The sequence below is a fragment of the Globicephala melas genome, chromosome 5 (assembly GCF_963455315.2).
Source record: "Globicephala melas chromosome 5, mGloMel1.2, whole genome shotgun sequence".
Taxonomy (NCBI): domain Eukaryota; kingdom Metazoa; phylum Chordata; class Mammalia; order Artiodactyla; family Delphinidae; genus Globicephala; species Globicephala melas.
Window position 1 is genome coordinate 67,448,460 of NC_083318.1, and position 144,179 is coordinate 67,592,638.

General features: G+C 36.2%; 1 protein-coding gene across 2 annotated transcripts in view; it reads right to left on the reverse strand.

Moving 5' to 3' along the window:
• Positions 1–138,009: 138,009 nt before the first annotated feature.
• KCTD8 (potassium channel tetramerization domain containing 8) overlaps positions 138,010–144,179 on the reverse strand; it is a 253,800-nt gene continuing 247,630 nt past the window's right edge. Inside the window, exon 2 of one of the 2 annotated variants that reach the window (XM_030881157.2) lies at positions 138,010–139,376. In XM_030881157.2, coding sequence (XP_030737017.1) covers positions 138,916–139,376 — 461 coding nt within the window. In that variant the 3' untranslated portion in view covers positions 138,010–138,915. The remainder of the gene's footprint in view (positions 139,377–144,179) is intronic. The other variant, XR_009563998.1, reaches the window with a different exon arrangement.

Consider the following 144,179-nt stretch of genomic DNA (forward strand, 5'->3'; position numbering starts at 1 on the left):
GAAGGCCACTGTACAAATAGGCTTCAACATAGAAAGGCAGTTACTATGGTAGAAAATATAAAAATCTGAAATAAAATAATCAGGTTTAGTGTTGTGGATAGGATCAGCTTCAAGTACATGTGACCTTCCCAGGAACACATGCTCAGAAACCTGGGAGTTGATGCTCTGCAGTAGCTGTCTTGAAATTCTTAATAATTTTATCTTTGAATCTGTGTTTTGCAAGTGAAGTCTGATGAGACAATGGAGCATGTATGCCTTGGTGCCCACGTCCTACCTCCATGGCCACCCCACCCCCTTGCTTCTCCTGAGTAGGTTTTCTGCCACCTGCTACCACCACCCAGCAACTGCTGACACCCGCCACCCATGGAGTCGGGGAGGAGTGAGCGTGTCTAGACGTGTGACCTCCACACACTGTTACAGGGCGGGTGGCACTTTAAAGGTCTCCTGAACTTGCCTCATGAATATCCCCATGCCCTAAGGAGCTTGATATCAAATAGCAAATAAAAACCATCATGACAGCTGGAGAGACAAACTGGAAGAAAGGAAAAATCTTTTCTTTCTGATTTTTGAATAAGGGGCCTCACATTTTTATTTTCCACTGGGCCCCTCAAATTATTTCACAGCTGGCCCAGACCCCGGATCTACCGTTTTACTAGCTCTATGATCCTTGGCAAATCACTTCATCACTCTGTGTTTATTTCTTCATCTGTAAACTGTGGGTTATGTTTTCTGTTAAACAATGGTGCCAACAGAAAGTACCATCATCTTGAGGAACACACGGTAGCAGGAGGAAACAATGACTTGCCTTTGAGTTGATTCATTCATGGTTACTTTCGGTTCTAAATCACTTTAAACACAAATCTATAGATCATACAAATCTGTAGATCACCCACTGGAACTACCAATTCTAGATGTCTCACTGCCAAGTCAGGAGAAAAGATATGTTTTTCAAAGATCAGGTTAGAAATTGAGAATACATTTCATGGAATTAATTTTATAAATCTTAGGTTCTATAGTACTCTTTAGCCCCACTATTAAACTATATAGCAGATAAATTAGATTACGCTGCCTGGCTTAGAAAATTAATTGTCATTTTAACATTATAATGTTATTATATTTTCATAGGAAAATATATTTTGCATTTCAAAACACCCAGACAAACCAAAATGCACTTTGATAATCTAGCCTGTTTGTAGGCTGGAGGTGGACTGACAGTAATACATTTTGAAGAGATTTCAGTAGTGGCTGTTAGGGATGGACAAATTAAATAGTACTTACTCTACCCCTCTAGCTCTTCTCTGACCCATATTATTAATTAAAAACTCACAACCTAGAAGGAGAGTTAGAGCTAAGTTACCTTGAAGTCATGTACTGTATCTTCTCTCGTTCCCTTTCGGCCATTTGTCTCTGTATGTTTTTCTTCACCAGTTCCATATCTTCACCTGTTGAAATTTAAATGCACCAATGCCGATGTCAATTTTCAAGTTAATAATGAAAAGGGGACTAAAGATTCATACGAAAATATTCTAGGACTGTTGGCAGTTTCCTATCTGGCTGTGTTACTGAGAAATACAGTACTTTAAATACTTAATACTCAGGAAATATTTAGCCCAGGATACAGAAAGATTATCTTCTTATGTAGAGTCAAAATAAGTACATATTGGAATCATGTTTCGAAAGCCTGATTTCACCGTGAAGTCAGAGTTATTAGAAGCACATCTTCCCTGCAAGGAGAATTTAAAATTTATAAACATACCAGATAACAGACTTGGTGGCACAGCAGCAACAAATACATAATTTAGTATTTGGGCTTATTCTGATTGCCCTACACACATCAATTATCTTTACTCCCAGACTGTGTATTAGGTTGACAGGCAGTATTTAAATTTAGGTCTGTAGTCACTGTTCCACTTTCTCATCACATGGGCTATTACAGATATGTCAAGTATATTGGGAAAATAAGGCACACATCTGACTGGGTAAGAATATTCTAAATTAAGTGTTTAAAAATTTACTGAAGATGATATAATTTTAACAGCAAAAGGGAAATTTTGCAGTTTTTCTCTCATGTATGAATATCATTTCAAGCTAAAATAATCAGATTATATATAGCAAAAATTGTTTTTAAATATTGAAGAAAACTAACAGGGAGTATATGGTTGAAAGGAGGAGACTTGAACACTATTTACATATAAATGGAGGCTCTAAAGGTCTTTGAGGCTTTCACTTTGAGAATATGAAGTAAGAAGATGTGTATATTTCACTGGGCTAAAAATAGACACCATTTCTTAACTAGGGCTCTGTAGTTAAATCTATGAGGCACTGATTTGATCTGCTCAGTCCTTTTATGAAATTTTCTCATCATATATTTACATATTCAAAATTCACTGTAAATCTTACATTGAGAATGACATAAATCACATCACTCAGTCTCCTAATCACTAAAGCTCTAATTGTTTTTTACTCCATAAACCCCTTCTCCAAACGTTGTAACATTAATCATAACACAATTTTGGCATAGATTTGTTGCATTTTCCCTGATTCTACTTCCCTTTTCTTTCCCCAGATGTTCTTAAGCTTTTTTACTTAGATTTTTCTCTATTTTTAAATTTTCTCCCACTTAAAAAAATCATTTAATTCTTTCTTTAATTTAGTCACATTTATGTTAAATGTCTTAAAATTAGTCCATAGAAATACATGTCCTTAATAAATATATGTGCATTTGGAATGACATAAAATCATATTGTAGATATGTGAAGTCATATGCACACAACAGACAAACACTCATATTCTATTTCAACTCTTGTAAAGTTAACGAAATTCCATATGGTGATAATGCTTCAATCTTTTCCTACTGCTACATTTTGACTAGATAGAAAGTAATACATAATGATTTATATAATACAAAATTAATGTCCTGAGACAAAGATGACCTTCTAAAATTTTGTTATAAACTTATTTATTCTTAAAGTATTCAAAATATATTATACACCTTAAATAACATATATTAAGTGAATTGGCAGGTCTGTTTACTCTCAATTTGGTTTAAGAAATGTAATCACTAGCACTAGCCTGTTTTCACTGTTAAGTACAGCCTATTAAATATCCATCAATTCTGTTCACAGTGGACATCATACACTGAAAGCTAAACATGTGGATTCTTTCTGCAATTTTACAAAACAAATATATATGTATAGCTTGTCATTAATGTGTTTTAGAAGGATAAATCATGCAAGTCACAGCATGCAGATACAAGATAATGTCATGATAAAATCCCAAGTTAAAAATGAAGTTAATAAATACCCTCTAGCAACTGTCACAAGAAAGCAATTTCGGTGATTATTGCCAATGTTATTTTTCTGTTTTGTCATTTTATGAGTTTCACCTCAGGTAATGGTGATAGGGTACAGCTTGGGAAAGAATTGTTGATAGGAATTCTAAGTGTGCTTTTGGAAAAAAGAATGGGAATTATTCGATACTCGTATAGCTTCTGTCATAGGAGGAAAATACAGAGGCTAGCACTTAGCAGTCACTGACAATAATAAATGATATTGTACAGCACTTTCTCTTCCAAGACATTTCTCTAATTGATATATATCTATATCCATACCCACATCTCTATCTATGTGTATCCCTATCTATGTGTATCCTCATTTAAACCTCACAACTATTCTAAAAGGTACTCAAATTGTTGTCATTTAATAGTTGATGATAACAAGACCCAGAAAGGGTAAGTAACATGCCTAATTTTCTCTCCGGTAAATGGAAAAGATAGGATTTTATTCATGATTCTATGAATAGAATTCATGAATAGAATTCATGATTCTATTTATTCATGATTCTATTAATCCAGAATCTGGATTAATAACAATTGTTATTTAGATGGTCATTAAGCTTCTCAAACACATTATACACACACACACACACAAGCACAGTTTATTTGTATGCATGTGTATTTACTTGAAAGTGTACGTGTTTGTGTATGATTTCCTACCTTCCTTGTGGGATTTCTTTTGGACCTGTAGATTGATGATCACTTATATGAAACAGAGGACCACTTAGTTGGGCTATCACTCAACTTAGTTAACCAGAAAGTCTCTACTTGTTTCTCCTTAGTTATGACCATTTGTTAGCTTTATGAAATATCACCTAATAAGATGTTTGAAATTTCTGCTGCATAAAGATTAAGCAGATTAGTCAGGAGAATGTTGATTGTTGACTGCAAGTAACAGAAACTGAACTCAACCTAGCATAGGGAATAAAGAGAAGCTATTGCATTACAGAGATCATGGAAGGGAAGGACAAACAAACTGTAAGGGTGGCAGAGAAGCAGTTGGGCTGTGGGAATAACTAGAGACAGGGACCAGAACCTTGACAGGACAACCTCTCTCTCCCAAGCACTCTCTCTCTCCATCTTTCTCTCTCTTTCTTTCTCCCTCCTTCCCTTTCTCTCTCTCTAAAGGATGTCAGTTTTGTTTCTCCACATAGTGGGAAACACAGGTCCAAACAGTTTGAGAACCTCACATCCCATGGTTTCTGCCATCAGAAGGCTGACTCCTTTTTCTAGCTCCCAGCTTCACAGCCCCAGAGAGCAGCCATAATTGGTTTTTGGTAACTATACACCTCAGTCCCAGTCAAATGTGGCCAGAAAGTGGGTTGTGTGCATATTTGACCGTTTCCACTGGAGCAGCTGGGGAAAAAAAAGGAACAGCCCCTAAATGAAGAGGAAGGAGGGAAGACAAGAGAAAGAAAGTAACGCTGATCAGACAGAAACTGCATAAATATTTAAATGCCATAAAAATAATTCAAGGGCTACACAACAATAAATGGAAGGAAGCTGAACTTTTTTTTTTGCTTGTTTGCTTTAAAAGAAGAGGACAGTGGATTTTATGTTAATCAGAATAATAAATTACTATTATTATGAACCATTAACAATTTAGAGATACCCTTTGTTAATTCTAGTCCACAGATTGGGTGGTCTAATTGTTAATAACTTTATTCTACATTTATATTCTATACTAGCATTATGTAAGTGGTTCTAATACTTACAAAGATTCACGTTGCATGAAAAAAATCAATGTTGGATACAAGAGTGATAGGATTATAATTTCACTACTTGCCACAGAAATTTCCTCTCCCAGTGAACAGTAGATAAAGCCTGGCTTCCTGTGCACCCTCCTCTACCCATACATATATTCATATGTGTATTATATATATGTGACAAGTAGCTGATGGGTTTCCTAGGAAAGACCCTGTCATATTCTGTCCAAATTTTTATTTTCTTTCCATTTTATTCATTAAGGGTACCATAATATGTTTAAACTGAAATTTTAATTAAAATACATTTGTAAATGAAAGTTCTAAGCACCTACCCTCATTCCACTAATAGCACATGTCATCTTACATGCATATTCTGGAATATGTTCCTGTATTTCTTGCTTAAATCCAAAGTATACTTCTAATTAAGAAATTTAGGATGTGAGAGATATTATTTTATTTATTTACTGGTTTGTTCATTTATATGCTAGTTTAAAGTCTTCGAATACCTCTCAAATACCTTTTTTTAGAGCGACCTCATAGATTGCCAGCGTTGGGAGGATGGTAAATTAGCACAAGATACAAGTTCTATTATTTAGGCTGATCCTTGAGATACAACAGAAGAAAACATGCCCAGGGTAAGGGACCAAAATAAAGTAAAGTGTTCTAAAACATCTATCTGTTTTTGTCTAAAGATCAAGATGTTGATAATTTTAAGAAACAAACAAGATAACGTGAACATGACTATGTGTCTTAGTAAGTGATAGATAATCTCACACACACACACACAATTTAATTTGACGGTATTATCTTTAAAACAGAAGAGAAAATTTTAGTCTAGCCAATGGGAGGAAAGATAGGACTAAAAACGATTTTTTAGTATAGTAAATAGAAATGAAATAAGACAGATGAAATATCCCAATATAATGTATTTGCAATATATATAAGTGGATTAAATACACTTACCAAACAGAGATGCTCAGGTTAATAGAAAACTTTTAAAACAGATCCTGCAATGTGTGCTATAGAAAGCATATAAAATGGTGAAGAAAGGATGAAAATAATGAGCAGAAAAAGATAACCAGGCAATTGTGAATCACAAGAAAGATAAAACTTTCACATCACATCAAATAAAATTTCAGGTAAAAGTATTATAAAGTATAAAAAATATTATATACTAGTAAAAGAACATAAAGCTTCATAGAATGTAGTGATCATACTATATGCACGTAACTACAGAACTTCAAAGTTAACAAATCAGCAACATACAGAACCTTTGGGAGAAATAGACAAATTAACATTTGTATTTAGATTTTTTAATGCATTCCTCTTAGAAGCTGAAAGATCATGCAGAAAAAATACTAAACAAAATTATACCAGACTTAGACATCACAATTAATAAACTCACTGTATACATGCATCTACTTTATGTGTGTGAATATATGTATATAAGCTTTACATACAGTTGATTAGGAAAGAACTCCAGATACATGTGTAACATAAGCAAAAATCATTGATGATCTAGTCCAAAAAGAAACTTTCATAAATGCTGAAATTTTAACAGAACACAGACATTGTATTCCAACCCTGTGTAATAAAACTTAAAATCAAAAATATTAACTAAAGAAATAAGTACACACTTTGCAAACTAATCAATAAACTTTTTATTGAATAGGAAATCAAAAGAAAATTACAAAACGCTCAGAAATGTATTAAAGCAAAAATACTCAAATTAAATGTATGGGATACATCTGAAGTAATCCTTACAGGTGTATTTACAGCTTTAAATTCATTTACCAGAAGACAAAGAAATAACAGAAAAGAAATGAATATTCAAGATGACAGTGAGAGAGCAACAAAGAAAAGCAGAAGAGTAGAGAAGAAAGGAAATATTAGATGAGAGCAGAAATTAATTACATATATATTATATATTTTTATTTTGTTTATTGTTTTTTTGTCCACACCACACAGCTTGCGGGATCTTAGTTCCCTGACCGAGGATTGAACCCGCGCCCTTGGCAGTGAAAGCACGGAGTCCTAACCACTGGACCGCCAGGGAATTCCCAATTACGTATATTTTTAAACGAGGATGAAAAGGAAGATCTTTGGAAAAATCAATAACATAGAAAATCTTCTGGGAAAGAATAAAAATAAGAAGATGGAAGAAGAAAAAACAAATGAAAACCAGAAATAATACAGACTTTTAAGATGAAAAAATTATGAATTGACATATTAATATTATACATCAGTGAGTTTATTAACATAGACCAGAGGAATGACTACTGGAGTCACTGTAAAATGCCAAACTTGAAAAAGTGGGAATCTTGAACAGACCAGCGTTCTTAGTAAATTCAAATGATAGAAAACAGCATGAAGAAAACCACATACTCTATAAGGTTGGATACATATTTCAGAAAATACACTTTATAATACATTTATATATAATATGCATATTAAATAGAGTGTTATTGCACAGAGAAAATTAAAGGAGACCAGGGAAAAAGGAAAAATAACGCAATACAATAATAAAATACAGTATATACAAAGAGAAATAGAATAAAGATTCTTTAGATAGATGATAACACTGTCCTAATTACTGGGGAGAAAAATAAATTGAGAAAGAAATGTCGTATTCTGGAGAGAATATTTTTAAATAGCTTTATGTAACCAGGGGAGGAAGTAAACATGCACAACTGTTTACCAACCCTATGAAAAATGTTTCAGGGATGACAAATATAGATTCATCAATGCCGTACACTGACAGCAATTCTGTACACAGTATCAAGTGTCATATCTGAATACCCAAGTAAATGCCAAAGGTAAATGTACCATTGGTTAGTGTAGCATGGTGAATTTTACCTCTGCCTCACCCTAAAATGTTTTAGTTTGATCAGCGCTGTTCTGCAAAGCGCTGTTCTGCTTGCAGTATGAACAGTGACTGCTGCTGACCAAGAAGGCTGAGATGCCCCAACTTTTCTGAACGTAGATTTTCAAGGTTAGCTCAAATGTGGTTTCTTACTTCTCCTCCACTCTTGTTATATAAGCACACATGGCTAGGAATCTGGCCCTATGACGAACGTCTATATTTATGCGTGTTTATCTATAAACATGAGGGAAATATTCCTAGTAAAACTACTTACTATTGTAAACTAGGAAATGTAAACATTCTTCTATTATTTTCTACTTCTTTATAAGTATTTGACAAAGCTCTTAGAGTCATTTTAATAGTTGACTTTTCATTAGACTTAATTAAAGATGTCCTATATTTATTTTGAAAGCAAGACACTAGATCAGTGAAAACCACCTGTGAATGTTGTTTTCATCTTAGCAAACTGTCCACACTCACATACTTGCCAAATCACAGCAATTACCCATTTTAAATGATGCAATATAAGCAATTACCCATCCTAAATGAGGAGGTGTTGTAATGACTTTGTAAATGAAGGCACTTTAGTTCACTAGTACCTTCAAACTGATTGTTATAAGATTAATTATTATTTCTAAATCATTTATACTTAGTTCCAAGCCTCTCATACATCAAGTTAAAACATATAAAAAATTACAACTTCTACTGTATCAGATTGAATCAATACATTCTATTCAAGTTTCCTCAGTAATGCCTGTTTTAATGTTTTTGCTAAGAGTTATTTTGGAAACTTACTCATTTATTTGTTTATAATTCACACTCAGAAGAGGGCAATTGCTTGAAATATTTGTAATATTTGTATAACTTGTACATAAATCAAAAATAATACTAAGAATAATCCTGCTCTACAATTGGCAGAATTTTCTTTCTATAAAGCCAGATATAGTCAGAAGGCTATATTCCTAGATCATAACCCTCTGTAAGTCTCTAACACCATTTCTAAGACACAACACACACACACAACACACACAAACACAACCCACCCAACCATAATCCACCCATTTCTGCCACCCTTTCACCTTTTTCTCAGGCCTTTTCCTGGTGTATTTTCTCCCTTCTTTGCTTGCTATGATTTAACAATTTTACTAGTGAGCAAAGAAATGAACAGATGGCTGCAAGTGTGAAATGGAATATTATATCCTGAGTTTTTTACCTGGACTCATACAAAATATACCCTTATACTCTCTAGGCTAAATTATTTTTTCACCGTTTATGTATCTATGATGTGTAGAGTAATGTCTCCTTGCTCTACCAAACATGCCTTAAGACCCCAAATCTTTAAATACTTTAAATATACCTTATATGGCAAAAGGAACTTTGCAAGTATGATTAAGTTCGAAAACTTCAGCTATGGAGATTATCCTGGATTGTTGAGTGGATCCAATATAATCACAAGGGTCCTTCTAAGTGGAAGAAGAAGGTCAGAGTCAGAGAGACAAATTGAAGATACTACTTTGCAGCTTTGAAGATGATGAAGCCACAATCTAAGGAATGTAGGTGGCCTCTGGAACCTGAAAAGCACAAGGAAACAGATTCTTTCCTGAAGCTTCCAGAAGAAATGCAGCTTAATTTTAGGACCTCTGACCTCTAGAACATTGAGATAACGAATTTGTGTTAAGCCCCTACACTTGCAGTAATTTGTTACGGCATCAATAGAAAACTAATATGTCTATGAGCTCTTTTTATATCCTTCAAAATCATTTGCTTCTCCTTCTTCCCCATAAGATTTTCGTGAGTATCATGCTTCCTTGACAGGGAAATGAGAGCTTGCTATATTAGTTTTCCTCAAAAAGAGGTATTATGATGTCAGTCAGATGTTTTTTCCCACCTATTTATTATCTGTTTTGAATTTTACCCTATATGTGTAGATAGAGTAAATAAATATATCTGCATTTTTTAATATGTTATCTAGAACTATTTTGGAGGAAGCAAGTGTATTATAATTGAAATATATGCATTACTTGACTAGAAAGTAGGACAACATTAGTTCAATCTCAGCAAAGTCACATAAAAAGAAATGTAAATATTACTCTAAGTATCTTGAAGAACACTGAAAATCACTCCTGTTGGTTAATTAAAAAGGCAATCCTGGGACACATCTAAAACATCACAGAAATTATCTGTAAACACTGACCTGCACCCTCGCTCAAATGTCCCCACTCATGACAACTGTTAAAATTTCACTCAACTTTTTCTGATCTCTCAAGTTGCTTCACTCTCTGTTCTCTCTTGTCCTGCTGCTCACCCTTCTCATCCAAGTTCTGGTGTATTCCCCGCCCCAAGAGACTTCATTGCCCCCTTTTTTTTTTTTTTTTTTGACAAGAATGAGACTTTAATCAGTTTTAAGTGGAGATTATAACACTAAGAGATAAAGGGTTGTAACAAATGGACATCTGATTGGTATGAGGCATTACCTCTTACATATATAATTTTTTGTGTATCCTCAGTGCATAGCGTTTGCACACAGAGCCACTGCCACACAGCACAAGATTATATGAAGAGGCTGAATCAGAGTAAGGCTGTTTAACAGACCGAAATTTTTTAGTATATATATTCTATATGAAACCCAATTGAACTTTTGAACTGGCAGGGTAGAAGGCAACTCTGCCAAACACTGCAGTTAAAGCCCCCAATTTAGTGCACAGTTCCACCCCTCCCATCTGCATGCGTGACACATTAACAGTATTGAAAGGTAAACTAGCCACTTTGTGGCAACCACAGCCATTGTTATGAACATATTGCACAAATTTTCTAGAACTAAACAGTAAGTTGTACCCTACTTTTATTTTTTAAAGCTGAAACATTTGATGCTGCTGGTAAACTCCACTTAAGTCTATAACCTGTGCCACAGCAAAGAATGGTGATGCTATTTATTCAACTACCCTTTAATAATAATGGCAAAAAATGTTCAAGAGGAGCTACAATGTAGCTTCCAATGATTGGCAGCACAATCTCACTCCGGGATAGCTGCAGGACCAGACATCTCCATGCTCTCTCTCCTCCCTTTTACTGATGGCATTTTAAAAACTTATTATAAACCATAAATGGAGAATAGTATTTTCAAGCCCATTATATCAATATGAAGATAAAACCTAGCTAACTAAAGATAGGAGATTTTACACATGCATTTACCTTCACCTGTTCCAAAAGCTCCACTAAAGTAACAATAAATGGATTTTTAAAGTCATATACCCCCTAAGATCAAGAACATATAGCAACAATATTTTAGAATCTAGAAACAAAGGAAGCTGGTTGATATAACTAAGAAAAAGTTGAATTCTAAGCCAGTTTGGGAGAAATGAAAGAAAAAAGAAAAGTAACTTGATTCACAACTCAAAACCAGCAAGAGGCTCAGAATTCCAGAAGCCAGTTGTCCTTGAAAGCAGGGATGAAGGTAGATCTAACAATAGGTCTGATTGATATTTGCTTAATAGTTAAATTCACAGGCATCTGAGTTCTAAATAAGAGATGGGGAAAGGCCGGGGGGGAGAAGCAGCTGGACCCCCAGATCTCATTCGCTTCCTGCAAAGCAGGGGAAAAACTCTCTATACTAGAGACAGCGCAGCTGAAGCCTGAGGATTGGAGTCTCATAGGCTTTAATGAAAACCTGGCAGTAGACCAAAGGCTGAGTCATCCCCACCCCCAGCTACTTCCATCCTCAACCTCCTCAATACTCAGTTCAGAAACTCACTAAACTGGTAGCTAAAATTTACTTACACCCTCTAAGGAGGAGATTGTATTTTTGACTACGAAAGCAGACCATCCCAAAGTGTTAACATTTAAACAAACAAGAAGAACTAATGATACTGATATACCTACTCAGGTAACCCGTAACAGTGAAGCCCATAATCAATAAACCTCAACCCCACACACAAAGCTTATAACTTTTAGTTTTTCTCCCCAACTCTTACTTATTAGAAAACAGCCAAGGATCACCATATTTAAAGGAAAGCCTCAATGTTTAAAAATAGAGAACTAAAAGAAAAAAGCAGATAAGACAAAGATTATGCAGGAGGATAAAAGCATCATGAAAAGTCTCCCATACAAAAGTCATCCTCATAATTTTTGTAAATACACACCCATAAGGGCGTAGTGTTATGAAATGAATGTTTGTGTCACCCCACCCCCCAAATTCATATGTTGACATCCTAATCCCAATGTGATGAAATATGGAGGTGGGGTTTTAGGGAGGTGATAAGATCATGAGGGTGAATCTTTCATGAATGGGATTAGTGCCCTTATGAGAAGAAGCCAGAGAGCTAGTTAGTTCTTTTTCTGCCACAAGAGAATACAATGAGAAGTTGGCAGTCTGCAACCTGAAAGAGGGCTCTCACCAGAACCTGATCATCTTAATACACTGATCTCTGACGTCCAGCCTCCAGAATCATGAGAAGTATGTTTCTGTTGTTGCTTAAGTCACGTAGGCTATGGTAATTTAGCAGCATTAAGTGACTAAAACAGGTGGAGTAACTCCTTACTCCGTAAGTGTGAACTGTGCATAGTGACATCCTTCAATGAGTACAGTATGGAAAAAGGAGAAAAGAGTAACTTTACAATGGCAAAACCTCAGACTCAATCTCAGCACCTGACCAATACATAAATAAAAGATAAGGTGTCAGTGTTCCTATCTTAAAAACCTGTGAAAATCCTTTCAATCTTTTTTCTATGCTGCATTTTTTCCCAGAAAGTGTATTGACATAATTTTGGATAATATTTTAATTAAGAAGGCTTTTCTTTAAGCTGAAAAGAAAGGGCGATAATTAGTGACAAGAATACATAGAAAAGAACAAATGCCACTGGAAAGGTAAATGTATAGCAAAGGTAGTGGATTAATCACTTATAAAGCTAATATGAGGTTAAAAGACAAAAGTAGTAAAAGTAACTATGATTACAATAACTATTGTTAAGGAATACACAGGATAAAAAGATGTAAGATGTGGCATCAAAAACATAAAACATTGGGTGGGGGGAGTAATAATATTGAACTTTACAGTGGAATCAAATTTAAGATGTTATCAACTTAAAATGACTGTTATAATTCATTATGGGTAACCCGCATGGTAACCCAAATCAAAAACCTATGGGAAGTACACAAAAGTTAAAGAGAAAGAACATATAAGCATTCCACTAAAGGGTCATCAAACCACAAAGGAAGAGAGCAAGGGAAGAAGAAAGGAACAGAAAGAAACTACAAAAACATTCAGAAAACAATTAACAAAATGACAATAAGTACCTACTTATCAATAATCACTTTAAGTGTAAAGAAATAAGTTCTCCAATTAAAAGACATAGATTGAGAACAGACTGATGGTTGCCAGAGGCAGAAGGTGGTAGGTGGGAGAATGGGTGAACTGTGGGTTTTATTGAGTTTAAGTAAATTAAATTTTTAAAAAATATAGCAAATATTTTATAATAACTATAAATGGAGTATAACCTTTAAAAATTGTGAATCACTATACTGTACATGTGTAACATATAATATTGTATATCAACTATGCCTCAATAAAAAATATAAAAGCAAATAAAAAAATTTTGTAAGTAGTTGACAAAGTCAGAAATGCACATTAATCACAATATGTAAAATTTATATTCATAACACTACCTTGAATTTTAAATACCTTTCAATGAAAGCATGCCAAACTTAGGACATCTTAGAAAATTTACATATTCATCCAGTCTTCATCCAACATATATCCCAATGGCGACGGAATATAATTTGTAAACCTAATCATAAAAATATATGGATTCAACTGATACCTGACCTTCAGTAAATATTGATTGAGCACTGAGTCACTACTCTAGATGTCAGAAATACAGCAGGGAACAAATCTTACCAAATGCCAGGCCTCAGACTGTTTACATTCCATTGGCATCATTTAATATTTTAGGCCAATAGATTTCTTGATGAAATATAAAAATAGTGAAAGAAAGAATAAAAAGAGAAAAAGGTAGGTAAAGAAAGGAAAGCACACCAAAGCATAGAATATCTGTCCATGTCAACACAATGATTCACTTTACATTGTTTTGACATCTGAGTAGTAGGGGAACTCACAACAGGCATCCTTCACTGGGGAGAAAATACCCAGAGTTTAGTTTTGGACTGTTAAGTATGAGATGCCAGTGAGACATGCCAGAGGAGATGTAGAGTATCTCCTATATATGGGTATATGAGTCTAGAATTCATGAGAAACATTCCAGTTGGAGATAAATGTGGACGTCAACAGCATATAGATGATACCACATATAGCAAGTCTGATATGTAGCACAATGAGATTTAAAAGTTTAAGCACCACTAATTTTTCAATCCTTCCTTCCTCCCCTTTTCCTCCTACCCCCTACTTCTTCCTCTTTCTTCTTCTTAATCTTTATAACTTTTTTGTATGTGTCTATCAGATGGGCCAGAGTTAAAGTGTAAATATATTCTTCTTTCTTTCCCTGTAGCTTCCTTTATAGCTGTTTAGCAAATAAGGCGAAGGCTAAGGAAGCTTAGTTCTTCCCACAGTTCAGCTGTATCCTCTGTTTTCACCCACCTACTACAACTGAAGCAGAATACATGTTTATATTTCTCCAGAGAATGTCCGGTTTAAGGGTAAAGTAGGCCAGGTCACAAAGGCAGGTTCAGATTTGATGATCTTGGAGAGAGATGACTTAGATTTGACTCATTACTTTCACTTTGTCAAAAGCAATTCAAAATGTCTACAGTTAAGAATAAAAAGAGTACACAGAGCCCCTTAATGCCTCTTAATGTTTGTTAGGGAGGCACGCCAATAATTGGACAGGCTTAGTATGGGCATAGAAGGGGGAATTGGCCCCATCACAGAAAAACAGGAATTTTATGCCACTTAACTAGAGTGCTGGCGCACATCAGCATTTAAAGACTCATGCTGTTTCCACAGAAGAAAATTCTTATCTGATCACAGTTACACATTTCTTTAATTCTATTTGTAATTTGTCTATTTGTAATTTCAATGCAACAGCCCTGGCCATGGCCTACCTGTGTGACAGAAAACAATTTATGTTTTACTATAGGTTTTCTAGAGGAAACCATGGAGGAGTATTACCATATGCACATATAATCTCATTTGATGTCCCTTTTCTCAAGCCCCTGCTGTCATTTATTTCATAACTTCCCCTCCCAAACCACTGGTAATTTTTCTCATTTGTTGTACAGAGTTGTTTCAGCTGTGCCCTGCACACATCATACCATTCAGCAGAGTCCTTTGGAGTACACTATGATGAGAAAGGTTTCTGGGATTATAAATAACAGTATTTCCTAGCATTTAGTTGTTCAGGCAAAACACTGAGAACCGATCGTGTGGTTCAATGGAGAAGTCTCCTCTGGCCTTTAAGATTATACCTGTAATGCTGTAAGAACCTTGTGTCTTAAAAACCTTCAAACAATCCAATTAGTAGTATTGAAGCATTTACTGGAAAACAATTTAAAGATTGTGGATATGCAGCATCTACATCGTGTGCAAGAGTTAAGGCATAATTAGAATTTTGCTTTTACATCTGTACTTAAAATAATCATTGCTCCTTTACTAATATTATGAACATTTTATGAACATAATTTATCTCTATTGCCCTTCACTTAGTCTGTTTCTGTTGATGTATGACACACTTCAAATTGCTAGAAGTAAGTTATTACAGTGAGAAATTCCTAATTATTTCCTCTGATTAAAGTTCAGATATGCCAAGGAACCTGATCCCACATGTTGCTGTTTGATGGAAGAAACTGCTTTATAATTTATCTGAGCCATTTAAAAAATATATGAATAGGAGCTTACATTAATGCTTGTGAAATGCTTTAATATTTTTTATTTCTCATTTTCTTCTGATTTATTGGAGGATAAGTTACCAAAGCCATCATATCTTAGGAAAAATAAAGTATTAGTATGATGAATATGAGTATCATATGCTCTATTTAGTATAAGGGTGAACACAGTTAAGCATCTGTCAGAAAAGTTTATAATCAGATGCAAACCTACATATTGGGCTTTCACTCATCCTTCCAGTTAGGCTTTTCTGCAGAAAAAAATTATTATTTCTCTGAGGCACTTATTTTTCCAACTATATTCTCCTATGAGCAAGGGTTTGATAGAGAGCTTTTTTTTTTTTTTTGCGGTATGCAGGCCTCTCACTGTTGTGGCCCCCGAGAGCTTAATTTTAACCACACTGAGAATTTTTAAAATTAATTTAAAAGATTGATAACTCATTAAAGTCTGACCAGAGCAGAAAGACAACCAGGAAGGGAAAATAATGGTTAATAATGTCTCCTAAAATATTACCAAAAGACAGTTTGGGATTTGAAATTAGTTGAACTGAACTTAAACTTTTTATTCTTCCTCTCTTTAGTAGTATAACCTTGGGGAAGTGGTTTAATTCATCAGAGACTGTTCATTTAGAGACAGTTTGGAGAGAACATCACTGATTACCAAGTGGTAGTGTCAAGAACAAGTTCAATAATGTTTGTGACTATTCTTTGTAAACTTAAAAACATTATAGGACTGATAGAATTTATTTTTCAACTATAATAAAAGGACACTAATTTTCCATGTATTTAACAGCTCATTGTCAAGAAGATACTTGATAGATTTATAAACTGTCAAGGAGAAACCAAATGTCCAGAGCCCTTGGGGAACAAATCTGTATCACTATAAAAATGATTTATTCAATAGGAAGAAAATATTAAGAAGTAAACCTCAGGGCTTCCCTGATGGCGCAGTGGTTGAGAGTCCACCTGCTGATGCAGGGGACACAGGTTCGTGCCCCAGTCTGGGAAGATCCCACATGCCGCGGAGCGGCTGGGCCCGTGAGCCATGGCCGCTGGGCCTGCGCGTCCGGAGCCTGTGCTCCACAACGGGAGAGGCCACAACAGTGAGAGGCCCGCGTATCGCCAAAAAAAAAAAAAAAAAAGTAAACCTCAAATAAATGGCTGTGTCATAAACATAACAGAATTGTAATAAATATTTAGTGATGCTAAACATTCCATCAATTAATGAGCATGTCAAATTAACTTAATTTAAAATAGTATTAGATGCAAAAATATTGCAATAAATATATAAAGCAAATATCACCAGACATAAAGGAAGAAACTGACAGTAACACAATAGTAGTAGGGCACTATATCACCCCATTTACACCAATGGACAGATCATTCAGACAGAAAGTCATTAAGAAAACACTGGCCTTAAATAACACATTAAACCAAATGGACTTTATATAGACTGATAAATAGATACATAGGGAGATAGAAGATAGATAGATAGCTATAGATATAGATTTTATAGATAGATATTGTATATATAAAATCCATCCAAAAGCAGCAAAACACACATTCTTTTCAAGTCACATGGAACATTCTCCAGGATAGGTCACATGCTAGGTTACAAAACAAGTCTCAGTAAGTTTAAGAAGAATGAAACTGTATCTAGCATATTTTGCAACCACAACACTATGAGACTAGAAATCAACTAACGAAAAAAACTTCAAAAAATCACAAACACTTGAAGGCTAAGAAATATGCTACTAAACAACGGATGGATCACTGAAAAAGTCAAAGAAGAAATCAAAAAATACCTGGAGATAAAAGAAAACAAATACACAATGATCAAAAATCTTTGAGATACAGCAAAAGCGGTTCGAAGAGGAAAGCTTAAACTGATACAGACTTACCTGGAGAAATAAGAAAAATGTCAAATAAACAAATTAACTTTACACTAAAAGGAACTAGAAAAAAGAAGAAACATAACCCAAAGTTAGTAGCTGGAAAGAAATCATAAAGCTCACAGGATAAATAAATAAAATAGAGACTAAAAAAAATAGAAAAGATAATGAAACTAAGAGCAAATTCTTTGAAAAGATATAAAATTGATAAAGCTTTAGCCAAACTCATCAAGAAAAAAAGGGAGAGAGGCCAAATCCATAAAATCAGAAATGAAAAAGAAGTTACAACCCACACCACAGAAATACAAAGAATCGTAACTATGAATAGTTATAAGCCAATAAACTGGACAACCTAGAAGAAATGGACAAATTCCTAGAAATGTACAACACCCCAAGACTGAAACAGGAAGAAAATTTGAACAGACCAATTACCAGTAATGAAATTCAATCAATAATATTAAAAAAACTCCCAACAAACAAAAGTCCAGGGCCAGATGGCTTCACAGGTGAATTCTACCAAACATTTAAAGAAGAGTTAACACCTATTCTTCTCAAACTATTCCAAAATATTGCAGAGAAAGAAATGCTTCACAAAAAAAGAATATTATAGGCCAATTTCAGTTATGAACATAGATACAAAATCCTCAACAAAATATTAGCAAACCAAGTTCAACATTACATCAAAATGATCTTACACCATGAACAAGTGGGATTTATCCCAGAGATGCAAGGATGGTTCAAAATCCACAACTCAATCAATGTGATAAACCATATTAACAAATTGAAGAATAAAAATTATATGATAATCTCAATAGATGCAGAGAAAGCTTTTAACAAAATTCAACATCCATTTATGATAAAAAACTCTCAACAAATTTGGTATAGAAGAAACATACCTCAACATAATAAAGGTCATATATAATAAACCCATAGCTAACATTATACTCAACAGTGAAAAGAAGAAAACTTTTCCTCTAAGATCACTAAAAGGACAAGGGTGCCCACCCTGACCACTTTTATTCAACATAATATTGGAAGTCTTAACCACAACAATAAGACAAGAACAATAAATTTAAAAGATCCAAATTGGAAAGGAAGAAGTAAAACTGTTTGCAGATGACATAATACATAAAAATACATACATACGTAAAAAATCCTAAAGACACCACCAAAAAACTATCAGAGTTCATCAATGAATTCAGTAAGATTGCAGGATACAATATTAATAAGTATAAATCTGTTACATTTCTATACATTAATAATGAACTATCAGAAAGAAAGGCAACCCTTGTGCACTGTTGATAGGAATGTAATTTCATACAGCCACTATGGAAAACAGTATGGAAATTACTCAAAAAATTAAAAATAGAGCTACCATATGGTATAGCAATTCTACTTCCGGGTATTTATTCAAAGAAAACAAAAATACTAATTAGAAAGGAAATATGCACCCCTATGTTCATTGCAGCATTATTTACACTAGCTAAGGTTTGGAGGCAACTTAAGTGCCCATCAAGAAATAGACGAATGGAGAAGATGTGGCACATATATACAATGGAATATTACTCAGACTTGAAAAAGAATGAAATCTTTTGTGACAACATGGAATGGACCTAGAGTGTATAATGCTAAGTGAAGTAAGTCAGGCAGAGAAAGACAAATACTGCATGATTCCACTTATATGTGGCATCTTAATAAACAAAACAAACATAACAAAACGGAAAGAGAGTTATAGATACAGAGAACAAACGGCTTGTTGCCAAAGTTGTGAGGCATGGTGGAGAGTAAAGGAATAGGTGATGATATTTAGAGGAACAAACTTCCAGTTGCAAAATAAATGAGTCATAGGTATGAAATGAACAGTGTGGAGAATACATAGTCATTAAGTAATATCTTTGTATGGTGACATATCATAACTAGACTTAACGTGGTGATCAGTTTGAAATGTACAAAAATATTGAATCACTATGTTGTGTACCTGGAACTAATACAATGTTATAGATCCTTTATACTTCCAAAACAAACTCATAGGAAAGAGATCAGATTCATCACTACCAGAGGGAGGGCAGAGGGATTGGATGAAGGCAGTCAAAAGGTACAAATTTCCAGTTATAAGTACTAGGGACATAATGTACAACATTAATATAATGAGCACTGCTGTATGTTATATATGAAAGTTGGTAAGATAGTAAATCCTAAGAGTTCTCATCACAAGGAAAAAGGTTTGCTTCTATGTCTTTAATTTTATATCTATATGAAATGATGAATGTTCACCACACTTATTGTGATAATCACTTCATGATATATTTAAATTAAATCATGCTGTACACCTTAAACTTATACAGTGCTGTATGTCAATTATATTTCAATAAAACTGGAAGAAGAAAAATTTATTGAGCACAGTCAAATGTACCTCGGTCAGGGCTTCCCTGGTGGCTCAGTGATTGAGAGTCCACCTGCCGATGCAGAGGACACGGGTTCGTGCCCCGGTCCGGGAAGATCCCACATGCCGTGGAGCGGCTGGGCCCGTGAGCCATGGCCGCTGAGCCTGCGCGTCCAGAGCCTGTGCTCCGCAATGGGAGAGGCCACAACAGTGAGAGGCCCGCGTACCGCAAAAAAAAAAAAAAAAGTACCTCGGTCAGCTCTGAGGACTACGAATTTGAACAAAACACATCATCTTCATTTTGGTATTTGTGCAGGTACCAAGTTCTAAACTTTAAAAGACAATGTACAGGGCTTCCCTGGTGGCACAGAGGTTGAGAGTCCGCCTGCCGATGCAGGGGACACGGCTTAGTGCCCCGGTCCGGGAAGATCCCACGTGCTGCGGAGCAGCTGGGCCCGTGAGCCATGGCCACTGAGCCTGCGCGTCCAGAGCCTGTGCTCCACAACGGGAGAGGCCACAGCAGTGAGGGGCTCGCGTACCACAAAAGAAAAAAAAAAAAAAGACAATGGACACGGAGAGAGTAAAAACAAAGTATCAGTCTTAAAACACTGATAATAACAATAGATTCCTCCTTTGTTTACTTCACTCTATAACTGCGATGAAGACATAGACTTATGTTCAGCATAAGTGGAAAGGGAAAATAAAATAATAAAGGACAACCATTTGGAAACAAAATTATTATAACTAAAGCTATGTTTTTGTTTAGGAAACTGTTATCCTTATTTAAATTATTCTGTTTTTCACTTCCTGGCATCAATATATTATTCAACCAGAAACTATAGTTTCAGACTAAAAATAATTTCTTCCTTGGAGTTATAATCATTCTTTAATGTTAAATATTTGACAACCAAAAGGAGAGCAAAGTTCAGGTGATAAGTCTGTGGGAATTTAGGAGTGACAGTGACTCAGAGTAAGCAAGTAAAAATTAATGGTCCTTTTTTAAAGAAGGGATTAAATTGTGTGCTAAGGTCTGTATACTCAGGAGGAGGCTGGCTTAGAGAAAAGAGTTAAAGGAGAGGAGGAGCTTCAAGATGGCAGAAGAGTAAGATGCGGAGATCACCTTCCTCCCCACAAATACATCAGAAATACATCTACATGTGGAACAGCTCCTACAGAACACCTACTGAACGTTGGCAGAAGACCTCAGACCTCCCAAAAGGCAAGAAACTCCCCACGTACCTGGGTAGGGCAAAAGAAAAAAGAAAAAAACAGAGACAAAGAATAGGGACGGTACCTGCACCAGTGGGAGGGAGCTGTGAAGGAGGAAAGGTTTCCACACATTAGGAAGCCCCTTTGTGGGCGGAGACTGTGGGTGGCGGAGAGGGGAAGCTTCGGAGCCACGGAGGAGAGAGCAGCAACAGGGGTGCGGAGGGCAAAGCGGGGAGAGATTCCCACACAGAGGATCCGTGCCGACCAGCACTCATTAGCCCGAGAAGCTTGTCTGCTCACCTGCCGGGACGGGCGGGGGCTGGGAGCTGAGGCTCGGGCTTTGGTCGGATCCCAGGGAGCGGACTGGGGTTAGCAGTGTGAACACAGCCTGAAGGGGGCTAGTGCACCACGGCTAGCCGGGAGGGAGTCCAGGGAAAAGTCTGGAACTGCCGAATAGGCAACAGACATTTTCTTGCCTCTTTGTTTCCTCATGCACGAGGAGAGGGGATTAAGAGCACTGCTTAAAGGAGCTCCAGAGACGGGCGTGAGCTTGCGGCTAACAGTGCGGACCGCAGAGACGGGCATGAGACACTAAGGCTGCTGCTGTCACCACCAAGAAGCCTTTGTGCAAGCACAGGTCACTCTCCACACCTCCACTCCCGGGAGCCTGTGCAGCCCGCCACTGCCAGGGTCCCGGGATCCAGGGACAACTTCCCCGTGAGAATGCATGGCGCGCCTCAGGCTGGTGCAATGTCACACTGGCCTCTGCCGCTGCAGGCGTGCCCGGCATCCGTACCCCTCCCTCCCCCTGGCCTGAGTGAGCCAGAGCCCCCGAAGCAGCTGCTCCTTTAACCCCGTTCTGTCTGGGCGGGGAACAGACGCCCTCAGGTGACCTACACGCAGAGGAGGGGACAAATCCAAAGCTGAGCCCCTGGGAGCTGTGAGAACAAAGAAGAGAAAGGGAAATTTCTCCCAGCAGCCTCAGGGGCAGCATATTAAATTTCCACAGTCAACTTGATGTACGCTGCATGGGTGGAATACCTGAATGGACAACGAATCATCCCAAATTGAGGAGGTGGACATTGGGAGCAATGATATATATATATTTTTTCCCTTTTTCTCTTTTTGTGAGTGTGTATGTATATGCTTCTGTGTTTGATTTTGTCTGTATAGCTTTGCTTTTACCATTTGTCCTAGGGTTCTGTCTGTCCGTTTGTTTTTTTATTACATAAAAAAAAATTTTTTCTTAATAATTTTTTATTTTAATAACTTTATTTTATTTTATTTTATCTCCTTCTTTCTTTCTTGCTTTGCTCCCTTTTATTCTGAGCCATGTGGAGGACAGGTTATTGATGCTCAAGCAAGGCATCAGGGATGTGCCACTGAGGTGGGAGAGCCAAGTTCAGGACACTGGTACACAAGAGACCTCCCAGCTCCACGTAATATCAAATCGCGAAAATCTCCCAGAGATCTCCATCTCAATGCCAAGACCCAGCTCCACTCAACGACCAGCAAGCTACAGTGCAGGACACCCTATGCCAAACAACTAGCAAGACAGGAACACAACCCCATCCATTAGCACAGAGGCTGCCTAAAATTATAATACGGCCACAAACACCCAAAAACACACCACCAAACGTGGACCTGCCCACCAGAAAGACAATATCCAGCCTCATCCACCAGAACACAGGCACTAGTCCCCTCCACAAGGAGGCCTACACAACTGACTGAACCAACTTTAGTCATTGAGGACAGACACCAAAAACAACGGAAACTACGAACCTGCAGCCTGTGAAAAGGAGATCCCAAACACAGTAAGTTAAGCAAAATGAGAAGGCAGAGAAACACACAGCAGATGAAGGAGCAAGGCAAAAACACACCAGACCTAACAAATGAAGAGGAAATAGGCCATCTACCTGCAAAAGAATTCAGAATAAGGATAGTAAAGATATCCAAAATCTTGGAAATAGAATGGAGAAAATACAAGAAACGTTTAACAGGAACCTAGAAGAACTAAAGAGCAAACAAACAGTGCTGAACAACACAATAAATGAAATTAAAAATTCTCTAGAAGGGAATAGCAGAATAACTGAGGCAGAAGAACGGATAAGTGACCTGGAAGATAAAATAGTAGAAATAAAAACTGCAGAGCAGAATAAAGAAAAAAGAATGAAAAGAATGCAGGACAGTCTCAGAGACCTCTGGGACAACATTAAACCTAACAACATTCGAATTATAGGGGTTCCAGAAGAAGAGGAGAAAAAGAAAGGGACTGAGAAAATATTTGAAGAGATTATAGATGAAAACTTCCCTAATATGGGAAAGGAAATAGTTAGTCAAGTCCAGGAAGCACAGAGAGTCTCATACAGGATAAATCCAAGGAGAAACATGCCAAGACACATATTAATCAAACTATCAAAAATTAAATACAAAGAACAAATATTAAAAGCAGCAAGGGAAAAACAGCAAATAACACATAAGGGAATCCCCATAAGGTGAACAGCTGATCTTTCAGCAGAAACTCTGCAAGCCAGAAGGGAGTGGCAGGACATATTTAAAGTGAAGAAGGAGAAAAACCTACAACCAAGATTACTCTACCCAGCAAGGATCTCATTCAGATTTGATGGAGAAATTAAAAGCTTTACGGACAAGCAAAAACTAAGAGAATTCAGCACTACCAAACCAGCTTTACAACGAATGGTAAAGAAACTTCTCTAGGCAGGAAACACAAGAGAAGGAAAAGACCTAAATAATAAGCCCAAAACAATTAAGAAAATGGTAATAGGAACATACATATTGATAATTACCATAAATGTAAATGGATTAAATGCTCCAACCAAAAGACATAGACTGGCTGAATGGGTCCAAAAACAAGACCCGTATATATGCTGTCTACAAGAGACCCACTTCAGACCTAGGGACACATACAGACTGAAAGTGAGGAAATGGAAAAAGATATTCCATGCAAGTGGAAATCAAAAGAAAGCTGGAGAAGCAATTCTCATATCAGACAAAATAGACTTTAAAACAAAGACTATTACAAGAGACAGAGAAGGACACTACATAATGATCAAGGGATCAATCCAAGAAGGATATAACAATTGTAAATATTTATGCACCCAACATAGGAGCACCTCAATATATAAGGCAAATATTAACAGCATTAATAGGGGAAATCGACAGTAACACAATCATAATAGGGGACTTTAACACCCCACTTTCACGAATGGACAGATCATCCAAAATGAAAATAAGTAAGGAAAAACAAGCTTTAAATGATACATTAAACAAAATGGACTTATTTGCTATTTATAGGACATTCCATCCAGAAACAACAGAATACACATTCTTCTCAAGTGCTCATGGAACATTCTCAGGATAGATCATATCTTGCGTCACAAATCAAGCCTTGGTAAATTTAAGAAAATTGAAATCATATCAAGTATCTTTTCTGACCACAACGCTGTGAGACTAGATACCAATTACAGGAAAAAATCTGTAAGAAATACAAACACATGGAGGCTAAACAACACAGTACTTAATAACCAAGAGATCACTGAAGAAATCAAAAAGGAAATCAAAAAATACCTAGAAACAAATGACAATGAAAACACAACGACCCAAAACCTATGGGATGCAGCAAAAGCAGTTCTCAGAGGGAAGTTTATAGCAATACAATCCTACCTTAAGAAACAAGAAACATCTCAAATAAACAACATAACCTTACACCTAAAGCAATTAGAGAAAGAACAAAAAAAACCCAAAGTTAGTAGAAGGAAAGAAATCATCAAGATCACATCAGAAATAAATGGAAAAGAAATGAAGGAAACAATAGAAAAGATCAATAAAACTAAAAGCTGGTTCTTTGAGAAGAAAACTGATAAACCATTAACAAGACTTATCAAGAAAAAAAGGAGAAGATTCAAATCAGTAGAAATAGAAATGAAAAAGGAGAAGTAACAACTGACACTGCAGAAATACAAAGGATCATGAGAGATTACTACAAGCAACTATATGTCAATAAAATGGACAACCTGGAAGAAATGGACAAATTCTTAGGAATGCACAACCTTCTGAGACTGAACCAGGAAGAAATAGAAAATATGAACAGACCAATCACAAGCACTGAAATTGAAACTGTGATTAAAATGTTCCAACAAACAAAAGCCCAGGACCAGGTGGCTTCACAAGCGAATTCTATCAAACATTTAGAGAAGAGCTAACACCTATCCTTCTCAAATCCTTCCAAAATATAGCAGAGGGAGGAACACTCCCAAAATCATTCTACAAGGCCACCATCTCTCTGATAAGAAAACCAAAGATGTCACAAAGAAAGAAATCTACAGGCCAATATCACTGATGAACATAGATGTAAAAATCCTCAACAAAATATTAGCAAACAGAATCCAACAGCATATTAAAAGGATCATACACTATGACCAAGTGGGGTTTAACCCAGGAATGCAAGGATTCTTCAATATACACAAATCAATCAATGTGATACACCATATTAACAAATTGAAGGAGAAAAACCATATCATCTCAATAGATGCAGAGAAAGTTTTCGACAAAATTCAACACCCATTTATGATAAAAACCCTCCAGAAAGTAGGCATAGAGGGAACTTTCCTCAACATAATATGACAAACCCACAGCCAACATCGTCCTCAGTGTTGAAAAACTGAAACCATTTCTACAAAGATCAGGAACAAGACAAGGCTGCCCACTCTCACCACTATTATTCAACATAGTTTTGGAAGTTTTAGCCACGGCAATCAGAGAAGAAAAAGAAATAAAAGGAATCCAAATTGGAAAAGAAGAAGTAAAGCTGTCACTGTTTGCAGATGACATGATATTATACATAGAGAATCCTAAAGATGCTACCAGAAAACTACTAGAGCTAATCAATGAATTTGGTAAAGTAGCAGGATACAAAATTAATGCGTAGAAATCTCTTGCATTCCTATACATTAATGATGAAAAATCTGAAAGTGAAATTAAGAAAACACTCCCATTTACCACTGCAATAAAAAGAATAAAATATTTAGGAATAAACCTACATAAGGAGACAAAAGACCTGTATGCAGAAAATTATAAGGCACTGATGAAAATAATTAAAGATGATACAAATAGATGGAGAGATATACCATGTTCTTGGGTTGGAAGAATTAACATTGTGAAAATGACTCTACTACCCAAAGCAATCTACAGATTCAATGCAATCCCTATCAAACAACCAATGGCATTTTTCACAGAACTAGAACAAAAAAATTGCACAATTTGTATGGAAACACAAAAGACCCCGAATAGCCAAAGCAATCTTGAGAAAGAAAAACGTAGCTGGAGGAATCAGGCTCCCTGACTTCAGACTATACTACAAAACTATGGTAATCAAGAGAGTATGGCACTGGCTCAAAAACAGAAATATAGATCAATGGAACAGGGTAGAAAACCCAGAGGTAAACCCACGCACATATGGTTACCTTATGTTTGATAAAGGAGGCAAGAATATACAGTGGAGAAAAGACAGCCTCTTCAATAAGTGGTGCTGGGAAAACTGGACAGCTACATGTAAAGAATGAAATTAGAACACTCCCTAACACCATACACAAAAATAAATTCAAAATGGATTAAAGACCTAAGTGTAAGGCCAGACACCATCAACTTCTTAGAGCAAAACATAGGCATAACACTCTATGACATAAATCACAGCAAGATCCTTTCTTGACCCACCTCCTAGAGAAATAGAAATAAAAACAAAAATAAACAAATGGGACCTAATGAAACTTAAAAGCTTTTGCACAGCAAAGGAAACCATAAACAAGGTGTAAAGACACCCTCAGAATTGGAGAAAATATTTGAAAATGAAGCAACTGACAAAGGATTAATCTCCAAATCATACAAGCAACTCACGCAGCTCAATATCTGAAAAACAAACAACCCAATCCAAAAATGGGAAGAAGACCTAAATAGATATTTCTCTAAAGAAGTTATACAAATCGCCAACAAACACATGAAAGGATGCTCAACATCATTAATCATTAGAGAAATGCAAATCAAAACTGCAATGAGATATCATCTCACACCAATCAGAATGGCCATCATCAAAAAATCTACAAACAACAAATGCTGGAGAGAGTGTGGAGAAAAGGGAACCCTCTTTCACTGTTGGTGGGAATGTACATTGATACAGCCACTATGGAGAACAGTACGGAGGTTCCTTAAAAAACTAAAAACAGAACTACCATACGACCTAGCAATCCCACTACTGGGCATATACCCTGAGAAAACCATAATTCAAAAAGAGTCATGTACCAAAATGTTCACTGCAGCTCTATTTACAGTAGCCAGGACATGGAAGCAACCTAAGTGTCCATCAACAGATGAATGGATAAAGAAGATGTGGCACATATATACAATGGAATATTACTCAGCTATAAAAGGAATGAAACTGAGTTATTTGTAGTGAGGTAGATGGACCTAGAGACAGTCATACAGAGTGAAGTAAGTCAGAAAAAGAAAAACAAATACCGTATGCTAGCACATATATATGGAATCTAAAAAAAAAGAAAAAAAATGGTCAGAAGAACTTAGGGGCAATACGGGAATAAAGATGCAGACCTACTGGACAATGGACTTGAGGATACGGGGAGGGGGAAGGGTAAACTGGGACAAAGTGAGAGAGTGGCATGGACATATATACACTACCAAATGTAAAATAGATAGCTAATGGGAAGCAGCCGCATAGCAGAGGGAGATCAGCTCCGTGCTTTGTGACCATCTAGAGGGGTGGGATAGGGAGGGTGGGAGGGAGGGAGATGCAAGAGGGAAGATGTATGGGGACATATGTATATGTATAACTGATTCACTTTGTTATAAGGCAGAAACTAACACACCATTGTAAAGCAATTATACTCCAATAAAGATGTTAAAAAAAAAAGAGCTAAAGGAAATTTTACTTATTTAGTAAATAATGTTTGACCATCTACTATTTGCCAGGCTGTGATTGAGGCACAAAGACAGTGGGAAACAAGAACAAGAATTTGTACTTATGGAACTTACATTCTATTTAAGGAGAATGACAAGTAATCACATTTGCAAACAAAAAATACACATATAAAATATAAAATTCTTCCTAAAGAGGAATTTCTAAGAGTTATGAAGACAAAGAAAGCAGAATAAGAGACAGAGTATATATGTTTCCTATGCTATTTAGATGGGATTATCAGGTATAGTCTCTTAGAAAAGATGGCACTAGAGAAAAAAAGCAAATGTAAATTCTACAAAGCAGGCTTAGTGCTCAAGAAACAGCTAAACATTCAGTGAGTTTCGGAGTGAATGAACCAAGAGAATTCAGAGGAGACCAGGTCTCTCAAATAGTCACAGTTCAGATGACAGAGGATCTTTTAGGCCGGGAAAAAGACTTTCAATTATCCCAAATGCTATAGAAATCATTGGAGGGATTTGAGTTTAATGTGCTCTGATGAATATTTTTAACCTATGTGGAGAATGGACTTGCGGGTGAGGGTGGTTGGGAGGGGGCGTGTGGGGAGGGGAGGGATGGAAGGAATGAGACCAGTTGGGAGATGTCACAGTGCTCTCAGTAGACATCATGGTCACTTGAACAAAGTAGCAGTGATGGAGGCAGTGAAAAGTGATTCGATTCTGGATATATTTTGAAGTACCTCAGCAGGACTTGTTGATAGATTGGACTTGGGTTATTAAAGAAAAAGAAAAACAAACATGAGCCTAGACTTTTGACCAGAGCTCCTGGTGAAAAGTAATGGTGAAGACTCAGGGGAAGGAAGTGAGTTTGGTGATACAGATCAGGAGTTCTTTTTTGAACATGTTAAAATGTTTGTGACATGATAAGTAGGCAATCAAATAGAGGAGTTTAGAACCAAGGGAGAATCTGGGTTGGCAATATTTATTTGGTGATCATAGGATAAGGATGGTATTTATGGCCATAGGCATAGGTAAAATTATCCAAAGTACAAGTGTGGATGAAGAAGAGATGAAACACAAGAAGTGAGCTCTGAGAAATGCTGATAGCTCAGTGTCAAAAGGAAGGGGAAGGGCCAATAAAAGAGAATGAGCAGTGTGCAGGGTAGGAGGAAACACAGATCTCGTAGGAAATAATACATTCATGAGTTTCGGGAAATCGGCTCCCGCTATCACATCAAGGGTTGGATGTGGGTTGTCAATATTGGAATAAAATGTGGCAGTAGTCTGTATTTTAGCTAAAAATGAAATATATATAGTCACATCATGGATTAGGTACAAAAGACTGACAGAGATACTGACCGTGTAGAGATTCAACTAAACCCACCCACCTATCTTAGAATCTGTGTAATTCTATGTATGATATATGATTTTCTGAGACTCTAATCAGTGACCATCAGGGCCTCAGTGGTTCCATTCGAAACACAGACATGGTTTTTCTCTGGTCTATGATGGAACTTTAGTTTTGAATCTTTGAAGTGTCTCTGTTTTTCAGAAGCTAATCAGAGTGGGCTAATCCTGATAGCATTTGTCTTTCTTGTAAACGATTCTATATAAAAATTACATTTTGCCTTCTCTCAGCAGACAGTTGCAATCATTGTCAGAGGAAATCAAGACAAACAAAATGGGGCTGTCATGCACAAGGCTGTGTGAAAGAATTCCCACAATAGCTATTTGCTAAGGGCAATGTTTTATAGTTTTAATTATAACACTGCTGGAAAATCATGGAATGTATATACAAATTCATTTACCTCATTTGTTTTTTACCCTTAGGTGCAATATTTTAAACAACTGCATTTGAAATCTGAAACAGAGATTCATTTCCCATCAGTGTTTATTTATTCCCAGTAAAATGGACTTCCTTCAAGCAGCATGCCATTTTGTATAATACTCTGGCAAGCCAGAGTTTTAATTTCATTAAATGGCACATTTTTATGGCTCCAAATGCTTTTTTGCCACCATTTATTGTGAAGAACTTAGTAATTATTTTAAAATATGAACTCCTGCTTATTGAGAAGATATTTTTGTTAAGTAATTCATTAATTACAACCACCATAAAAATTAACACAAATGAACAGAAAACAAGTTTTCAGGAATGCTATCACATTTTTTTTAATCACTAAGTGAGATCTAGTCATCTCTGAGAAGCAGATCTTCCATTATTTTGAGTGGAGCAAAAGAAAGTAAATAAAGCATCTTATGATGGATATAATGAAGTCTAACTAGAAAACTAGACTGATTAATATATTTTTCCTTCCTGACTTTCCTATCTCTGGAAATTTTAAACAATCCCATCATTACATATTAAATTCCTCATTGCCCATATTCCAAATGAAGATGTAATAGCAGAAGGGATATGAATGTGTTGGTAAAAGATAGCTTTGGGTGATCCAGGTTCAAAGTCACAGAGAGGATGGTGATTCCACTAACTACTTGAGTGGGTCTGGAAAAGTTTGTTCTGTTCTACATCTCTTCTTTGTCTTGCATCTGTAAGGAAGTTATGGTTCAGCTAAAGCCAAACTCTTCTGGGAGAAGAGATCTAACTGGCTGCCTCTCCAAGAGTGTGTCCATTCTTCAAACTGAACTGCCTACACTTTGTTGGTTTCCATAATTCATTTTTAGGAGACAGATGAAATTGTCTGGTGAGATTATTTTTAAGTGTTTTATCAGTTAGTGTTCTACACAGTAAATAGGAAACACAAAAGCACCCTGCATTTATTTAGAAAGGGATTTAAGTGCCCATAAAATCATTGGAAGGGTTGGAAAAGTGCAATTTAGTCTGGGAAATCAGGAGTAATTTCCAAACCATGAGAACTTGCCAGCCAAGGGAGCTCCTACCATTAAAATGAAAGCTCCACCACTGAAACAATTGAGATGAAGATGACACAGCTGCCATGGTTGTATTCCAGACATCAGGAAGCCAACACTATCACAAATGTCTCCCAACACACAAAACTGGTGCTTGGATCCTGGAAAATGATAACAATTTCTATAACCAGGAAGCTGGCAAAGAGAAACTGGAACACTGCTGCAAAAAATTTTCATATCTCCATGACCCTGCCTACCAGCAGAAAATAGTCAAAAGGGCAAGAAGATGTCTTTATTCCCACTTGGGATTTCCAACTCTCACATGGATGGCTCTTCTTGGTGGGAATCAATTAGCATCCAGAACCTTAGCAACAAAGGAATATTGAAAACGTAATTTTTAATTTTCCAACATCTGCATTAGAAGGATACTAGAAGATTGATGGAATGAAGGAGGAGCTAAGCAAACAGCAACACTTACCACAAGTGCGATTTTAGAACAAATATTACTAATTTCAAATAAAGGTTGTATAAGAAAAGCCTTTTAATTTTAGATTGTGTGGTGCTCATATGCTGAAAATGTTTGTCAAACCTTTCCAGATCCCCATACTTCTCTAAGGTTTACCAGAAATGTATGCTACAGCAGAGTTGCAGTAAAGTAACATGACATCATAGTGTGTTTCTTCCAATTCATAAATCTTTGATAAATGTAATGTATGCTACACTGGTGACTTATTTTCACATACTACGTGACAAGCATAAAGACAAGCCATTCAGTCATGTGTATTTAAACTTCAAGCAGTGACAGCATAAGTTATGAAAATTGATTTTTTTATTTGGTTAATAAGTTTCTTTTGGGTACTTCCAGCGACAGCAATTAATCTGACTTTCCTAGACAATAAGGAATTGCCATAGTCCATCAATATGCCTTCATCTCATGTGATCTATTAAACTCAATTTAGCATTTTCGTTTTTGATCTATCAGTAAATTTCCTTTGAAATAATATAATGAATTTAAAGTGGGTTTTTTCATTCACTTAATTTCCTTATATAACAATATCAAGGCCTTGAGTTTTATTAATATCGTACCTAATATTTTTGCATGTAGGTAAATAAAACTTTCATTTTCGTTAAAATTATCAGTTACCTGAGTTTAATTCTGAATACGACACTGGCAAAGATACCATAATGCTTAATTATGGGCAAAGGTCTCGGGGATAAACAAAAAAGGCAAACATACTATTGTTCTAAGTATTTCATAAATTGTCATTAGTGAGATGCAAGGAACAACTATTACCGTTCATCTTTTTTTCTACTAGAAAAATACGTATTTGAATAACAGAACCTAATGCAACTTTTCCCACCTTCTAACTATGACTATTATGTCAAATTTTGACAGTCTAGAAGGAATTTCTTCTTCCTACAGAGTCAATGGAACTGGCCTTAGATAAATACTACAATGCACATTTGTGAGGTTTTTTGCTTGGTTTTGTTTCAGTTTATTTTTATTTTGCCTCCCCACCTCAGACCTCCTTTCTATGATTGTGAAAAGTCTTCATCCATTACTGAGGACAGATGCTTGCAAGTTCAGCATCTCGTTTGCCTTTCTGCATATTACATCATGGAAAAGTGATCTAGGCTAGGTTAATCCAACATGACCCCTTAAGACTGAATTTGCATGTCATGATGCCAAGAAACAGGGAGAGGGACTTCATCATGGCTGTGGCAGAAGCATCTACAGTGTCCAGGAGCCAGGAAGCAGGGGCAGCAGGAGTAGTGGTGTTATGCAGGGTCCAGGGCAGCTGAAGAGGGACAGATCTTCAGTCTGGTGCCCAATGGCTGTGGCAGCTCAGGGCCCTGATTTGGACTGTTTTTGACTGACCAGACTGCCACTCATTTTCTATCCATTTTCTGAGCTTCATCCCCAAGCCTTCACAGGGATCCCGTGAGTGTTCTACATCTTCAATAAATTACTGCTTTTTTTAAATTCAGAAAGAAGCAGTTTTGCATTTTTTTCTTCCAACTAAAATTCCTGACTTGTACAGAAATAGATAAAATCAGAATAGTGCACATAACTCTGGCAAATAAAGAAAATTGTAATTTGTAACTGTATTAGTTTCTTAGGGCTGCTGTAACAAACTATCACAGAGTTGGTGGCTTAAAACAACAAAACTTTATTCTCTCACAGTTCCGGAGGCCAGAAGGCTGAAATCAAGGTATGGCAGAGCCATACTCCCTCCAAAGGCTCTAGAGGAGAATCTTTCCTTGCTTCTTCCAGTTTCTGCTGGCTCCTGGTATTTCTTGGCTTGTGGCAACAAAACTCCAATGCCTGCCTCTATCTTCACATGACCTCTGTATCTCTGTGTGTCCTTTTCTCTCTCTTATGAGGACACTCTCACTGGATTCAGGCTCATTCTAATTTAGTATGATCTAATCTCTATCATTCCTTAATCACATCTGTAAAGGCCCTATTTCCAAATAAGGTCACATTCTGAGGTTCCAGGTGGATGTGAATTTCTGGGGGACATTATTCAACCAAATACAGTGATTGTATTTAATTTGCTGAAGTGTTAGAGTGAAAATCCACTAATGGGGTATAGTAACCTGAAACCCCATGGTGTATGATGATAAAACAGTTAAATTATCTCCCTAAAATGATGGCCAGGCTTTAGGGTTTGCATTGCTACTTCTAAATATAAAGTCTATTAGGAAATCAAAGACTGTGGGATGAGGTAGCTGCCTTTACAGCACTGAGTAGCTTAAGAAAGGAGAATGACAACATATCTATAATTTTGGTTCAAGGCACAGATGGAAGCCTTGAGAGTATAATGATGTTAAAAGAATTGCCACACTTTCAATATCAAAGAGGACTATATCGCAAAATTAAAAAGCACACTTTTTTATCCTACAGATTGACAAAGTTTGACATCAAGTGAATTCACAGTTGTTTCAGGATTATTATTTGAAGACTCTGACGCCACTAGGGAAGGAGGAAGCCAGGATTGGGATAAATTTGTATGGGAGAATTCCGAGGATTCAGCATGTCATGTACCCACAAACGCAATCAGCCAGAGTCCTTTCTCTTGTTTCCTCTGAAGTATTCTTATACGCAGCTGACCCTGTCATCATATAAGAGGAAGCCACTTCTCTCTGGCCTCCATACTTGCCTTCCCTATTATCACCAGATCCATAATCACAGTCATATCACAGCTGAATCCTTGAATGATAAGGAAGCAGTTGAAAAGCCAGCCCACCAAAACTAAGAGGTGCATGCCAAAATTTTTTAAACTTTTCCAATTTTATATCAGCAAGAATTTGGGTAATCAGAAGGGGAATTAATTTAAAGACTCTAGAAAGAGGGGGGGGAATAAAATGTCAGCTGAGGTCTAATTTTAATGAGGGCACTTACTGCAGAAATCAAGATCAACATTTTACGCTGAGCATTTGAATATGGTAACTGAAATCTTTACTAAAGAGTCGCCCTGGCTAAACTGAGTTGAGATGCCAAAGAAACATCTTGGTATGATTTAAAGAAGGAATCCAAATGCTCTGTGAAAGAGGAAGGTTAGCGTGGATTTGTCAGTTATCGCCCACTCAGCTATCTTCTATTTCCCAGAAAGCAAAGTATGCCTTAATTATATTGAGAAATGCATTGTTGCCAGAGTACTAGTAGCTTTCAAAGTCTTTGAGAGAATGTGTGATTTTTGTTGAGCTAGGATGCTGAGTAGAGATGCTTCCATGCTATGGTTGAAATGGACTCCCTGATTCCTACGGGCAGAAAGTTACCAAGTGGGTGAGTCAAAGGAGTAACATAAATACCACAAGCAGATTTTCAGTGATAACCATTCCAGGCAGCCGAACATCATTATTATCAAAATCGCTTAATCCCCAGTGACCTTTGTGGCAAGCTTTGACCACAACATTAATATAGAATGTGCACTATGACCATACTTGACTTATACAAATGGAAAAAAATCTCCAAATGAGATGGGCAGAAGTCCACAGCTAGTCATTTCAGTGGAGAGTCATAACTTCTCATTGAATTTTCAGAACTAAATCCCTTAACAGACCCAGTATCCTTGAATTCAGAGGATGTTAGGTATTTATGATGAAACATCTTATAATGAAAATCATAAACAGATACTAATATATACCTCCTGGCTTTCTCCAAAAGATCCTGCAAAACTTAATATTGATCACTGACTGAACTGATGCTACTTCATGGGCAAACACACAAAGGTGTTGTTGAGGATCAAATTTAAAAATGCAATTTTGGCCTATATCCACTTCACCGTATACCCAGTAGGACACCTGTGTTTGGCTCTCCCAGTTCCAGGGTTTCTGGTTTCTGGAAATAATGTAAGCAGTTGGCAGGATCCTGAGTAAGAGTTATTATAGAAGGAGGAGCCAAGCTATTATAGTTCATCCTGTCTAAGAAAATAGTAAATAAAAAGCAATAATTGTATCACTAGAAAATTCAAAGAAATAAGTACTACCACCAAGGACTCTAAAGATGCTAATGATTTATATCACAGCCCATTTAACTCTAGATTCGACTACTTTCAAAGACAGATGGGTCTTTGAGAATGACTGAATTATTGTAAGCTTAGTTAGGTGGGGTATCTGATTGCAGCTGCTATTCCAGATGTGGAACTGTAGCAAATCAGTAGAGTAGAAAAGGGCAGGTAAAAGTTGATATTTACCCACTACAATGAAGTTCTTCTAGTATATCCTGTTGTCTCTTTTACAAGATGGAGGGATATGCTGAAGTAAAAATATGCACTAATTTCTGGTCAGTTGCTAACAGATTATCTGGGTTTTTTGGAACTCGGCAGGAGCAAGATTGAAGTTCTGGGGGCAAGAAGTTTTGACAGAGTTGTAGAAAGATATATAGCTTAGGAATGAGTCCAAACTATGGGAATAATTATGTCCCACATGAACACTTACTAAGGATCTCACTGTAGAGAAAGCTGTCAATATTCAGGTGTTCAAAAAGACCCAGTCAGAGTTAGTGTGGCTATCCTCTGCCACTCCAGCGCTTATTTGCTGGCTTAAAAATACAGTCCCAGGCTTCCCTGGTGGTGCAAGGGTTGAGAGTCCGCCTGCCGATGCAGGGGACACGGGTTCGTGCCCCGGTCCAGGAAGATCCCACATGCCGCAGAGCGGCTGGGCCCGTGAGCCATGGCCGTTGAGCCTGTGCATCCGGAGCCTGTGCTCTGCAACAGGAGAGGCCACAACAGTGAGAGGCCCACGTACCGCAAAAAGAAAAGAAAAAACAAAAAAACAATACCTATGGGAGAGTATCTAGACCCTGAAGGACAGATTTTAATTCATTTAAAATCTTCCTTGCATTCCCTGCCCTGATCCTAAAAATTATATTTTCTAAGATTCCCTGATAATTAGCTTCCAGTTAGAGCTGACCAATGGGAAGCACGGTGGGATACTGGAGGCCAGGAGGAAAGGAAAAACTGGAGTATTTCTCTCTTGCTCCACTTCCAGTGGAATCAACATTAACAGATTCTTCTCTACAGTGGTTTCAGCTCCTGCCAGGCAGCCCCAGTTCCTAAAGTCTAATAGCCACTTTTTCCCTATGTCCCCCCTTTCCTAAAGATGGTGGTGACTAACTCCTGGTTTCCTCACTAATAACCCTGTCCGGCTTTCAGGCTCTTCCAAATCCTTCATACGGGCTCTCTGTTTTGCTATATGGTTCCTAATTGACACACCCGGCTTCTAGGAAGCATAGTGGAACTAGGTGCTGACTTCAGTCTCAATAGTTTCAATTTCAATGGCTCCTCTTTACTCACTGGACCATTTCTGTGTTTGAAATATTAACTTCCCATCTTCACTTTTTAAAGATATTTTCTGAACCTTGTTCTCCAACTCAGTACCACATCCATCTTGTTGAAATTCTGTTGGCTCAAAATCTATCCTTAAACCTTGTATATTCAAAACCTGATTTGTCAGCACACCAAGAATGCATCTGCTTCTTAAGTCTAGGCTTAAATCAAAAGCTCATAAGAATGATATACAAATAGAGAAAGTTAATCAATTAGGTTACATTGATGCTAACTTCTGAAGCTACCATGCTTGTGTCCACTTTTCTGCCTTAAGAAAGATTCTCATGGGAACTCAAACCAAAGAACCCTTATTTTCTACTGGAATGTGTTCCCTTTTCACAGTGCTCAGATAAATCATTATAGTTCCTTAACTTTAACCAGCTTTTTTTTTTTTTATATTGGTAGCTATAGAATAACTACATAAGGTAGCATTTGACTCTGTTCAAATCCTGGTTTATAACATTATAAGGGCAACCATAGTCAATGTCATTAACTCTTGCTTTGTAATCTGAGACATGGCAACAGTTCCTATTTTTTCTAAAAAAATTATATATCTTGGGAGGAGGTGGAATTAATTTTGTTACTTTTGAAATAAAATTATTTAGAACTTCCTCCATTACATGATTTTTAAGATTGATTTACATCTTCTCCATCCCAAAACCCTACTAAATTAGAAAGAAGGATAAACCCCACAAAGATAAGGAGAAAAAAGTGAGAAAAGTAAAGCAGATGGGTAAATGATAACTAATGTGCCAACCCTGATAAAGCTGAAATTCAGTTATGCGATGTGCTAAGCAAAAACAAGCTGATATCCTTTAGAAATCCAGAAGGATTAAGAAATTGGAAGAACCTCATAACTCTGAAAGTAGGAGTAGAAGTAAGGCTAAAAATAAGAGGAGAGCTTGGAAGTCTATATAAATAGTTACTAGATTTCAGGATTCCCTTTCTGGAGATATTAAGCTAGAAGAACTAGGCCTTGGAGGAAACCAGGCACAGGTGAGAGCAGATCAGACACATCTAGCTCTCTTCTCTTAGCTTCAGAAATGTTGTCAGCCAGATATATATTTCCCAGCTAGCAGACAAGGTGATTTCATTTTCAAGAAAAATGGTCCCAAGAGAACAAACCCTGAGTTATGTGGCTCTCCAATAGGCTGAGATCACTTTACTATGAATCCTATCAGGTAACAAGTCTCCCTTCCGCAAAAACACATACAAAGATTCTGAAGATTTAGTGTATCGGTACTAAATAGAAACATTTAACCAAGGATCAACAGACAATTCAAAAAAGGCTTTGAAGTGAGAGACTAAAACAGACAGTAAAAAGAAAGTTAGAGGAACCAGGGAGAGCAAAGAGGATGGGAAGACTCCAAAAAGCTTTATTTGATATCCTAAGGTACAAAAAATATATATTGCAACTCTGAAACAAGCACAGACAACTACTAATAGAGGAACATGAAAAGAAGAAAAGAGATTTAAGAAATTAAAAATATAATAGTAAAACGAAAATCCTTTACAAGGATAAAAAGATGAATTTGAAGACATTGTCTAGAAAATAGATTAAAAGACAAAGTAGGAAAGAAAAGTTTGGAAGATTAGCACAAAGTCTATACAAAAATCATACCAATTTTAAAATAGAAGAACAAAGAGAAAGGAGTTATCAAATAAATAATACATCAAAACATTACGGACCCAAAGGAACCAGCATCCAGCTGTATAGTTTTGCTGCCCAGCACAATGGATGGAGAAAGACCCACATCAACGCAATTACTAGAATTTAAGAATACCACGTTCAAAAGGAGATATCAAAAAATAAATAAATAAAAACACACCAATGTTCAGAAATCAGATTAGCTTTAGATTTCTCAATGATGGCACTGGTAGTTAGAAAACAATAGAGCATCAAATTTGGGGGAAAAACTAATTCCATCATCTAACTCTGAAGTTTGATAGTAAAAAAAATATACTTTCAGACAATCAATGTATCAAAAATCCCATCTCAGATAGTGACTTGAAGATGTGCTGCAGCTAAATGAGAAATTAAACCAAGAAAAATGGAAATGTGGGACCTCCAACATAAGAGGGATGACACCAAGAAAAGAGGTGAAGTAATCCACAGGCTGATGGTGTATGCAGCTTCCAGTGCCAGGACAGTGTTGCCCAGTGGACCCAGACAACAGCCAGATTGGAACTAATGAAGGGAAGATTCAAGCAGTGAGATTAAAGAAAAAGATAAAATTAATAGTATACTTGATTTTTTTTTTTAATGCAGTAAGATGAGACGTACTTGGGAGAACAGTTGTGGTAGATACATTAAAATGGCTGAATAATTAAAAAAGAAAGTGAGAAGTAAATTCATTAATGAAATAACCTCCAAGAAAAAGACTGTAGAAGAAAGGAAATTGCATCACTATCCTGCAGAGTGAATGCTGAGGAAGGAAGAGTTTGTTGTTGTTGTTGCTGTTGTTATAGTACATTTCTCAGCTGTTAATATTTTCATATCATAATAACAACTGAATAGTGATATACAAACAAAATCATAATATAACTGTACTGGAGGATAAGTGCCTGTGGTAAGGTTAGGTATGGAGAGCTAAATCAACAACATCAATAGGAAGTTAACATATAACATACCAAGATGTAAATAAGAAATAGCAATGTAAACTAATGTGGATATAAATGCCAAAAGAACCAGCAAGAAAGTCAGATGAAAAGGGATGCAGACTTAGGATTTGCTGGAAGCTGGATGAAAGGAAGATGGTAAAAATGCTACTGCCTTTTGTAAAATGCTCTGCATAGATATCTGGCTTTGAAGTAGCACTTTTCTCCTAAATCATATAATCTCTCTTTAGATATATTAATACATTAATCCTGTACAGAAAATATTCCAGGTGAGGAAGTCACTCTGTCTCTAAGGGGTAATTTTTTGCAAGTGTGTGCTCTAATCCCTATGTGACGATTACCATACTTTAACTTTCTCATTTTATTTACTTAACTTCAACTTCCTGAAATATGTTTAACTCTACCCCCTCAAAACAGAAAGTTTGCCAACCCTGATTCAAACGCTATATCCTTATTTACCATTATAATTACTTATTAACACCCTGTTTTAAACACATTAATTCATGTTTAGAGGTCTATACTCTTTGGAGGTATGTGTCACAATGCACTGAACTTCTATTCAGAGTAGAAGCTAATTGACAATTTTTAAGTATATTTTTATGGGCATCTGCTTAATGATTAATACATTAATGATTAACACATTAAATTGGCAGCAGACAGTATTAAATAACGTTGGGGTTTATTATCTACAAATATCATTTCCCTTATACCATTAAGTGTGTAAAACATTATTAGCTAGGCGCTCTATTGAAATGTAACTCTTTAAGAATTAAATGGATTTTTAAAATAATGTTGATAAAAATTTGACCTTAGAGCTCAATTAATTTTTAATCTTATTTCAAGGGCAATAAACACAATCATATGAAGATATAGTAAGACAGATTTTGTATTTCTTGCTAGCTCAGTCAGTTCTGAAGGTACCAACAGGAAAAAGCTTACACAAATCAATGATTTCACCCTTTGTGGAATTGGACACTCCGTATTTCTTTTCAGCACTAATGCTCACACTGTAGAATTTCTTGACAAATGCTGAACAAATCTATTAGCAGTAAGTTTATCTATGAACAGACTTCAAGATCAACACTAATATAACATTCCCCCCCGCCCCCAAATTGAGATACATGTGCTATTACCAAGATTTTAGGACAGTTTTAAGACCACACAAAGGATACGTTCGTTGGATAGCACATATTTTTAATAATATATAACTACTCCACATGAAAACAGGGCATGTTTCTGATCCTTTTCATCAATAAATCAAAATATCTATTTAGTGTTTTTATTAAATAAAAAAATTCACAATGTATATAGTTTTTGTTTGGACTCTTGCTTTGGATTTAGAGATTATCTTCCAGAGTGAATTGGGAAGGTCACAATTTGATTCTTTAGGTCAAATAGTTCTAAATTACCTAGTCATTAGCCATAAAATATGGTTGCTTTTATTGTTTTTTTAAGTGTTAACATAGGGATCCTGGGTTATTTACCAATGAGAGTGATTGTGAGACAGGCTGGGACCTAGCACCCTTTGCTGCAATGTTGCAATGCTTGCACCTGGACAAACATCTGCTCGAGCTACAAAATACAAAGAAACTATAAGGGACTAAAAATAACTGCATACATGCACAATTGGGGCAAATTCTGGACAAAAGATATAAAAAGACCAAAAAAGCCCAACTGCCACTTTCTGAAGAGCCAGGAGCAAAAGCAGGGTGTCAGGAGGAAAAGCAGGGTATTGCACATGCCCTCTGCACACACCACCACAAAGGGGTGGGCAAACCACCAAGCCACCCCTCCAGTGCGACCCCCTGGACACACTCCTACCCTTGTGCCCATAGAAGAAACGAGCTCGCATCCCCTTTCCGGGAGTGATCAAGGAAACCTGTTAATTGTTCTCGCTCCCCCCCTCCTACAGCAGGGGCCCCAGTAAAGCCTTGCCTGAATTTCTTGTCTGGCCTCTGATCAATTTCTATTGATTAAGGAGACCAAGAACCTTGGTCAGTAAAAAAATGGAAGAAATAAAAAGCTAAAAGAAAGTACCAAGATTATTCAAAAAGGGAGAAACACTAGATATATCTAATGAATTCCCTACAAAATGAGAAGTCCTCTTGAAAGATGTTTTCAGGTCTCTGCCTGAATAATTTCAGGGAAATGACAACCACAAGTCTGTATATATGTGATTTGACCAAATCCAATCTTTTCCTTAGGTAACACTGCAGTATTGAGTCTATGATATTGTTTCTACCTTCTGCTTCTAAAGGAAAACACAGTATTTGAAGACTGATATTATGATCCTTGCTGGTCTAGTCTTCCACAGTATAAATATTCCCAATTTCTCATTTGTTTTCTTTTGAGGCATGGTCTCTTAATCCTTTGCCAAATGGAGGTCTAATTCTAAATGGATCCAGGGTCAATAGCGAGTCTCTTAATATGCATTTTCAAGAATAGAAGAGAGTATTCTCAAAGTGGGACTCTGCTTATCTAAACCAATGATCTCAAGATTTAAAGCCTCTCTCTCCCATGAAAGGTTTGGAGTTGATTGATTGATTGATTGATTTACTTATACTGAATTATAATTAACATACAATATTACATTTCAGGTGTACAACATTGTGATACTGTATTTTAATACATTATGAAACAATCACTTCAATAAGACCAGTTACCATAAAAAGTTTTTAAAAACTTATTGACTATATTCACAATGCTGTAGATTACATCCCCATGACTTATTTATTTTAGAGTTGGAAGTTTGTACTTAATCCCCTTCACCCATTTCATCCTTCCCTCGACCTCTCTGCCTTCTGGTGATACCAGTTTGTTCTCTGCATCTGATTCCATTTCTATTTCGTTTTGTTTATTGATTTCCTTTTTTTTAAGATTGCACATATAAGTGAAATCATGCAGTATTTGTTTTTCTGTCTGACTTACTTCACTTAGCATTGGAACACTTACTTTAAATACATTTCCCCAGAAATTGGTAGATCTGGATTGAATATGAATATTTAAGAAAAATTGCAAAGAATTCTGAGCTGAATTGTCTATAAACCATGCTTGGAGAAGCCCTAATCTAGACTTTTTAGCAAAAAAATAATATCATATCATTCCCTATTTTCTATTGGTACCCATTTAGCTTAAAGTAAACTCAATCTGAGTTTTTGTTAAGCCAGGTGTCCCAGTCGTGTAATTCTGCAATTGATATTTTCATTGTATATTTGGAATTTCTATTTTTTTTTCTAAGATTCTTGTTAATTTGGGTCTACAAGTTAATTCTGTTGGGTAAAACAGTTGAACCTTGATTCTATCACCTGAAACATTTGCTTCCCTTGCCAACACTGTGTCATTACCAAATCTGATAAACTTCCTTTCATTCAAGTCACTGATGAAAATTTATAAGGCTAAATAGAGAATCTTATGACATGCCACAAGATACCTCCCTCCAAGGTGACAATCACTTACTAAACAGTACATTTGGGGGTAGCTATGCATTTATTGAACTGCTCTATCACTTAACCTATTTCTCTATTTTATCTACAAGGGTGTCATACCCAAGAGAATTTACAAAGTGCTTTACTGGGATTCTGATAAACTGTGTCAACATTTTTCTCTACTCTCAAAGATCTAGTAGAGACAGTTCTGGCGGGGAAAGCAGTGGACATTTATTGAGCATTTAAGCCTTCAAACTGCATCATCTCATTTATGACCACTGTCTAGGATTACCTTTTTAATCTCCCACAGATAAAGGCACAAAGGCCTTGGGAAGTTATGTAAGTACATGATGTCACAAAAGGAAAGAAGTTCAAGGGCTTTTTTGTATCTCATCATTTATTAGCCCCGTGGCATTAAGCAAGTCTCTTAATATCTCTGCAGTACACCTATTTCAAGATGTATATTCAGGGCTTCCCTGGTGGCGCAGTGGTTGGGAGTCCTCCTACCGATGCGGGGGGACACGGGTTCGTGCCCCGGTCCGGGAGGATCCCACATGCCGCAGAGCAGCTGGGCCTGTGGGCCATGGCTGCTGGGCCTGCGCATCTGGAGCCTGTGCTCCGCAGCGGGAGAGGCCACAACAGAGAGAGGCCCACGTACTGCTAAAAAAAAAAAAAAAAAAAAAAGTATATTCAGCTTTGAAAAAATGGTTATGCCCTAAATTCTGTCAACTAATTCACAGTATATGCAACAGAGAACCAGAATAAAAATGCTTAAAATATAATAGAAAGCTATGTCACTTAAAAGTTCAAGAAAGGAAGTCTAAAGCTAGTATGGTTGCTCTGTTTCATGCAATTCTCAAGATCCCAGGTTCTTTCTATCTCGTTTCTTCCTTGTGCATAGCCTCTAATCTCAAGATCAACTAATTATTCATGATAGCTGCTGCAAGCTCCAATTATTACACCCACATTTCAGGCAGCAGAAAAGAGGAAGGGCAAAGAAAAATAGATAATGCAAATTCATCTAAGGAAAGGATTCTGGCAGCTGCTACGTGAAATTCCATGTATATCTCATTGTCCAAAAGTTAGTCAGATAGTCATATCTTGCTGCAAGGAAAGCTAGAAAGTGCATTTTAAAAAATTCTGTGTGCTCATGTGCCCAATAAAAATTAGGTATTCTATTACTATGGAATAAGGAAAATGGATTTGGGAGACAGCTATGTCTCTGTGACATTTATGCTATAAATATAAATTAGTTCAAATTCATATACTTGTTTTTAGTGAACCCCACTGATTCCTCAAATGTGAACTTTTTGTATTGCTTTTAATTTGTTCCAGAAATGTCCTAAGATTTACACATTTGTTTATTAATTTATTCATTCAGTCAACAGACATTACTAAAGGGGCCCAGGCACCACACGAGACATTGGAGTCTCAAGAATCAATACAAGACACAGTCCCTGTCCTCAAGGAATAAAAATTGTATTTTTTTGTGAAAAAATATTGTGAAGGATATAGACTTTTAAAGAAGTGTCATAACTTTCATAACAGAATTATATACAGAGGAACTCAGGAGAAGAGTAAGATTAAATTAACCAAACCTTGAAGATTTGAGAAAGGCTTCAAAAAAGTAATAATTAAACTGGATTTTGAAGAACAAATGAATTTTTTATCAGAAAAAAAAGAGTGAGAAAAGTATTCTGGTCAAAATAATAATATATGCTAAAGCATAAAGAAGCAAAAAAAAAAAAAAAAGAACCATGCTGTTAGAGCAACATGCATAATTGCATGTAAGTACAATGAACAACTGACAGGAGTGGGGTAGAAGGAAATGACGCTGGAAATGTAAATTGGGTGCAATTTGGTAAAAGTCATGCATCCCATTCCAAATCTATTCTATAAGAATGAAGGTCATTAAAGACTTTAAATAGAGAGTGACATAATACCATCTGTGGAGTTTCTTATTGGGTGAGTGTTGGCAGCATGAATGGAACATTGGAACCAGTGGCAGACCACCTGCCTGGTGGTTATTGCACCAATCAATAATTCTAATGAGAGACAGTGAGACCCTAATATGGCAAAGGGAGAAGATGACCCTCAGAGGTCATTGATCCTCCTATTAGCTCCTCATTTATCACTGGCGTCAAAGTTCTCTTTACTATTTACTTTGTTCCTTCCAGTTTTGAAATCATTCTTTTTTTGAGAGGACAGAGACTAAATAGAAGTTATGTATTCTTCCAATGTTTCTATCATTTGTTACTCCACTTGCTCAAAAAAAAAAAAATTAGCATTGTCCCCCCCGTCTTTATTTATTTATTTATTTATTTTGCTTATAACAATAGCTTCAACTACTGGAAATTATCAAAGCTAATTATATGCAAGGCATTATGTCAAGAGCTACATATAAATTATATAGCCTTACCTATAAATACCATCTATGAGGCAGGTACTATTACTAAGAGAGATTAAGTAACTTTTCCAAGAGCACCCAGTTGGTAAGTAGTAGAGCTTAGATATAAAACCAACTCTATCCATCAACAACTGATAACAAGTCAATCTATCAACATGCAGATAGTTTGATTATTTACTAATGGATAACAAACAGACATCAGCCCATTCTATTTATGAGCTTTTGGGGTAAGCCTATCATTCATCTGTGATTCCCTTCATGTGTGTGTTTATGTGTATTTGTGTATGTGTGTGCACACGTGTGGTTGTTTCTATTGGACCACGTGTCCCTTCTTCCACTTCTCTTGTACATCAAGAGGATTCACCAAGAGGAAATTCCTTGTCTCAGAGAATGGAAGCTTACATTCACTCACACAAAGTTTGTTTCTTCTTAAATAAGACATTAGCATAACTTATAAAGAAGACAATTTGTCCTGTACACAGACAACCAGCCAACCTGAATCAGAGCATTTTTAATAAAGACCACTTTCTGAATTTTGTTAAGATTTATGGAATTTACTACATTTTTAGTTGAAATATATTTGAAATATAACATTGTGTAAATTTAATGTATTAAATTAATTAATGCTTTGATGTATTAAATTAATTAGTATGGTTGCCATTGTTGTGATAATTAGCATCTCTATCACCTCCCATAATTATAATTTCTTTTTAGTGGTTAGAATAATTAAGATCTAGTCTCTTAGCAAGCTTGATGATTATAACACAGTATTGTTGTCTATACTCACTATACCATACATTAGATCTCTAAGATCTCTAAGACTTACTACCCATTGCAAGTTTGTACACTTTAACAACTGTCCTATACACCATTACCCACATTCCCTGGTAACCACCATTTTATTCACTGTTTTTATGAGTTTGGCTTTTTTAGATTCTACATATAAGTGATATCATACAGTATTTGTCTTTGACTTATCTCAGTTAGGATAATGTCTTTGAGATCCATCCATGTTGTTGGAAATGGCAAGATATCCCTCACTCTCATGACTGAATAACATTCCGTTTTGTGACATATATATGTATGCCCCATCTTTTATCTCTCCTTCTTTTGACAAGCACTTAGGTTGTTTCCATATCTTGGGTATTGTGAATAATGCTGCAAAAAAACGTTGAGTGTGCATATATCTCTTCAATATACTGTCTTTATTTCCTTTGTGTATATACCCAGAAGTGGAATTGCTGGATCTACACCATCTTTTATATTCCTTTGCTATCTTAACCTTCCCTGTACCAGCTTCCAACTTCACCCCCAAATGCAAAGCTTAGTATTAACTAATGGTTTTATAGTTATTCTTAATTTCATTCAGCTTTCTTGAGAGTAGTTTGTTAGCAGTAAATAAAATTGGGTTTTCTAGGACAGATTACTATAGAACATAATTTTTAAATTCTGTCAAAATTATAATTATACCACTGATATTAATTTATAGCACATAAAAAGGTTTAAAAAATCAATCATTTAGCTAATAAGTACAATTCTTTTTAGAAAATATTAGTTCTCCAATTTTTATGACTGGATCAGACACTTTACTTGATCTTCTGACATTCATTTCTCTCCCTTAGGAGCACTATGGCAATAGTAGATAGAAACAAAAACATTTGGAGTCAGGAAGACCCAGTTTCACGTTGAAAACCCTACTACTTACATACTAGCTGTATTTCCCTGTGCAAGTCACTTAACTTCACTGATCTTTAGTTTCCTATCTGTAAAATACAGATAATACCACCTATATATGAGATTGAATATTAAATGAGGTCTCATATATGAAATGTCTAGTACAATGCCTAAAACAAAGGCAGTTAAGACTGTTAGCCTCATTACAGAATCAAGTGGAACAAAATTTGATCTGCCAGAAAACTCTTGGAGATAATCTAATTCAACTTAATTATTTAACAGATAATGTCATTGAATCCCAAGGAGGTGAAGTGATTTGCTCCAAGTTACATAGCAAATTGAGACAGAGCAGAGATCATATCAATCTTATATCACCTTTTTTCAGTTAAGCCTTTACCCACTACTTCATATCATTTCATCCAGAGGAAAAACTATCTTCAAATCCAATACAAAAGCATTTGTGTATTTTTCATCAAGTAGAAAAGGAAAGAATTAACACAAAATAATATGTGAAAGACCATTACTGTAGAAATCAAATGTACTACCATGTTGATAAAAGAAAATTGGGCTTTTGAAATCTACTTAACTGTCCTGACCATAAGAGCATAGTTTTCAGAAAATGGAATGAGAATAAGAGAAAGACGTTAATAGAAAAGAAATTGAGTTCAAGGAAATCTACTTACCTCTGATTCATGATAATAAAAAATACAGACTTTAAAACAGTAAAGTGTGGACATTAGAAATAGCATTTTAAAGTTATAGAAACCAAAGTAGATTTAAGTAGAAAAAACAGTAAAAGCTACTTTGCATAACAAATAGTTCTGATGTAATAACAATAATAGCAACCATTTATAACACAAAGAATATATGTTAAACACTGTTTTAATAATTTATGTATAATCCTAAAGGTAAATATTTTATGTAACCTTTCAGTAGGTTCAAATATAGGAAAATGTGACCAAGACTTTTAAAAATGACAAATTCATCTGACTCTGAAACCCATCACTCTTCTATTACAGAGTTCTTGCTGCCAAATACGAAACGAATACCTCCTCCCCAATTCCTAACTTGTGAATGAGTATGGAGCAACATTACAATATTGCTGTGGCTTTTCAATCCTGATATTCTTTTTGTTTCCAGGGGAGCTTCTCCTACCTTCCGTTGATTCAGAGATAGCCACTGTCCCAAGGAAGGAGTAATACAGCATACCTGGAAAACAATGACATCACATTTTTACATTTATATTCAAGAGCCTCAATTTATGTTAAGAGACAGAAAAGTGAGACTTATACTGGACTTTACTAGACTTGTCTACTAATGTACACTAGGCTAGATGTACTGGATTTTACTAGACTTGTCTACCCAACCCCACTCCAGATTAAATAAGATTCTTTGAGAAAAGGAAGAAAGGAGTTGTGAAGTCGGCCACAAGAAACGTGCAAGTAGTGGAGGGCCATGCATTCTGACCCTAAATCAAGGTTTCATCTGGAATCCCTTTAAGATATGGATGCATCTGGAGAACAGAAAACTTCTGTCTAGCTTCTTCTGTTAAGGCCAAGGAAATATCAAGTGCTGGAACTTATATATTCCTGGAACTCTGGGGAGATAGCTTGTCTCATGCTAACCTGAACTCCAACCTCTGCCCTCTGAATAAGAGGTGAGAAGGCTCTGTGAGGAGGGGAAGAAAGCCTGATGAAAGCTGCAAGCCCCGGAAGGTTCCAGCCAAGTGGCACAGAGCAGGGGAAACTTCCTCCTGCCTTCTGGGCATCCCAGATGTGACTTAGTTTAAACTGAAAACGATTTATAAAACCCAAACTGACTTATAAAATTTGACATTTGCTAGATTACTTTTTCTGCCAGCATGCAGAATGTGATCTTGAGACAGAAATTACATTCAGCTTTATAGAAATGAAGCAAGTCTCCCTTCTTGGGATACCTTTGTTTGCAACTTTGAAAATACATTTCAATAAATGGTAAAATTAAAGGACAAATATTACAAATAAAATAACCTAATAGAGGTCTTAAACACAGGGCTCTCTTAACTGGCCATTCTTTTCTGTTTTTAAAGAACTGAATTATTGGCACACGGCAGCCCATTTGTATGGAAAAGAGCATAATAATTAAATCATATGGAAATCAGTACCATAAGAAAGCCAAGGCTATTTGTCCTACATGTGAAATAATGAACGTGTCTTTCTGCAGCCTTTGTCGTTATAATGTTATCATACAACCATTTAACTGAAGCTCTTATTTCACTGCCAAAACAACTGATCAATGTCAATTTCCATCCTCTGATGATTGGAGTCAAATGATATTATTGTAAATGAGCCACAGACAGGTAATGATCCTTTTGCACTGATATTTTTAAGGCAATTTCCTGAAGCTTCTAATTTCCTTAAGGAATGGGACAAATTATCAAATTTCTCCCTGCAGGTGAGAAAATGTGCTTTAACATCCTCTGTCCTCTGTAGCAATATATTAACATTTGAGACAGAACACTGAGAGAACAAATTCTCCTACTGAATTGCTCCTTACTACTCTCTCTGGAACGAACCCCACTGAGGAAGTTCCATTTCATTTCTAAGTTGAGGAAAAACGCATTCTAATGAGCGAGATGATATATGAGCCCTGTAAGGCTGATTTACTGATAGTTCCTGGGTTTTGAGCTCATTCTGAAATAAATATATTTCTTGTTATCAATGACATGTGATTTACATGGAAAGTTTAAGTTCCATTCTTTCAAAGAGGTGATAATAGGAGGACAGAAACACAGCATTGGAGGAAAAAAAACAGATATTACAGCACTTTTACTTCAAAGGGGGGAATCTTTGAAGATTTTACTTCAAAAGGGGGAATCTGCTGATCTTTCAGCAGAAACTCTGCAAGCCAGAAGGGAGTGGCAGGACATATTTTAAGTGATGAAAGGGGAAAACCTACAATCAAGATTACTCTATCCAGCAAGGATTTCACTCAGATTTGATGGAGGAATTAAAACCTTTAAAGATAAACAAAAGTTAAGAGAATTCAGCACCACAATTCCAGCTTTACAACAAATGCTGAAGGAAATTCTCTAGGCAGGAAACACAAGAGAAGGAAAAGACCTACAATAACAAACCCAAAATAATTAAGAAAATGGTAATAGGAACATACATATCGATAATTACCTTAAATGTAAATGGATTAAATGCTCCAACCAAAAGACACAGACTCACTGAATGTATACAAAAAGAAAACCCATATATATGCTGTCTACAAGAGACCCACTTCAGACCTAGGGACACATACAGGCTGAAAATGAGGGGATGGAACGAGACATTCCATGCAAAAGGAAATCAAAAGAAAACTGGAGTAGCAATTCTCATATCAGACAAAACAGACTTTAAAATAAAGACTATTACGCGAGAGAAAGGACACTACATGTGATCAAGGGATCATCCAAGAAAAAGATAAAACAATTGTAAATATTTATGCACCCAACATAGGACCACCTCAATACATAAGGCAAATGCTAATAGCTATAAAAGGGAAAATTGACAGTAACACAATCAAGGTAGGGGACATTAACACCCCACTTTCACCAATGGACAGATCCTCCAAAATGAAAATAAATAAGGAAACACAAGCTTTAAATGATACATTAAACAAGATGGACTTAATTGATATTTATAGGCCATTCCATCCAAAAAGAACAGAATACACTTTCTTCTCAAGTGCTCATGGAACATTCTCCAGGATAGATCATATCTTGGGTCACAAATCAAGCCTTGGTAAATTTAAGAAAATTGAAATCGTATCAAGTATCTTTTCCGACCACAACGCCATGAGACTAGATATCAATTACAGGAAAAAATCTGTAAGAAATACAAACACATGGAGCTAAACAACACACTACTTAATAACCAAGAGATCACTGAAGAAATCAAAGAGGAAATCAAAAAATTCCTAGAAACAAATGACAATGAAACACAACGACCCAGAACCTATGGGATGCAGCAAAAGCAGTTCTAAGAGGGAAGTTTATAGCAATACAATACTACCTCAAGAAACAAGAAACATCTCAAATAAACAACCTAACCTTACACCTAAAGCAATTAGAGAAAGAAGAACAAAAAAGCCCCAAAGTTAGCAGAAGGAAAGAAATCATCAAGATCACATCAGAAATAAATGGAAAAGAAATGAAGGAAACAATAGAAAAGATCAATAAAACTAAAAGCTGGTTCTTTGAGAAGATAAACAAAATTGATAAACCATTAGCCAGACTCATCAAGAAAAAAAGGAGAAGAATCAAATGAATAGAATTCGAAATGGAAAAGGGGAAGTAACAACTGACACTGCAGAAATACAAAAGATCATGAGAGATTACTACAAGCAACTATAGGCCAATAAAATGGACAACCTGGAAGAAATGGACAAAACCTTAGAAAAGCACAATTTTCCAAGACTGAACAAGGAAGAAATAGAAAATATAAACTGACCAATCACAAACACTGAAATTGAAACTGTGATTAAAAATCTTCCAACAAACAAAAGCCCAGGACCACATGGATTCACAGGTGAATTCTTTCAAACATTTAGAGAAGAGCTAACACCTATCCTTCTCAAACTCTTCCAAACTATAGCAGAGGGAGGAACACTCCCAAAATCATTCTACAAGGCCAACACTACCCTGATACCAAAACCAGACAATGAGGTCACAAAAAAAGAAAACGACACACCAATATCACTGATGAACATAGATGCAAATATCCTCAACAAAATACTAGTAAACTGAATCCAACAGCACATTAAAAGGATCATACACCATGATCAAATGTGGTTTATCCCAGGAATTCAAGGATTCATCAATATACGCAAATAAATCAATGTGATACACCATATTAGCAAATTGAAGGAGAAAAAACATTTGATTATCTCAATAGATACACAGAAAGCTATCGACAAAATTCAGCACCCATTTATGATAAAAACTCTCCAGAAAGTAGGCATAGAGGGAACTTACCTCAACATGATAAAGGCCATATATGACAAACCCACAGCCAACATCGTCCTCAATGTTGAAAAACTGAAACCATTTCCACTAAGATCAGGAACAAGAGAAGGCTGCCCACTTTCAACACTATTATTCAACATAGTTTTGGAAGTTTTAGCCATAGCAATCAGAGAAGAAAAAGAAATAAAAGAAATCCAAATTGGAAAAGAAGAAGTAAAGCTGTCACTGTTTGCAGATGACATGATACTATACATAGAGAATCCTAAAGATGCTACCAGAAAACTACTAGAGCTAATCAGTGAATTTGGTAAAGTAGCAGGATACACAATTAATGCAAAGGAATCTCTTGCATTCCTATACACTAATGATGAAATATCTGAAGGTGAAACTTAGAAAACACTCCCATTTACCACTGCAACAAAAAGAATAAAATACCTAGGAATAAACCTACCTAAGGACACCAAAGACCTGCATGCAACAAATTATAAGACACTGATGAAAGAAATTAAAGATGATACAAACACATGGAGAGATATACCATGTTCTTGGATTGGAAGAATCAACAGTGTGACAATGAGTCTACTACCCAAAGCAATCTACAGATTCAATGCAATCCCTATCAAACTACCACTGGCATTTTTCACAGAACTAGAACAAAAAATGTCACAATTTTTATGGAAACACAAAAGACCCCAAATAACCAAAGCAATCTTGAGAAAGAAAAACGGAGCTGGAGGAATCAGGCTCCCGGACTTCAGACAATAGTACAAAGCTAGTAATCAAGACAGTATGGTACTGGCACAAAATCAGAAATAAAGATCAATGGAACAGGATAGAAAGCCCAGAGATAAACCCACGCACATATGGTTACCTTATCTTTGATAAAGGAGGCAAGAATATACAACGGAGAAAAGACAGCCTCTTTAATAAGTGGTCCTGGGAAAACTGGACAGCTACATTAAAAAGAATGAAATTATAACACTCCCTAACACCATACACAAAAACAAACTCAAAATGGTTTAAAGATCTAAATGTAAGGCCGGACACTTTCAAACTCTTAGAGGAAAACATAGGTAGAACATTCTATGATCTAAATCAGAGCAAGATCCTTTTTGACCCACCTCCTAGAGAAATGGAAATAAAAACAAAAATAAACAAATGGGACCTAATGAAATTTAAAAGCTTTTGCACAGCAAAGGAAACCATAAACAAGACGAAAAGACAACCCTTAGAATGGGAGAAAATATTTGCAAATGAAGCAACTGACAAAGGATTAATCACCAAAATTTATAAGCAGCTCATGCAGCTCAGTATCAAAAAAACAAACAACCCAATCCAAAAATGGGCAGAAGACCTAAACAGACATTTCTCCAAAGAAGATATACAGATTGCCACCAAACACATGAAAGAATGCTCAACATCATTAATCATTAGAGAAATGGAAATCAAAACTGCCATACGATATCATCTCACACCGGTCAGAATGGCCATCACCAAAATATCTACAAACAATAAATGCTGAAGAGGGTGTGGAGCAAAGGAAACCCTCATACAGTGCTGGTGGGAATGTAAATTGATACAGCCACTATGGAGAACTGTATGGAGGTTCCTTAAAAAACTAAAAATAGAACTATCATAGGACCCAGCAATTCCACTACTGGGCATATACCCTAAGAACACCATAATTCAAAAATACTCATGTACCACAATGTTCATTGTAACACTATTTACAATAGCCAGGACATGGAAGCAACCTAAGTGTCCATCAACAGATGAATGGATAAAGAAGATGTGGCACACATATACAATGGAATATTGCTCAGCCATAAAAAGAAACGAAATTGAGTTACTTTTAGTGAGGTAGATGGACCTAGAGTCTGTTATACAGAATGAAGTAAGTCAGAAAGAGAAAAATAAATACCATATGCTAACACATATATATGGAATCTAAAAAAAAAAAAAAAAAGTTCATGAAGAACCTGGGGCAAGACAGGAATAAAGACTCAGACCTACTAGCAAATGAACTTGAGGACACGGGGAGGAGGAAGGGTAAGCTGGGACAAAGTGAGAGAGTGGTAGTGTATATATGGACATATATACACTACCAAATGGAAAATATATAGCTAGTGGGAAGCAGTCGCTTAGCACAGGGAGATCAGCTCAGTGCTTTGTGACCAGCTGTGAGGGTGGGAGAGAGGGAGACACAAGAGGGAAGAGATATGGGAATATATGTATATGTCTAACTGATTCACTTTGTTATAAAGCAGAAACTAACAGAACAATGTAACGCAATTATAGTCCAATAAAGATGTTAAAAAAAAAATGTAGTACTTCATCACCATATTTGTGTCCCTTTCCCCAAAACTATAAAATGAATCATTTAAAAAAATTTTTATTGTATAGTATAAGCAGTTAAAATAGAAGCTTTGAAATTTCAACTTATAAAGAAAAATTAAATATGCTTGCTATTATCTCATTTCTATAAACATAATTTATCCAAAAGTATGGAGAAATGTTTTTATTTCTATTTCATCTCTGATCTGCCATTAGACCGATGTGGCTCCTAGTGGCATCTGACTGCTTCACAAGCTAAGTTTTAATTAATTCAATTTGATAAAGGTTTACTTAGTCTCTAGATGTTTAAGTTCTGTGCTAGACCAGAACACCCCTCTTCCCCAAAAAAAAGATGAAAACTAGGCCTGTGAAGAGCAAACTTATTAAGTTAAATTATAAACCTCTTTGCACTTCTAGACATGCAGCAGTTATATAATGACTGAGAATATAATTAATTATTTTCCATAATATGAGATTAATCAAAGGATAAAGATTTCAAAGGGCATGGCTAACAATGGATAGAATTATATGTTCATATTTAGAGTAAGGAGCTTGGTTAAACATACAGTTTAAAATTGACTGAGCTACAATGAAGATTTTTCATAATGAATTTCACCCTGTCTTGGAAATACCTAAATTAAAGATGAAAACTAACTATTGCTTTATATAGGCAATACCCTGGGGGACCAGCCAGATTGTTCTTTACAATTTAACGTCTTTGATTTTGTACAGTCTAACTCCATATGTTTCTGACAGTGGGGTTTCCACAATGTCCTTTGCAAAAGGCAATCTTGGCACAACTGATCTTACTTTCAGGAAATCTTTGAAGATATTCTGAATAATTTCCTCATTCTCTTAATCATATACCCATGACAATTCGCAATTTAGAGCCACGCAGTAAATAAATAATGGTAATAACAAAGACCACCATGTTCTTTTTTTAATAGTCAGTGACTAAAACGTTATTAACAGGTGAACCCACCATAAGCACCATTGCCTCTATCTGTCATCAGAGAGTTAAGAGAGAAATTCACTCCTATAAATTACATTCATTCCATTTAATTAAGATTTGTTTGTCTTAAAGAAACAAGTAACTCACTTAGCAGTGTTCTGGATTGTCCTCAGTTCAGAACTAATTACACAGTTTAAACTGTGGCAACTAAATTATTTAGATCAGGGTTAGAAAACCACAGTCCATGAACAATATCCACCCTGACATACATGTTTTGTATGGCCTCCCAGTGTTTCTTTTTTTATAGTTAATTGACATCATTGAAAATTGGGAGACTATGAATAAAATCTGACTTAATGACTTCTTTCCAAAAAATGGAAACAAAAAAGAAAAGAAAAAGAGGAAAAAGTAGGAGAGGGTAAGGGGAGAATTGAGAGAAGAGAAGAGGAAAGAGAGCAAAGGATCAGAGAGGAGAAGAGAAGACAGAAGGGGAGAGGAGAGGACAGCAGAGATGAGAAGACAGTAGGGGAGAAAAATAGTACCACCTCTGGGCCAACGTTGCCTCTTTGTAACCATAGGCTCCTGAGTAGCGAATATTCTCTTAAGAAGGCATCTCTACTCCTTAAGTTTGCTATAATCCTCTATTTTCTCTATTCTTTAACATTTTACTTTTTTAAAAACCTACTCTAGTGCCTGTTGTCTTTACTTTGTGGCCCTTAAATTAGATTTCAAGCTCTTTAAGGCAAACCCAGTGCCTAACATGGTGTTACATTCACAATACGAGTTATTTGGGCTGATATGAATTGTGTACAGAGTGGAAGTCTTATCATATCACATTGATTTCCATATCAATTTCCATTAGATATAGTACTTAATGTCTTTTTATTCATTTTTCTTTCATTTCCCATTGTCAGTATCAAATAGCATCTTTATTTTGCACCCATGCTCCTAGCCTCATCTCCACCTACCAATGATTGTAGTTGTCTCCTTTCAAGGATGCCATATCCTCTGAAGTCCCTTCCTGATGCCAGTAGCTGTCAGTCTCCCAAACCAGAATATGGTTCATCCTAAATGAGAAATAGAAAAGAAATAATGTCATCATAAAGTAACTCTGGATGAAAATCTGCTGTTCTCCGTCATTACTTAAGGCAGACAAGTTTTACCCCAAAAGTTGCATTATGAAATCTTTATTAAAGACTTGTGAACCAACACTTATCTATCACTCTGCTAAGTAAGACTTAGTCTCATCCAAATTAATCAGTTCTAAGCAATTTGAGGCCTTAAAATATAATTAGACTCTTCTCTCATTACTTTATTTTAAACTTACAACCTTCAACCATGTTTAGAACTTATGTTGTAATCCTCATTAAACTTAAAATAAAAATAAAATGTCCTAGCTTCTCATATCCAAATAGTATTATAAATCAAAATATTGTGTATTATAAATCAAAACACTATGAATGTGTTACTGTCGATTTCCCCTTTTATGGCTGTTAGTATTTGCCTTATGTATTGAGGTGCTCCTATGTTGGGTGCATAAATATTTACAATTGTTATATCTTCTTCTTGGATTGATCCCTTGATCATTATGTAGTGCCCTTCTTTGTCTCTTCTAATAGTCTTTATTTTAAAGTCTATTTTGTCTGATATGAGAATTGCTACTCCAGCTTTCTTTTGGTTTCCATTTGCATGAAATATCTTTTTCCATCCCCTAACTTTCAGTCTGTATCTCTAGGTCTGAAGTGGGTCTCTTGTAGACAGCAAATATATGGGTCTTGTTTTTGTATCTATTCAGCCAATCTGTGTCTTTTGGAGGAAGCATTTAGTCCACTTACATTTAAGGTAATTATCGATATGTATGTTCCTATTCCCATTTTCTTAATTGTTTTGGGTTCGTTATTGTAGGTCTTTTCCTTCTCTTGTGTTTCTTGCCTAGAGAAGATCCTTTAGCAGTTGTTGTAAAGCTGGTTTGGTGGTGCTGAACTCTCTCAGCTTTTGCTTGTCTGTAAAGGTTTTAATTTCTCCATCAAATCTGAATGAGATCCTTACTGGGTAGAGCAACCTTGGTTGCAGGTTATTCTCCTTCATCACTTTAAATATGTCCTGCCACTCCGTCTGGCTTGCAGAGTTTCTGCTGAAAGATCAGCTGTTAACCTTATGGGGATTCCCTTGCGTGTTATTTGTTTTTCCCTTGCTGCTTTTAATGTTTTCTTTGGATTTAATTTTTGACAGTTTGATTAATATGTGTCCTGGCGTATTTCTCCTTGGATTTATCCTGTATGGGACTCTCTGTGCTTCCTGGACTTGATTAACTATTTTCTTTTCCCATATTAGGGAAGTTTTCATCTATAATCTCTTCAAATATTTTCTCAGTCCCTTTCTTTTTCTCCTCTTCTTCTGGAATCCTTACAATTCGAATGTTGGTGTGTTTAATGTTGTCCCAGTGGTCTCTGAGACTGTCCTCAGTTCTTTTCATTCTTTTTTCTTTATTCTGCTCTGCAGTAGTTATTTCCACTATTTTATCTTCCAGGTCACTTATCCGTTCTTCTGCCTCAGTTATTCTGCTATTGATCCCATCTAGAGTATTTTTCATTTCATTTATTGTGTTGTTCATCGTTGTTTGTTTCATCTTTAGTTCTTCTAGGTCCTTGTTAAATGTTTCTTGCATTTTGTCTATTCTATTTCCAAGATTTTGGATCATCTTTACTATCATTATTCTGAATTCTTTTTCAGGTACACTGCCTATTTCCTCGTCATTTGTTAGGTCTGGTGGGTTTTTATCGTTCTCCTTCATCTGCTATGTGTTTTTCTGTCTTCTCATTTTGCTTATCTTACTGTGTTTGGGGTCTCCTTTTTGCAGGCTGCAGGTTTGTAGTTCCCATTGTTTTTGGTGTCTGTCCCCAGTGGCTAAGGTTGGTTCAGTGGGTTGTGTAGGCTTCCTGGTGGAGGGGACTAGTGCCTGTGTTCTGGTGGATGAGGCTGGATCTTGTCCTTCTGGTGGGCAGGTCCACATCTGGTGGTGTGTTTTAGAGTGTCTGTGGACTTATTATGATTTTAGGCTGCCTCTCTGCTAATGGGTGGGGTTGTGTTCCTGTCTAGCTAGTTGTTTGGCATAGGATGTCCAGCACTGTAGCTTGCTGGTCGTTGAGTGAAGCTGGGTGCTGGTGTTGAGATGGAGATCTCTGGGAGATTTTCGCCATTTGATATTATGTGGAGCTGGGAGGTCTCTTGTGGACCAGTGTCCTGAAGTTGGCTCTCCCACCTCAGAGGCACAGCACTGACTCCTAGCTGCAGCAAAAAGAGCCTTTCATCCACACAGCTCAGAATAAAAGGGAGAAAAAGTAGAAAGAAAGCATTAGTAGAAGAAGAAAGAAAGAAGGGAGGAGGGAGGTCAGGAGGGAGGGAGGAAGGAAGGAAGGAAAAAAAGAAAGAAGATAAAGTAAAATAAAGTAATATAAAATATAATAAAGTTATTAAAATAAAAAAACTACTAAGAAAAAAAACGGACGGATAGAACTCTAGGACAAATGGCGGAAGCAAAGCTATATAGACAAAATCTCACACAGAAGCATACACATTCACAAAAAGAGGAAAAGGGGAAAAATTCATAAATCTTGCTCTCAAAATCCACCTCCTCAATTTGGGATGATTCGTTGTCTATTCATGTATTCCACAGATGCAGGGTACATCAAGTTGCTTGTGGAGCTTTAATCCGCTGCTCCTGAGGCTTCTGGGAGTGATTTCCCTTTCTGTTCTTCGTTCTCACAGCTCCCAGGGGCTCAGCTTTGGATTTGGCCCCGCCTCTGCATGTAGGTCGCCAGAGGGCGTCTGTTCTTCGCTCAGACAGGACGGGGTTAAAGGAGCCGCTGATTCGGAGGCTCTGGCTCACTCAGGCCGTGGGGAGGGAGTACGGAGTGCGGGGCGGGCCTGTGCCGGCAGAGGCCGGCGTGACGTTGCACCAGCCTGAGGCGCGCCGTGCGTTCGCCCGGGGTAGTTGTTCCTGGATCCCGGGACCCTGGCAGTGGCGGGCTGCACAGGCTCCCCGGAAGGGGTGTGTGGATAGTGACCTGTGCTCACATACAGGCTTCTTGGTGGCGGCGGCAGCAGCCTTAGCGGCTCACGCCCATCTCTGGGGTCCGCGCTTTTAGCCGTGGCTCGCGCCCGTCTCTGGAGCTCCTTTAAGCAGCGCTCTTAATCCCCTCTCCTCGCGCACCAGGAAACAAAAACGGAAGAAAAAGTCTCTTGCCTCTTCGGCAGTTCCAGACTTTTCCCTGGACTCCCTGCCGGCTAGCCGTGGCGCACTAACCCCTTTAGGCTGTGTTTACACCGCCAGCCCCAGTCCTCTCCCTGCGCTCCAACCGAAACCGAAACCCGAGCCTCAGCTCCCAGCCCCGCCCGCCCCGGCGGGTGAGCAGACAAGCCTCTCGGGCTGGTGAGTGCTGGTCGGCACCGATCCTCTGTGCGGGAATCTCTCCTCTTTGCCCTCCGCACCCCTGTTGCTGTGCTCTCCCCCGTGGCTCCGAAGCTTCCCCCCTCCGCTACCCACAGTCTCCGCCCGCGAAGGGGCTTCCTAGTGTGGGGAAACCTTGCCTCCTTCACAGCTCCCTCCCACTGGTGCAGGCCCCGTCCCTATTCTTTTGTCTCTGTTTATTCTTTTTTCTTTTGCCCTACCCAGGTACGTGGGGGGGTTTCTTGCCTTTTGGGAGGTCTGAGGTCTTCTAACAGCGTTCAGTAGGTGTTCTGTAGGAGTTGTTCCACGTGTAGATGCATTTCTGGTGTATCTGTGGGGAGGAAGGTGATCTCCGCGTCTTACTCTTCCGCCATCTTCCCGGAAGCCTCGACATTCAATTTCTTAAAGTGCATTCGTCCTTTCACTGCTAAGCTTTTATCTTAATTGGATGAACGTCAAGATTTATGTGCATTTTCTTTTAAAGCACCTTCTTATTTTTCATATATCTTTTTATCTTAACATGTTACTTTTTGCCGTGATCTCTTCTTAAAATGTATTTTAAAGATAAGTATAAAAGAGAATTAAGCTAGGAGCTATTAGACATTTTAGAACCAATATTATTTTCATGCCTGTCATTTATTTCTTGTCTAGTGTTTCTCTTTGCTTAATATCACTGTAAAAGCCCTACTTAATCTGTATAATTCCCATGGCTACAATTGTTGCTTTTAGTTTTACTTTTGAAAAATCATTTTTTTCCTTGAAAGTTTTAACTCATAAAATATCATGTAGTTTCTAACCTCTAGTTTCCTTTCTAAGCACTGGCTTGATTGGTTTGGAAGCCCATTTTAGCCATGTGTGTATATATATATATATATATATATATATATATATATATATATATATATATATATAATTTTTTTTTTCTCCTTTACCTTGCCTTTCCAGAACACACATACTGCTGTTTGTCTCATTGATTCAGTTTAAGAGTATTGGATGTTGTCATTAATTTTTTATTCTATTTAGCAAGCTAGAGTTATTTCTGGTTGAGGGAGTAAATGCATTATATAATTATAGTTGATCAAATGTTTTATAATAAAATTGTAAGAAATGCTTAATGAATATAAACTCAACCACCACCCCCACCCCACCCCCATTAGATTGACACTAGTAACATTTCTACCACACATCATTTTCCATTCTGGCAAACAGTAAAAGGACTTAGAATGACTCTGGGTCACCCTAATATATAGAGTAAGATAACATAGAAGGAAAGAGTAGGGGCTACATATTTTCTACTAAGCTATATGATTTACTTTTTTAAAGTAATAATTACATCAAAATTTGTTCTCTAAACCTGAGAAATTTATCAGCTTACTATATAATCTTAACAAACCATTTCTTTATTGTAAACTTTATTTACAATAGACACATTGTTGACAGCTTTGAAACTAAAATTTGGAACAAGTCTAACAAGTCTTACAAATAGAATTGTATTTACAGAGAGATTAAGACAAGATCATTGAAATCGGGGTTGCATCTTAAATCCCAGAATGGAACGGCCCCCACCATAGAGAAAGCTCGCCAAGTAGAGTAGATGAATGTCTCTGGCAGCATGGATGGGCCCAGCTGGCTTGGCTCTTCCTTTCATGCTGATGTGAGCAGGTACCTCTTCTATGCTACTTTAATTTTTTAAAGGATAATGGGGAACAAACATCACACTGTTTCCACCCCCCCCAAAAAAATGGAACTTCAGACTCTTTATTTTCAAGCTTGGCTAGATACTCCCATACTTGCTTCACGTAACATATACAATACCTCACATCATACTGTATTTGTCAGCTCACAATTAACGCTATTCACTTGAAAGATAAGAAATATGAACACAGGCATATCTCGGAGATATTTTGAGTTTGGTTCCAGACTAATGCAAATAAAGCAGATATCACAATACAGTGAGTGACACAAATTTTTTGATTTCCTAGTGCATGTAAAAGTTATGTTTACATTATACAATAGTTTACTGAATATGCAATCACATTATATTTAAAAAACAATGTACATACCCTAAATAAAAATACTTTATTGCTAAAAAAATGTTAACCATCATCAGAGTCTTCAAAGATGATTTATCAAAAATCTCCATAACAAATATAATAATAATGAAAAAGTTTGAGATATGATCAGAGCTACCAAAATTTGACACAGGGACACAAAGTGCACGAATGCTGCTGGAAAAAATGGCACCAATAGACTTGCTTGATGCAGGGTTGCTAAAAACCTTCAGTTTGTAAAAACCACAGCATCTGTGAAGTGCAGTAAAGTGAAGCAGAATAAAACAAGGTATGTCTATACTCTGTTTCCAAACTCTTTAACCAGTTATTTGCATAAGTTTATTTTTTAAACTATCCACTATTGTGGAAGAGGGCCAATGATAAAACAAATACTTAAAATTTTCAGATGCTTCATCATATTTTGAGGGGTTTTTTTGGGAAACAAGTTTAGAGAATAATATATAAATATCCTTGTGCTTACTACATGAAATAGGCAAATATTAACAATTTCTTATATTTGTCTTATATCTTTAAATAAATGAAATAAAATTTACCAATAAAGTTGAAGCCCATTTACTTTATTACTTCATCTCACCTCCACACCAGAGAAAAGTATATCATAAATTGATGTCTATTCTTTAGTGCATATTTTAACAAAAAGAAGAAGGAGGGGAAGGAGGAGGAACAAAAGGAAGATTTTTAAAGTATTGACTTTTTATTTTTGTTAAACATTCACTCTGAAGCATGGACTCTTCTAAGTGTTTCTAAGTGCTTTTCACATGTTAACCCATTTAATATTGAAACAAATGATTTTATAGATGAGAAAATTAAGGTACAGAGAGTTTAACTAAATTGCACAAGGTCACACAGATTATAAATTCTACAAACAGAATATAAACCTAGCCATTGTACAGCATACACAGGCATATGTATGTTTTAATTATGTTTAATATCATTAAATTATGCTCAGTATCATTTTAGTATCATTTTCTATGTTTTAATACTTGTTTTTAATTCCATGTTTTATTTTTGAGGTGCATTCTTTTTTGGTTTTGTTTTGTCAAAACAAGCAAATTGTTGTAAATATTTATAAGAAATTCTTCTTATATATATCTAATAACAGAATTTCTGGATCTAGTGAATACGTATTTCTGTTTTCAGCAAAGATTATTAAATTGTTTTCCACTATGGTTTTATTTACAGGTCCATCAAATTTCAGAATTTTCTATTTATTCCAGATACTTTCTAGCACTTTATGCTGTCAGACTTATTTCCTTTCCATTCAGATATGTGTGAAATAGTAATTTAAAAAATTTATTTTCCTTGTTGTGAGAGAGATGGAATATTTTGGTTTTTTTCAGAAATTTTCCTAGTTCTCTATTTTTCTCAATTATGTTTAGAGTTATTGGTCTCTTCATTAATATGTAAAACCTGCAATAAATTCTGGATGCAAACCCTTTGTCTATTGCAAATATATTTTCCCAGTTTGTCACAAGTTTTTTAAATCAGTTTTCTATGTTTCTCATATATTTACTATTTTAATATTAATCTATTAGTCTTGCTTTTATAATTTGTACCTTTTTAAAACCGTTCTCCTCCCACAGGTGATAGAACTACTTTTCTATATTTCAGTAATTTCAGTGTTCTGTGAATTTTGTGTGTGTAGTATGAGATATATCTAATTTTATCAGTTTTCATATTTAAAAAAACCCAAGGGTTTCATTACCATTTAATGAATATCTTATCCTTTTCTTGCTGACTTATAATGCTAACTTGGAGTCAGTGGCTCATGGGGAACAAATGGGAAAGCTATTTTGTGACTAATCTGAACTGCTTGTTACAGCTCTATATAGCATGTTCCAAGAGAGAGTTATTTTAAAAGTAGAAATGAAAGAAAATAAAGTCCAAAAATCTGGGAACTTCAGTGTAGAAAAGCAGTTGTGGAAGATTATATTGGGTTGGCCAAAAACATCGTTCGGGTTTTTCTGTAAGATGTTACAGAAAAACCAGAATGACCTTTATGGCCAACCCAATGTTTTCCAAATATGTCACCAACGATACCTCCCACCTCATATGCTCTTCTGCAGTTTGACTTTGCCACTCCCCATAAAGATGTGGAGATAGTTTCTCCCCCTTCTTGAATCTAGATGAGCCTTCAGACTGTTTTGACCAAGAAAATAAGGCACAAGTGACCTGTGCCATTTTCTGGCTCAGGTTTTAAATAACTCAGCAGCTTTCTCTGTCTTTTGGTAACAACTGTAAGAAGGGCAATTGCCCTGAGACCACCATGTCATCAGAAGCCTGATCCACTTAAGGAAACTTGGAGGCTCATTTGCCACGTGGGAAACAGTGAAAGGATGGAGCACCAAGGTACCAGTTATGTAAGTGAAGAAACTACCTGAGAAGCAAATTTCCTGGCCCTAGACACCTCTACTGACATTATGTGTATCAGAGACAAAATCACCAGCTCAGCCCTTCAGGAATTCCATAGAATTTCCATAGAATTCCATAGATTTCCATAGAATCCTGAGCAAAATAAAATCACGGTCTTAAGGCATTACACTTTGGCATATTTTGTTATACAGGAGTACATAACCTAAGCAGTGCACTACTTGTAGACCTCAAACCATAAGAAATAAGATGGATAAAAAAGCTTAGATCCATCAAGTCACTTACAGGATATTAGCAACTATCTCTACTGCAAAGATCAGCTGAGAATAATTCCTTCTAATCAAGCCCACCCAGATTCTCTAGGCTAATCTTATTTACTTAAAGGAAATTTACTATAGATGTGAATCAATCGGCATAATCCCTTCATAGCAATACCTAGATTAATGTTTGAATTGAATAACTGGGCAAATTGACACATAACACTGACCATCAATCATATCACATAAATCTCTCATTTCAGATGACCTCAAGATACTCATTAAATGTGTTGTAGAAGGGCAAATATGGATCAGTTAGCAAAGAAATAAGGCAGACAGAGGGTTATGTCTAGTAAAGAATTTTGAGTATGGCTACTGACACACCAAAGAGATCAAGGACCTGCTAAGTTTTTGTTGAGGGAAAAAACGTAGGCTTGGTCCAATAACACTTTGTCTGTAACGTGTGGTTGTAAAATAACTCTTAGCACACTCATTTGCCAGGCAGGAATTTTTCCACAAACAAGGAGAAAGGTTATACTTCAAAAGTCCCCATCATAAATTCCCAAGGAGAATAATGGATGAAAAACTTTCCAGATGGTAGAACAAACAGCATGGGTGACTATGAACAAGGAAGATTTACCTAAACTGCAGCAAAAAGGAACTTCCTCATTCCAGGTGTTGGTCTTCAAAATGCCTACCCTTGAGGAATGCTTCATTGCTATAAACCATTATCTTTCTTATTATTCCAAGACCCTAAATGGACATTATTTTTTCTACATCTTTGTTTAGTGGATGTGCATGTAAGGAATGAGAAGATAATTGGTATTTTAGTTGACAGACTGCAGCCTATGAGCCATATTCAAAACTGATGGAGAAGACTGCAAATCACCTGGAGATTTTGGTTGCTTCTCTCAGGGATGGATGCATTGGTTCTATGGGCGAAAATAACAATGTGCATGGATATTTTGTTGACCAATCAGGAGAACTATAGCAGAGATTACAAATCATTCACCAAAATGTGTGGCACTCCCCCTCCTTATTCCATAATACAAAGTTCATTCTTGGATGTGGCTGTGTAGTCATGGAACAAATATTCTCAATTGCTTATATCTAACTGAGATTGTGTGAGTAGTCATCACCAATGTAAGTAATATGAATAGGTGATGTCATATCCAAGCCACAATAGTTAAGATGTGAATTTACCTATCTCATTGTCTCATTTGCCTTTCCCTCTGATGCAAGGGCACCCATGGCAGTAGAGATAGTGTGGCCAGGCACTAGAGATAGTGTGGCCATAAGAAAGAAAATGCCTGGGCTCCTTTATCAACTCCTATTCTTACAGCAAAAATACCAACCAACGAAGAAATCAGCATTGAACTGTCGTATGAGCAAGGAAAAACAAACAAACAAACATGTTAATCCATGGAAAGTTTTGGATTTATTGGTTATAGAAGTCAGTTTACCCAGAAAATGCAACCAAAATGCCAGTACGATGATAAATAATAAATAGCTGAGATATCACTATCCTTTAGCGGTAATGCTGCTAAAACCTCCATTTAGTGAACATTCACTTCCAAAGATTCTGCTATAATAAATATTTTGGTCAACCTCCAGCTTATATGTCTCTTCTGGATGCCAGACCAATATGTTCAATTCCCTACTGGATATTTCCTTTTAGATGATCCACAAATTCAATACATTTAAAATTGAAGGAATTATATGCCACCACTCTATTGTCATTTCTATCATACTTGTTCTCTCTCTCTCTCTTTCTCACACACACACACACACACACCCCACACACACACATCTCTATCTCTTCTCTAGTTCCATCACTTTACGTTTATCTTATCTTTTAAAATGGCCCCAGCTCCACATCAATCCTTAAGTAAGAATTTTGGGAAGAATTGTTGATTGTTTGTCTCACTCTACTAATCCAATTGCTTTCCAAATCTAGTAAATGCTACCAAGTAAATCTTTCTTTAAAATGTCCTTCTATACATTTTTGCTGCCTTAAAAATTGTAGCAGTGTCATATCTGTAGGAGTAGCAGTTCTTGCTATTTATTTGTCTCAAGTTTTGTCTAATCACTTTGTGTAGATTATCACATTTAATTCACACATTAATCTTGTAAAATAGGTTCTGAATTATCTTCACTTTATAGAATGTCATTCATCTAGTACATGGTACAGTCACGATTCTAACTGCAAGCATCCAACACCAGAACCTTTATTCTCAGACACTTCAGGCTGTATGTTTTCTCACCCCAATTTCTTTTTTTTTCTTTTTTTGGCCACCCCGCACAGCATGCAGAGTCTTAGTTCCCCAGCCAGGCATCAAATCTGCCCAGGCAGTGGCAGCATGGAGTCCCAGCCACGGGACCACCAGGGAAGTTCCTCTCACCTCAGTTTCTGTAGTAGCTCTTTAACTGCTTTCTTCCTCCTGCACTGACATCCTCCAAACTTTTGTACATATTGAAGTCAAGTCTAAATCATATTATTCTACTTCCTAAAATCCCACAATGCTTTCACATTTCTTAATGTATAAAATTTATCATCTTTTCTGGGTCAATGGGGTCCATCATGCTCTGGGTCTTCTCAATTCAACCTCTTATCTTGCCATATTTTCCTTCATATTTTCTGCTCCAGTGACAATGAACTACTTGAGTTACCCTCTTCGACAGGAGTGTCTTTCTTAATCCTATAGCATCAATATAGTTGGACCACACTAAACTACTAGAGCAAAGAGATCTAAAAAGATAGTGTCATGGCTCAAACACAATAATAGCTTTTCTTTTTCATGCAATAATCCAGGATAGTACAGGGAGATGGAAGGATGGAGCTATTCTCTGCACAGTTATTGCAAGTCCAAAGCTGATGATGGCTTTGCCATTGACACGTAGCTTCCAAGGTTGCTGACAGCATCACCATTCCAGTCCATGGGACATAGAAGGTTGTGGAAGAGTTTCATGGACAATACCTGGAAGTAGCATGCATGACTTCTGCTCATTCTCCTTTGGCTGGAGCTTAATCATATGATGTCATGTCTCTGTCTGAAGGGCTGAAGTCTATAGTCCTTGACTAGGCAACTGTACACCAGATGCAACTACTTTGCCATGGAAGAAAATAAATGTAGATAAGGTGAACAGATTTGTCACATATGGTTAACTCTTATTTGTCCTTAAGAACTCATATCATATGCCATCTACCCCGAAACATCTTTCCAGACCCCATTAATTGTGGTGCAGCATCCCTCTCATAGCCTACTGCCTACTGATATATCATCCTCCCAATTATATAGTGAGTTTCTTGATGGGAAAGACCTATTATTGATCTCAATATTCTCAACACATAACAGTTGTTAACCACATAATAATGTAGTTCTCTGGAATATAAATTGGATTGAATTGAATTAAATTAAAATGAAATAATATGGAATATACCAAGATTGAAAAAAAGAGAAAAGAAAAAGACTGAAAACTGTGAGAGGTCGGTGTTACAGAAGCCAAGTGAAGGAACGGCTGTGTCAAATACTTCAGAAAAACTAATTATGCTTGAAAAAAGATTTGTTAGTTTCAGCTGTTGAACAGAGGTAAACACATAGAGGTAGTGAAGAAAAGGTGAGATAAAAAGTGACACTAGGTGACCAAAAAAGTCGAAGGAGGATTTTGTTTTGTTTTGAAGATAGGAAGTCATGAATTTCCCAAAGGGTATCATAGGATATGGAAAATAAACAGCTTGCTCTATAATTGTTCTCGAGTGTCTAGACTTGAGTTCAATTATTTTATACTAAGCACAAATAGCATATGCCCTCAGGCATTCAAGGTTAATGATGTCCAATTTTTGTTTTTTTCAATTGTCAAAGAAGTATACTTTCTAAAATAGCTGAGCAGGTATATAATTAAACAAGCATAGTTTATTACTGGAATCAGGGTATTTTGAGAGACTAGAGTTTTCAAATGTGTTCCGATTCTCAAAAGTTTATTTCCCCAAAAGTTGTATTTCTTTTTGCATTCCTAAGCTAATTGTGAATATATTTCAAAAAGAAAATTTAATTTTTTATCTTTGTTAGAAATTCAATGTATATATCTCTTTGTTAGCATCAGTGCACTATAAACCATATGAGTAATATTTGCCTCTGCTCCAACAAAGTTGTCTGCTCATGTGTCCAAAATAAACACATTATACTTTTTTATAGCTCTTTTGTAACTCAAAAATGAATACCCTCTGCAATACTCTGCATGTACTTTCTTCTTTCCCTCTCATTCTGGCCTCCCAAGCTCCCAGGAGTGTACAAGTAAATCCTGCTGAGTAAGATAAGGTCATCAGAAGATTACAAGATTTTGACAAAGTAGAATACCCAGCTCTGGAGTATCTCCCTTCTTACTGTCTAGGTATCACTATATTGAAGAACAGAAACTTCCAGAAGGAGTGAAGAGATTCTTTGAATAGCAGATACTTTGGAGTAAAGAAGACCTTGGAATAGTCCAACACTGCAGATTTTTTTTTTCTTTCTCCAGTGTTCTTTGAACCTGGTTATGCACTCCCTCAGCCAGGGTTAAGATCCTATAAGATCCTGGGTTATGTATTCCCTCAGCCTGAGTTAATATCCATAGAAACTTGCATTAATCATGAAATATCGCATAATACATTTTACTGGAATTCTCCATGGGACCCCTTTGACCCAATTTATGTCAGGTGTCTACCCCATGACAGTAAATACATACGGCTGCCTGGGTGGGATTAGAATTCTTAGGAAAAGGTTATCATGGACTAGGGAGGTGTTTACTATAGGGACAGAGTTTTAGTCAGGATTGAAGAACACATATTAGGATTGTGATCTTCACAGATTTTGCTTTCTTTAAGATATGACATCTCAGAGTTATATGAATTGAGGATGGTAAGAGAACACGACACAGCTTGAGAAATGAATTGGGAATACCCTAGAACAGAACCCCCAAGGTGAAAAGTTGTGCTTTCTGTCAACCTAAAAAATGACTCTCTCCCTTTTTTTTTAATGCAGCAAATCTTACTGAAATGAATAGATGTCACTTCAATAAAGCCCCAAACCCAGTTTCTAATTAGCTGTCTATGTTTCAGAGAGATGAGTAAAAGAATTTCATGAATAATAATTAGCAAGAGATAAAATTAAGCTATGAGTTTTTAATTATGAAAAGAGATTTTTCCCATTATTTGTTTACAAAGATGTTGTAGGTTTATAATTATACTTCAAAGTTTTATTACAATCTTTCTTCAAAGTAAATGGCCTCAAACATACCAAGTCAAGTAGTTTTCATTTTTAACAGCTTTACTGAAATATAAATCACATACCATAAAACTCGCCTTTATAGGGTCACAATTTACTGGGTTTTAGTATATTTTAGTATATTTTAGTATATTCACAAAGTTGTGCAAGCCTCACCACTATGTATTTTTAGAACATTTTCATCACCCCCAAAAGAAACTTTGTAACCATTAGCAGTGGTTTCCCTTTTATCATTCTCACATACCTGGACCCAGTTCTAGGCAGCTACTAATGTACTTTATGTCTCTATAGATTTGCCTATTCTGGACATTTCATATAAATGGAATCATACCATATGTGGTCATTTGTGACTGGTTTCTTTCTTGAAAACCTAATGTTTTCAAGGTTCACTTAAGTTGTAACATATGCTAATACTTTATTTTTGTTGCTAAGGAATTTCCCATTGTATGGATATACCACATTCTGTTTACACACTCATTAGTTGATGGATATTTGGCTGTCTCCACTTTTTGGCTATTATGAATAATATTGTTATGAACATTTGTGCGTAAGCTTTTGTGTGGACATAACTTTTTTTTTTTCTTTCTTTTTTTTTGCGGTACACGGGCCTCTCACTGTTGTGGCCTCTCCCATTGTGGTGCACAGGCTCTGGACGCGCAGGCTCTGCGGCCATGGCCCTTCAGGAACTGCCAAACTCTTTTCCTAAGCAGCTGCACCATTTGCATTCCTACCAGAGACGTATGAGGGTTCCAGTTTCTCCACATCCTCACTAATACTGTTATTGTACATCTTTTCTTTATTATTATAATCATACTAGTGAGCATGAAGTGAGTTTTATTGTGGTTTTGATTTGCATTTCTCTGATGACTAATTATTTTGAGCAACATTTTTATGTGTTTGCCATTTGTATCTTGGAGAAATGTCTGTTCAGATCCTTTGCCCATTTTTAAACTGGGTTATTTGACTTTGTATTGTTGAGTTATATGAATTCTTTATGTATTCTAGATACAAGTTCCTTAAAAGATATGTTTTGAAAACATTTCCTCCCACTTCGTGAGTTTTTCTCTCTTGATAGTGCCCTGCCCTTTGAAACACAAAAGATTTTAATTTCACAGAAATCCAGTTTTCTATTTTTATTTTGGTTACTTTTACTTTTGATAACATGTCTAAGAAACCATTGCCTAAACTAAGGTCACAAAGATTTATACCTCTTTTCTTCTGAGAGTTTCATAATTTTAGCTTTTACATTTAAGTCTATGATCAATTTAGAGTTAATTTTTGTATATGGTGTGAGATAAGGCTCCAACTTTAATTCTTTGCATGTGAGTATTCAGTTGTCCTGAGACCATTCATTGAAAGAATATTTATCTCTTAGCTGAGATATTTGTGGAAAGAATTTTAAAAATTGACAGAGTTGATAATTAGAGAAACTATTGTTAGAATTCATAGGAAAAGAAAGAAATATCTGGATAAATGTTATTGGACTCTTGTCTGGTAGTCCTCTGGATGCCTAGGTTACTACTCTCCTAAAACAATCAGTCTCACTAATTTTCCTCTGAAATTATTTATGAATTTCATCAGAAACACTATTTGCTTCCAAGAAGGTGGTTATCAGATGCCTCACTAAAATAGTTTACTTTTCAGTTCAAGTTTTAAACATTTTTTAAATAGGTCCTAGCAAAAGGGAGATACCAGAGTTCCAAGAAATCTACATGTTTTTCTAATAAAAGTTCTGATAAAATTTTCTTTTTGCTACAGGAAGATATAGAACTTAATAAATTAATGTAACACTTACACTTAGTCCGGTTTCAAATGCTAAAGGAAAATTTATTATAGCAAACAAGGGTGAATCCTTTTCCAAAAAACTACAAGAAATATTTTCAGTCATTCAAATGATCACTGGCAAAGTTATCAAGGTCCATCTTCCACTTTTTTTGGTAGTCCAGATAGGTTAGAATCCTGGGATGGCTTAAAGGAACAGACATCAAGCATTTGAAAAATCTGAGAGATTTGTTGTTTTTCTTATTGTTGTTTTGTTTATTATTGTTGCTGTCGTTGTGTATTTTTTCTGAATCAATTGTCACAGTCCAATATAGACTCCATAAACCTGAGTTCACAAGGATTGCATAAACCAAAATATTATAATGTTTAAACAATTCTGTATTTTCTAAATCAGAGAGACTGATGTTTAACAGACCAATGATGTAAATAACAGGAATATTCTAAATCCATTTACTAGATAAAAAAGGAAAACAGAGAAGCCATTATGCAAATGATGTCCATGCAAAGGCTAGCCAATCTGCCTAGAGGTTATAATATATAAAATGGTGGAAAGGGGAAAACCAAAATGGATTTGGCTCATTTGATTTCAAGTTAATGTTTGTTTTCTGAACAGATATTAATTAATCATCCTCTTAGTCACCTGTTTGGTATATTTGTACTTCTGATCATTATTCCCATATTTTTAGGCAAAGAATTTTCACTTATTGAAAGAATATAAGTTTCAGGAATGATGAGATGTTTTAAGTTTTGTTTGCAGCTATATTCCACTGTTCTTATTCTAGAACAGTGTCTGGCACATAGGAGATACACAATAGGAATTTTTACTGAACTTTGAACGAGTCTATTCTACTTAGAAATAATGGGGTCAATTTCCCTGCTACACCTTGGGAAATGGCAGGGAGAGAAGAAAAGAGTTTGCAACAAGTTTATGAATGTTTTGTGTATGGAAATCTATGTGATATGCCTTTGTACATTTACAACCTAAAACCTTCCAAGAACAAATACAAAATTATTAAACATAAAAGGTAATAAATATTGTTGATGGAATTGCTTCCAGCAGTCCATTCCCAAAGATGACATATTACAGGATTTTGAGTGCCTTCACTTGTGTACACTCAAAAAATCCAATTCAATGGATAGTTCCTTCATTCCATGTCTTCCTCAAAGGTCTCCAAGAGAGAATAAAACCATTCAAGCAATAGTAGTTTTAGAACAAGTTTTGCTCACTATTTTATAGTCTAGAAAACCAACTAACCCTTCTCCAGAGAAGGAGTCTACTGTAAGAGCCCCACTGCATTTAGGAAATAGATGTTAGTTTGATTATGATTATTCCCCATTAGGAAATAAAGCTTGACTTTATTTTACCTCAGTCACAGAACAGTTCTTGCAAAGCAAAATGATTTAAAATCTTTATTTACTGAATGAATAGCAATGTTAGTAGAGTAAACCTCGCCATAAGAGAACGGGTAGGGGAATTGAGCCATGAAATTTCATTACACACAATTCAAGGGTCACTTTCATTTGACTTCAAGATATCCATTCTGTATCCTTATTTAATTATAGGCCTACATAAATTTTGTGGCAGTTCGGTGTAGGTGAAAGATTTCTGATGCTAACGCGTCAATACCTGGGTCCAAAACCTAGGTCTCTCACTTATTAGCTGGATGATTTTGGAAGTTTAGTATCTTATTTGTAAAACTTAAACAACAACAACAGCAACAAAAACCTTCTCCATCTACCTCTCAGGTTTATTTTAAAAGTCTAATGGGATGAGATCTCTGTTAAAACAGAGACTTTTAGGTTTAGCAATTTGCATGACACTGGAATAAAAGTCTGAATAAGGTGTGGACTTGCCCTCACACTACTTTGCCAATAGAGGAAAAAGCCCCATAAATAGGAAAAGTTCTGTAAAAAAGGACAGTCCTCAGCAAGACAATATAGAAACACAATTCCATAGGAGCCTAGAACTGCTCTAAATTTTCTCTTCAACCCCCTTACTCAACAGTTTCTTGAGATGAAATTTCTGAAGTCCTTTTTAACTCTGAGAATGGACAAGTCTATTTTTGAAAGATATTTTCTTTTTAATCCTGTCTAGAGTGAGTAGCATCAGTTTCAAAGGCATGGCATATCCCTTGAATTGAAGAGAAAATTGAAGATGGAAATATATATGTATATATTATTTTTGGTTGTTATTCTCATTATAAATGGAAAGCAGTTTCACCTGAATCATTTGAATTTTGGAAGTCATGAAAAAGCTATAGCTTATGACTATTCCAAAAGCAACTGAGAGCTTTTATTAAGCCTAAATCACTAATTTCTATGATGCTTTCTTTATTTCTTATCACTCTGTGACCTTAGGCAAGTTATTTAGATTTTCTAAATCTCAGTTATTCCAAATGTGAATTGGAGATAATAATAACAACTGCCTCATAAGGCAGTTGAGAGGGTGCCATTTGAATACTGAACACAGAAGCATATTACAAAGAATCAATACATTTTAGCCCTTATTATTATTATCACAGAGGTTATAAGGGCAACTTCATAAACGACCTTCCCAGTCATTTATGCTGTGCTCTGAAATTCCAAACCAGTTCCACAAATAGTCAGCTTCCTCTGGCTTTCTTCCAATGGACCAGCAAAGGTGCTGTGGTAGCATTACCTTGGCCAGGCAAAGGACCTGAAGGGGAAAGACATCTTCATTGTGAAAAGATGAAGCTGTTGTTCGAGTTTCCAAGGAAAGCATGTTGAACTAAATAGAAGGAAACACTCTTCAGTGAAGTTCGGTGGGAGATATGAAGTGGGGAATAAGTGATAGCTGAGGGAAGATTCAAAGAGATCTACAGAGCTGAGATTAAAAACTCAGGTTTATTTACTTACTGTTATTTTAACAAGAAGAGTAATCAGTTTCTCAGCAATTCTCCTGGCTTTATTTATTTTATGTTGGCTTCTTCCTGAGACTGGCTTCATTAATTGCAAAATATTTTCCAACAGCTATAACAGAATACAGCTACAGATTTTGCCATTTACACTAATGTGGCAGGAATGTAGCCTTCTGTACCATCAAATAAAAGTTCTGAATTTCAATTCGATTGGACCAACATGGGCCAATAACTGTGACCAGAGCACATACTACATAGTCATTGATTTCGGCTTGGGTTATTGTTTACCCTTCAACCCATGATTGTGCCAACCGGGATTGTGATTGTGTTGATTTGCCCACATCAATCAGTATGCACCCATGGAGCTAGAGGTGGGGCTAGCACCCACCCATATTATATGACTGCCACACAGAAAAAGAGAAATACTCTAAGAGATGTGAATTTCCCAAGAACAAATCTGCAGTTTGCTAAAAAGAGGTAACGAGGAGGAAATGACTGCTTAGCGAGACAACTGACTAATGATACCCCAGACTCAAACAAAAAGTCACTTTTAGTTCAGTTGGTAAATACAATCTCTTTTATTGAAAAATGGGCAAAAATGGAGAGATAACAGCTACTATGTATTGCCAGGTACTCTCTACCTGCAATGTTCAAAATATCTTCTGTAAGCCTTGAAACACATTCGGTACAAAAGCAAAGTTTTAATTTCCTCATTTGACAGATCTCAGAATGATGACTCAGGGAATTTGAGAGACTTGCTCCATGGGCACAAATCTAGCACGTTACAGAACAAGAATTCAAGGCCAGTTGTGTTTGACTCCAAAGCTTTTTCTCTCTTTCCACCACCTCCTCCTGATCTTGAAAACCCAGCAGTAACAAAGATTTCCAGAGCAGAACGTAACATATTTAAGACTCTGCTGGAGGCAGGGATGAAAATCAAGTTGTCATTTAGGATGTAATAAACTTCCATAAAATAAATACAAGTATAAATTAACATGAACGTTTTGGAGGGGAGCATCATAGTATGCACCAAAACTTAAATTACATACACTTTTTTTTTTTTTTTTTGCAGTACGCGGGCCTCTCACTGTTGTGGCCTCTCCTGTTGCGGAGGACAGGCTCCGGACGCGCAGGCTCAGCGGCCACGGCTCACGGGCCCAGCCGCTCCGCGGCATGTGGGATCTTCCCGAACCGGGTCACGAACCCATGTCCCCTGCATCGGCAGGCGGACTCTCAACCACGCGCCACCAGGGAAGCCCTAATTACATATACTTTTTGATCTATCAGTTTAACTGTTAGAGGGTACAATTTTAAGTTTGAAAAGATATGGGTACAAGGATATTAATTGCAGTAGTTGGTGGGATAAGATAGGAAATAACCAAAATCATAAGTGTTAGAGGACGGTGGGAGAGAGATGCAGTATTAAAGACAATGGTGAGGAAGGACCTTCCCAGGAAGGAGAGATTTGAAACTTAGAGAAGTAAGGAAGAGCATTCCAGAACATGGAACGATTTAGAGCAGAATACTTGGAAGGGAATACACTTAGCAAATTTAAGAAATGGCAGGGAGGCCAACACGGCTAGAACAGTATGAACCAGAGTGAAAGTCGGAGATGAAGGCAGAGGTAAGCTCAACGGAAGACCATGTAAGGCATTACAGGCCTTGAAGACACATTTACTCATACACACTGGTGTACCCTGGCCTCTTTCAACATGTGCTGCACACTTAGATTGTGTGTGTATCTATATACTGGATTGTGAGAACAACCCGTCTAAGGATTGAGGAGCTGAAATAGGGGAGAGTGAGTTCAGGAGGCTGAGGAAGTGACAATTTTGAGAAGATGATGAGTTAATTAATTTTATTTATGTCCTTCATTGATGAAGGACAAATGATGGCATAATTTGAGAGAGACAGAGAGCAAGAATGCGGATTCTCCTTCCTGGCTATAGGAGTAGAAGGCTATATCGATTAGAGGGAGGTTGGAGGAAAACTGGTATCTAGTAGCTCAGTTCATATGATGTGATGAGATTGAGGTGATGTTTGAGAAAAATTCTGAAGAAACATAATTACTTGTCACAAAAAAACAAGGATACAAAAACCACTTTGAAAAGGAGCATAGGAAATGTGATTCTCCAAATAATTTGGAGACTCAATAAAAAATAGATTTTTTTCTTTTTGAGATTTTCTTTTTTAAACATGGATTAATTACTCCCCTAAATTATCCCAAGAAAAATTAAGTATTATACTTAATTAGGCTCTTTCTACATAAAATCAATGTGCTTATTTTAACATCACTTTAAATTACAGAAATTCCACTGAAATGCATAAGAATAAATTGCTAACAGTGTATATGAATTCTATTTTCTATTTTTATTGCAATATATTTAGCAACTTGGGAAAAGTTGGTTCTTAATCACTTTAGGTAATTGTGTCTGTCCTGATTACATCATCAAATAATTTATTATAGAGAGAATCAAGTGGCTATTGATCACAGCTCTATGAATTTCCTAATTAATTTTAAGATTTTAAAATCTAAGTCTTAGTTATGTTTTGGATTTGTTGTCCTATTCTTTTTGCCTTTTATTATATACCACTCCAATTGCAGCCAAGGTAGTCCTGGAGAATGGCCCAGGGATAAAATGGAAAAACAGAACTGAGTAAGATTAGGACAACATACAACAAAAGAGGACCCGAGAGAAGATGAGGATGGCAGATGGAAGGAAATTCAGGAGACCTTACAAGGGAAATGGAAAGGGAAGATTTTAAGGCTGCCAGATATTTTAGCCACATCAGAGTCAGGTAAACAAGTAATGTGAGACAAGAATACACAGTTCACATAGTATGATAATCATACTAAGTGAAGTAAGTCAGAAAGAGAAAGACAAATACCATATGATACCACTTATATGTGGCATCTAAAATATGACACAAATGAACTTATCTACAAAACAGAAACAGACACAGACATAGAGAACAGACTTGTGGTTGCCGAGGGGTGGGGGAGGGATGGATTGGGAGTTTGGGATTAGCAGGTGCAAACTATTATATATAGAGTGGATAAACAACAAGGTCCTACTGTATAGCACAGGGAACAATATTGCATATCCTCTGATAAACAATAATGGAAAAGAATGTATATATGTATAACTGAATGACTTTGTTGTACAGTTGAAATTAACACAACATTGTAAATCAACTATACTTCAGTAAAATAAATTTTAATTCAGCTTCTACCTGTAAAAAAAAAGTGTATTTTTTGTTTGAATAGATACAACTACCTTATCACTTGAAAAATAAATTTAAAAGTGCTTCCTTCCCAGACATATTAATTTGATACAATTTCTAATTAACCACTGAAGTGGATAATCAAAAAAATCTGCAGCAGTTTGGGGGACGATTGTCTTTAATTTAACTTCATAAAAAGAAATTAATATATGTACACGTAGTTATTTCCCCAATAGAATTATTTTCTTGACATATATGATCAAGAATGAGACACAGCTACAAACATCAGGAGAAGCAGAATTTAAAATATGACAATCTTGCAGATAGGTGATGTAATTCTTTTATAATTATTGCCAATTGGCTGTGGTGACATTCTATTCCTGCATCTAGTTTCTCCTCTTAGCTCACTCTCCATTTCTCCTCAGTCTCCTTGCTCATTCCAACTCTTCAACTTGACTTGACATTTTTTTTGTGTCCTGGAACTTATCCTTGCAACTCCTCTCTTTTCTAACTTCATGGACTTTCTAGGTAAATTATCAGTTTCAAGGCCCTAAATACTGTATAAATGCTGATTTCTCCTTTAATCAATTCTCCTATTTAAACTTCAGGTTCATATTTATATTTATTTGTATTATAGTTATATTTATTTATATCAGACCCATCAAACCTGAGCTTTTGAATTTCTCTCAGAGCCTTCTTGATCCCCAATATTCTTCATCCTCAGTAATGACAACTTCATCATTTCATTTTCTCACGTCAAAAACATGAGCCAAGGACTTTCCTGGTGGCACAGTGGTTAGGAATCTGCCTGCCAATGCAGGGGACACAGGTTCGAGTCCTGGTCCAAGAAGACCCCACATGCCGCAGAGCAACTGAGCCCGTGTGCCACAACTGCTGAGCCTGTGCTCTGAAGCCCACGAGCCACAACTACTGAGCCCGCATGCCACAACTACTGAAACCCGTGCTCCTGGAGCCCATGCTCTGCAACAAGAGAAGCAACGGCAATGAGAAGCCTGTGCACTGCAACGAAGAGGAGCCCCCGCTCGCCACAACTAGAGAAAGCCCACGCACAGCAGCGAAGACCCAACACAGCCAAAAATAAATAAATAAATAAATTTATTAAAAAAATCAAAGAGCCATTCTTGACTTCTCTCTTTCCCACATATCATAAAACAATGTTGGGTCCTTCAAAAGAGATTCAGAATTGGTATTTATCACCATCTTTTATGCTACTATCCTGGTCCTTGCCTCATTCATCCCTCACCAGGTCTTCTGCTCTTACTCTTGACCTTTTAAGTCTATTTTCAAATGTGCAGTGAAAGTGATGGATCCCTTTAACACATAAATGCAATTGTGTCTCTCTTCTGCTTTTAACTCTCCAGTGGGATCTCATCTTACACAGAATTAAATACGTAATTTTTGCAATGAACTACAAGTTTCTCAAAAGATCCTTCACCTTCTTATGTCTCTTCCCTCAAGCACTACCACCATTGTACATACAATTCTTCCCCAGACCCACACTGGATACTTGAATAAACCATGTACGCTTCATGCATACTCTTGTGGTTCGTTCTTCTTAGAACACTCTTCCCCCAGATTTCTGCTTGGCTAGTGTCTTCACCTTCTTCAAGTTACCTTCTCCATGCAGCTTTACATACTCTGAATTTAAAGTTACAACTCTTCCCCCAACATTTCCTTTTCCACTTCCCTGCTTTTTTTTCTCTCTGTAGCACTCATTATCATCTGAAATACCATGCAGCTGGCAAAGGTCATTAGACTTTGTACAATTAACACTTTGTTTTCAGTTCAATTTTCTAACTTTAGATTTCATATATGCTACATATAGAAGATGAATTTTAATTTAAATGAGATTAAATATACATTCCACATTTCTCTTTTCCAAGATTTATAAACATTAGAAAATTTATAAGACTAGGCCACTATATTAGTTTGTCAAGATTCTCATAAATGTACCACATACTATGTGGCTTAAACAACAGAAATTTATTTTCTCATAGTTCTATAGACCAGAAGTCCAAGACCAAGGTGTAAGCAGGTTTGATTTTTTCTGAAAGAAGGATCTGTTCCAGGCTTCTCTCCTTGGCTTTTAGGTGGCCATCCTCCCCCTATGTTTTTATACCATCTCTCTTTCTATGTCTATATCCAAACTTCCTCTTCTTATAAAGACACTAATCATATTAGATTAGAACCCATACCACTTACCTCATCTTAACTTGATAACCTCTGTTAAGATCTTATCTCAAAGATGGTCACATTCTGCATTGCTGGGAATTAGAACTTCAACATAAAAATTTGGGCAGAGTTGAGGGTGAGGAGATACAATTCAGCCCACAACATTCATCAAGTTATATTCAGTATCATGAATCTGAAATTTAACTGACTCTGAATTAAACTACAGATACTGTGAATTAGTTTCTGCCGGTGGGAGGTTAAGGAGAAAACATGAAAGAGTGAATTAATAAACAAAATACGTTAGATTTGGACATTCACTCACCATTCAGGTCCTGGGAGATTTTTCATATCCACTGCTAGCCTGATCCACTGAGTAGAATATTGTTAAAACAAAAGCTTTTGCATACCTCTCCAAAGGATGTCTAACTTGTAACTTAAACCTAGACCTTAGACCTAGAATCATAGAGTTGATTGTTATGCATTGAAAGTTAGAGCCATCCAAGTTGTACCACTTGTATTTAAGCTCTCAGCCTTGCTATTTTGTAAAATAAATTAGCTTCAAATGCTGAATTGAAAATGTTGTCTTGATTATTCATCTCTTGGGCCTTAGGCTTTTTGATTTTCCCTGACCACTGAAGTCTGAATAAATGCCTGAAAGCATGCACACCCACAAAAAAATTGCTGTCATATTTGTTTATCAACTGATTTTTTTTAAAGGCCACTTAGGAGACTTCAACCTGGTGCACACAGAAAATAGGTTATTGTTGGGTTTTGTTGGGTTTTGAATCCTCAAATCTCAGCTACAATATTTATCTTAGAAATGAGTTTAGTTCAAATGGTTAATTTTTATAAAAATTCAAGATGAAGAAATGGGCATTTTAAACATTCTGTGTTTGCCAACACTTGCTTATCTGGAAATTAGAAAACTACATTACAAATAAATTATAATCATTTCTAAGCCTGCCTGCTGGGGAATCTGTGTCAGGATAGAATTCAGTTTATGACAGGTTTCTAATATCAAGTTCATGGTGAATGATCCTGGAGCTAATTTGTCCACTCTTTTGCTTCTAACATTTCTCTAATCCTCTGGCTACCAGTTCAGGTACAGAATTCAGGTACAGAATCTGGGGAATTATTCATTCTGACTCCTGAAAAATTTGATAGGAATGGCTGATCCCCTCAATATCTTAGAACTCACAGAAATATCCTTCTAGAAGTTTATGAAAAATGGGCAGATGATTGTTGAAAACCCCCTCAGGGGTCAACACTAGGCATTCCAAAGAAGTTTAGCAGTACTGTCCACTGACCAAGAGCAGGGTGGTTATAGAAACAATTAATAATAGGTACAAAGTGAACACTGGTCAGTCAGGACTGGGCACCTAGCAATCAGTCACAAATGGCTCTAGTCATAAAAAGACAAAATAACCCTTCTGGTGCATATTAACTACTGGGTTTGTTTATAATTCTAGCAGAAATGGTTTCAAATATTCATCCTGCTGTGTGACTTTTAGAAATTCTTTGAACTGTTGTTTTGTTGTCTTTCTGTGTCCTATATCCTGGAAATAATACTACCTACTTCCTGAAATTGTTGTAGGATTAAAATATAAATAGGTAGTTAAACAAGGTAATATCTCTCAAGCTCTCAACACTTAAGCATGCATAAGTGCACATATATGTTTGCAAATATGTACATTAGAAGTTTCCCAAATGCTTTCTCATTTGATTTGGAGTTTGTTATTTCAAAAAGAATATTTAGGGTGACTAAGTATAAAAGAGAATAGATAATTCTAAATGATGTGAAGATATTAATTGTTTTCTTCTTTGAATTATTTTCCCAGATCATGCTTAATTGCTTAAGAAGAGCCAGGCGTTATGAGATATCACAAGAAATAAAAATGAAAACCAGAGTTTCATTATTATGACTTAGTGTTTGGCTGACTTAGGGAATACGTATTTTGAAAGCTTTATTTGATAGCGATGATGATAAAAATAACAATATTAGTACTATTAATAACAACCAACTATGTAGTTATTACAATGTTCCAGACATTGTTTTAAGTGATTTCCATACATTAACTGAATTAGTCCTGACTGTGGGGTAGTTATTATCATTGTTCCCATTTTAAAGATAGGAAACCAAGGAACAAAAATCAAGGCATTGAGACAAAGATCATATCTCTCGTAAATGATAAGAGATGGGTCTTGAACCCAAGTAGTCGTCTGATTACAGTCTATGAGCTTGACAACTTCATTTTTCCCTTATGTGTTCCCATGTGCCAGAAACTTTGGCAAGTTCTTTCATTTATCATATAACATTAACACTTAGATGGGATTCCTATCCCAATTATGTGGGATAAGACTCAAAGATGTTTAATGATTTGAAAGTCAAGCTCCTAAGAAGTGACAGATACATCATTTTCACTTAGGACTCCAAATCCCATGTTCTATGCAACAGGTGTCAGTACTGTATTGAACATTTTTAGCTGTCATTGTTTAATTAATTTTAGGTTGGGAAAGGTATTCCATTTTCTTTACTCAAGTTAATTTGTCTGGCTCAGGCTGTAAATGTAATCTGAAAGCAGGTCTGGTAGGTATAACATCTGAAGCAAACAGCAGAATAAACTGTGATTGTAGTGGTAGGTTCTGATTTACAGTCACTGAAATCAAATTGCACTATTTCAGAGACTGCAGTTTTCACTTGTGAGGCATCTGATTACTCCTCTAAAACATCTCAAATAATGGCTAATAAAAGATATTGATAATTGAGAACTCCAAATGGAAGGTATAAATTGTCAAACATGGTAGGGAAAAAAATCCACTGAGTCCACAGTTTTCTACTTTCAAGGTAAAATGTGTTCCCCCCATAAAGAGAAATGAACATGAGGATGTCACTGTAAAGGGCTGTGATTGATTTCCTGGGTGACTAGTAGTAATCAGTCTCTTCCTTCTGAATCACACCTCATATGTCACAACTCAAAGAGCCTTAATGCCGGCTAATGTCTGCACCCAGGAAGAACAAGTAATGAATTCATGGAATGCCTTTCTTTCTATACTTCATTTAAGAAAGCTAATTGTTTAGGGAACAGACTCTCCCTGGCTCATTGGTTTAATAATACAGGAAACTCTTGAAATTCCACAAATCTTGCATTTCACGGTAGGAAGCCAAACTCAGCCTAGATGAACAATTCTCTCTTAAACCATACTTGTGATAAAAGCAGACAGCCTTACTTATTAAAATGTAAATAGATAATGAATGAATTTACTAACTATGCTTTCCTGCTGGGGCATTTAGCCTTTGGGTAGCTTTTAGCTCTAAAATATAAATAAAGTACATCCTCATTAATCTGAAACAAAAGATCACAAATTAAAACATTTTGTTCACCAAAATTGATCTTTTAGCTCAACAGATCCCCACCGCAAGAATGTCTCCAGATCACTCATGAGAAATGTCATCGGTATCTTATTATTTTACTATTTTTTGCATTAATTAACATGGATTCCACGTAGCCTTACAATAATATCATACTCATGCATTTGCTTTCTGTAATGCAAATTCAGAATAGGAGAGAAAGTTTTGAAGTTGTAGGTAACCAGAATTGCTTATAATCCTAGGTATATCCAGGGAAATATGTTTCATTTGTAAATGTCATCAGTTATGTGTTTTCAGAAATAAAATAGTTTGAGAACCACTGATTTAATTGGTTAATATTTTAAGTTTAAGTTAAAGAAAGTATCAATCCTAATAGTCAAAATTATACATAAGGGGGCTTCTCTGGTGGCGCAGTGGTTGAGAGTCCGCCTGCCGATGCAGGGGACACGGGTTGGGGACACGGGTTCGTGCCCCGGTCCGGGAAGATCGCACATGCCGCGGAGCGGCTGGGCCCGTGAGCCATGGCCGCTGAGCCTGCGCGTCTGGAGCCTGTGCTCCACAACGGGAGAAGCCACAACAGTGAGAGGCCCGCCTACCAAAAAAAAAAAAAAAATTATACATAAGGAGCACAAACTAACAAATACCCAATCCTTGTCCTCTGAGATTTATGTCACAAGGTAAGACTGCTATCGCAGACTAATAAGTAATGTACTCATGTATGACAAAGTAAAAGAATAATAATAATAATAATAGCAGTACTAATAATGTCTATAATACCTGGAGTTTTTGCTATATAACAGATACTATATATATATATCAGATACTACATTTGGTACCTTATATTCCTCCCAACAGTGCATGAAGATGATGTTATTTCCCCATTTTTAGAGGAGAAATATGAGGCTCAGAGAGGTTAAATAACTTACTACTGTAGCCAATAAATAGTGAAGGCAAGATTTAAACCTAGGGATTACTCAAAATCATGTGTGTATGCTTTTCCCATCTGCCATTAAAATATGTCAACACCAACTATGGGTTAGGTTTCTGTCTGATATTTAGTCAAGGTCAAAGATGAGTGAGATTAGAGTAGAGAAATAGGAAAGGACTGAGGAGGATATTGTTAAAATTCTAAGATGGTTCCCAATGACCCTTGTCCTTGTATAATCTCCTCCCCTTGAGTGTGGGTGGGATAGATGAGTATGATGAGATATCTTAATTCACATGGAAAAACTGGAGGGACTCTTTAGATATAATTAAGGGCTCTAATCAGTGGATTTTGAGTTAATCAAAAGGAAATTCTCCTGGATTTTGAAGGTGAGCACTTCAGTAGGAGACTTATGGGCTCTCCTGCTGACCTTGAAAAAGTAAACTGCCAGGTTGTGAGAGGGAGTGTGAAAGGGGCCACATGGCAAAGACCTAAAGGCCACTTCTAACAGCTAACAGTGGTCCCTGACCTAGAGCCATCAAATAACAAAACAAGATGTGTTTCTAATCATTCTGGTTGGAGGAATTCAGAAATCAACACTACATGATGCTCTGATATATATATATATATATATATATATATATATATATATATATATATATATATAAAACTAGAAGGAAATTTGTAAATGGGCATTTGGAGAAATCTAATTAATAAGTGACACTCAATATAATGCCTAAATGCTAAAATTTCCAAATAGCATTGGCAAAAGAAAGGAAAAAGTAAGTTGAATTCTTTAATAAGAAAATAGTGACTTGTATATAAAAAATAACACCTCATTTTGACCAAAAATTTACATCTTAAAAATTTATTTCATGTCTAGGCTGAATGCAAAAAACCACCTTTTGCTTGTCTCATTTGTATTTCTGAAGCTTTACAATCTTTCCTTTTCTGATTTTGGAAAGCTTAATCAAAGTCTCCCGAGCAACATCAGAATTTGAGAGATAGAGATTGTGACATCTGCATTGGCTTTAAATTGTAGAGGGAAATAAGATATCACACCGAAGCTGGGATCATGGAAAATATATGGCAAGCTGAGTAATTAAATGAAGACAGTACATGATGATGATGTTACATCCATAAAGTGAAATACTATATAGCTATTACAAATTTTGCCTTCAAAATATGTAATGACTTCAGAAAACATTAGTAGTGGATTAAATAGAAAAGTAGGGTCTTAGTCTGAGGACTATTCTGTTAAAAGAAATTTCAGACAGAAGACACGAAAAAATAGACCGATGTTTGAATGAATTTTATTATTTTTAGAATCAGAAAAAGAAATCAAGTTGGGGGAAATTGAGCTTCACAGCAAAGCATTAGAATCTGAAGTGACCTAAGTGGTCTATAAAAAGTGAACAAAATGCAACCATTAAACCCCTTCCAGCTTTCAGATGCCCTGATTCTAAGTTCACATAGGAACATATGCAAAGAGAGGAACATTTTTTGACATTTAACCAATGTCTATAGTTCACAATGTATTATAAATGAAATATTACTCATTTCCTTAACTATAAAAAAGCGTAGCCAAACCAGATGATGAGTGCCATGATCTTTTCAAGCTATAATATTCTATAGTTCCATATCCTGTGATTCACTGATACAGAATTCTTACACATTTTCAGATTTGTGTCGTGTTTAGAAATTTCATTTTGTTTAAAAAAATATAAACTGAAAACATGCAGCCTTAGAATCTATTATATCATGAAGAAGCTGGTTGCAAGCAGAGAGACAGTGCAGCATGGCATTGACAAGGCCATGGGCACTGGAGCCAGATTGGCTATGGTTGAATCACGTCACTGACACATATTAGGTGTGTGACTTGAGGCAAGTTACTTAACCTCTCTGTGTTTCAATTTGTTCATCTTGGGTTAAGTGCTGAACTCATAGGGTTGAAGATTAAATTAATTAATAGATGTCACATGTTTAGAACAGTGTCTGGCACATGTTAAATACATATTAGTTTTATTATTTTCTCACCTGCTAAAGTAGGAAGAAAAAAATAAGACAAAAATGGAAAACAACCCAAGGGAATTGGAGCAATGTATTCTGTGTTAGAAAAGGGCTGGGGGGACCTCTAAAATTTCTCAGTCAAAGCAACCTTATTAACTTGCATGATTGCTTCTCCTATAAAACCTGGTATTTTACCTTTAGAGGAAGAATTATGTGGGCATATTGCTAAAGACAGTAAAATAACTGAGATTCTAGCTCAGAAGAAGTAAGATTCTGAATATAACCTGGTTTGCCAATTTAATTTTTACCTTTCCTCCAAGGCCACTCTCAAATGCCATTTTCTCTGTTAAGTTTTTCTGTTCATCAAAAATAGAAATGCTCCTCATCTCATCTGTTAAAGTCCTTCCTTGTGTCAGCACACACATGACACTTTTTAACGAATCTTATTTCATAAAGAAGTATAAATATTGTATATTCTCCAGCAAAATGCATTACATTTATTCAATAAACATTTATATAGTGCTTACTGTGTCCCAAGCTCTGCTCTAAGCACTTTGCAAATATTATCTCATTTAATCCTTGTGGGAGATTCCAAAATATGGCCAGGATTCCTCCCATCTGTGTTTGTACACCTGTTTGTAATGTGACTTTGCCATACCTCCCAAGTGTATTTCTCCATACCCCTTTTTTTTTTTTTTTTTTGCGGTACACGGGCCTCTCACTGTTGTGGCCTCTCCCGTTGCGGAGGACAGGCTCCGGACGCGCAGGCTCAGCGGCCATGGCTCACGGGCCCAGCCGCTCCGCGGCATGTGGGATCTTCCCGGACCGGGGCACGAACCCATGTCCCCTGCATCGGCAGGCGGACTCTCAACCACTGCGCCACCAGGGAAGCCCTCTCCATCCCCTTTTGACAGTAGAATGCATCAGAAGTGACATTTTGTGACTTGAGAGATTATACTGAACGAAGTCATACAGCTTTTGCTCTGGCTTTCTTGCTGCCCTGAGATTGCCAGGTAAAGGGACACTAGCCTCTTTGAGGATAAGCAATCACAGGGACAGACATGCAAGACAATGACTAGTACCACCTACTAGACAATGGGTAAAGTTCTTAGATCAACTATCCCCAGTGAAATCACCAGATGACTGTACCTGCATGAGTGACCAAAGCAAGAGCAGCAGAAGAATCACCCAGCTGATTTTGGTCGCTAAATTTGGGGAGATTTGTTTTGCAGCCAAGGCTAACAGATACACTTCCCATAATATTCATGTGAACTCAATATAATTCCATTTCCATTTTATAAAGGAGGAAGCTGAGATGCTTAAATAAATTGTTCAAGTTTCCAGAGCTAGAACATGGCAAACCTAAGATTCAAACTTAGAATGTGGTCCTAACCATCACACTAAGCTGACTTCCTTAAATTAGTATTCCAGTATATAGCTTCTTCAACTACACAGACATTTATGAAGCATCCTTGCCCTCAGTTAAGCACTACAGTTTCTACTGACATTCTCATTTGCATTATTTTGTTTGAATATCCCAACTATCCTCTGGGGTAGGCAGGCCAAGCGTCAACATTTTCATGCCACAGATTTGACACGGAGACCCCTAGAGGTAAGCATAATGACCAAAGTCATACAAGGAAGAGGGAAGAATATAAAATATGTTCTCTTTTTTACACATATTGCCTAATGCAAAGGAACCAAGTTTTCCTCAAGTTGCACATATTAGAGTGTCTTGTATGGAGTAAGTTCCAATGAACATTTACTGTAATTAAATGCAGTGGAGGTACATCATTTAGCCCTTGCTTAATTTGTTTTCCCTTCTTTTGCAAATGAGGTCATTCATATTTCTTATTTATATTTCTTCATTGCAGATTCTGTATGCCACACAATATGACAAAGAACAGCCCTCATAGCCATCAAGAGTGATGACAATAAAGCAGTGATACCCAGAGAGAAATGAATCTCTCTTATTGCTCTCTCCTACATGTTTCAATTCAGTACCTAGGGACTCCAAGTGACAATCACCTTGAATTGTGACAGCTCGTCAAAGGAGCAGATAGAGCTGGTAAAAAGCATATAGACAGAATGATAGGGCATAGATTCAGGGACAACAGTTTTCTTGCATAAATATATGGCAGAAAAAGGAGGTTATATAATGGCAACCACTCTGTAAAATCATGGATTTGACCTCTATAGAGCAAAGTTACATGTTCTTCATTCTGTTCTTATAAAAAATTTATAGATATATAATATATATTATAGCTGTTATATCTTATGCCTATTTTACTGCCTTTTATGCCTATCTTTTAAGACTATTATATAAAGATATACAAATATACCTTTACTGCTTGAATAGCACATATGGTAGCTATTTTATTTAAGAATGGAAACTTTGGATTACATGTAAACTTCAAATGCTGATAACAGCCCAACCACTTTGATTTATAATTAAATGAATGAATATCACAAATCCTTGGCACATAAACATCAGGACTCCTGACCTATACAGATGCTAATGTCTCACTGAAGTCCTCTGTCCGTCGCCTTAGGAAAATAGGACTTATGGGAGAATCATTAATGCCATCCCCAGGAGGCTGAACTTTAAGAACTAATGCAAACAACCGACCGGAAAGGCAAGAACTGTTTAAGCAGAGAGGATGTACTGAACGGATAATATAAATATAAATGTGCTGTTCTTCTTTCCTCTTCCCTTTCCTCCCACAGCTGCGTCTTTTGGGAAACTGTAGACAAGAGGAGGCTTGTCAATTTAGTGAAGTGAATTCACTGCCAAACTTGAGAAAAAGTAGGAAGCAAATTAATAGTATAACGAGATAATTTAAAATTTGTCTAGTGCAAGAAAACTTCACACTCCAGACAGAATCTGTGCTACTCTGGGTTGAACTTAATTTTAGATGTTGCACATCTAAACCGTATTAATTTTCACTGGAGTTTCTTTTATGCTAAGAAATCCAGAAACCTAAGGGTAGAAGCAGGAGGGGGAGAATAGGAGACAAACAGACAACATATTTTTATAGAAGTTTGAAGCAACATATTTAAGAAAATAGACGATGTGGTTTGCACCTTTTTTATTATTTCTTTCTTGTCTTTTTCTTTTCCTTTCATTCAAAGGGATCATAATTATAAAAATCTTTAAATTCTAAGATCTGGACTTAGAATTGGAATATATTCAATACTGATATAGTGAGTAAAAGTAATGTACATATGATATATCCAAATCTAGGTATGAAATAATCTGGATCTAGAATAGTGCTAATAATTGTCCCAAAGACTGTTCATCTTCTAAATTCCTGCTTTGACAATAGTTTTATTTCTCAAAAAATGCAAGGATTTATTTCAAATTTCAGAGATTTCGCATATTTATGCCTTCTCCCCTATGGTGTTTAACTAATTTAAGAAATCGCACAAAAATTAACATGAAGATTGAAGAATAACATAAGCTTTGTTACTTCAAAATAGGAGACACTGTTTAAGTCTTGACATTGTTAAAGAAATCGTTTGTCTAGATCCAAAGTGGAACTGCTTCTACCTTTCCTTTCCTATACTTCTAAAAATGCCCCTAACCTAGATTCTGAACAAAGTTTAGATCAGGAGGATTTTATGTGCGAGAAGGCTGTTTTCAGAGCAAACTCTGTACCTATATGTAGCCAGTGAAATGCAAGGTTGAGCCTGTTTCACATTCCAAATGCAAGATATGCAACACAAGAAGAGGAAGGAGACAAACCAGCACTGCTTCTTCAAGTAATTATTCACCTTAATGTGTCCCATAGCAACAGTCTGGTGAGACTCCTCTTCCTGCCATGAGCAATGAGTGTGGAGAGTTCAGAAAGGGTTTGCAAATTCTTTAACACTGCTTCCTCTGGGGAGTGGGATGGACATCCCTTAGCAAATGAAGATGAGGCAGGAAAAGCCCCCTTCCTCCTAATGAAGAGAAGCAGGAGTTGCTCCTTTCAACTCAAAATGAACCAATAAGGGGCTTCCCTGGTGGCACAGTGGTTGAGAATCCGCCTGCCAATGCAGGGAACACCAGTTCGAGCCCTGGTCTGGGAAGATCCCACATGCCACGGAGCAACTAGGCCCGTGAGCCACAATTACTGAGCCTGCGCGTCTGGAGCCTGTGCTCCTCAAGAAGAGAGGCCACGATAGTGGGAGGCCTGCATACCGCGATGAAGAGTGGCCCCCGCTTGCTGCAACTAGAGAAAGCCCTCGCACAGAAACGAAGACCCAGCACAGCCATAAATAAATAAATAAATAAATAAAATTAAAAAAAAAAATGAACCGATAAGGCAAATGCCTAAAGTAGATTCATGAAAGACAAGAACTTTACACCCTAGCTCATTACTGCTTTAATAACACAGTTTTGGACAAAGAATAGTAGGGGACTAGATATTCTTTGGCTAAAGGAGGGAAGGAGGAAGAAAGGAGGGAAAGGAAGGAAGAAGGGAGGAAGGGGAAAAGGGGGATAAATCATGAAAAAAACCCTATTATTATAATTTCATAATGGGAAAACAAGATAGAGAGTAGTCAGAGATTTACCCCATCCACTTAAGAATTAAGAAAGACAAATTATTATTTTTTTAAAAAATCAGTAAAATATTTTCAAAGCAAAAATTGCACTGGACAAAGATAAATAAGCAAAGAAGATTTTATTCAAGGCTATTGCAGTAGGGAATAGGGAAGAGGGAAGACAGGCCAGAACTCATTCTGAGCTCAAATCTTATATAAAGGGGTGGAGAGTTTTAAGAGCTGGGTGGGAGAGATTGTAGACTCTGTGTTTAACTGTTGTTACCCAAAGAAAAAGTAAACTTAGGAGGTAATTTTACAACTTGGAGTAAGGCTCCCCCTTAAATTAGTCTCCTATTTTCCCACAAAAACTGGAAAATAGGGGTGTAACTTCCTTGATGATTACATTTTGAGGAGATAATTTCCTGGTCCTTGAGAAAGACATTCTTGAGCTGTAACCTGGTAAGAGGCTTTTTTAAAGATTTAGAGCTCAAAGAGGTAAAGAAAGAATTTACAATTACAAGTGTTCTAAAGTAAATGCTCTAGGAGAAGGGAGGTCAGAAGCCCACTAAGGTATAAAACCTGTCTAAAGTTTACTCAAGCTGAAGGGAATATTAAAGGCCTGTCTTGGTCAATATCATAAATAAGAATTCTAATAAAAACAGATAGAGGACATTTAAAAAATCTGATTAAACAAATGCAAAGCATAAAAAAGGAGTTGGCTGGCAGATAATGTGGCTGTTCAGCGAGCTTTGCTGAAGAGCACAGGTTTACAGAAAACATATGAATGAAAAAATTATGAGATATATAGTTAAGACTGAACATTAAAAGGATAATGTTATAAAATAATGTCTAAGATATGAAAACCAACAATGTGCCAATGATTCATAGAGGCTTAACTTGGCACTAATATTTTTGGCTACCTCCAATTTTAGAATAATGAAAACTCGAGATCTATATATATTTTTTAAATGAGATATTAAAATAAAGTGAGAAGACAGCTATTTGAGTCAAGTATTTTACTGTTAGTAGAAAGAAGACAGGGCCATCCAACCTTGGAATTCTTAACCAAGGAGACTGATTTCAAAATGGGATGTGTTAAAACAAACATCATTAAAAAGAAATTAAGCCTCAGTGAAAAAATTTATAGCAAGAGTACTCAGACATTTAGGATAAATGTAAGTCTCCAGGCCCCAAAGAGACTTTAAAGTACCCAGATCCCCAGAAGACACTTTTCAGCTCAGCTCTTTGACATACTAAGAGGTCTGAATACTCGTGGATGGGATTGCAAAAACTATTCTAGTAATTTTTGAGAAACCATAGAAAACAAGGAATATGCTGAAAGATGTTTTATTTAAAGGGTACAAAAGGGAACACTTTCTTTAAAATTTCATAAGCCAAACACATATTTACTGTATGGTTCATCTGCAACCTTGACATTTATTTTAGTCGACATGTTGAAAGGACTGCTGATTACACATGTATAAAAAGAACCAATTTCTTAGATTTTTTTTTCAGTTTAAGATTTATAATGGTTCCAAATATAAGACAATTTTGAAAGGATAAAGATGAGCTAGAGCTATTGTCTGACCTCTCACAGAAAATACCCTTGTGGAAAATCTTTTCATGTAAATATGAAATATGCATGAAATACATAACATATATTACATAACATATAATTTACCAAGACGTAGATTAGAAAATCTTTTTTGTGTGTTTCAAAAAATATTTAAATGTTTTAATAAAATATTATTGATATCCATTTTTACTTAAAAACTCTGGTTTTACATGTAATTGTAAAATGGGAGAAACCACACCTAAATATTCTCTGTCATCTTCATGTTGCTACTAAATTTTACATAATAAGCAAATCTGAGATAGGATTTACTATCAAAGTTTTATCTAATAATTTAGGATTTCTCTCATAAGCAGTATCTAAGAATATTATATAAGTAAAGATTGAATTCAGAATCCCATTGTTTCTTTCATCTTTTTTTTTCCCCATCCTGGTCATTTCTCACTTTCATTATTAAAATATGTCCTCAAGAAAGATTCTGATACTAGTAACTTACATTTGATTATAAATTTAATTTAATTTCTTGCCTTCTCCAAAGGTAATTGCATTTAAATAGTTAATTCACCCACACTGTACCCTTTAGGTTTTCCCGTCAATCTCTAAAGCATGAAACAAGTTAGATATCACAACATGGATCCTTAAGGCATTAATTTATTTACTATAATGGTTATCAATCCAGTAGGCAATTCAATAGGTCTGCATATCTCAAGAAGTTTCATACAATTTCACTAATCCAGTCCAAGACCATCCCAGAATGATCTTATTCTTTAACTTAAAAAAAAAAATCAATGTAGATTTTCCTGTATTTTCTGTTATATTAATTTATATATATTTTTCACCATAATATTATCGACCTGTGGTTGGAGTCACTGCAAGGGCAGTAGTGGGCAGTTTGGGCTCAGTCAGACCTGCCCTTTTATTTGCTCAATTTATCACTTTGTTCTTGGTGCATCTCACTCTCTTATCACCTAAATGCAAGCATTCTGTTGTCTTCTCCTTTGTAAGCTCCCCTGAGTTTTCATAAGGTTGTGGTGATCTGTGCATGCTCCCCTAAATTCACTGACTTAATGCTTTCCTATTTCTACTAGCTAAACCTCATTACTGTCTTCATCCAGGTCAATAGATTTCTATTCCAATAGACTTTCTGGAATGAATTTACTCATCAGATGGTAAAAGTATTGCAGACAAAAGGAAACAGTAAAGCATGTATGCTCCTGAAATATGCCTTCTCAAATGTCTTTGCAAAGGCTTTGATTTGGTATATTTGGTTGTATATTATTATATAGATATAAAGGAGGAAATCTACGGTGTTTTCACAAATGCATCCCCTTCATTCTCTCTCTGCAATTGCTTTAGGTCTTGTCTCACCATTCGTCACTGGCTCACTGCCTCAGCCCTTTAACTGGCCTCTGCATCTCCAATATGTGCCTCCTAGATTCTAGCCACCATGATGTTGCCTATCAAAAATTCAGAACTGATCATGACACTTTCCTGCTTAAAATATTTTAAAGGCTTTCTGTAACACACAAGTACTTCATGACCTTTACTTTGTCTTCTCAGGCCTCATTATCCCACTCTTTCTGCATTTATCCTATGGTAATTTTTAAAAATCAGATCTACCTTTATTGACATGACTCAGAAGTGTGGTGGGGGGTGGATTGGCAAGGCTCTCCAGGATTGCTGCATGTGTAAGGGATGCCCCACCAGGAGCTGCCAGTGCAGAGGAGTCAACCATGACTATGAAAAGTCAACTAACAACTTTTACTTTCCAGAATACACTCACCATTCTCTTTCAATGCCTCCTTGCCTTTGCCATTGCAGTTCTTCTGCTTAGAATATTTGTCATCTTTCTTCTTCTCCAGGCTGAATTCTTACACGTCTTCACTGGTTATCTCCCTAAGAAAGCCTCCATGTCCCTTTGCCTTTCTGCTGTGCTGTGCTGCTGTAGTAGCCTATAACTCCATAAGAGCACTCCATACAGGATAACAAGTTTTGGTCTGTTTTTATATCTCTTTTACCAAACTATGAGTCCCTTGAACTTAACACACAGAGTCCCTTTAAGTACTGTATACACACAGTTTTTCTCAATGTATTTTAACAAAATTTGTGGGCGGGGGATGATTCTTCTTTATGTGAAATGTTCTTAACATAAAATACTTTGCATTGGTGACCTCAACCAAACGTTTTTAAGTCCCCAGGTCAAATTTCCAAATGCCCATTAAGTGAGTGATGCTATTCTTGGTTAAGAACTATTATTTCATAGCCCTGATATGAGTTATAAAGAAGGCACTCAGAGGGCTTCCCTTGTGGCGTAGTGGTTGAGAGTCTGCCTGCCGATGCAGGGGACACGGGTTCGTGCCCCGGTCCGGGAAGATCCCACATGCCGCGGAGCGGCTGGGCCTGTGAGCCATGGCCACTGAGCCTGCGCGTCCGGAGCCTGTGCTCCGCAACGGGAGAGGCCACAACAGTGAGAGGCCCGCGTACCGCAAAAAAAAAAAAAAAAAAAAGGCACTCAAATATATGTTGAATAAATAAAAGAATGGGTAAATGAATGGATGAATGAATACCTTTGCCTTAAAATGAACAAGAATTTTCTTGTCGTTTCCAACAAATTCTAAATGCTTTAGTTGTTTTCCCTCAAATATCTCCAATTACTCTGAACCAATTCTTCCTTTAGGCAATTTCTAAGTGACAACTTCTTAAATGAAGTTGATGCTATTAACACAGATAATATCTCAATTATTTTAATTTCATAGTCAGATCATTTAGCTCTTTTGATTTTTCTGCTGGTATTGAATCTTAGCCTAATAAACTCACAACTTTCATAAATAGAAATTGTTTTCCTTTCTTATAACAAATACTGTATAACACAGCTATTATTAAATTATGGCCATTCCATGAAGTACAATATATGCCAACATTTGTTTCTAGCTGTGTGATTATGGTTGAAAAATTATTACAAATTCCAACAGATTCATCCCTAAGATTGGTAAGTATACATTGTTTTGGCAGAATAAAGATAATGCATTATAATTTAGGCTTTTGTCAATATTAGAGCTTCAGACCATGTCTTTTAGATTGCACAAAAATATGTAGCTTTTACATGTGTAGAAATAGTAGTTATCTAGTCAGTAGAAAATTTTTTTCTAGCAGTCTCTCACCATAAAAATGAGAAGTTTATGCATTGTCTGTTATAAGAGAGAAAAAGAATTTCTAACCCTGAAAGTTGTGAGTATGCATAGTCTGCCTTCAAACTTAGAAAACCTATCTAAAATTATACATTATGTGGAAAAGAAATAAACACACACACACACACGCACACATATATACTTGCATTGCAAATGCAAACTTTACCTCTCCTTAGTTGCTTTAAAATATCCACTAAAAATACCTGGAAAGTTCCAATAAAGAAACATCCCTAAAAGTCTAGCAAAAGCATTACATAAACAATCAATGTCATTCCCACTCTCCACCTCTGAACTCTATGGGCTTCTACAAGAATATGTTTTCCTCTATAACCACTATGTTAGCTATATTCATTCAATTTTCTCACCTGTTAACTCTGCCGTGACTCAGAATCCCACACCAAATCTGGAAACTCAAAAATGGAAGTGGGTTACAAGAAAGAGCATAAAAATTTAAAGTCAGAAGACTAATATCTGTCATTTGCTAAATGACAGATCTTTGAGCAGGCTACTTAGCTTCTCTCAGTCTGTTCCTTCATCCATAAAACAAAGATAAATGTAACTTTATCTTAGAAATCTAGAAAACGTTAGTCATGTCCAAATAACTAAACTATGCCTAAAATATTACGTTGTCACAGGAAAGTTTGCAAATTTGCTCTTTGTCTTCCAATATTTTAACACTGAGCTGGACAACAGTCTGTAATCAAGATACATTCAGGTTGACTTAGTTATCTCCCTTCTTAGACCTTGACCACCTACCTTCATGTTTCTTCACCATGGGAGGTAAGAAATTTCTATCTTGTTGATATCACAATTTTGGTGGAGGTGGGGGGAGTTTCCATTACATATTCTTCTGAATTTTATTGTACTTGATAGTGAATTTTTTAATTGTAGGTACCTAGACTCCATCTTTTAAAAAAATTAGCTTATTATATTTACCTCCAAACTTGATCATTGTTATGTATTCCTGATCTCAGTTAATAAAACATTCCTGTTTACCAAGTTACCCAGTATGGGAACCCAGAGGTCATCCTGGATTTTCCATCTTTTCCTTCACTTCATTGTCCCACTAGAAACTTAAATTAAATATGCTCAAAATTAAACTCATTATTCTGCCCCCCAAATTTGTCTTTCCTCTATTGCTTGTTTTGTTCCTCATCTACCCAGTTACCCATTGTCAGCAACTGACAATGATCCTAACATCCTTAATCTATTTTAATGACTCATATATAATCAGTGACCAAATCTTAGTACTTCTTTTTTCTTATTCCTTCTTCTCTTAACTCACTCATACAAGTTTTCCCTATACCTCTCAATAGGACTCTCCCAATAGCCTCCACCAATCTAACCCTCATTGTGTTGTATTAACAAAATGACCTTCCTAAAATGTGAATTTAATTATATTTTCAAGTTCTCCTTACTGTCTACAGTATGGACATTTTGTTTACATCCTGATCATGTCCTCTTCCTTTTTCCCCAAATCTCCCAGCTTTGAATCTTCATGTCATCAAATCATACTACCTACTACTCTTTTGTAACATCCCCAGATGTTAAGACAATTTACTTTCATTTTTTGAATATTTAAGTTTTTGGCTCAAGGCTATTTTCCCAGCATAACCGTTGTCTTTGTTCTTGACAATTTCAGTATTCATGTGGATGACACTTCTAATATCCAGGCCCATCGTTCCTCCTTAGCATATTGATTAAACTTCTTTTTAAACTTTTAAGTGATTCCCTTAGAGTTTCTTATATATATTTACAACTAATCCTAATCTACTTTTAAATAATACTATACTGCTTCACAGATAGTGCAAGTACCTTATAATAAACAAAGTGTTCCAAATTCCTCCCTCCCTTTAGCTCCAGGAGCTCTACCAGATTTTCAGTGAAGACTGAAGAAAAATACCCTCATGCTTCTGGAAGAGGGAGAATAGTGGCCAGAACATACCATTCTTCAGCAGTCCTGCCCTCAAGAGAAACTATTTTACTGTCATTCATTTTATTTATATATAAACTATAATCATTAAATACATTGTTGTTACTATTATTTTGAATGAACCATTATCTGTTATATCAATTAAGAATAATAAAAATAAGTTTTTATTTTAACTTCACTTATTCTTTCCCTAATGCCCTTTCATTCTTTATAGAGATCTGAATTTCTGACCTATATCATTTTCATTCTCTCTGAAGAACATTTCACATTTCTTGGAAGACAGGTCTACTGGCAAAAAATTCTTTCGAGTTTTGTTTGTCTGAAAAATTTTTTATTTCTCCTTCACTTTTAAAAGGTAATTTCACAGCATGTAGATTCTAGACTGGTGGTTTTTTTCCCTCTCAACTCTTTAAATATTTCACTCTACTCTCTTCTTGTTTGCATGATTTCTGAGAAGTTGATGTAATCCTTAACTTTGCTCCTCTATAAGTAAAATGTCCCCCTGCCTCTGGCTTCTTTCAAGATTTTTTCTTTCTCATTGATTTTTTGCAGTCTGAATATGATATGAGTAGGTGTAGTTTTCTCTTTTTTTTCTCTTTTTTTTTTCTTTTTCTTTTTTTAAAATGGCCATTTATCTTGCTGATGTTCTCTGAGCTTCCAGGATCAGTAGTTTGGCATGTGACATTAATTTGAGAAAATTCTCAGTCATTATTGTTTCAAATATTTCTTCTGTTTTCTTCCCTCTTCATCTTCCATCTAGTTTTCCATTATACACATGCTGCAATTTTTGTAGTTGTTCCACAATTCTTGGATATTCTATTCCATTTTTTCAGCCTTTTTTCCCTCTTTGCTTTTTACTTTTGAAAGTTTCTATTCACATATCTTCATGCTTAGAGGTTCTTTCTTCAGAGGTGTTCAGCCTACTAGTGAGCCCATGAAAGATAGTCTTGATGTTTATTTTAGTCTCACAGTTTATTTTACCTCTGGCATTTCTTTTTGATTCTTTCTTAGAATTTCTGCTTACATTATTCATACGTGCTTTCATATTGTCTACTTTTTCCATTAGAGCCCTTAACGTATTAATCATAGTTTTTTTAACTTGGTACTCTGATCATTCCAACACTCCTGCCATATCTAACTCTGGTTTTGATGCTCGCTCTGTCTCCTCAAACTCTGTTTTTACTGTTTCTGTTTTTGCTTTTGTTTTTGTTCTTTTGCTTTTTAGTATGCCTTATAATTTTTGTTGAAAGTGTACATGATGTACTGGGTAGAAGGAACTGTAATGAATAAGCTTTTAGTAGTGTGGTGGTAAAGTGTTGGGACAAGGGAAGCATCCTAAAATCCTATGATTAAGTCTCAGTCTTTTAGTGAGCCTGTGCCCATGGATGGTGAAGTTCACAAGTGTTCTCGGATTCCCATTCTCCCTTAGATGGGACAGAATGGCTAGAAGGGGCTGGTAAAACCCCAATAGTTTAAGCTCTGGTAAAATCGTTTCTCTTGAGGGTAGGCCTGCTGAAAAGCAGAATGCTCTGGACACTTTTCTGCTCCCTCTGGCAGAAGCATGAGGGTATTTTTCTCTAATCTTCACTGTGAGAATCCAGTAGAGCTCCTGGAGCTAAAACTCACAAAAGTGTAGGCATACCTCCTTAAGACTGGGCCCCACTGGAGTTTTTTAACTCTTAGATTTATCCACACTGAGCTTCAAACAATTCAGTTACAGTTCAGATTTTCCTATCCCACTACTGGATCCCATGGAGATTTCTGCTAATGGGTCTCTGGTCTAAGTTGTAGTTCTTTGTACCTGCCTGTGTGTCTCTTCAGTTTGGAGGGCAGCCGTTTGCTCTGTGACCTCAATTCTCTGAGAGATTAAAGAAGAGTTGCTAGTTTTCAGTTTGTTCAGCTTTTTACTTTTTGTTAGGTTGGAGTGACAACTTCCAAGCCCCTTACGTGCCAGGCCAAATAACCCCCATCAGTTCTTTGACCTCTTCCATGACTTGTCCTCCATCTCACCTCAGCCAGTTGCCACCATGGCTTGTCTTAGACTTTGTCAATATCAAAACAGAAAGCCTTCTAAAAACCTCAATTTAAAGTATTCCACTTCAGATTATTACCTTTTTTCTTTCTAGTACTTTCTCTCTACTACACCAACTCCAAAAATATCTTAACTTAACCAGGGCCTAAAATTAATTGACTATACCATTTTTCTCTGTCTCTCATCACTGACATATACCCAATTTCTGGTTTACTGTTTAATACATGGTCTATCCCTATAATCACACTTTTGCATATCCACACAATATTCATGCCCCTCTCTCATTTCTCCAAGTTATCTGAAAAAATTACAACTCTAATTAAATCTAATTCTTTGTGTTCTCTATTTCTGTACCTAAGTAGTCGGATGTTGTTGAAGAAAGTACTCATCTGTGATGACTGGTCTCATTTCTGCTTATGACCACAAATTTCAAGTGGATCTTTAGTGCACACCTGCATTACTCTATTTTTACTCACTTATACTCTCACTTACTCCTAGATAAGTATTTCATATTTTCTTCCTGGTCCTCAAACTTCCAACTACTTCTACTTCATCCTCAGTGACTTTGCTTCCTGTTTCACTGAAAAAAATAAGAGCAATCAGAAGATAACTCACAAATTTCTACTATAACATTTCCCCATATCGTTGCATCCATCATTGTATATTCTGTATTCCTTCCTGTTACTACTGATAACTGACCATAGCAAAGACCAACTCTTCCACTTGTGCACTAATAATCTTGAACCTACTCAACGACATCATTTTAGTCATTTTTTCCTCTTCAATCTAAAAAATAAAAAGTCAAATCCTCCCTTGACTCCATATCATTCTACAGCTACTATCTCACTTTTACATTATAGCAAAACTTCTTTGAAATGTTGTGTACCCACAATATCCTTATTTCCTTCAGTTCTCATTCTTTCTTGAACTCAATACAATCAGAACTTGTATTGAGTTCAAGTTGATTGAACTCAAATCCATCCCAACACAACTGTAAAACTATCCATGTTCAAGGTCACTGATGGCTTTCATGTAGCTAAAATCAATAGGAAACACCCCATCCCCTCTTTGACCCATCAGCAGCATTTCACATAAATATTCATTTATTCCGTTCTCCTTGGAATAATTTATTTATTTAATTTCTGGAGAACTTGTGACTTTTCTCCTGTCTCATTAGCTCCTTCTGAGTACCTTTTCCTGTTTTTTTTCTTTTCTACCTGACCTCTAAATGCTGATATGCCCTATTTAGTGCTTAAATCTCTTTCCTACCTATACACTTCCAGTCTCAGAACTTCAAATACTGACTACACTGGACAACTTCGAAATTTATGTTTCTTGTTAGACTTCTACCTGGAATTGAACATACAAGTGCCTATTCAGTATCTCCATTGTCATGTCTATTAGGTATCTCAAGTTAATCACAATCAAAAGAGAATTCCTTCTCTTGTCATTCAATGTACTGTCTTCACATTTTCCCAATCTTTGTAAAGCTTCACTCTATCCTTCCAGTTGCTCAGGTCAAAAGTACTGGTATAAATGTACAAATAGCCTCCATTTTTCTTCAGGACTACTTCAATAGCCTTTTGACTAGCCTACCCACTTCTACCCTTGTCCTGAACAGTATATTCAGTACTGAATCCAACATGATACATTTAAAATTTAACACAGTTTATGTCACTCCTGCTAAAAATCCTTAATGCCTCCCCATCTCATTCAGAAAAGTCAAGGTCTTCATACCCACCTATGTAATGTGATGCCATTACTGCTCCAACCTCATTTGTTACCAGTCTTTCATTCTCAAACTCTGCTGCAGTCATATTGGCCTCCTCAATCTTTCTTAACATGTTGGCATGTTCCTGCTTCAGGGTCTTTGTATTTGCTTTTCCCTTTGACTAGAACTCTCTTGTCCTATCTATCCAAATGGTTTTTTCCATAACTTAAAAAAATAATTTTCATACACTTTATTTTTAGAGCAGTTTTAGGTTTACATAAAAATTGATGACCCCACACTGGCCCAATATTTCCCTCATGTTTTCCCCTGTATCATTAAGACAACTTAAGAATAATTCTATTTTTTTAAATTTTATTAGCTAAATTATCTAAAAACCTGTTAAGTCCTGAGTTTGACATTTTGGTATGCATGTGGCCCCAAATTTGCTACTAAACAAAGACTCTTATGTAATATCAAATTGACACCTGAGGTATTATTCCACTCAAACGAATTCTTCTTCATTTTCAGCTTATAAAAGTAATACAATGTCTATATAAAGTTATGCTCATTTCTATATTTTGTTAAAGGAGTAAAAAATAAACAACAAAACATCTATTTTTATAACTTTGGTTCAGAGCATCTCTTAACTCACTGTGCCTTGAGAGTGAAGCAATCACATTATGTTTCATTGTTCAGTGTGCCGGGGCCACTGCAATTTTTCTTTGAGTGAGTTAGTGGCAGGCTTGCAGTCTTAATTCTTAGTTGCCTTTCTTTAATTCATTTGTTACAATATTGCTAGGATTTTTATGTTTTTAATATTTAATAATAGGAAATCTTCCTTTCTTTTTTCTTTTTTGCTCATTCTCTTCAGATAGCTGCCTGGCTCTTCTAAGTAGAGTATATAATAATTGTGCATACTGTTGGTTCATACCACCAAATGCATCCTTGGAGATATCAAGTAAATAAGTCATCCTGTGAAAACCAAAAGAAATGATGCTACAGAATTCTGAAAGCTTAAAAGGAGATCCAGTAGTATTAAATAAAGTGCTTAGTTTAGAATCAATCCACATGATACCTTAGGGCATACCCTCTTACAAAAGCAAAAATAAATAAGTAATATGAAATAAAACAATGATTGTATAGCTTTCTTTAAAAATGATTGTGCCCATTTACAACAAGAATGAAAGTATAATATACATCTCAACTTCAGTGGCCAAGTTAGGGGGATAAGGTAGAAGATATAAGTTCCTTTAGTTTTGAGGTTCATATCACTGTTTATTTTGTAATTTCAGAGCTAGCATCATCACTACTATATAGTGGAGGTCCAATAACCATGAGTTAAGAGGCAATATAACAAAGTAGAGAAGCTTGCAGACTTAGGTTAAAATTCCAGTAATGGAACCTACCAGTTGTGTGACCTTGGACAAATTATGTAACTTCTGAGCTTCATATTTATATCTATAAAATGGGGACACTAACACATCCTTGTTACCTTCATCATATTCATCATCACAATGAGTATCTTTTGAGCTTTGCTCATCTCACTATGTGGCAAAGACTATACTAAGCATTTTCTGTATATCTTCTCATACAACCTGAAGAGAAATACCATAAAGTGTGTCTATAGATGAGAACTGAGACCAAGAAATGTTCCATCATGTGCTCAAAGGTCACACAGCTAGAAAGAAGCATAACCTAGGTTGGAACCAGGTGTGTCTGAATTCAAAATCTTTCCACCCATGCAAGCTAGAGATTAAATAAAAAGAATGCATATTAAACTTTTGGCACCAACCAAAGGTCATAGAGTAAATGCTATGCTAGATATTTCTAGGGCAAGTCCCTAAACTCAGATTTTTATGGAGCCTTCAGAAAAAAGGAGGGGGCAAGAGGAAGCACCCACAACTGGTTCTTCCTTCATTTTCTTTAGTGATTCACACCTTGAGTGACTCCCAGATGGTTTTAGAACTGAGAGACCCCCAAACCACAAATAAGCATATGTTGAGGAGAGAAAAAAATAAACTCTACCTGAGATAAATATTGGATAAGTGAATCAGTGCCCTGGAGGAGCCAACCAAATAACCAAAAAAAAACAGAGCACTAAATTTCTCCTTAACCTTAAGGTAATTTTACTGGTCTTTGGAATAGAATGTAATTATCTGGAAGTGTGAATTCATTCTGAATTGGCTGCAAATAATGCATGGCTCCCCACTTGCTAATCTTCTAAATATTTTCCTTCGTTCAACTTCTCCATGCTCCTTTTGGCATTGCTAAAACCTAGCCCACTTTGTTCCATTTATGGACTCAAACCAGAGACAGCAAAGTTTTGAGTCATATCTAAACCCTGAATTAAGGTGTTCCTGGATTCCTAAATCAGTGTTCTATTCCCACCATGTTTGTTTTTCTTAACTCACTCTGTGGCATATGTAGCCCTTTTACAAATATTTCCCCACCCACAGTTTCGATGAATGAAAATTTATCCTATTGGTGAAAAAATTGACTGTCAGTTAAACATAGTGTCTGGTCAATACTTCTAAGAAAGCTATTGAACAAGAATTTCAGATGTGTAGTTTCCACATGGATTTAGGCATTACAAGGTGTATGAGTTTGTTAGGGCTGCCATATCAGAGTACCGCAGACTGGGTGGCTTCAACAAAAAAATTTATTTTTCTTACAGTTCTGGAGGCTAGAAGTCCTAGATCAAGGTGTAGGCAGAGTTGGTTTCTTCTGAGGTGTCTCCTCTTGGCTTGGAGATGGTCAGGACTCTTGCTGTATCCTCACATTGTCTTCCCTCTCTCACTATCTGTGTCCTTATATCTTCCTATAAGGACAACAGTCACATTGGATTAGGGCTTACAAAGATTGTCTCCTTGACCAAACTCTGCTTAAGCTTACCTGAACTCTCTTCTCAACTAGTCTGTGACTTTTGGGTTTCTGTGTTCCTGCCTGAGTTGTCCAATTTTAGTGAGAATCCTGCATCCAGCTAAGTCAGTTTAGCCCGAATCCCGCAACCTTGATACCTGATCACCCTGGATATCTGATGGTGTTTCTCATTCTCTGTCATCCCTCAGATGGTGCCTGATCATTCTGTCCTGCCTTCAACAAGAATCCTACTAGGTCAGTTTAGCCAGAATCCACCCTTATCCCATATTTTTCCTATTAGTAATTTTTATCTGCTAACACCTTCACCCCAACCCTAATGACATCAGGTTAACTTAATTTCCTCCAAAGACCCTATCAGTCACATTCTGAGATACTGGGGTTAGGACTTCAACATAAGAATTTGAGGGAGGACACAATCTAGCCTATAACAAAGGGTATTGGTGTGCACAAGGCATTTCAGAACTGGTGCCAAAGGCTTAAACTTAGAGTTTCCCTCTCTTCACTTCTTCCTGACTCCCTTTGATCTAGGATTTAGGCCAGTTATTAAGAGTTTCCCCAGGGAAATAGCCAGCTAGCAGGCAAGTAGAGTGGGCTGCATTTCTGAACTACTTTCCTTGGTTTGAAGTTGTCTCATTTTTCAACTGTTCGTGAAAGAATAGTATGACTTACTCAAACCAGTAATTTGCCTTATTTTATGAATTTCCTTTGCCCTGAAAAGATTTTAGAAGTCTACTGAACTATTGATACATTTAAACAGTTAGCAAAGTTAGTGTGGTGCTCAGTGAAGTGAGCTATGCTGAACCAACAGGCATAAACTCACTCCCTGCAAATATCTGAGGGACTAAGAAGAGTAAAACAGAAACTAGATTTCTGTTTTCATGGTTCTTCCTTCTTCCCAGCAGCCATTTGCTCCAGCCCAAAGGGGACAGGCAGCCCTGTGGCGACTGCAGCAGCTGGTTCTTGTGGCAGGCAGAGGAAAAGGATTTGGGCAATCACCTCATCACATATCAACCCACACTCCATCATTCATAGAGGACCCAGGTGTCTGAGAGGCAGAATTCAAATTTACATGTCTTTGTTCACCAGTCCTGATGGCAGGCACAAGGCCATTCCACACGTAACATCTCCTGCATCAGCACCAGGAGGACTCCATCTGGTTTTACAAGTACTTTTTTCCTGGAAAGTATAGGCTTTTGTGCTTGTTTGTGTATGTGTTTATCTTCCTTACAATTTCCAGTGCTAAGACAGAATAGCTGAGATTCTTTTTAATGGCTTTCAAAAAAATCTGTCCTGAGGCTGGGGGAATGAGCGCATTGTGTGAATTCAATAATAAATAAACAGATTTGGCAAAGAGGAAAATGATACGTTGTTCTTTGGAAGTGCTCCTAAGGGCTCAGCTATGGGCACATTTTACAAATCAGTGATTTTGAAAGTGCTTCTGTTGAAATAAATTAAAATCTCGGGTGAGTGTGTGTCAGCAAAGCTTTTCTCCCTTGTTTCTTGTCAGAGGCAACATCCAGAGAGCTGGGCTCCTTCTGGACTTGCTCTAGAGCTACTTTGACAGATTTTGCTTTTATTCTTTGTACAGTCATTGTTTTTGTCTTAATTATTTTTTCCACCACTGAGGCTTAGTATTTCTTCTTGCAACACAGAAAACAAGTTTGCAGAAAGAATGGCCCATTAATCACATTGATCCTAAATCATTAGCAAGTATTAATTATATAACAACAAAAAACCTTAAATGCATCCTATAACTAATCATAAAACCTCTTAACACTTTCTCTGGCCATTGAAACTTCCTTTGTTTTTGTCATTATAAAAATGTCTTATATGGTATTTGTGAAATAATTTAAGCTCTAGATCCCAGCCTTCACTGAAATAAATGGTTTCTATTTCTCCTGTGGGCTGTGCTCTTTCATGAATCGTTTTGCATTTGACTATTAATATTATAGAGGCTACAGACAGTTATTCCCTGATAAAACAAATTTTAATTTTAATAGCAGAGGTTTCACTCTATTGGAAAAACTTAATTAATCATTTAATTGTTTCAAATCAGGCAGGTTTCTCTTTTCAAAACCTCAAACTGTGGAATTGAAATGAATATTAATCTCTGCTTTCTTCTGTGTTAACTCCTTGAGAAAATTCCAATTAAGTAATCATTTTGTCAAATACAAAGAAATAACTAACTACTACTAGTGGAAGCAGCCTTGACTCTATAAATACATACACACATACACTATACATGTACACAAATGAAATACTGGGAGAATCAAGAAAAATGACAATTTTTTTCTTCATAAAAAGCATAAGTTGCATAGTTTGCACTTTGTTTATTTTTTCCATATGTAATGTCCTCAAGTATACTGGATCTTTCAGTTTATATATAAATTCAAATAAATAGGATTGGATATTATATCATTTTTCCATTTGTATCCGGTTAGAACACATTTGATTTGATACACTCAATATTTCATCTGTTCTTTGCTTCTTTTCTCCTTCTTATTTTTCTTCTCTACTTTTTCTATTATTTACTTATTTATTTATTATTTTGGCTGTCACACACAGCATGTGGGATCTTAGTTCCCTGACCAGGGATGGAACCCATGCCCCTTGCAGTGGAAGCATGGAGTCTTAACCACTGAACCACCAGGGAAGGCCCTTACTCTTTCTACTATTTATTTTTTCTGTTTATTTTTCTTTCACTTTTTGTTCTTTTATTTTTTTCTACTCTTCTCATTCTCCTCCTTAAACTATTCTCTTTTGCATTTACCTTTTTTTTTCATTTTTCCCTTTTGCACTTCCTCTGTTGTACTGTCTTTTCTTGACAATTTCTTTTTTTCTAGTGCTTTCTACATTTTGCTGACTTCCCCTCTCACTCTTCTGTTTCTATCATCCTATAATATAAAATGGCACCTTGGTTTTCTTTGCTCTAGCCTCACCATAATGCTTTATTATTGTCCCTTCTTTCTTTCTCTCTCTCTCTCTCTCTCTCTCTCTCTGCCCTTAAATAATTATTTTTGTACCAGATTTTACAATTCATTGCCTAGGAATATAGAATTCTAATAGGCAGGGATAGTATCATTAGTAAAGTCTGTGTAATGTTCAGAATGTCATGAGTGGAGAATAAGTTGTGAACAGCTTAGCAAGGGATCTCCCTGTTGCCACCACCACCAATCAGAGCAAAAGATGAATTTACCAGAAATATTTTTTCTAGGCTTCATTTTATAATTGATGTTCAATTAATTAAATTGATATTAATTCAATGAATTAAATTGAATTTCACCTTGGGACAGAGTCTTCTAAAATTCTTTTGTTTTCAGACTCCTCTTTTCCCTGCTCCATGAACCATGTAGTAACAAAATGAAAGCCATAGAGGAGTCTCTTACAACTCAGGCACCAGCTTTTCTGCAAAACAAGGAAGCCAGTTTTATAAAAGAAAGGAAAGAAAAAATGAAAGAAAGAAAGAAAGAAAGAAAGAAAGGAAGAAAGAAAGAAAGAAAGAAGGAAAGAGAGAAAGAAAAAAGAAAGAGGAAGGAAGAGAAATTAGTGTCTATGAAGTAATGAAGAATTAAACCCTTTGTTAAAATTGAGATATCTATATCTAGAAACCTCTGAATTAGGGAAATAAGTCCACTTCTTATGAATATGAATAGGTATTAAACATTACTGCTAGGTAGATTGTGGCCAACAGGAACCAGGTCAAAATAATGGAATCTGCAGGAAGGCTAAGCCTGTGTTTCCTGCATCTCTCTGAACAGCACATTAGTCTTCTTGGATTTTTTTAGATGTCCATAATCAAGATAGGGTGAAAATAGTAGAAACTGCCAAAACCACTTGCATTAAATACTATTAAAACACACCTCTGGGAAATACAGTGATGGCATTGCATCTTAAGTTCTGTGAAGCCTGGGGCTTGTGACGTTGAGGATTCCAAACATGCATGGAAGATGGTGGTCCTATCTATCATAGGAATAAGTGGAATTTTCCTCTAGTGCCAAAATTTTAATGAAGGCTGAAACCTGATGATAAAATGCTCCAAGCATTCCCATATTCTAGGCAGGCAGGGCTTTCTGGGATGCACGAATAGGACAAACACCTCCTCTCCATCTCCACCTATTCAGTTAACCCAGAAACAGGACTACAGAGGAGAAGTTTAGGCTATGGAGAAATACAGCATCATAAAGACAATCTATTCTCTTCCCTCTCTCTCTTCTCTCTAGGGCAAAAGTACGTGATGAGGACTTGAAGAGAATCATCCATTAACATCTGGGATCCTGGCAAGAAGGAGACATCAAAACCTCTTTCTCTGGCTGAATACTGACCTATGGTAGCCACACTCCTCTTGTGCCTCTATTTAAAAAGACAAGGAGACAATTGTTGGGAAAGTGGTATAAAAGGCCTAGGGGAGAAGTTTGTGGGTGTACTTGAACACAAAGACTACAATTTCTTATCTAGCTATTTCTCACACTAGGAAGCCTGCTGGATTCTGTTGCCCACAAGAGCCAGGCGAACACCAGTCTGGTGTCATCAGCCTGGAAGGAAGATGGGAACCATCTCACACCAGGCCATTCATAAGGAGTTGTACAGTGTGGATCAAAGGACTTGTGGTACCTGCAGATTCACTGAAAGGGCTCAGAGGTTTACAGAGGAATGGAAGCTGTGGCACTGTCCATCTGAGAACAAGCCATGAAAGTATAAGGGTGAGAGTACGTGTGGAGGAATAGAACTGGAGTATCGAGGAAACTCAAGTAAATCTACCACTTAAGAGGTGGGCAGAAGAGGAGGCCAAGAGAACTGGTCTATGTGGTAGATAGAAAGTAGGAACTAAATCAATGTTTGCAAATCACTTAATTATTACAATTTATTTTGGTCACATGTTTCAGCATAATGTGGCTTTGGATTACGCAGTTCTCTGATGTTAACATTCCACCACAAATGCAATGTTAACAATTATTAAAGTGGAAGAACTTTCAAATTTCTTAAAGACAAGACAAACAATCAAAGAAACTAAAGCATTCCCTGAAATACCCAAGCAGATCATTTAAATGACATAACAAAATTATGTAACAATATCAAAATTAATTAAATAAATATTAGAAATTTCTAAAATGTAAGATATAAACTATAAAAATTTCTAGTTGTTAGGAGAACAAAATTAAAAGTCTACTTGATTAAAGAATGGCTTCTTATTTCTACCTTACATGAGATATAAAAATAAATATTTAGCATATTTTCATGGAAGATAAAAATTCCTTTAAGGAAAAAAAAAAAAAGGAAGGTCAGGTTGAAATAGAAAATCTAAATAATAGTCCTAAGAGAAAGGGTCAGTGGAAGTAACTGAAGATTTTCAGTTCTAGATAATTGAAGATTTTCTTTTCAAAGATGAGTTACATGCTTTTGTCTTCTTAAATTCATATGTGCTGGCCAGAAGCATTTCGAAATTCTTTGAAGTTTTATTACATAATCCTGATCTTCTAGCAAGATTTTGCGTGTAAGAGAACTTACTAGAAGTCTTTTTTTTTTCTCATTTTCCCCTATTTTCTAAATGTAATTTCAGGTATTAATTACTATTGTATAAGCATTTTAGATGGAAATGATAATTTAACCTTGCTTGATGAATTTTGGTAGCTTAGAATGTGGAAATGATCCAAAAGAGAGAACATAGAAAAAAATTTAGAGAAAACATGTTGTTAAGGAGATGATTTAACATTGTATCTATAAAACCACTCAGTGATTGACAGGATTTTTCACACTTTAACCATGACTGCAATTTTTACATTGTATAGATGCAACCAGGTGTTCTATGCCTCCAGCCAACACCAGTACCAGCATCCATTCCAACTGCTGGGGGCTCATGACAGTGCTTTGCTATCCTCCCTGGACAAAACTTTGATTTTTCTCATAAAATTTATCCTGTCTACATTCACATTCTGTAAAAGTAACTCTAAAAACTAAGATCTATCAGCTGTAGCAGAAAAGAGGAAGCGTTTTAGGAATTTTTGTTAGACAATTTTTAAAGAATACAAGATAATAGAGGTACAATGCTGATTTTAATAGGTAGTGTTCAAAGAAATTTTTTTCTTATTTTATATATATCAAATAAAGTCTAATAATCCTGGTGTCAACAAGGGTAAATGAAATCAAGCATGCAATGATAAATAGGTTTTCATTTAATATTACTCAGACGGGGCTTCCCTGGCGGTGCAGTGGTTAAGAATCCACCTGCCGATGCTGGAGACATGGGTTCGATCCCTGGTCTGAGAAGATCCCACATGCCGCGGAGCAACTAAGCCCGTGTGCCACAACTACTGAACCCGTGCGCCTAGAGCCCATACTCTGCAACAAGAGAAGCCACCGCAATGAGAAGCCCACATGCAGCAACAAAGACCCAATGCAGCCAAAAGATAAATTAAAAAAAATAAATTACTCAGCCACACAAAAGTTGACAGGGCATGTGATGTGGGAGGAAAGAGTTATTGACTCTAAGAGGCAAAGCACAGAAGACAGATCAAAATAAAATTAAATGGAGAGTATTTGTGATATATAGTGTGATTGTCTACATTTAATGTATTTGTGCACAAATACTGGAGATAAAATAGAATTACTGTCTAAAACGTGGGATGCTTTAAAGCAACAATGAATGTTTATATTGCTGAATAAATAAATAAATAAATACATGTATATAATTTAAAAATTGCAACACAACTAAAAATGAACATATAATTTTATAAAATTTAGGTCATGTAAATACATACATTTCAAATGCAATGTATAAGTGTTTTAGACATGTGCAAAGATTACAATCTTGGAAATTATACTTTGTCAATTATTTATTTTTCTATAACCCTTGACAAATTAGGGCAGAATAGTTGGTATAGAAATAATGATACTCCAAGAGATCATTTTCTAAGTTGGTCAGGTAAACAAGCCTCCAATTTCATAGAAATCATGTACACAGAATTATGCTTTGGACACTGTGATATATAAGAAAAATACAAAGTAAGCACTTCTCCACACCACCATCTCTTTGAAGATGCACAAAATGAAATTGTAATGTCACTGATTATGTAAATGCATTTTTTTATTTGAATATTAGGTAAGAGATCATAAAGCCTTAACTCACATAGACATTGCAAAGTATTGAAGAAATAGCGGCTGAGATAGAAAGAATACTACTTATGGCCTGGGGCAAAAAGAGTGGGGAAATGGAAATATGTGTGCTGAGTCACTATGTTAAAGACAAATTTTAATTAATACAGTAATGGACATGAAAATTAAAATGCTATGGAATATATTTACCATCATATTAGAAACAAAATTTTATATATTAGCAATATCACATATTGATAATCAGTAGAGAAACAGATACAATTAAGCAACAATCATAGGCTCCATGAAAATTAATTTAGCAAGATACATTAAAATTGTAATTACATATACCAATTGACCAGAAATCCCACATCTAAGAAACTATCCCAAGAAATAAAATTTGACAATATTGTTACCTACACACAAGGATATTCATATCAGTATTCTTTGCAGCAAATCTGGAGGTAGGCTAGATATTCATCAGTAACCTATGATACAGTACAAATTATAGACTATGACACAGTCATTAAGAACACATTTTTACTTACTGATATAGAGAGATATTCATTAAACTGCTAAAAGAAAAAAGTTACAAACTAATGTATATACGTGATTTCAGTTAGTAAAAATAAAATATATAAGCGTGCATATGTATGCATCCATAGATATTTATACAAACATAAAATGTGTGGAAAGATGTGCACATAGCAGGAACTCAATAAATGTGTATTGAACTTATTTAAATTTATGTAACCTTAGTTTTCTTCCAAACTTAATTCCTGATACTGTGAATTAAGTCTGCTAGTGGTAGTGATGTATAGTTGCTGCTTTTGCTTTTATTTTTCATTTTAATATCCTCTCAAAGATAATTCATTTACTGAGTTCCTTCTTGTTCATCCTTCACTTCAATTTACTATTTATTAACCGTTTTATTATATCAAGTATAAATATATATACATATGTATACACACAGGCATAGTTGGTGCTAACATGGACACAGAGTCAATAAGGAAGCCCGTTATTGGGCTTTTAGAAACATTACATATCAAGAGAGGAATAAGTACATAAATGACTATTAATATAAAGCGTTACTAATCTATAATTACAGAGTTATAAACCAAGATCTGTGGGTATTCACATTAGGGACAGATTAGGTCTTGCTTTGTCAATCAGGAGGAAGAATTTGAGACAAATTTGAAAGAACAGTTAACTTTTTAATGGGTGCAGAAGGAAATTCCAGGTGGGAAAATAGCTTAAGCAATGACACAACTAGAAAACCTTGGGTTCTTTGTGAAATAATCAATCTTGTTTGGCAATAGTGTGAGGTATATAAAAATGGTAAGTGTGGGAGCTGAAAAAGGACAAGGGGTCATACTGGGAAATAAAGCTGTTCTGTCTAGCCAGAGGTAACTTCAATCAGGAATCCATTAAGCGTCTTATATTAGGATAAGAATATGTGTTGTCTTTATGCTGAGGCCAACCAAAGTGATTGTTCTATACTGATCAGTTGTCAATCTCAGAACCACTAAAATGTGAGGTCTGTGATTCTGCTAGGCAAAAGAGAAAAATTAACATATAAAACCAATAATGTAGAGATTAATACTATCTCTGTGGCTATTTGGATTTTAATTTCACCAAAGCATGCAAAACTGGAAGAAGAACATTTCATAGGTTTCCTGAGAAAAGAGCAAGTGGTTTTATCTTATGTGTGATAATGGATGTCCTCAGAAATACTCTGTGACAAAACTACTAATGATTAACTCTCTAGAGATGAAACGGATCATGCTGTAGAAATATAAAGAAATCGTGTAAATTTCTGAAATAGAGTAGCATATAATTTCTTTAGGTGAAAATTTTGAAAAGAAATAAAGGTATTGAAAGAAATATGAAATAAATGTACTTACTTAGCACATAATAATTATTTTAGGATTTTTTCCCAAGATCAGGGAATACTTTCTTGTCCTGATGAGGCCTCACGTTAATTAGTTTTTAATGAGGCACTGAATGGAAGGTTCACATATCCAAGCCATAGACATCATTTTAAGGAATTTGTCAGAAAATTCCCTTTATTATCTATTTGCAATAACACTAAGTAATGATCAAATATTGCCTATTTTTTTTTTCAGAACTCTGCCAGGGAATTCTATTTTAAACAATTACAAAAGCCCAAGCCTACCCTCCACAGGCAAAGTCAAGGGACATGCCTTAGTCACTGTTCTTTCCTTTTCAGTGACTTGCTTCCTTCTTTTATTTCCAGAATAACATTGATAATCTCTAGTTATATTTTTTCTTTTATTATTTGGTGTATGAAGATGTGGGATCCTTCTGTTTGCTAACAGATATTATAGAGCGCAAGCAAACAAAATTGTCTTTTGACAGTGAAAGATGGAAACACTGGATGAAATATTATACTTTATTGTGTTCTTTTCCCCCGTTATAAATTATATAAATTATTTATTGGAAATGGCATGGCCTAGGCCATATATTCAATGGGCTCATAGGAACAGTTTGCTGAGTCCAAGTGTTCACATTGGAAGGAAACATTGTTATGTGGCAAATGTCCAAGAAGCTCTCTCAGCATGCCCAGGATGGATTGTTTGAGGACCCTTTGGCACAATGATTCAAGCTATAAATATAATCTGAAATGAAACAAGGAGAATGCAGGACATGATTTTACTCAACTTTAAGATCATAGGTTAACTGAAGAAGCTATTAAAACTCCACTGGTAGATTGGAGATATTATACAGGGAAGACTAAAATGGCTGTGGTGTCCTCATTGGGATTATTTTTTTTTTAAAACTTGAGTCCAGACCTAAACTGCTGTCATTGGGATAGGCAATGACATAGGCATTGATAGGCAATCATTTTATGGAAAGGTGATGCAGATTTGAAGTCAGACTGGCACCAGGAAAGACTGTAAAACAGATCAAGTGTCTTTTAGGAGCACTTCAACTCCTATTCTTCATTTCAGGCCTTAACCTCCATAACACATGTCCAGTATTCTATAACTACCCCTTTCCTTTAGAAGGAAAATTGACCCAGGCCACTGACACCTTATGGTAAAACAGTTTAATTCCCTTTATCTACTCTAGAATTATCTACACATTTAAAGAGATAAGAAGCACTAATAAAGTTAAAAGAAATGAGAATGGTTCCTACTAGGAAAATTCCAGACACTGGTAACAGAATAGGTGGCTATTAACATATTATGGTAGTGTGGTCCTCATATCATGCCATACAAAAAAACAAAGTACCTTTGCTCTTCACAGCAGAAGGACTCAAGGTTCATTGTGTGCTTATGGCAAAGAGGACAAAATAGTAACTGTATAAAGACTTTTATGAATACCTATTTGAACAAACAAGGAAAACAGGTAGTAAATTAATCATACTTTTCAATATGTGCCATAAATATTCAACTGAGTATCCTAGCGTGTCTTATAGATCTATATATGTAGCCAAAATTGTAAGGGTGTTAAAGCTGAAGGAAGATCCTCACTCATGAGAAAGTGGGTCAATCCTGTTCTAACATTCTTGTTGATTCAGAAAAGTAGATACGTATGACTTCTTTAAAAACACCCCCCCCAATTTAGCAATAAAGTTTAAAATGAAAGATGCAGTTAACTTAGCTCAGTTCATCAATACCTCAAATTCATTGAGAATGCAGATAATGAAACATTTCCATAAAATATGTCCCGGAATTCTTTTTTATCTACATGCTATCATTTACTTAGCAAGATTCAGATTTCTTTAGTTCTGATAGTCTGAAGAAAAGTTCTGCAGAAATTGAATAGTTATGGTTGTCTGGAAATAAAACCAGAAATCACATTTAAGGACAAGTCAAATCAGTATAAAGGAGAGCAGATTTAATCAGGGTGTCCAGGAGACAAGGGAGTAAGATTCTACCAAATAGCTTTCATTGGTTGCTCTTTTTTGTTAATTAAAAAAATTTTGTTAACATCTTTATTGGAGTATAATTGCTTTACAATGTTGTGTTAATTTCTGCTCGATAACAAAGTGAATCAGCTATACATATACATATATCCCCAAATCCCTCCCTCTTGCCTCTCCCTCCCACCCTCCCTATCCCACCCCTCCAGGTGGTCACAAAGCACTGATCTCCCTGTGCTATGCAGCTGCTTCCCACTAGCTATCTATTTTACATTTGGTAGTGTATATACGTCAATGCTACTCTCTCACTTCGTCCCAGCTTACCCTCCCCTCTCCCCGAGCCTTCCAGTCCATTCTCTACATCTGCGTCTTTATTCCCGTCAAGCCCCTAGGTTCATCAGAACCTTTTTTTTTGTTTTAGATTCCATATATATATGTTAGCATGTGGTATTTTTTTTCTCTTTCTGACGTACTTCACTCTGTATGACAGACTCTAGGTCCATCCACCTCACTACAAATAACTCAATTTTATTTCTTTTTATGGCTGAGCAATATTCCATTGTATATATGTACCACATCTTCTTTATCCATTCATCTGTCGATGGACACTTAGGTTGCTTTCATGTCCTGGCTACTGTAAATAGAGCTGCAATGAATATTGTGGTATATGAATCTTTTTGAATTATGGTTTTCTCAGGGTATATGCCCAGTAGTGGGATTGCTGGGTCGTATGGTAGTTCCATTTTTAGTTTTTTTAAGGAACCTCCATACTGTTCTCCATAGTGGCTGTATCAATTTACATTCCCACCAACAGTGCAAGAGGGTTCCCTTTCACCCACACCCTCTCCAGCATTTATTGTTTGTAGACATTTTGATGATGGCCATTCTGACCAGTGTGAGGTGATACCTCATTGTCCTTTTGATTTACATTTCAATAATGATTAGTGATGTTGACCATCCTTTCATGTGTTTCTTGGCAATCTATATATCTTCTTGGAGAAATGTCTATTTAGGTCCTTTGCCCATATTTGGATTGGGTTGTTTGTTTTTATGATATTGAGCTGCATTAGCTGCTTGTAAATTTTGGAGATTAATCCTTTGTCATTTGCTTCACTTGCAAATATTTTCTCCCATTCTGAGGGTTGCTTTTTCATCTTGTTTATGATTTCCTTTTCTCTGCAAAAGCTTTTAAGTTTCATTAGACCCCATTTGTTTATTTTTCTTTTAATTTACATTTCTCTAGGAGGTGGGTCAAAAAGGATCTTGCTGTGAATTATGTCATAAACAGAGTGTTCTGCCTATGTTTTCCTCTAAGAGTTTTATAGTGTCTGGCCTTACATTTAGGTCTTTAATCCATTTTATTTCTGTGTATGGTGTTACGGAGTGTTCTAATTTCATTCTTTTACATGTAGCTGTCCAGTTTTCCCAGCATCACTTATTGAAGAGGCTGTCTTTTCTCCATTGTATATTCTTGCCTCCATTATCAAAGATAAGGTGACCATATGTGTGTGGGTTTATCTCTAGGCTTTCTATCCTGTTCCACTGATCTCTATTTCTGTTTTTGTGCCAGTACCATACTGTCTTCATTATTGTAGTTTTGTAGTATAGTCTGAAGTCAGGGAGCCTGATTCCTCCAGCTCCATTTTTCTTTCTCAAGACTGCTTTGGCTGTTTGGGTTCTTCTGTGTTTCCATACAAATTGTGAAATTTTTTGTTCTAGTTCTGTGAAAAATGTCATTGGTTGTTTGATAGGGATTGCATTGAATCTGTAGATTGCTTTGGGTAGTATAGTAATTTTCACAATGTGGATTTTTCCAATCCAAGAACATGGTATATCTCTTTATCTGTTTGTATCATCTTTAATTTCTTTCATCAGTGTCTTATAGTTTTCTGCATACAAGTCTTTTTTCTCCTTAGGTAGGTTTATTCATAGGTATTTTAGTCTTTATGTTTTAATGGTAAATGAGAGTGTTTCCTTAATTTCACTTTCAGATTTTTCATCATCAGTGTATAGGAATGCAAGAGATTTCTGTGCATTAATTTTGTATCCTGCAGCTTTACCAAATTCATTCATTAGCTCAAGTAGTTTTCTGGTGGCATCTTAGGTTTCTCTATGTATAATATCATGTCATCTGCAAACAGTGACAGTTCTACTTCTTCTTTTCTGATTTGGATTCCTTTTATTTATTTTCTTCTCTGATTGCTGTGGCTAAAACTTCCAAAACTATGTTGAAGAATACTGGTGAGAGTGGGCAACCTTGTCTAGTTCCTGATCTTAATGGAAATGGTTTCAGTTTTTCCCCATTGAGGATGATGTTTGCTGTGGGTTTGTCATATAGGGCCTTTATGATGTTGAGGTAAGTTCCCTCAATGCCCACTGTCTGGAGGGTTTTTATCATAACCAGTTGTTGAATTGTGTTGAAAGCTTTTTCTGCAATTATTGAAATGATCATGTGGTTTTTATCCTTCAACTTGTTATTATGGTGTATCACATTGATTGATTTGCATATATTGAAGAATCCTTGCATTCCTGGAATGTCCTATAAATATCAATTAAGTCCATCTTGTTTAATGTATCATTTAAAGCTTGTGTTTCCTTATATATTTTCATTTTGGATGATCTATCCATGGGTGAAAGTGGGGTGTTAATGTCCCCTACTATGATTGTGTTACTGTTGATTTCCCCTTTTATGGCTGTTAGCATTTGCCTTATGCATTGAGGTGCTCCTGTGTTGGGTGCATAAATATTTACAATTGTTATATCTTTTTCTTGGATTGATCCCTTGATCATTATATAGTGTCCTTCTTTGTCTCTTGTAATAGCCTTTATTTTAAAGTCTATTTTGTCTGATATGAGAATTGCTACTCCAGCTTTCTTTTGATATCCATTTGCATGGAATGTCTTTTCCCATCCCCTCACTTTCAGTCTGTATGTGTCCCTAGGTCTGAAGTGGGTCTCTTGTAGACAGCATATATACGGGTCTTGTTTTTTTATTGATTCAGCCAGTCTATGTCTTTTGGTTGGAGCATTTAATCCATTTACATTTAAGGTAATTATCGATATGTATGTTCCTGTTACCATTTTCTTAAGTGTTTCGGGTTTGTTATTGTAGGTCTTTTCCTTCTCTTGTGTTTCCTGCCTAGAGAAGTTCCTTTAGCATTTGTTGTAAACCTGGTTTGGTGGTGCTGAATTCTCTTAGCTTTTGCTTGTCTGTAAAGTTTTTTTTTCCCCCATCGAATCTGAGATCCTTGCTGGGTAGAGTAATCTTGGTTGTCGGTTTTTCCCCTTCATCACTTTAAGTATGTCCTGCCACACCCTTCTGACTTGCAGAGTTTCTGCTGAGAAATCAGTTATTAACCTTATGGGGATTCCCTTGTATGTTATTTGTTGCTTTTCCCTTGCTGTTTTTATTTTTTTCTTTGTATTTAATTTTTGATAGTTTGATTAATATATTCTTGTCGTGTTCCTCCTTGGATTTATCCTGTATGAGACTCTCTGTGCTTCCTGGACTTGATTGACTATTTTGTTTCCCATATTAGGGAAGTTTTCAACCATAATCTCTTCAAATATTTTCTCAGTTTCTTTCTTTTTCTCTTCTTCTTTTGTGACCCCTATAATTCGAATGTTGTTGTGTTTAATGTTGTCCTAGAAGTCTCTGAGACTGTCCTCAATTCTTTTCATTCTTTTTTCTTTATTCTGCTCTGCGGTAATTATTTACACTATTTTATCTTCTTGGTTGCTTATCGTTCTTCTGCCTCAGTTATTCTGCTATTGATTCCTTCTAGAGTATTTTTAATTTCATTTATTGTGTTGTTCATTACTGTTTGTTTGCTCTTTAGTTCTTCTAGGTCCTTGTTAAATGTTTCTTGTGTTTTCTCCATTCTATTTCTGAGATTTTGGATCATCTTTACTATCATTACCCTGAATTCTTTTTCAGGTAGTCTGCCTATTTCCTCTTCATTTATTTGGTCTGGTGGGTTTTTACCTTGCTCTTTCATCTGCTGCATATTTCTCTGTCTTCTCATTTTGTTTAACTTGCTGTGTTTGGGGTCTCCTTTTCTCAGGCTGCAGGTTCATAGTTCCTGTTGTTTTTGGCATCTGCCCCCCATGGGTGTGGTTGATTCAGTGGCTTGTGTAGGCTTCCTGGTAGAGGGGACTGGCGCCTGTGTTCTGGTGGGCAGGGCCATGTCTGGTGCTGTGTTTTGGAATGTCTGTGAACTTAGTATGATTTTAGTCAGCCTCTTTGCTAATGAGTGGGTTTGTGTTCCTGTGTTGCTAGTTGTTTGGTATGGGGTGTCCAGCACTGGAGCTTGCTATTCGTTTAGTGGAGCTGGGTCTTAGTGTTGAGATGGAGATCTCTGGGAGAGTTTCACCGATTGGTATTACCTGGGGCCAGGAAGTCTCTGGTGGTCCCATGTCCTGAATTCAGCTCTCCCACCTCAGAGGCTAAGGCCTGACACCCGGCCTGAGCACCAAGACCCTGTCATCCACACGGCTCCAAACTCTGGAGCGCCACACTCCAGAGGCCCTCCATTCAACGTGCTGCCTCTCCCCTTCTGCCTCATTAGTTGCTTTTTGTGCTAGAGAATGTTAGTCAAACATTGTTAAGCTTGGCAATGATGCCTCATGGATATAGAGCTAGGAATAAAGAGAAAAGTGTTGCCAGATGGACTAAAGGTGACCATGAATAATGTAGCAGAGTCAGGCAGGGAAGGAAAAGTAAACACATGGAAAAACTCCTTAACAACTATGTCCAGTGACATTAATTGATACATTTTTAGGATCAAATGCATGTCTGACTTTAGCCTATGACTTAAAGGATTGCTGGCTGAAGCAAATGCACAAGGCTCCAGCCAGAATGATATAAATTTTTGGTGATAAAATAAAGAGTAGCTTCCATGCATAACCTGACATTCCATACCTAACACTACTACTTTTGAAATTTATCCAATGAATAGATTTAATTTATCCAAATCCAGAGAAACACTCCAGCGGTCTTATCTTCTCAAATAATCGGAAGATATTTGTATGTGGCCATTTAGAATTACTCTTGCAGCAAAGAGCAATTTAAATGAGAATATTTAAAGCCAGTGCATAATTATTTAGGTTATTTCCTAATAGGGAACTCAGAAAACATGGATTCATGCCAGGAAATTATAGAGTCATTTAATTTAGAGGCAATTGTTATTTTCTGTCATTATCAAAGTTATATGAACATTGCCAGCAAACAAAAATATGAGACATATGCTTACTAACTAGGAATACTTGGAGCACTGAATGTGCATTTTTATGGCTCTGGAGATATACATGATATAAATGACATATATGCTATAGATACAGCAGCTGGACAGTGTCGGGTCAGCTTTCTGGTGGTCTTCATAGGAGGCGGAAGAAATGTTGTAATGTTCACAAAATATGCAGTAGAAAAAGATATTGGCATTATAGTTGCAAAGCTAGCCCCTAAGCTGTTTTCTGCAGGCTAATTGGATTCCTGCAGATATTTGATGTGACAAATAGATGAAACAGTCAACAGGCTGTGACTTAGAATGTGTAATCGAGTATTAAACTTCTCCTTTCCAAATGTCTCTTTAAGAATAATTTATTCCCCATCTCTACGCACTTATCTTGTTCCAGGTACAGAAGTATTGCTGCTAACCTACTTGAATTTAAATTCTGTTAATAATAGCAATATTTCTATTTGTGGTTTATAAAGTACTTTGAGTATGTATTATCTGATAGATATTGTGGGTTTCCACTATATAGCCAACGAAGAGCTAATTCCAAAAGGTTAAGTGATTTGCCAGTTGGTAGTGAATAACTGCAGTGGAATTCCATTTGCATCTGTTGCTCTTTTCACTTAAAGTTTTAATTAACACTAAAAGTTGTTATAATGGATATAAAAGCTTTATAAAAGGGTTAAGCCCACTAGACACATTTGTAACAGATGTGCAATATATTCGTTACAGCCCTGGGTCTTTCCAATTACTTCACTTCTATCCATATCCAGGATTTACCACCCTGTTTAAATAGATAATCTCTACCCTGGGTTATTGTGATAGAATTCCAACTGGTGGTACGTAAACTCTTACCTTCCTTCCTCTGCAATCACAGTGATAGTCTAAAAGCTTTTTGTTCATGGACTCTAAAGTTTCTAAACTTTTATTGGCTTCTCGATGTCCCTAGGAAAAATCTAGAGTCTTCGATATGGCTTAAAAGGCTCAGGTCTCCACTGACATCTGCAGCTTCCTCCCTCTACATTCTGCCTTCTGGGTTTCTTTTCCTTCCCATTCTTGCAAGCCTCTCTCTTGAATTTGAAAATACTATTCCCGCTACAAAATCATGTGTCATCCCCTTCACTTCCTGCCTAGAAAATTCCAACTAATTCTTTAAATGTAGGCCAAATGTCTTCTGGTAGACCTCCCTTTTACTCTCAGATCCCTTGAGATCTACATGTGCTCCTATGGCATCTGTGCTTCTATTTGTCAGCTTTCTTTACACTCAGAATCATTTATTGAGGAAAAATTCTGTGAGTCCACCATGTCTTTGTTACTCATGATTGTAGGGTCAATATTTAACTTGGTTGTCAAATAAAAAAAACAGAAACAAAAGGAAAACAAAAAATCAACAATGGGTGAATGAATGAACAGATATAGAAATAAAATGGTGGGTACAGATATGAACAAAAAAACTAATGGTTCTTTAGCTAGGTTTCCATTTAGCTTTTTAAAAAGTTACCCAATTAAAAAAAATCCCAAACTTCAAAAACCAATATGACAAGCCAACCTATGGGATATTTTTTACATTAATAGTGGTTAACGGAATGACTATTTAACATAAGAGATACTACATTTTGCAAATAGAGAACAGACAAACCGACATAGTGATGGAGGTAGTGAAAACACACACCATAACAGTGTAGGAAACTTTGCTTGTTTGAATCAAAAGTTCAACGATGCCCTTAACTGTGCTACAAACCCATCTGTTTCAGTATTTAGATGCTGACAATAGCACAAGTGAAATGGAAATCTTACCCTAATTTGAAGACAGATCCAGTCTGCTCTCCAACTGCAGGTGATTTCCACTATCAAATGGAAGAATCTAGGAAGAAAAAAAAAAACAATTAAAAAAAAACAGTTTAAGGTTTTTCAGTTAAACATTTACAGCATTAAATGATTTAACAATATTTTGTTCTTTTCAATTCTAGAAACAATAACCTACGTATTTCCTTGAGATAATAAATATTCTTTACATAGGACTGTAGTGATGATTATTATAAGCAACATTGCTGCATAGAAAATAATGTATTTATGGCACACTTCGTTTTCTTCATGTCCTCACGTGGCAAGAAATAGCATTTTCAGTGACAATTTATTTGCTATTAGGAAGATTCTAGTTTGAGGTGGGATCGATTTAATGTGTGTGTTTTGTGTTATGGGTAGATTCAGAATTTTATGCTGAAATATTGCTAACACAGTTTATGAGCAGTTCTATGTGATTATGAAATGGCTGCTTTATCTCTCTGCTTGTCCTGTCTCCGTTTCAAACAGGAAGAAGCCTGAGGTTGTTCAAACTATGAGGGGGTGTGAGAACCTATTAAATACGCTGAGTTAATTGGATTGAGGGTTTATTACTGTGATATCAAAAACATTCAGCTTGGCTTTCAAATTGAAAAGGACTATTTAAAAATAAAAAGGTTCTCGGGTTTCCCTGGTGGTGCAGTGGTTAAGATTCCGCCTGCCAATGAGGGGGACACGGGTTCGATCCCTGGTCTGGGAAGATCCCACATGCCGTGGAGCAACTAAGCCCGTGCACCACAGCTACTGAGCCTGTGCTCTAGAGCCCGCGAGCCACAACTACTGAAGTCCATGTGCCTAGAGTCTGTGCTCTGCAACAAGAGAAGCCACAGCAATGAGAAGCCCGTGCACCGAAACCAAGAGTAGCCCCAGTTCACTCTCTAGCAGCAGCTAGAGAAAGCCCACGCACAGCAACGAAGACCAAAAGCAGCCAAAAATAAATAAATAAAATAAATAAGTTTAAAAAATAAATAAATAAAAAGAGCTAGGCTAGGATTGATATAGTTCAAAAAGTTAAAAAAAAAAAAAAGGTTCTAAAAGGACATTATACTATCCTGTTACAAGCCAGTCTGTACACAGGCATACACTCCCTGTTCAAGGTGAATCAGGTCCTCATCCATAAACCAAGGCTTTGAATCTGCACCTCCATGGGCAACTGGTGATTTTGTTTCCAATAGAACTTTCCAAGCTACATAATTCCTCCACTGACAAGTGTTTTGAGAAAGGTGACTATTCTAAACAGCAAGCTTTTTACTACAGTCTGATCTAATCAAGACGAAGACATGAGCTCCTTTGAAGTGATTGGATTTATTACACTTGGTAATAAATCCAATCACTTACCAGCTTCTGGCTTGGCCTGTTTTCAAGCAGGCATATGATTTCTAGGTACAGAGGGAAGTGATTATTATGCTGTTTAGAATGCAGGGAACACTAGAACAATGGATATAGTTATGAAAAATTGATTTTTTGTCAATCACTATCATTTAGTGTCCAGGAAAGCCAATCTAGATACAACAGTCAGTGCTTTTATTATCATTAGATCAGAACTGCTAGTATTTTTAGCTATGAGAAATATAACTTTTAACATATCACATATTCTTTGATTTATGTTATTGCACCACAGTCCTACTTTGCATGGTGCATAATTCATCATAGAATTATAATATAATCTCAGAGTGATAAAATCAAGAAGCAAGAATAAAGGAAAATGTCCTGTGGTCTCTGTTCCATACTCTGTTCCATAAGAGTTGAATTATGTTGAATTTGAACTGGGGATTCTGAGAAGACAATGGAGGGAATAGTTTTACCCAGTAAGATTCTATGCAATACCACTGGATGAGCACAGATTTTCTGTGCCTAGAAAATATTTGATTTCCTATTTGTGAAAAAATTTCCCCAGAAGAGGACAAACATTAAAATTATATTAAATTTCAAAACACTGATAAGACAAGAATGGATAAAAACCTCCAAAAATTCACTCCTCCGTAAAAGCAATGAGACTGGCAACAGTGGTCAAAATCAACGTTTTCAAAAATTCTGGAAATTAACCAAACACTTGCAACAATTTGGGTAGTCTTTATTCAAGACTTTATGGAATCTTAGTTTAAAAAAAGTGAGTTTTATGGCATTTCAATATTTCCTAATATCAGGTCCCTCTCTACTAGTTCTGTGGTAGCCTTGAGAACCAACAGCCCATAGTCAAAGTGAAAACCAGCAACGTAGCATCTTCTGAAAAAAGTGAAATGGAGCTGGTTTCTCCAGGTTTCCTGGAAAATCCCACTGGCAGAACTTGTTTTATTTGACCTGACTCAGACCTTTCACAGGGTGAACAGTCTTTTCCTGAGGGTGTTGTTGAAAATAATCAGTAGCCATTATGTATCATCACAGCCACCTGAAGCAGTAAGAATTGGGGCAAGTAAAAAAACGGACCAAAACAATTTAAATGAAAAGCTGGGGAATGAGACGCCCATAGGGAACTTTGAAAGCACCAATGTTTTTCTGGAAATCTACAAGGCCACATGCATGTGTAGAATTGTGTGAAATCCTAGGAGAGGCATGTACAGGGCTGTGTATATGCCTAGGACAGACCTAAGAATGTCCTAAACTGTCACTGCTGGCTGACTTTCAAGCCCCGTGAAAACAGTAAATGAAGGCCAAAATGGTGTAACGATCTATCTCTGTGTTGAAGGCAGGCCCTAACATGCACAAGAAACCTCTTAGCAAAGACTAGGAGACATTGGTGAAAACATTCAAAAACAAAAAACCTTAAAGTCCTTTATCTGATAAGGATTTAGTATTCAGAACATATTAAAAACTCTTACAATCTAACTATAAAAAGACAAACAATCTAATTTAAAAATGAGCAAAGAACTTGATAAACATTTTCCTAAGGAAGATGCACAAATGGCCAAAACCCTCAAAAAACGGTGCTCAACATCATTAGTCATTAGGGAAATCAAAAGCACAACCACAACAAAATACCACTTCATACCTACAGGATGGCTATAATCAAGACAGACAATATCAAATGTTATCTAGGATGTGGAGATGCGAGCCCTCATAGACTGCTAGTAGGAATGCAGAATGTTCAAACCATTTTGAACATGAGTTGGGGAGCTCCTCAAAAAGTTAAACATAGTGTTACCTTATGACCCAGTAATTCTACTCCTAAGTATATACCCAACAGAATTGAAAATATATATTTACTCAAAAAATGGTCTGCAAATATTTATAGCAGCATTATTTATAATAGCCAAAGATTAAGAACAACCCAATTTCCATCAACTGATGAATGGATAAACAAAATGTCCTATATTCGTCTTCAGCCTTGAAAAGAAAAATGAAATACTGATTCATGATGCAACATCCATAAACTTTGAAAATGAAAGTGAAAACTGAAACATGCTAAATGAAAAGAGCTCCATACAAAAGGTGACATATTGTATGATTCCATACACATGAAACGTCCTGAACGGGCAAGTTCATAGAAACTGAAAGTAGATTAGTAAAAAGTAGATTAACCAAGGGGCTGGGGTGTGTGTGGGGGGGAGGGCATTGGGAAGTGACTACTAATGAGTATGGGCTTTCTTTCCGGGATGATAAAAATGTTCTTGAATCAGGTAATGGTGATGGTTTTGCCACCTTGTGAATGTATAGATGATCACTCAGTTGTATACTGTAAACGAATGATTTTTATGGTGTTGAATTATATCTTAATAAAAAAACTGATAACGTATTCACTAAAGAAAAAGAGAAGATATTCACCTTGATGTCAATATTTGTATACATTCAAACTAATCAGATAATGAAATATTGCAATATTAAATCAAAGTTAGGGGAAATATTACTTTTGGAACAATAGCGACCCAAAAAAAATTCTTTAGCAGAATCTCAAAGTATATTTGCATTCAGATAATTCAGTTTTACTACCTTAATATAGATGGATTTGAATCTTAGATAATTATGGCAAATATTTACATGGATAAGCATCTAAAATATCAACACTGATTTGTGCCCATGTTTAATACATTTCCTTGGTATATAGATGAGATATATGAAGTTTAGCTATATATTTTTTTAAGTTTTCTGAATAGACTTTTTAATTGAAGTATAAGTGATTGAAACCTCCGTAAAATAGCACATTTCCTCGAAAGTTTGTGGAATAAATTAAGTTTACTAACAAACAAGGGGCAACTATAAGGATGAAAAATAGATATGCTTTGGTTTTCTGAATCAGAAAGGTGATGAATAATTAATGGTGGGGCATAACTCAGGAGTCTTAAGGTTGAAGCCTGAGTGAAAAATTAGCATCTTGTAGAACAGGCTGGGAATTTGAAAGCATTCATTTCTCCTGAAGTTTCACTTTGCAAATTCATGCTACTTCGTTTAATCTCTCTTTCATTTATTCACTGATTCATTAATATATTTATTCACTTATTTTATTTAATTTAGATATTTGATATTCAATCATATGCATTTATTAAGTAGCTAATGATGTAAAATATTGCTTAAATGTAATGAATACAAGACTAGTGCAGATTATAAATCTTCTTTCATGTAATTACAGAATGAACTTAAGGTCACATGTGGAAATATTTTTAGGTATAACAATTACATATCTCTAATAAAGGAATTGAAACAAGGAAATACCATCATGGCAAGAAGGTCTTTTTATAAGTGTTGAAAAAGTTTTTGAACAATGCTAAACATTGTTTAAAGTGCCTTACATATATTAAGTCCTCACTACAACCCTTAAAGTGGCACTATTGTTATCAACATGTTTAGATGGCTACTATGTGGTGGAGATAGGATCTGAACCCAGGCAACATTTGCTATGATGTGTTTACCTGGACTTTGATGAGATTATCGTTTTGGTATGAAAAATCTTAGGGAGAAAGGGAATTCTAAGTTTGGAGAATAAAAAGAACTGAAAAGAAAAAACAGGAAGAGGATACATCTGATTGGAACTGAGGCTGATGGGAATTAGTGATTGGGAAGGTGAAATGAACAGAGTGTGGATAGTTAAGAGAGAACTGGGAACGACAGACTGAGAATTTTGGAAGTTATCTGGAGAAAGAGAGAGACGGAGAGTTTTGAGTGAAGGAGTGGAATTATGAAAGCAGTGTTTTGTGAACAGTAATCTTGCCTGGTATGGGTTATTTGCTTGAGATACCTCTGAGGGGGTGGTTAATCAATCATGCAGTAAGGTCAGAATTATGGAAGTCAAATCCTTAGCCAAGAAAGTTGGAATAAGTAGATTCAAGTGATTTGGGCCCTTCTAGATTCTCTTTAAAATTTAAACTGTTAAAATCAATTAAAAGAAGAGCTTTCTGTGACCACACCCTCCATTCCCTCCACTTTGCATATACAACCACTCTTTCTGAGGTCATGCTTTGATTCATGAGATTTCCAGCCTAGTGACTACTCCATTATCCACCCCCCAATGTACTGCTTTATTTTCCATTCACTTATTTTTTTTTTACATCTTTATTGAGGTATAATTGCTTTACGTTGTTCTTAGTTGCTACTGTATAACAAAGTGAATCAGCTATATGTATACCTATATCCCCATATCGCCTCCCTCTTGTGTTTCCCTCCCACCCTTCTAGGTGGTCACAAAGCACCCTCCCTGTGCTATGTGGCTACTTCCCACTAGCTATCTATTTTACATTTGGTAGTGTATATATGTCCATGCCACTCTCTCACTTTATCTCAGTTTACCGTTCCCCCTCCCCGTGTCCTCAAGTCCATTCTCTACATCTGCGTCTTTATTCCTGTCCTGCTCCTAGGGTCTTCAGAACCTTTTTTTTTTTAAATTCCATATATATGTGTTAGCATACGGTATTTGTTTTTCTCTTTCTGATTTACTTCACTCTGTATGACAGACTCTAGGTCCATCTACCTCACTACAAATAACTCAATTTCATTTCTATTTTTGGCTGATTAATATTCCACTGTATATATGTGCCACATCTTCTTCATCCATCTGTCGATGGACACTTAGGTTGCTTCCATGTCCTGGCTATTGTAAATAGAGTTGCAATGAACATTGTGGTACATGGCTCTTTTTGAATTATAGTTTTCTCTGAGTATATGCTCACTAGTGGGATTGCTGGGTCCTATGGTAGTTCTAGTTTTAGTTTTTTTAAGGAACCTCCATACTGTTCTCCATAGTGGCTGTATCAATTTACATTCCCACCAACAGTGCAAGAGGGTTCCGTTTCACCCACACCCTCTCCAGCATTTGTTGTTTGTAGATTTTCTGATGATGCCCATTCTAACTAGTGTGAGGTGATACCTCATTGTAGTTTTGATTTGCATTTCTCTAATGGTTAGTGATGTTGAGAATCTTTTTATGTGTTTGTTGGCAATCTGTATATCTTCTTTGGAGAAATGTCTATTTAGGTCTTCTGCCCATTTTTGGATTGGTTTTTTTTTTTTTTTTTTTTTTTTTTTTGCGGTACGCAGGCCTCTCACTGTTGTGGCCTCTCCCGCTGCAGAGCACAGGCTCCGGACGTGCAGGCTCAGCAGCCATGGCTCACGGGCCCAGCTGCTCTGCGGCATGTGGGATCTTCCCAGACCGGGACGTGAACCCATGTGCCCTGCATCGGCAGGCAGACTGTCAACCACTGCGCCACCAGGGAAGCCCAGGTTGTTTGTTTTTTTGATATTGAGCTGCATAGCTGCTTGTATATTTTGGAAATTAATCCTTTGTCAGTTGCTTTGTTTGCAAATATTTTCTTCCATTCTGAGGGTTGTCTTTTCATCTTGTTTATGGTCTCCTTTGCTGTGCAAAAGCTTTTAAGTTTCACTAGGTCCCATTTGTTCATTTTTGTTTTTATTTCCATTTCTCTAGGAGTTGGATCAAAAAGGATCTTGCTGTGATTTATGTCATAGAGTGTTCTGCCTATGTTTTCTTCTAAGAGTTTTATAGTGTCTGGCCTTACATTTAGGTCTTTAATCCATTTTTTTTTTGTATGGTGTTAGGGAGTGTTCTAATTTTATTCTTTTACATGTAGCTGTCCAATTTTCCCAGCACCACTTGTTGAAGAGGCTGTCTTTTCTCCATTGCATTTAATTTTGTAAAATCCAGTTGAGTTTGTAAGGTCCAACTTTTCACTAGGATCCCCACCAATACTCTGATCTCCCTTGCTTCTCTGTATTTCATCATAAAACTCTAATGCATAAAAAACCAAACACATAGATAATTATTTTTGTAAAAATTCTCTGTGCTCTCACCCCAATCTCCCACCTAAGAAGTCTAATACTGCTTGAGTCACACAATGGGATAAATTGATGTCACTAAAAATTCTTGTTCACTAACCTCAAAAGTGCTTTCAAACTTTGCCCCAAACTCCTGTTATTCATTGAGTCAACAGTCTCCCACTTCTCAAAATGTTTTTTACAAATTATATTTATTTTTGTTTTATCTTAAAGCATGCACAAAATTGAAGAGAAACCATGAGTATCTGTCATTTGCTTCAACAATTATCAGTGCAGCCAAACTTGCTTCATGTAGTTCAACACACAGCTCCTACCCTATGTATTATTTTGAAGGTAAACTTGGATATCTTATTGTTTTATCCATCAATAATTCAGAGAATATCTCTAAAAGATATAAGCATTATTTTCAACATATTCACAATATCACTGTTAAAATAATGATAATTTCTTATCATTAAACATTTATCTTAAAGCTATTTGATGATGATGATGATTTTTACAGTTGGTTTGGTTGGAATCAGGATAAAAACAATATCCCCACATAGCATGTATAGGATATATCTTTTAATTAAAGGTCCTTCACGCCTCATCTTTGTTTTCCCTTGCCATTTTATTATTGAAGCAGAAACTAACACACCATTGTAAAGCAATTATACTCCAATAAAGATGTTAAAAATAAATAAATAACAAAAAAAAAGGAATCAGGTAATTTGTTATGTGAAATCTCCATCTTTTAAACATTACTAACTGCATCATTTTATTGTCTTTTTTTTTGGTGGGGGGGGTCAAGCCATTTTGTTGAGGGGCTTCAGGGGAGGGTTGAAGGCCTAGGAGGACAATGAGATCTGACATTCTTTTCCTGGCTGGGATTCTCCAGATTCACAGTCACTGAAAGCTATTGTCTTTTTTTTTTTAATTTGATTGGATTATAGTTGATTTACAATGTTGTTTTAGCTTCAGGTATACAGCAAACTGATTCAGTTATACATATACATATATTCATTCTTTTTTCAGATTCTTTTCCCATATAGGTTATCACTGAATGTTGAGTTGGTTATCTATATATAGTAGTGTGTATATGTTAATCCCCAGATCCTGATTTATCCCTCCCCCCAACATCTCCTCTTTGGTAACCATAAGTTTGTTTTTGATATCTGTAAGTCTGTTTCTGTTTTGTAAGTAAGTTCATTTGTATCATTTTTTAAAATTAGATTCCACATATGAGTGATATCATATGATATTTGTCTGACTTCACTTTGTATAATAATCTCTAGGTCCATCCATGTTGCTGCAAATAGCATTATATCATTCTTTCTTATGGCTGAGTAATACTCCATTGTACATATGTATCACATCTTCTTTTAAAAAGTTTCTTTATCCCCCGTTTTCCCAGCAAACTGGCAGTTAGATCTAGAGACCTGTCAGATTCGGCTCTAATGATTTTGGTAAGAATACATCATAGCTGGTGCTGTGCTGTCTCTCTAAACATGATGATAAGATTTGGATCAGATACTATTAGCCTGATTCACCCATTATACAGTTTTTCATTATCCTTTCATAAATAATTTTAGCAGCCATGGATGACTACTGTTTACATCCATTATTTCATTAAGGTTTGCAAAATGGTGATATTTTATTTTTATTATTTATTCTGCCATGAAAACAAAGCTAAGAGGAAAGAGAAAAAATGTTCTAGGAATGGGGTGTGTGCTGTGTTTCTTGTATTCGCAATCTCTTTTATTCTATATCACCAAATATGTGTGGACTGAGCTGGAAAATCTTCATCTTTGGGAGAGGCAGAGGGAGGAACATTCACACAAGTTAACAAATTTTGTCCCTGCCATAATAAATATTACAATTGTGGGCACAAAGAAAGAAGTGGCAAATTCTTCTTGGGAGTTAGAAATAGTTAGATGGAAAAAATAATGTGTGTTTGTGTGTGTGTGCATTTATACATGTGGGAACATGATTATAAAACTGGAGAAAAGGAGGAGGCAGAAAATGGTGGACTTTAATAATCATATAAAGTAAATTTTTTTCCTAATAGGCAGAGAGATAAAAAGTTTTAAGTAAGACAATACGAAAAATTTGTGTTGTAGGAAGATCACATTTCTAGCAGCATGAAGAATGGACTGACAGGGAAAGATTGAAGGCAGACCAGTGTAGTCCTTATTCCTGTAGCTGAAATGAAAAGGATGAAGGTGTGAACCTTTAGTTGCAGTAGAGAGAGTCCTTTATACCCCTAGCTCAGCACCTGTTAAACTATACTGTAATTTCTAGTCTGTCTTCTGCATTTAACTGCAATGAATATTTAACAGGTGATGGGAGCAGTTTGCCCCAGGTGCAGGCAATAAAAGTAGATAATTTTAAAATGCCAATAAAACGACTATAAATTAATCTCCTTTTTATTATTACAATGCACCGGCAATGCTAAACAACATTAGTATTAAAATACTCCTCACCGAGGGCTTCCCTGGTGGCGCAGTGGTTGAGAGTCCGCCTGCCGATACAAAGGACACGGGTTCAAATCCTGGTCCGAAAAGATCCCACATGCCGCAGAGCGGCTGGGCCCGTGAGCCATGGCCGCTGAGCTTGCGCGTCCGGAGCTTGTGCTCCGCACCGCAGCAGGAGAAGCCACAACAGTGCTCCACAACAGGAGAGGCCACAACAGTGAGAGGCCCGCGTACCGCAAAAAAAAGCCAAAAACTCCTCCGCGATAAAAAACATTTTGTTGGTCTAAGTTCTGATTTTTCTTTTCATTAGTTTTAATTAATCAGTTTCCATTTGGTCTCTTAACAGCATTTTAAAGAAAACTTAATTTGCATCTACCTTAGTGCCTGCGGCTGCAATCGGAGACTAGGGGCCAAAGAGAAAAAGAAAGTAGGTGGGTATAACAAGAATTTACTCATGAGAATATAATCCTGAACAAGGAGATTCTTATTAAAATATTCTTCATTTAATATATTCTTCAACAGAAGAATGAAATATTCATTTTAAAAAGTTGTATTTGGAAGTATCTACAATAATATTTTTATAAATATTTTTCTGGAATATCTTCATCTGCTCCAGTCTTCTTACATATTTAAACTTATAGACGTTTGTCTTTCCTTATACAGTTCCATTTTCAACATCCTTATAGGTACAAATCCAAATTCCCTTTCAAGTCCCAGTTCAAATTCCATTTCTACTGTAAAGCTGTTTCTTTCCTCTAAACTTATGTAGCAATATTTATGCCTTTATGTGTAAAGGCAATATAGCCCACCCACTGCCTACCCTTAATCAAGGGTCATTGTGTACACATTGCAAAATTGAAATTAAATCCATTTTTATTATTGTTTATTCACTGCTGTATATTTAACACATCTGATAAAGTGCGTTGCCCATAGTAGGCACACTAGAAACAGGCATAGATTACTTTGAATTCATTTAAGATTTTTTAAAATCTTAAATTTTAAGATTTTTAAAACTTTTAAGATTCTTTCAACCCTGCAGTTGTGTGATTCTTTTAACCTCTGTATGTTATGCTTCAAAGTGAATACTTTGGGGACTGTAGAATAGAGAGGGAGAAAAAAATTGAAAAAAAATAGATTTATGTTTAAGGGTTTTATAAGAAACTCTTCCAAATTATATCCATTTTTAATGAACATAATACTTTGGTAATATTTGCTTAACTAATCTGTACTAAAAACACTAATATACAAGGTCACAGGTTACGTTTATGGCAAACAGAGGTAAACACTGTGGAGGAGAAGACATAATTTTAAGGCCTGGTGATTGCATCTCTAGCAAGAGATGCTTAAATCACATTCATCCAAATTGGAACAAACTATGACATATTTTAAAAAATAGTCTTTTGATTCATCTCTCATGAGAGATTAGAAATGTAGGACCAATGAGTGGGATTTGGCCTGAAAACATTGTAAAATAGCTTTTAGCAAGCCTAGTGAGGCAGGAAGAGTACCTACCAAGGACTGTTAAGGAAATTCTTACATTGAAAAGGATGTTTACTTGTTTGCCAAAATCATTCATACCTACTGTGTGCCAGAAGCTGTCTACTTAATTGTGTCCCCTCATACAAAGAAAAGTAAGAGCTTAACGTATATGAAAAATATTTCAGAACAACGGAAAATACAAATGTATATCATTACTCTTATATACTATAGAACATAAATAATATGTAGAGCAAAAGAGGATGTTTTTAAAGTGCTCTGATATTTCTGAGAATGGAATGATTAATAATTCTGTCTTTAAGGATTAAAGAAAGCTTTGGAAAGTAGGTGGTATTTGAACTGAAACATGCAGTATGGGAAACATTTCAAATGTGAATGAAGAAGTTTGTGTGCATTTTGTGGGAGGATGGTGACTTCCGGGTGCAGTAGAGTCTTAGCAAGTCACTAGTAACTGGTGTGCAGTTTGCTTCTGGTTGTGAATCTGCAAAGGATGGATTGGTTCTATAGTAGATTACAAATGGCCACAAATCCTTTGTTGCTCCTCCCATTAAGAGGTATAGTGTATTTCCATATCCCTTGAATTTGAAATGACTTGCTTTGACCAAAAGAATGCAAGGTAAGTGATGTTGTATGAGTTTGGAGCCAGGCCTCGAGATCCTTGCAACCTCCTGTCTTACATTCTTGGAACAACCAAGTGTGAACAAATCTCAGTCAGATATCTGGAAAGGATATGTAGAGACTTGAGTCTTGATTGAAACCTGTCAATGCCAAATGTGGAGTGAGACCATTATAGTTTATTTGACCACTGACAAATTATCAGTAGATTGTCCAGATGAGTAAGCCCAGGTGAGAGCAGTCCAGAATGCCGATTCTCAGAATAATGAGCTGATAAATGGTTGTTGTTTTTTTAAGCCACTAAGTTTTGGAAGTTGTCTATTGTCACACAAAGGTAAATTGATATGAAGCCACTGTATTGAGGGCCTATAATGTGATACTAAAGTTTTTGGATTTTATTTTCAAAAAGTGGGGGACTTCGATATACTATCAATGAACAGGGGAATTTGAAATTAAAAACACACTACCATTAACATTAGCACTCCCTAAAATGAAAAGCTTAGGTATAAATCTAACAGAATATATACAAGCTCCGTATGAGGAAAACTACAAAACTCTGATGAACTGAATCAAATAAGAACAAAATAAATGGAGAGATATTTCATGCCCATGGATAGGAAGAGTCTACATTGTCAAGATATCAGTTCTTCTCAACTTGTTCTGTAGATTCAATGCAATCCCAATAAAAATCCCAGCAAGTTTTTTTGTGGATATCAACAAACTGTTTCTAAAGTTTATATAAAGAGAGAAAAGACTCAAAATAGCCAACACAATATGGAGAGAAGAACAAAGTTAGAGGACTGATGTGATCCAACTTCCAGACTTACCATAAAGCTACAGTAATGAGGAAAATGTGGTATTGTTAAAAAAAAAAAAAAAAGACAAATAGATCAATTAAACAAAATAGAGATTCCCCCAAATAGACCCATATAAATATAGTCAGCTGATCTCTGACAAAGAAGAAAAGGCAACACAGTGGAGCAAATGGTTTTAAAACAACTGGATGTCCACATGCGAAAAATGAATCTGAACACAGACCTTACACCCATCACAAAAATTAATTCAAAATTGATCACAGACCTGAATGGAGAATGCAAAACTATACATCTCCTAGAAGATAACACAGGAGAAATCTTGAGTATGACAATGACTTTTTAATATAACACCAAAAACGCAATCCATGAAAGAAATAGCTGGTAAGCCAGACTTGATTAAATTAACACCTTCTACCTGTGAAAGACAATGTCAAGAGAATGAGAAAACAAGCTACAGACTAGGAGAAAACGTTTGCAAAAGAAATATCAGATGAATGACTGTTATGCAAAATACATAAAGAATGCTTAAAATTTAACAATAAGAAAACAAATAACTGGATTAAAAAATGGGTCAAAGACATTAACAGGCATCTCACCAAAGAAGACATAGAGGTGGGAGAAAAACATATGAAAAGATGCTCCACATTATGCATCATCAGGGAAGTGTGAATTAAAATGATGAGAGACTACTACAAACCAATTAGAATGGCCCAAATCTGGAACATTGACAATACCAAATGCTGATGAAGATGTGAAGGAACAAGGACTCTCATTCATTGCTGGTGGGAATGCAAAATGGTATAGCCACTTTGGAAGACAGTCTGGCAGTTCTTTACGAAACTAAATATCCACTTACCGCATGATCTAGTAATCACACTCTTTGGTATATACCCAAAGGAGTTGCAAACTACATCCAAACAAAAATCTATATATGGATGTTTATAGCAGCTTTATTCATAGCTGCCATAACTTGGAAGGATTGGAAGGAACCAAGTTGTCCTTCAGTAGGTGAATGGATAAACTGTGGTAAATCCAGACAGTGGAATATTATTCAGGACTAAAAAAAAAAAAGAGCTATCAAGCCATGAAAAGACATGCAGGAACCTTAAATGCCTATTACTAAGTGAAAGAAGCCAAATCTGGAAATGCTATGTACTGTATGATTCCAATTATATAACATTCTGAAAAAGACAACCCTATGCAGACAGTAAAAAGAACAGCAGTGGCCAGTGGTTGGGGGAAGTGAGGAATGAATAAACAGAGCACAGATGATTAGGGGGGCAGTGAAAATACTCTGTGTGATACTATAACTATGGGTATGTGTCATTATGCATTTATCCAAACCCCCAGAATGTAAAATACTAAGCGTGGACAATAATGTAAACTATGGACTTTGGGTGATAACGATGCATCAGTGTAGGTTCATCAATTATAACCATGTACAATTCTGATGGGGGATGTTGATAATGGAGGAGGCTGTGCCTATTGGAGGGTAAGGGGTACACGGGAAATTTCAGTACCTTCCTCTCAATTTTGCTGTGAAACTAAAATTGCTAAGTTCTTTAAAAAAAGTAGGAAGCCTTAAAATGACTATGCAATACAATTGTGTCTACCTACCTGCAACCTGACACAGCACAGCAGCTGTTCTATAAATGTTTTCTGTCTTGCTAAGTTGCACCTTTCCTGGTCCTTTGGCTAGAGAGAGCAGGATTTTGTTGGGCCTTGCTTCTTCTGCACCTGTTAGTATTGCTGTGTTACCAGCTTCAGCGATGTATAGACAAAAAGAAAACCCAAGAAATTCCGTCACCATGCTGTTTTTTGATCCCAATGCTTCTAGCCAGCTTTCCTTCTTTTATGAGCCTTTCAGAGCCTCTTAAGTGTGTTTGTATATAATGTCCAGGGTTTTCAGTTATACTTAGTGGGAGAAATAAGGAAAAGTATATCTACTCCATTTTTCCAAAATTGAAAATCTCACAATTTCACTTTTGTTTCCTTTTCTCATCTTAGTTAGTACTCAATTTATGTTTCCACTTGAACTAATAATAAAACACCAGGTCACAAGTTAAGTAAATACTGTATATCAAACAAAAGGTATTCTCCAAAAATACTGAACTTCAATGACTTTCCAGCTCTTTGGACTTACGGTGATCCGCCAGATTTTATCTCCTGATTCTTTGGAAAAGAAGTTTTATACAGCAGTTTTAGTCTAACTCATCTTTGAATTTCGGAGTCTCCTTTTCTTCAGGGAAGAGTCCTCATTCTAGCTTCCTCCCTCGATTCTATGGTAAACCCAATTGGGACCAGCCATGATCTAGCCTCTGGTGAATGTGTAATGATTTGGGAGAATCAGACCATAAGCTTCTTCCCAAGGGCAATAGCTAGTAATTTGTATTTCTTGAATATGTTGTTAACCTTTGAGCCAAATGTTTGGTGTATGGTAAGTGCTCAATAGACTGATAGACAAATTCTTACCATTGCAATTCTATTTGAAGTTTTGTGTTGGGAAAAACTAGAGTAGGATGTGAAGTGTTCTTCAGATCTATTCCCTGCCTTGCACTGCTAGGCTTTGTATCACAGGGGGATCATCTCTATTAAATTAATTTTCCTAGGCTCCTTTGCGAACTGCTTCTACGTATATTGGGACAATGGAAAGTGTTCGTGGGGAATTGGAATGTGGGAAGGTAGGATAATTTCTCCCCTCTCTCTTTGTTTTGGGAGGTATCTTTGGAAGTGATTCTGACTCCTTAGTAGACATAGCTCTTTTTTTTCCTAATCTTTTTTTTTTAAATTGGAGTATAATTACTTTACAATGTTTAGTTTCTGCTGTACAATGAGGTGAATCAGCTATATTTTACATATATCCCCTCCCTCTTGGATCTCCCTCCTAAACCGCCCCCCCAATCCCGCCCATCTAGTTCATCTCAGAGCACGGAGCTGAGCTCCCTGTGCTATACAGCAGGTTCCCACTAGCTATCTATTTTACACATGGTAGTGTATATATGTCAATCCTAATCTCCCAGTTCATCCCACCCTCCTCTTCCCACCATGTCCGCATGTCCGTTCTCTATGTCTGCATCTTTATTCCTGCCCTGCAAATAGGTTCATCTGTACCATTATTTTAGATTCCCATGTATGCATTAATATACGACATTTGTTTTTCTCTTTCTGACTCACTTCACTCTGTAGGACAGACTCTAGGTCCATCCACATTTCTACAAATGACCCAATTTCATTCCTTTGGATGGCTAATAGTCCATTGTATATATGTATCACATCTTCTTTATCCATTCATCTGTCGATGGACATTTAGTTTGCTTCCATGTCCTGGAAGCAAGTCTCTAGCTTGTCAACATTAAGGTTGAACATATCATTCTCCAGTTTGGGATTTTAAAGGAAAATTGAAGACAATATAACAACTGAATATTTTAAAAGAAGAGTCAATAGAGATCAAGGAATTCTAATATATTTTCCTTTTTTTAAACAAATACATAAAGCTCTTTACCATTTCCCTCAATTATTTTGATTAACATTATAGTCAGATCTTTCAGAGCATCATTATACCAATTTTCACAGCCTGATGTAAGGACTCATTTCACAGAAATAACCATGACTAGCATTAATAGATGAATGTCAGTGTCATAACACAAGATTATAAGGCATATTTACATCATCTTAACATACATACAGAACACCATACACATACACAAAAAAATCACAGATCCAGAACAAATAAGATTCAATCTCCTAGACAGCTTACATTTATAGGCTTTGCCTGAACCTTTCTTTTTTTTTTTTTTTTTTGCTATTTTTTCATAATTTTTTCTTTCCAAGCAGCAAACAAATCTTCCCTACGTCTTGTGAATTACTTGTAACATTGTGCTCATGCAAACATAATACTTGTTTTATTGCATTAACATTTAAACAGTTTTGGATTTGGGTCCCCAAACCGTGATCTAACATTTTACTTGATGTGGCTTCATCCATATTGTCACTTTACTTGGAGTGATATGATGATTTTGTTTTTGGTGAGTTACAAAATGACAAACATGACCACAGTTCAAAAATCAAGATTCTAAGCTTCTTGGTCATGCACATTTTGCTTTCATTCTTGCAAAACGGTTTGAATCAGGAACACCATCTGATTCAACATGTACGAGTTTTCTTTTTTAAAAATCATATTTCTAAAAACAACAACAACAACAAAAAGAATGAAAGAAAATACTGTCCCACATCCACTGTTCACAAAAAGGAAGAGCAGCAAGAATCACACTGACCATTGTTAGTACACGGTCAGGTGGTGACACCGTAGTAAACACTGAACGTCATTGAAATACTGCAGGAATGTGATAATTACTATAACCCATACTTCTGTAACAGTTCAGACTGCCACTGGCGTTTGCGCTCTGGAAAATAATCTGGAATGTGGATTTTTTTAAAATCCTGAATACACTTTTTCATTTCTTCTTCCACACTTAGCTTCTCACAGACTTTCTTTTTGGAAAGATTGGTTTCCCGGGATTTGCTGATGAGTGTCTGAAAGAGTTCACTGTTTCTGCGTTTGTCTGGTGGGGGCATCCATTGCACAGGTGCTTTTTTGGAAGGACGATCCAATGTTAAGGTGTTAGGTTGGTGAGCTGTCGCCTGCTGGGCACTGGGTGGGTTGTCCTGGGGAGTGCTTGCCTCTGAGTGGCTGTCACAACTGGAAGTGGAGAGCTCATTACAGGAAGTCCCACTCTCACTTCCTTTATCTGTGACTTTGTCATGTTTCCTATCTTCATGCTCTTGTTTAGGTGACACTATTTTCTGAGATGGTCCTAAAAAGGAAAAAAGGAGTAGGAAAACTGAGTAAGAAGTGCGAAGGTCAAATTAAGCAAGCTTTATATTTTTTATATTAAACCAAGAACATTTAAGAAAAATGCCGTTTGTTGCACTAGTTTATATTTGAAGGATTAAATACAACACCTGGTGTTGTTAATGTATATTGAAACATGCAACATGGTGATTAATTATTTATAACAATAAAATTCGGGAGGTTTTGCTTGATGAGCATTTATGCTATAAAAGATTTTCAGTAACTTTATGCCAAAAGAGATTTTTGTTATTTCAGTTACTAGTTCCTGAAATCTGAAAAAGATATCATATATAAATATTTTGCTAGTCCCGTAACTATTTCACTAGACAGTTCAGTTCTGTTTTAGCGAATGGCATTAGTTGTCCTTTGCATATATATTTCACCATTATAAAAGCAGAAAGTGGGCTTCCCTGGTGGCGCAGTGGTTTAGAGTCCGCCTGCCGATGCAGGGAACACGGGTTTGTGCCCCGGTCCGGGAAGATCGCACATGCCGCGGAGCAGCTGGGCCCGTGAGCCATGGCCGCTGAGCCTACGCGTCCGGAGCCTGTGCTCCGCAACGGGAGAGGCCACAACAGTGAGAGGCCCGCGTACCGCTAAAAAAAAAAAAAAAGCAGCAAGTACCATTGCTCTATTTTACAAAGTAGCAGCATTCTCCAGGCCCAGAAGTGCAATAGCATCATTTGTGCTTCTAAGAGAGAGGCTGGTTTAAATCTTATCCTCCATCTCTTAATCTTGCTTCCTGTCTATTTCCTTGGAGAGAATTATGAAAGTGATGTAAAATATATATGTGCCTAATATTATGCTGAAAAATAGGGTTGAAATATAGTATTCTCTTAAATTAAAAGGCTTAGCATTTGAGGTAAATTACCTAGGAGGACAATTTTCAGAAAGTGATAGTTTGCCAAGACAATTATTTCAAATACACAAACAGTTTATTTCCAAGAGGGAGCATATATTATTCCCTTTGACTCTGCTGTGGGATTAGGACCTCCATCTAACATTTATTGAATACCACCACATACCCAGAACTATAATAAAACCTTGATTTAACTGGAGCCCAACCATTCAGAAATATAAGTTACCCAAATCTTATTTTTTTCTTGTAGTCAACTTTTATGAACAAGTTATATAAATCAGAATTGAAGGGAAAAGCATCAATATTTTAAGCAATTGCCTAGGGGATTCTGCTGTGCAGCCAGAATTGAGAACAACTGATCTAATTCAGAGGTTTCAACTTTAGCCACATATGGAATTACTTGGAAAGCTTAGATTATTGATGCCTTGGTCTTAACCCCAGACATCCTGCTTTAATGAAATGCTACCTGACCATCAGGTCATTTAATAAATTCAGATGATTTCAACATGCAGTCAAGATTATGAGCCTTTCCTCAGTCTAACATACATGAATTGAGTTAATAACCAATATGAATAGTTTATATAAGTCAGAAGGTGGGGAAACAAACCAACAAAAATACTTTTCATAATAGCACTTACTAAGTACTACCCACTGTTGGATGTTATCACCAATTTTCCTATTTAAAATCAGAAGAAAAAAACATTGATACCAGTTAGTATCAGTTAGTTGAGTGGGATTAAAGATTTTTAAAAGCTTTAGAACCTTTTGGAGTGATGAAAATATTCTATATCTTGACTGTAGAGTTAAATACAGGACTGTACACATTTGTGAAAACACAGAATTGCAGAGCTAAAATGGATGGGTTTTTCTGTATGTAAACTATATCTGAATTAACCTAACCAAAAACATACAAAAAATCCAAAAAGCTTTAAAGAATGTGTACTTATTTGAGAGACGGTGTTAACCAATATTTCATACTTCCTTTGTCCACAATACAGTAAAAGCAGAACAAATGCAGATGCTTATGAAAGCTTAGTAAGAAAGTGCACTAATACATTTCAGAAGCATTTGCAACCATGGATTAAAGAAAACAGACACAAACAGTTGTTTCCTTTAAGTCTCTGCCATTTTCATTTATGGTAAGAGAGAAAGGGGGTGAATCTGAGGGATGGGGGTGGAGAAGATACACTTCCTAATACTCCTTGCTGACTTACCCACATCCATTCTGTACCCTCCACTGTCTTTAGTGGCTGATATGGGCACAAACCATGTCCTTAGGCTCCCCTGCCTTGCGGTTTTCAGTTGGATTCAGCCAGCGATAAAGACTGGCAAGATCAGGCGCTACCTGACCTCACCCCCAGGATTTCTGTGATCTGGTTTCATCTTTGGACCAAAAGGCACAGCCCTGTCTGGCAGCTCTCTCCACTTCTCTCACCTTCCCCCCCTCCCTCTGCCACCCCTCTTTCTGGATTCCATTAAACTAGGCTCACATCTTCAGGCCTACAGGTATCAACCATTTGCACTGTAACTGGCATGAAGGTATTGCCTACACTGTTACAAACTGACAATATTCAACTGTGCTCAAATTACTCAACTGGATATGCCTTCTCTTTCTTCTGGGACCTTGACTGATAGACCCATACCGGTCATTAACCATCCATTGACTAGAAGGGTGTTATTTGTAGGATCAGTTTCTTTTTAGTGGCATCAGGTTTTAGTGGCAATAATATTGAAAAGGGAGTGAGTTTGAAGTCCTACTGAACTGGAATCAAATTCCAGCTCTCTGGCAAATAGTCTTTTGGCCTTGAGCAAGATACTTAGCTTCCCTAAGTCTCAATTTCCTTATCTATAAAATGGTAGTGGTAGTACTTCCCTCATAGGGTTATTTTGAGATTAAATAAAATACCATACAAAAGGGCCTAGTACAGTAATTCTCAACATTGAGAGTATATCATTGTAATTTTTAAAAAAATGTACATATGTTCAGTCCCATCTCTGAAGATTTTAAGTTTGCTGAAGGGTTTGTGTGCATGTATTTACATGGAGGTCAGAGTGGTGGAGGAGGTATAGCATCTGCTTATCTAATTATCTTAATGGCAGAATGTGATCCCAAGCTGGCATGATGCCCACCAGCCTAGTAAAATGTAGGATATAAATAAATGGTTTTTACCCTTTCTGTCAATCTTCTGCATTTCTTTAACCAGAAATCTCCATAGAGGAATCTAAGATTTTCATTCCCAATAATGACTAAAGGATTAAATTGCAAATACCTGGGAAAACCAATTTATGTTTAAGGATAAATGATTGATGAGAATTTTTTTCCTGTTAATAGGCAGGGGAATAGAGCATTAGATAAAGATACCCAGGCAGAAAAGTAATAACATCAGAGAGGAAGACAGTACAGAAAGAGGATACTAGGTACCTCCAAAGCAAATGGTTCATTCTGTTTTTATTCACTGGGGAAAAACTGTTTAATGAGCTAGGCTAGCTGTTTATATACAGAGCTATATAAAGTCCATGTGTTAACTAAATAAATTACATATATACAGTTATTATGCCTAATGGCATTATAATTTATTCATGGAAATAAGACTCTTCCCCATCCCCTCCCCAAAATACACACAAGCAAATGCAGACTCCACAATACAGTAGGATGCAACATATGTATGATGGAAATGGATTGCTCTTGTTTGTGGTATAAGATGGAATCTCAAGGAAGACTTCTTTGAAGAAGGCATTGATCAGTTTAGCCAACAGAATTTTATTGAGCACCACTATGTTCCAGGCACTGTGCTGGGATCTAAAGGAAGCACATAATGGGTGCTCCAGTGAAGTTCACAGACTATTTTATGGTATTTTATAACATAAAGTGTTTAAAATGCATGCTGCACTGTAGAATATCTTCCACTATAGACTTTAAACTCTATGAAAAAAAATGGAGGTGGGAACCCGAATTTTCTATGGTCTTAAAAGCACCTTTTTTTTTTTTCCAAAAAAGAACTTGGAATAGGTACAGATATTAACAAGAATTAATAAATTTACACCTTTATTTCTCAGCCCTCCTACTTCTTAAGTTATCTTTGGCAAGATGGACTCCCAATCAAGAGACCAAATAGGTTCAGATGTTTACTTAAGAGAAAATGCATAACTTAATTTTGTCCACAATTTTTGGTTTGTTTTGGAAGTGTAATTGGTCTACAGAGCTATGTTAGTTCCTGCTACACAACATAGTGATTTAATATTTCTATACATTCCAAAGTAGTCACCACAATAAGTCTATTTATGTCACCATACAAAGATATTACATAGTTATTGACTATATTCCCCACATTGTACATTTCATACCTGTGAATCATTTATTTTGCAACTGGAAGTTTGTACCTCTTAATCTCCCTCACCTATTTCATATATATATATATATATATATATATATATATATATATATCAATCACATCTTCTTTAGCCATTCATGTATTGATTGGCACTTAGATTCCTTCCCCATCTTGGCTATTGCAAATAATGCTGCAATGAATATAGAGGTGCACACATGTTTTCTAGTTAGTATTTTCATTTTCTTTGGGTAAATATCTAGGAGTGGAATTGCTGGATCATATGTTAGTTCTATTTTTAATTTTTTGAAGAACCCACTTTTTTTTTTTTTTTCTGGTACGCGGGCCTCTCACTGTTGTGGCCTCTCCCGTTGCGGAGCACAGACTCCAGACGCGCAGGCTCAGCGGCCATGGCTCACGGGCCCAGCCGCTCCGCGGCATGTGCGATCTTCCCGGACCGGGGCACAAACCCGTGTCCCCCGCACCGGCAGGCAGACTCTCAACCACTGCGCCACCAGGGAAGCCCAAGAACCCACTTTTGAATGTATAGAATACTATGATAGTTCTTTGTATAAATCAT